Raw genomic sequence first — 144,179 nt, 5'->3', positions numbered from 1 at the left:
TTCCATTGCTACCCCCGATGTCCATTTACTGTATTTATTTTTCCCAATTTGAACTATAAAATGGTGATTTTCTTGAGTCAAAATGAGAGTACCCCTAAACATTTTGGGGGGGCACTGCTTCTGGGATTCCCTTGCATCTGTGAACTGCAATTCCCACTGAAAAATAGCCTTGGTGGGGTAGGGACAACTGCCAATAGATTTCTTTCCTTGAGATTGGTAGCACCTAGCCAATCAGGACACAGCTATCTGCAGCAATTTGCAAAAAGTGGTTTGGTCAACAGCAGCACCCATAACCGATCCACTACAGGCACTTCAAAATATCCCTGCCATTTAACTCTGATTGGGATTCCTGGCCCAATCCCATTGTTGCTTTTGCTGCAGTTCCGTTCTGAGAGAAAGAAGCTAAGAGAATCTTAGCCAATGCAACGTCAGAGACTGGGTGGGAAGCAGCAGGTAGAGCAGTTGGAAAGTGCGTTTCTTACCTTTGTTTAAAAGCAGGAGCCTTTAAAACCATGAATGGCTTCTATGAGTACATCCAGCCCACAAAATATTGTGTAAGTAATTAGAATGCTAGTGCTTCTGTCCCATTTTCTAATCTTCCTTTTGCACGACAGCACCTGTTGCATTATGGAACAGTGACTTTTTTACCAATATACCGGCCCATGCTAAATTCGATTCACACCAGTGGGCGTGGTGTGACACAGCAATGAACGTCATCTCTACTCTACCACTTTTTTTTCCACACATGTGGTTCTGTTCCACTGTGTTAAGATAAGATCCGAAGGGCAAAACAATACACTGGCACAGAATAAGTGAAGGTAAAAGGTAAAGAGACCCCTGATCATTAGGTCCAGTCGTGGACAACTCTGGGGTTGTGGCGCTCATCTTGCTTTATTGGCCGAGGGAGCCGGCATACAGCTTCCAGGTCATGTGGCCAGCATGACTGAGCCGCTTGTGGCAAACCAGAGCAGCACATGGAAACGCCATTTACCTTCCCGCCGGAGCGGTACCTATTTATCTACTTGCTTTGATGTGCTTTCAAACTGTTAGGTTGGCAGGAGCAGGGACCGAGCAACAGGAGCTCACCCCATTGCGGGGATTCGAACTGCCGACCTTCTGATCAGCAAGTCCTAGGCTCTGTGGTTTAGACCACAGCGCCACCCGCGTCCCTGTGAAGGTAGCAATGCTGTTTTGTTTTTTTTAACAGATCTGTTCCTTGGAAAACACATGATAAACTTATGAGTGGCAGACTTCTCTTCAAGGTACAGGAGCAGGGGCAATGAAAAAAAAATGTCAGCCCTAGGTGAAATAATCTATATTCCAGCTTCTGGTCCAGACTTCCCATTGCTCTCGGATTTTTTTTTAAAGGTTCTTAAAAACTATCACCCTTTTATCAGTTTAAATGGGGGGGGGGATGAGAGCCAGTTTGTTTGTTCAGCTCTGAGGGCTCGTCCACAGCAGTGTTTGCCCCACTGCTTTTCCCCAGGAAAACCTTTGGCTTACTGCGGATCTGGACCAAACGGCAATCAGGTTTTCCATGGTAAAGAGTGGGTTTTCCAGGGGAAAGCTGTGGGGCAAATGCAAAACCACTTAAATCCATGCCTAGAAAGCACGAGGCAAGTTGGAAACCACCCAGACCCATGCTTTCTAGGCACGGGACAAATGGGCGAGCCCTGACTGTCTCTTTCAATGACTGAGGAAATGATGCCTCTCTGTGTCAGTAAGGACCACCAAACTCGTATGACAATTGATACCTGGGTGTGGAGCACCTTTCACACACTTGTGCAAAACCAGTTAAAAGTGCATAGTTAAAGCTAAATGGGACTAAACCGAGTGGACGTTACTTTTACTGGAGGGTTCTCTGAAAGAAGATGTTTTGATATGAATGACAGTTATTTAATACATAGCAGGTTTGGTCGTTACATTCTCCAAGTGCCCAGGGTTTTAAAATAATCCTCCAGGCAGCAGCTTTTGCCTTTGTTAGGCTTCAGATCTGTGGCGAAAACTCAGTAGGAGAAAACTCCCTGGAAGACTTTAAACTCTATCAGACCTGGCTTGATTGCAATCACCTCTCCGAGGCTCCCCAGTCATTCACCAAGCCAATTAGTGTAGGCCTCGGTAGATCTCCCCCAGCTGTGAGCTGAGTGAGGGAGCAGGACTCCATTTTGTGCTCTGACACACCACCTGAGTCCCGCAACCAGCTAATAGAAGTCTTCCAAGGGCAAACGCATCACAATGCCATTCCATTCACTCCGCAATTCTCCTTTTCTTTCCGCCCTTCCCCCTCCCCGAAGAGAACTGATCTGCAGGCAGAAAAACCCATTTACTCAAAAATAAGAGTAAAATGTTTTTTCTCCTTTCGATAATGTTCCCGGTTCTTTCAGTAGGTATTATGCTCCGTAATGTGCTGCGCACACCCATTTTGTCATCACTTTGGGTCATCCTTGCTCACAATTGGTTATTTACTCAGGGGCTTTTGAAATTATTGAGTTGACACATCTGTCAGACGGCAAAAGCAGAAATGCTAAAAGGTCACTTGGAGAGAAACCAGCTGCTTCAGACAAACCTTTCTGTCTTCAAATAGCACAGTCATTACTGCTTGGCAGATGGGGCCCCGGCTTTCATTTCTGTTTTTTCTCCTTCACTTCAGGTATTTAGATATATACTACCTCATTGCCAGGTAAGCGTAGGCCTTGTAATTACCTACACAATAGGCAACTCGCTGCTTAAGGAAAACAGCTCCATTTCCCTCCAAACAGAGAGCCTGTTTCCTCCACAGATACAAACTACAGAACAGCTCACCACAAACTTTCCAATTAACAGATTAATTTTGACAGGAATAAGCACATTTTTATTACTCCTGCTTTCATCATGATGCCATGAGACTGGCATTAAGTGCTGAGTATAATGCTCTGAAGCGCCTACAGAGACTTTCAGCAGCTATGGGATATGGCTGACCAAATAATTCTTAATCACAAATAGATCTGAGAAGTTTGGCCTCCCTTCTGGGTAGCCAAATATTCATGAACAGGATATTCAAGCACTACATCAAAGCTGGTTGTGATAGAGTATTTTGCACTGGCTGCATATGGCAAGATGGTAGAATTTAGAGAGGGGTTGCTTATGAGGCCACAGTCAGAAGGCAGTCTTGGAAATAAGTGAACAAAGCACAGCCATGCTGCCTCTACAGTCATGGAGCCTCGACTCTGGAGTGACAATTCTAAATCTGGAGTTTAGAAGATTCAAGGAACAGAATTAGAATGAGTTGGGCAAATTATAATTATCTGTACAATCTACCTTTAAATACTTTCTAGTGAATTGTTTATTTAGCACATATCTCACCCTTCTCTCAAAGAGCTCCAATGGCCAAGTTGGAGGTTATCCAATTAGCGTTACAACATTCTATCAATGTAGGGCTTATCCAATTAGCATTATTCTATGTTGTATATTGTGTATATATATTAATGACTGGTAGGTGGCAAACTTTGTCTTTAACAGTTGCACAGCAAGGGCTCCTATGTCTTTAACAGCTGCATTGCAAGTAGAGTGCAACAGATGAAGTTTTTCTCATCTCTTTATTTAATGTTCACTCAGTGGGGTAAGTGTAAGTTTGTAACGGGATGCACTGTGTAAGAAAGACGCAAATTACATCATTGCTAAACTTTTAGTTTTATTCATGTTTGTTTTGAATTTAGATGGTAAATAACAGGTGGGGTACAACATGCTGCCCTCCTAATCCTAATCTGGCCCTCGGCTTCTGGTGTTTACCATTTTAAAAACAGTTGCATAATGTGATTGTTGGAAACCCAGTTGTGCAAGAGCTTCATGTGGGCAGCAGAGCAGGTATGGCGCTCCAGTGCCATAAACCTTTCACCTCTGTGTCTATCATTCTTCTTGATACTCAGTAAAGAATTCTGACTCTGAAAGCTTACCTAGAACCAAGCAGTTCTCTGTGCTCTTGTCAACACACAGCCTTCCAAAGCGCATAAACCAGCTGAATCAGACTCTTGAGGCTTATACAGGACACAAAGAAGAAACAACTGTATAAATCTGATTGTACCCCAATCCCAAATTGGAGTGATTCAGAAAGCTTCTTGACAAAAGCTACAAGAGGCAGTGCATGCAGACTGTGAGAGTCACTTCACCCGGGCAATTATTAATAATCTTTTCAACCAAAAGCTACAGCTCACTTTCTTTTGTTTTTCCAACAAAAGCTGTGCTGCTCTGAGTTGAAAAGGACAAGTGACTATAAAAATGTAAGCAGGCAACCCCCAGCTGAGAAATTTTAAAAAAGGGGCCATTAGGTCCAAAAAAAAAAGGCATCTATTTGTGTTCCTCTTCTAGATGTCTATGTAGGGGATGGGTGAACTGCTTTGCCTCCCTGAACAAAAGTATATTATGACATTACAACCCATCTGTTTTTCACCAGCACAGAGGTTTCTTATCCCTCAATGCCTTCTAACACTGGCTTTTAAAAAGCATGGTGATAACACGGATACTCGGTCAGTGTTGACTGCCATCAGCATTTCGTTTGAATTGCTGGGGCTGAAAACAGTCTAAAGAGGCATATTAACAAAATGAGAGTACAGGGAGCAGAGTTTTGTTATAGCCTCAGCTCTTATCAAATTGGGTACTGGTATTCAGGCGTCTTCACACTGATGTACACTTTGAAGTACCTGCATAGAGGTGTCCTCAGATAATCATCTTTGGGGATTTTCGGGTGCTGATGCAGCACTGGAACTGGCACGTTCTGCTGTGTGCTTATATCTACACTCGTGTAATGAATGTTAAGTTGTTCTTCTGTAAATGAACAATTATTATGGTAGTTTAAATCTCCAGTGATCTTTCCTCCAGATGGATCTGTAGTCTGTAAATGTCTGCCTTGCCACTCAGGGAAGTAAGAATGTGAAAACGATATATTCCTCTTGAACAAAGAACATATACAAGACTCATTATTTACACGGTAGAATCACCCTCAAGTATGTTTTATAGTTCAGTGAGTTTATGTTATAAGCATTCCAACATATGTGTGAGTCTGAAGTCCATGCTACTTTGGGAAGATTTACTAAGGAGGCTCCTACCACAGCTACCACTAATTTCACAGCTGTTTAGTTCCAGTGGCATACCCTGTGTTGTACAGAAAGTAAGTGCCATTGCCCCTGTTCAGATGGATTCCAGGCAGGAATGGAAACGAGGCCCAAAAATGACACAGGAGTGCTGTGAACAGAAAGCAATCATTGTGACATGTAATCCTCATCATGCCAGAATCTTCCAAAAACAAACTTTGAGTGGATTCACCTTTCTCAAATATGTGAAACAGACCTGTGTTTTCCCTACTTACTGCTTTCATCATTATGTCTGCGATTTGTCAACTGCATACTTATAGCTCCCACACCCATGTGCTGGTTTTAATTTTTAAAGCAGGGGTGGGGAAACTATGAACAACTGGATGTTACTGGATTCCGATTCCCATCAGCCTACCCATAAAGGTTTCTCCCATATGTATGTACCCAAACTATGAAATCCTCTTTACTGGTCCCAACATATGAGGTGTGTAAGCACTGGAGCGAATGCCTTTTCAGTAGTGGCACCCCAGTTATGGAATAACCTTCCCAGAGATGTTCACCTGGCACCATCTTTGTGGTCTTTTTATGACAGGTGAAGACAATTCTATTCATCCAGATCATTTATTTATTTATGCATTTATTGCTTTGTGAACCAACGAAATCACTAGTGTTACAGGGCTTCTACAGAAATGTGGTTAATACATAAGGAAGGAAGGAAGGAAGGAAGGAAGGAAGGAAGGAAGGAAGGAAGGAAGGAAGGAAGGAAGATTGGGTTTTGTTTGTTGGGTATTCAGATAGTTGGGAATGGAAAAGAAACAATAGCTATTGCAGTGAAGGCCATCCTTTGTGAATCATGGCACAATCATTCTCACACAGAAAAAGACAGACCACACCCCATTCCCCAAAGACCCTTGACATGTCTATTAGCTTTTCCTTTTGGTTTGCATACCTCTCTTGCCTTTGAGTTGGCAAACATGTGGATTGCAACGTGCCTTCCTCAGGGAGCCAAAATTCCATCTAGCCCAGAATTCAGATCTCATAGTGTCCAACTCACAGGAAGCTTGTCAGTCGGACATGAGAGTAACAGCACTCTGCCTACTTGTGCTCCTTAGCAATTGGTATTCCAAGGTTTATCACCTCTGATGCTGGAGGTAGTGCATGGTAGCTGGTAGCTATTCACAGCCTTGTCCTCTATGAATTTGTCTAAGCCCCTTATAGTTGGAGTAATGCACATTACTCTGCCTTGGAATACTAGTGAAGTAAAACATAATGTCACTTAAAAGGGAGTAGGTAAAACCATTCTGCCCAGGGTCTAACTGCACCACTGTCAGAAACCCAGATTTGGCCCTGGGATCTTCAGTTCCCAGCCCATACAGTGAAGTAACTGCTCCTGCCTCTGGTGTAATATCTCAGCAGTGTTGCCAAAGAGGGAATAATCTGTTTACCTGGCACATGTCCTGACTGCAAGCCAAGAAGCATCACTTTGGCATATTCCTTCATTAGGTACACATTTTTGTTTACAGTTTTCGGCAACAGTTGTAGCATTTTAGTTCCCTCCTTGTAAACCTTTTTTTGGTGTGTGTTTTTGGATGCATAAATATAATATTAAATACTGTACTTGAAGAAAGCTGTAGTCTGAAAAATGGGCAGATGTTCCCTGCTGGGTAATGAGAAACATCTTTCTCCAGTTTTCCTGACAGACGTAAATGAAAATGAACACACAGCCACACATACATTACATTGCACTTGTCTCAGAAACATAATAAAACCTGGAGCTGCTTCCAAGAAGTAAACAAGCAAAGGCAGGTGAGCATCAGATGTGTTTTGAATGTTCTAGAAAGATACGCTGAAATGTCACCCTTCATTCTATAACACCAAATAGTATCCGGAATCAATTGTACAAATTGGGGAGAGTTGCACATTGTGATTTGCACATCTTGCTTTAAGAATTGGGAACATTTTGATGCAGTGCTTGGGTGGAGGATACATATAAATTTGCACTACAGTTCTGTATTCGCCTACTTAATGGTACCCATTCCTAGGTAACTGTATAGGATTGCAGCCTAACTCTTATTGCTTTCTTGTAAGCAGTGCTTTTTTATGGAGGGACACAGGGGTACGCATTCCCCTGAACATTTTTTGAATCTAAGTTTGGCCTCATTGAGGGGCAGTGTTTCAATATGAGTAGGAAAATGAGAGAAAAGGCACAGCTTGTAAGCATTAAGGAATTATTCACATTTGCCACAAAAGTATAAAAACCATGCCTTTGCCATGGCAAGATTCCATGCTGCTAAAACATGCCAATGAATAAAGGTAAAGGGACCACTGATAATGAAGTCTGGTCACGAACGACTCTGGGGGTGCGACGCTTATCTCGCTTTACAGGCCGAGGGAGCTGACGTTTGTCCACTTCCGCAGACAGTTTTTCCAGGTCATGTGGCCAGCATAACTAAGCCACTTCTGGCAAAGCCAGAGTAGGGCACGGAAACGTCATTTACCTTCCCGCCACAGCGGTACCTATTTATCTACTTGCACTGGTGGGCTTTCGAACTACTAGGTGGGCAGGAGCTGGGACCGAACAACGGGAGCTCACCCCGTCACACGGCCTCGAACCGCCAACCTTTCAATCGGCAAGTCCAAGCGGCACAGTGGTTTAAACCACAGCACCACATGTGTCCCTTGCCAATGAATACTGGGGCCCTTAAGACTTTCCCACCCTATTGAGGAAGATGCGAGGTGACAAATACTCATATGCTGGCTTCCTCCTAGCACAGAATGCCAGTGAATACTTTCTTCTGGGGAGCAAAAATGGAGCAGAGCTATTGCCTGCTGCTCTTTTGGGGGGGGGGGTTACCAGAAGTACCAGTACCTGGTTGGCCACTATAGGAAACAACAAGAATAACTCAGTGATAAACATACCCAGGCATTACTTAATAGAATGTCCACACTGCAGCATCCCAGCCATGTCCAGAGGCAGTGCTCATTTCTTGGTTTGTTTATTTGTTAGATTTATATTCCACCTTTGCTCCAGTTAACTCAAGCTGGTGTGTGTGGCCTCCCATCCCCACCACGTTATGCTCACAAAACCTCTGCGAGGTTTAGAGTTGGTTACCAGCCCAGGGTCACCCAGGGAGATTCATTGCCAAGTGGGAAGTGCCAGTGCTAGTACAACACTGTAACTGCCATACTACTGGATTAGGGCTAGACGCAAGTGGTGCTGTGGTCTAAACCACTGAGCTCCCATTGCTCTGTCCCAGCTCCTGCCAACCTAGCAGTTCGAAAGCCCACCAGTGCAAGTAGATAAATAGGTACCGCTGTGGCAGGAAGGTAAACGGCATTTCTGTCGGCTCTGGTTTCCGTCACAGTGTCCCGTCGTGCCAGAAGCAGTTTAGTCATGCTGGCCACATGACTCGGAAAGCTGTGGATAATAATAATAGTAATTATTATTATTTATTTATTTATTTATTTATACCCCGCCCATCTGACTGGGTTTCCCCAGCCACTCTGGGAGGCTTCCAACAGAATATTAAAATACAATAATCTGTTAAACATTAAAAGCTTCCCTAAACAGGGCTGCCTTCACATGTCTTCTAAAAGTCTGGTAGTTGTTTTTCTCTTTGACATCTGATGGGAGGGCGTTCCACAAGGCAGATGCCATTACCAAGAAGGCCCTCTGCCTGGTTCCTTGTAGCTTGGCTTCACGCAGCGAGGGAACCACCAGAAGGCCCTCGGCGCTGGACCTCAGTGTCCGGGCAGAACGATGGTGGTGGAGACGCTCCTTCAGGTATACTGGACAAACGCCGGCTCCCTTGGCCTGAAAGCGAGATGAAGGCTGCAACCCCAGCCTTTGACTGGACTTAAACGTCCAGGGATCCTTTACCTTTACCACTGAATTACTGAAGACAACACTGGGTAGGGTTTGCCATATTTCAAAAAGTGAAAATCTGGACGCAAAATTTGAGCTTTTTCATGCAAAGTTGTTGAGCTCCCCCCCCCCCCCCAAAAAAAAAATCTGTCTGGATGCTATTTCCAATGGGCAAATCACAGATATGTCCAGGGGAAACCAGACATATAGCAGCCCTAACACTGGGAGACTCATGTCCTGCTTGTGGGCTTGCCATAGGCATCTGGTTTACCACTGTGGAAAACAGGATGAGATGGGCCTTTGGTCTGATTCAGCAGGTCGCTTCTAATGTCCTTATGGTTGATGCTGCAGGTACAACCAGAAATAGTGCCCCTAAGAAAAGGTATTTCCCTTCTCCCCAGGTTTAATACACCAACCTACCCTCCTCACAGATATATCAAAAGTGGAAAGCCAGTACTGAAGGCTGGGCAGCCTGGTCTAGTTCTTGCAATTGCTCCCATCAGCAAAGTGTAGCCAACTGATGCATGTGGACTTTGAGGAGACAGCGTATCAGAGCCCCGAAGGAAGCATTGTGCAGATGTGCAGATATGCACTAAATCCTACATAGCTGCAGCATTGTGATGCAATGGCTGGAATGATTCTCAGCATAGGGTTCAGAGCTAGTTTTTGTTGACTCTCTAAGAGAAAACTAATGAGTTTCTTAGAAGAGCTTTGGGGCTTCCTGTGATTTAAAACTGGCAGTAAAAGAAAAAAAAGACAGAGAAGGTAGTTGGTTAATTGACCTTTATTGTGCCTTCTGGTTCATTTAGAAATGGAAATTAAATTAACATGATAATTCAGTCCTACTGAGTTAAGGCTGCTATAAACCCATTAAATTTTATGGCAATTGATTTAGCATTTTTTTCTATTAACTGGGTTTAATTTTCAATATTGTCATGCAGATTCAGAGAAGTGGTTCATTCACTTGGGTTCCTTCAAGTTACCAATCGTAGCTGTTTTATGAGGGTAACTTAATTATGGAAGAGCACAGGCCCTTGCCATCAAGAGCATGTATTAATCTTGAAAATGAGTCTGTGCAAAGAGCATGGAAAAACGAGGGAATCCAGAATATTGTGTGTTAAATGCCATGGGAAAGCTCCTTTCACCTATCACCAGTGCCCCCCTTCCCTGAAATTCTCCAACAGCCAAAGATATGTTTAAGATTCACCTGCCGTTCACCATAATACAAACTCTTTCTATACACCCAAATTTTGCAGAAACTTGTTTTTTACTTTCATTTCCAAACCCAGTATCTCTAGATCTTAGGCAACCTCAGGCTTGATTCTGTTCTGCTCATGCCCATTTTATTGTGGCCAGTTTGTATTTTCCTTCTGCTAGGACTAATTTTGCTCTTTCGTTAGCATTGCAGAAGATGATAACAACTATATTTTATCTTATACAATGACCAAACTTCACTAAACAACCAGGATCCCACAAGGAAGTAATCACAAAACAAGGGTACAGACTAGAGTTGTAATGGTAAATTAAATTTTGAAGGGAAGGAGTTCATTGTGGCAATTCTCATAGCCACACCTGCAAGGACAGTCCAAAAAATGCAAGTGGTCGTGTCGATCTATTATTATATGTAGACACAATCCACAGAGCAGCAGTACATACATAAATGCCCAATGTATTAGAAACAACATGATCGGAATCCGATACATAATTTCCTGGGATGCCCCTCCATTGAACTTTATTGAATGCAGTCATAATTCTAGCTGCCTAGGTTCAGCATGTAAAACATACTGGATAAAACATACTGCATGGGGGGTATTTTATAGTTGGAGTGTTTTAATTTATTTTATTTATTTTAAAAATAATTTTATCTGTCCCTTTCTCTCTTCAGCCCCAACCACATTACAAACTAAAAGCACATTTATAACATTTTGTCATCAGGGATGGAGAGAAAAAATCTGATCTCACCTAATTCACACTTTCTGAAACTATATTTGAACCAAAACACAGCCATCCTTCGAAATTCACAAATCTCAGAACTTTGCAATGCAGTTCTCCAACCAAGTAGTGTGTACAAAAATGCCTATGGTAGTGTAAAGTCTGCACATAAATGCAAATAATAGTGAAAATAACGTATAAAAACATGTCAAAGTGGGGGGACTGCTTCCAAAAACGTGTATGTTAGTCAAAACTGTATACATACAAAACGTTTATTAGGGGATATTTGCCCTAAAATGCTGATGAATTGTTTTAACTAAGATTCACAAATTTGCCGCAGAAATGTGAACTGAGTTTAAGATTGTAGTTTACCCCTCCCAGAGCTACAATTCCCAGCACCCTGCAGAAACTACAATTCCCATGGTGCTTTGGAGGAAGCCATGTGCTTTCAATGCATGCTGTGGATGCGACTGATACATTGAAAGCTCACTATAAGGCAGTTATATAAGTTATATAAGTTCTTCTGCGCTAGTTTCCTGTCAGTTCATCCGCATAAAACTGATACTGTAACCACCTCAGCTCTGCAGTCTGAATGAAAAACAAAACGCCACATGATCGCCATTTTACCTCATCAACAAATCTGTGAACTCATCTGAAAATATATTTTCCTCCTGTTTAATATCTGTGCTTATAAATTTCTGTAATATTGATCTATCCTGTGTTGTTTATTTCTGTAATTGTGTGTGTGTGTGTGTGTGTATATATATATATATATGCAGGTTTTGGTGTCTTCGGGTGTCTTCCCGTGTAAGAGTTGGGGTGTCTAGGCGACGTTTCGACGAGGTCTCACTCGTCATCTTCAGGCTGGTGCTTTCGGCTTCTTGTTACTGGAACAGAGCAGGATCTCAGTGTTTGAGTTCCTATAAATACTGTTGAGGGGGTGTGGTGTATAGCCTCCAACGTTCTGGGCAGAGAGGAAGTTCCCAGGTTAGTGTGCCTTTTCCCAGGTTAGTGTGCCTTTTCTTTTCCCAGGTTAGTGTGCCTTTTCTTCTTTTGTTCCTTAATTACTTGAGGGATATCTTGAGTGATTTCTTGAGTGATATTCTGAGTACCACTTAGGTGGGTCATTAAGTGTGGATTAGTTGCTAAAGCTTTCGTGTCTTGACCTCTTGAGCTTGTGAAGAGTTTTTCTGAGAAGATGGCTGTACTGCACTTAGTTGTGCTCTGGCTTGGCTTCGTGTATAGGGGCGAGCTGTGGTTTTGTGCCCTGTGCCAGCCAGATCTGTGTAGGGATTGCAGGGGGGTGCAGCATCCGGAGGTGCCACTATGGTTTGGCTACTGGATGGTGTCTGTAATTTATCTGTGGAGAGGGTCTGGGTTTGGGTCTGGTGTGGTTGATTGGTGATGGCGTTCTGTGTGCCTCTGGTTCTGGTGTCGGTGTGATGAACGCCATCACCAATGGCGTTCTGGTGTGATGAACGCCATCACCAATCAACCACACCAGACCCAAACCCAGACCCTCTCCACAGATAAATTACAGACACCGAAATCACTCAAGATATCCCTCAAGTAATTAAGGAACAAAAGAAGAAAAGGCACACTAACCTGGGAACTTCCTCTCTGCCCAGAACGTTGGAGGCTATACACCACACCCCCTCAACAGTATTTATAGGAACTCAAACACTGAGATCCTGCTCTGTTCCAGTAACAAGAAGCCGAAAGCACCAGCCTGAAGATGACGAGTGAGACCTCGTCGAAACGTCGCCTAGACACCCCAACTCTTACACGGGAAGACACCCGAAGACACCAAAACCTGCATTCCTGTACCCGTGAAAATCTACGAAAGCAAATATATATATATATATATATATATATATATATATATATATATGAAAGAAATAGCAACATTGCTATGTGGTTTGGTGCCTTAAGGGCGCACACTGAATGCCTGAACAAAATGACAGTAATAATAATCAGCATTTCAATGCAAGATTGAATTCAACTCTCTGACTCAAATTCAGATACAGTTTCGAGCAGATATTCCCCAGGGAGTTCTGAACGCTAGGCTGGGTTAGAGCAAGTATTTCTTAGGATGCTGTTTGTAATTCGTGCTGTTTTGAGATGTATTATTTCCGTGTAGTCCTTTTCTTTTGCATCTACTCACTCATGGAGAGACTACAAGGGTGTGAATCCTGGCTGAATGGTGAACGTCAAATGTAAAGTATAATTAAGACAGACAGATGCTTACTGCTCCTGACTATGTGGAGCAATTCTGTTCCTCACTCTTTCCCCGCCAATGATGATTTGCAAAAGAGCCTTGTTCCATATTTAAACATTGTTAGTGTATTGGGAGCGCTTTGGGTAAGCCTGGAGTTATTCAGGAAGCAATTTTAGAGCAGTTGTTGTTTTTTATTAGCTGGTAGGCACTGGAATTTGTGTCAACATCCTATTCCCCTGAATTCTTACATGACTGAAGCTGACATATTTTCCATAGCCATAAATATTGCAGAAGCTGCTCTTGTGTGCAGGTAAGCATTTTACTGTGAGGAATTAATGGCAAACAGCTTTTCTTTATTTGATCAAAGGGGAAGTTATACAAAATAGAATACCCAGATCATAAATTCTTCACTGATGTGTGTATATGAGTAAATCTCTCTCTCTCTAAAAAAAAAATCATTATAAACTCTTTTGATGAAACCGAAAGATCCAGAAATATATACATATTTAGGCACATTTCTTTTCCGTCTGGCCGTGGACTTTTTATTATCTGTGATCTCTTGGGTGGGTGGTGTTGTAAATAAAAATATGCCCTTTTCCCTTATGGGGTATCCAAGAGCCCATATAGAGTCCTTACATAGGTTCCCTATTGGTAGGAGAGAATAACAGAGGCCAACCAGAGAATATTGAGAAGCAAAGCAGCTAGTAAGCTTGATCTTTATTGATCTGTTGCAACAGGGTGCTCCCCTCACTCGCAGGAAAGGCAGAGGACCCCCCAAAATGCCGTGCAAAAGCTTATAAAGACTTTTGAAATTCCCATTCTCTAGATCAAGACCACCCCCAGAAACATTATGCATACATCACAGAAGGGGTGTAACCTAAGACCACCCCTCAGATACATCCCACCTACATCACAGAAATTTAAATGTTGTTTTTCTCTTGTCCTTGTTTATCTCCTGTCTGGCAGGTTACTTGATTGGATTGCCTGGGGAGCCTGGCCATTCTTTTGTAGTGGTAAAATACTTATTTCCTGGGCCAGGTCACAGGCTCACACCTTATTCAAACAGACATATCCTTGAGACAGGATTTGTGAGGAAAGAGACAATGGGGAGGCTTTTCCAGTTTGACCTTGCAGAGAAAACATTTGGTCAGTTTAGGAATCAAAATGGTTCCAGGTTGGTCTTCCTGTGTTGAACTATGTATGTGCGGTTATGAATATTACCATATATCTAAGACCATAAAATTCCTATCACAGTGGGATGTTTTAATCCTGCCATTTAAATATATATTTGACTTTTAGATTTTTATTTGGGTTTTTTAATGGCTGGCCCAAGACAGACAGATGCCAACAACGAAATGTATATGGGTTTGTTCATTGTTGCAAGTCACTTTGAATTACTTTTGCAAAATAAAGCAACTAATTTATTTAATAACTAACTAACAGAGAGGGTGGTAAACATTGAAATATTCATCGGTTCTAATAATCAATGGAGTAGGGAAAAAAGTATTTTTTAAAAATATTTAATCTGCTGTTTTAAGTCAAGCTGTACTGCTAGTCAGTGTTCCTTAGATTCGATGGGACTTGGTCAAGGGAAGTTAGCTGTTCTCGAGGAAATAGATGCAAGTCATGTTCACCTGCCAAAATCAGGGCTGAAGTCAGTCTTGGTAAAGGAGTGTGGGTGTGTGGGTGTGTATCACACACAATAAAGAATGGATTTCAATGCCCTGTCCATTTCAGATACACAGTCATGAACCTATCACTACCAACCTGCTTGCTTTTGAACATGTGAAGCTAAGTGGCAGGACAGCCACAAGAAGCTGCCTTATTACCAAATTAGACCATTTGTCCTTCTAGTAAAGCATACCCTCCAACAGTCCTCAGATAGGGACATTTCTCACTCTCCTGCCAACTGACCCTTCTGGACACCCCATTTTTTGTCATCCCCCCACAGAGCATTTCCTGTCAGAGGAAGGGCGAGTGCCACCACCATCACCATGACACCAAATGGACACACTAAGAAGTCCCAAATTCTGCACCCTTTTCCTCAGAGGGGTGTTGCTCACTAGCTGCCAGGCACCCATCTAGAAACTATTGAAGACATTTTCGTTTCAACAAGCTTTCCCAGCTGGGTAGTAAAGAATCCATTTTGCATTGTTTTTAATCCTATCTTCAGAAGGTTCTGTTTTTAACTGGTTCAGCTGGTTGTTGGGATGTGTTTGCCAATTACCTTGAGACACATATATAAGATGGCTAATAAATTAACAAATGAATCATTCACATGGTCCCGTATGAGAAGGGAATTCTCTTCATATGCATTGTTTCTGCTGTGGACACTGGAAGCTCCCCTCTCATGAAAGGGAATGGCTCGTCTTTGCATGTAAGAATGCACATGTTCACTATCAAAGCCGTGGCCTTTGCCTCAGTGAGTGATTAAGGAATGTATTATACATTCAGAAAGTGTAGGTAGGTTCCCACGAGGCAAGACACAGTGATAACAGCAAGAACCTTTATTGAACTAACGGAACTGGACAGCAGGGGCAAAATAACTGCTTATATACATTTCTGAAGGCCTGGGCCACTCCCAATGTGATTGGCTGTCTAAACTCACAAGCTGCGAATCCTGACTCAGAGTTTAAGGGCCAATGGCAGGGGTCCAAATCCTGAAATGTTTTGTGATTGGATATCATGTATCAAATCAGAACACGGGCTCAGACTCCTTAGTCCAGACTCAAGATCAGGCAAACACAGACCACTGAATACATAACAGTACCACAATGGGATTCTGTAATATAATTAAAACTGTTGACACTTGTTTTAATGGATATGGCTGATGAAGGGCACTGCCCATGTGTATGTTTTAAGAAATATTGTATTAACTGCATTTTTAAATATGTTGTTGTGAGTTGCCTTGGTTTTGTCGAGAAAGGCAGGATTTAAATCAAGAAAGAAACTCTAGGTATCACTGCTCCCCTTTTTACTATCCTAATTTTTCTCATTTAACTCCTTCCCTCCCGGTGGAACACAGTCTGGCTTCAACCAGAACATGCATTTAAGGCATGTGGGGAAACCACAGACGGGGTTGATCTAGCCCAGCTAATATTGTCCATTTTGGCAGAGGCTCTCTACAGTCTTAGGCAGTCTGTCACATCACCTGCTTACCTGAGCCTTTTAACTGAAGATCCTGGGGACTGAGAGTGGGATTGTCTGCCACTGAAACATGATTGCAAGAGGCTCGTTTAGCATTTACATATCAATAGACCCTGATGATATGCTTTCCTTTCCTTTCTGTAGGCAGGGAGTTTTTGACACCATGTCTCTGAATACTGGGGAATACTGGGAATCACAATTAGGAGAACACTATTAACCTATGCCTTCCTTGTGGGGTTCCCGTAAGCATCTGGTTGGTCGTTGTGAGAACAGAATGCTAGACTCAGTGGGCCTTTGTTGGTCTGATCCATCCTAACTGGAGCCAGTGTGGTGTAGTGGTTAAGAGCGGTGGACTCGTAATCTGGTGAACCGGGTTCACGTCCCCGCTCCTTCACATGCAGCTGCTGGGTGACCTTGGGCTGGTCACACTTCTCTGAAGTCTCTCAGCTTCACTCACCTCACAGAGTGTTTGTTGTGGGGGAGGAAGGGAAAGGAGAATGTTAGCTGCTTTGAGACTCCTTTGGGTAGTGATAAAGCGGAATATCAAATCCAAATCCAAACTCTAACTCTTCTTACGTCCTTATGACTTGGACAAATGTCCACAACATTTGCAGGGAGGATGTTTATCAGAATGGCAGCACTTGAGAAGGGACATTTTGACCCTTCGTTTCTCCACTGCGATTTCCACAAAAATACCCAACCACTCCATTCCGTTCGGGTCCCATGGGGCAAGGTGGAACATCAGCACAAAGAAGAGCTTCTAGTGAACAACTCGCTGTGCCTTTTATTGCTGCACATCCAGGACCTCTTTCAGACCCCATCCACTCCTTGAAAAGTGGAAGGCCTTAAAGGGGCAGGCCTCTGGTTTAGAGCACAGCGCTCCATTGTCTCTCTAGCTATGCTGCCTGCACTGAGGCTCTGCTCTGTGGCGTGTGAGTCCTTTCGAGGCAACTATGTTGGTTCCTTGCTGGGCTTGGGAGCTACAGTTTCTAACCCATGCTATGGAATCTTCAGCTCAGGAGTCTCTGTCATCTCCAGAGATTTCTGGCATCTTGAGATCAGGGGTCTTTTTTTCAGTGGTGGTGCTTGGGCCATGATCTTCCTCCATAGGCACCATTCAGCCTTTGAGTCTGTATCCAGGTCATTGCTAAACTTCAGGTATATTACACTCTCCCTGCTAACAGATGCTTTCCCTACCTAAACTGAATTGTAATAGTCCATCATGGTTGCAGTGAGGAAGGAAAGGATTAAATCTTCTCTCTCTGCATGCTGCAAATCCCCCCCCCCCAAAAAAAACCCCTTCATGCCTGTAGTAAATAAGAAAAACCAACACCAAGATTGCAAGTGGCACAATTAACACATGACGTCAAGCCCTCACTCTAGAAGATGACACAAGGGAGAACAGAGGAAATTTGCTGATGACACTAAATTGTTCAGGGTTGTTAGAACACAAATAGGATTGCAAAGAGCTCCGAAAGGACCTCTCCAAACTAAGCGAATTGGCTGAAAATGGCAAATGCAATTTAATGTAAACAAGTGCTTTGGTCCACCACTCAACAGAACTTTAAGGAGTGAAGAAATCGTCCCCTGTATTAGTGATTCAATAGCACTCTGCTAGTGAGTGCTGGTGGATAAGTCATGGAACATTCAGTTACCATTCCTGAAACACCTCTGTTGTGGGACTTCTGCTGAAACTTCTGCTCACTGACTGAGTCCCAAGCTGAGCCAAGATGCACAAGTTGTGCCAGCGTATCTTCAGCTGAGCCGGAAGAAGAAGAGGAGTTTGGATTTGATATCCCACTTTATCACTACCCAAAGGAGTCTCAAAGCAGCAAACATTCTCCTTTCCCTTCCTCCCCCACAACAAACACTCTGTGAGGTGAGTGGGGCTGAGAGACTTCAGAGAAGTGTGACTAGCCCAAGGTCACCCAGCAGCTGCATGTGGAGGAGCGGAGACGCGAACCCGGTTCCCCAGATTACGAGTCCACCACTCTTAACCACTACATCACACTGAGTTAGGGACTTGAGCCAGAGCTAGAGACTTGCCACATCCTAACTTACTCACCCTGGCAGATTTTGGCTTCGGATGGCCCAGTGCTATTTTTCTAGGAAAAAAGGGTGCCAGAACTTAGCACAATCACCTCCCTTGTTCTCTTATAATGGCAACGGCGCCCACCTGAGAGGTGCTGGAACTGAGTCCTGGTGAATTCTGGCTGAAAAAGGGCCCTGGGATTGCCCTCCTTAGTATTACAAAGTCACACCACTGCTATGCCGCTCACACTGCTGTAATGATATGTAAGGCATAAGAGCCACAATAATACTTTTCAAATGTAATGGTTTGTTTTCTAATTCAACCACGAAAGCATTCAGGAGTGGGCCTTGGACATTCCTGAATCTTGCTCCTCCTCGATTTTTAATTTCTGTGCATGTGTGTGTGCACACACACAAATATACACAAAGTGTGAAATCTGATGACCCTCTACCATCTTAGAGGGTTGTACAAGTTCAGGCATAGGTGATGTGTAATCAAGTGACATTCCTGTGTATGAGCTCTATTGTGTTCCTTACTGCTTAAGAAACAGACTCTGCATAGATTCTATACAGAACACATTCCTTGAGCAGTAATTATTATAAAAGCATGAAATAGAATTTAAGTACAAATCAAGAGCTTTCTGTTCTATCCGTTTTTGTGCAGCCTTCACTAAATTGTGGCAGCTACTTTTTCTTTTGTTTGTTTTCTGTTGCCATTTCAGGAGATGGTAAATACATTGTGCCATACCATTTTATGTTTTATAAAAAGGTGACCCTCACTTTCCATTTCAAATGCGGTTTCTTTAATGAAAATATTGTAATGTCAGTCCATGCAAAGCAAGTGCATATTAATATGCGTTTACATCTGTCTCATATTAATATTCATGCCTGAATCCACATCTCTACACAAAGCCAATTTTCTGACCATCTGTGTGATGGCTGGTGGATGCAATGAATAAATTTTATTTGTGAGGGGAGTGATAAATCATGTATCTTCGGCTTTTTTTTCTTCTTCCTTCTTCACCCACAATCTCTGCTCTTAGGTGCTAAAATGTTTTCATCGTGGTTTGGAATTTTTAAGCAAAACCAAGCGATTAACCCCTTCACACCTTTCTGTAGTTCTGCCAGATTTACAAAAGGACACAGGAAGAAGCTTAATGAGAGCCAGGAATGTGTGACTCTGCAAGAGCTCCTGCCACTTTAGGTACATCATCTCCTTGTGTGTGTGTGTGTTTTTCTGAATTGCATCTTCTTATTTTAGGAATTCATTGGACTTGGTAATTTAGAGCTTCACTCTGGTACCTCAGACACCAAGGAGAATATACGCTATTCTGGGAGTGCCAACTTTCATTGTAAAAATATTGATCATTTCCATCATGTGTTTCTTTTATGTCTTTCTGTCTTATGTCTGGTAAAATCCTCAGAGGTGGGGGATTATTGTTATCGATATTCTTACTGATATTCTTATTCTCATTCTTATTATTCCTGCTGCACTTACATGTGAGGAACTGTGGTCAAGGGTTCCTTAGAGTAAAAATTGACTGGGCTTTTACCTCAAAGCCTGTTTTCAGTGACAGAATTCAACTCTCGAACATGGAACCATTTTCATAACTTTATGTGATGAGCAAAAGGAATTCTCTCTGCCTGGATTCCAGGGGCACATTCTCCTTTTATTGCATCAGAGATGAACTACAACAGTCATTAGAACAAATTCTAGGCCCTAGCGTAGGAAGAGTAGCGAATTCCTCTGGAAATGGGAGCAGAAATGGTCGATGTTCACTTATTTGTCCTTTGTCTGGAACGGAAATCTATCCAACTAATATATTGGTATTTGCTGTTGCTTTCAGTCTGCAAACAATTGATTGTGGGGGTTTTTTCCCCTATTTGCATGGTGTTTCCTTTGCATTGAAATGAATGAGGTGGAATAAAGTAATGACAACATAATTTACATAATTAATTTTGTGCATCACATAATTTTTGCCACACAGGACAACTAGATGAATAATGTAGCTTTTGGTGGAAGTTGAACTGCAATGGCATACAAACAAATGCATGCCACATATGCAGGGTAGAATGGAAAACCTTCTGACATTCCTGCCCTAGAACCAGCCAGCATACAAATCTGGGCTTCCATAGTGGAGGTTGAGCTCTTGGTCCATTTCTTTGGTGTTGGTGTTTGTGTTTAAAAACTCTGCATGGCTTGGGACCCATATGTCTATTGGACCAGCTTCTCCCATATGTATCTTCATGCACTGAGGTCATCATCTGAAGCTCTTGTGTGAGTGCCTCTGGTGCAGTGGTTGGTTCAACACGTTAGAGCTGTGAGTGGGAAGTATGAATTGAAAGATGTGTCTGGTGCTTTGGCTGATGGTGCCATGAAAGAGCATGCAATGGTGGTTGAAGAAAGAGAGCTTTCTTGATGGTGGCACTCTGCCTTTGGAATCTCTCATAACAAAAAGGGGTCTGCAAAAACCCCATCTAGGCCAGCATTCTGTTTTCAAATTGGATAACCAGATGTCTATGGGCATAAGCAAAACACTAGCATAATAGCCTTTTCACAGGAAGGCCAACTGATACCTATTCTGATCTCATTTTGGTGCCTTCTTACTTTTCCCGTTCTTCTTACCTGGAAGGAATGTTATTCTAGTTACACATCTTGAATTTGAACTACTGTGTTTTGTCACTGTTTTAAGTTACAGATATTTAATTTCTGTTATATTGTAGTTTCTATATTCATATTTTAGTACAAGCTGTCCTGAGAACACTACCAGGCTGAAGGTTCAGGGTACAAATAAATAAATATAATGTGATTTCCAACCGTGACCGAGATCTTCTTATGAAATTTGACACGTTTAGCTTGCCTATAATGTTTGAGTGTGTGGCTGAACTGGAATTTTAATCCAAGCTGGTGGAGTTCAATGAGACATATTCCCAGGTAAGCGTATATAAGGTTGCCACCTAAGACTTTGTGTTATTCAGTGTAGAGAATTAGAATCAGCATCCATATAATGCTCCACACATCTGTGAATGAGGAAACAAGCATGTGCCTCCATCCGCCTTCTACACATGAACCATTTTGCCAGTCTGAGTGAGATATTTGTGATGATGAGGGGAAATACTATGCTGGATTTCCCTCTGTGACCTATTATTCCCTGCCCTCAGTTACCGTCCCAACAAACTAGAGGTAAGAAAAATATACAGAGATTGGTTAAATATTAAGTCATTGGTGTCTTTCATGGCATCACCAACCAAGACACTAGACACATCTTTCATTTCATACAAAATTTATATGATTACAGGTCCCAGAACTAATGAGTTGAACCAACAGTTGTCCAGCAACTGAATGATGTAAACTTTAACCATCTCACATCTACTGGAGACAAAGAACAGTTCTGTAGCAGTACTGAAAAAATAGTTTTAGTGCTCCTGTTTTAAGATAGTGTTTCTCATCTGCAGTATTTGATAACTGTATCTTAGCTATGACATTTTTAAAAATTAAATTCTGTCTTTCGTTAATCTGTACCTTTTTAGTAGATCAAGTTGTTTTAATCAATAAATTTAAGCTATTAGGGGTTGCTGTTCGGAGGAGACATCTCTATGTCATAACATATGGTTCCACTCTCATTCTTTGCCCTTCAAAAATATTTGAATCTACTTTCTTTACACATAATAATATGAAATTACGGTTGGTAAAACCTGAAGTTTTCTGATTCTTTCCCTGATTCTCTCTGTTTTCCTAAGGCAAATCTCCATTCCAAGAGGACAGAATTTATGAAGGCAACCAACTTGCATAAACATACCCAAGACATTATGATAAAACGATTCAAGGAACCCATGAAGTGGAAGGTGGTGTGTGTGTGTGTGTGTGTGTGTTTAAATTTCCTTTTGGCAGGCCAAAGGCATGTCACTAGCATGTAGCCTACTTCTGCCTTTGACAGTACAACCATATGTTAGTTTTGACATTTTTTGTTCACTGAAGTTCAAAAAGGAATTTGAAATGAGCTTCGTACATCATCTGCATAATTAGCAAGAAATCATTTGTGGCTCCAATCAATGCATGCAATTTTAATAAATTGCTCTAATAACAACTCTGCAGAAATTAGACAAAGCCGTCATTGGGTCAATCAATGCTGCTCAAGAAAATAGCATTGTAATGAAACTTCAAATGACAGTGTAATTCTACTTCATTCCTTTTTTTATATTATTTAGGCAAATAATGTTTTACTGAAAATCTATTGCAAATGGAGGACAGAGTGGTTTGAGAGATTGTTAAAGAACATAATGCCTTTCATCAGTAGATTGCTATCCGAGCTTTGTAGAAATTGAAAAATGTTACAATGTAAGGGCTAATGAGTGAAGCATAAGTTATTATCACCCTTTAAGAGGAACTCAGTTGGCAATGGGTATCTTTTTTTTTTTAACATACTCAGTGCTAGAGCTTTTGGATCCTGGCCCAGGGGACTGTCAGAAAATATGATGAAGTGGCCTCTGGACCACAAAAGCTTAGGCTACAATAAATCAGTTTTAAGGTGCCAAAACAACCTCTTTTGTTGTTTTTGCTGCAGCAGACTGACATGGCTAGCGCTTGAGATGTTCTCAGTAATAATGTGCTTATTTATGACGTATTTATCTTGCTTTTCCTCCTAGGAGATCAGGGCAGTATATGGGGCTGCTCCCATTTTTATCTTCGCTAGACTGATATATAATGACTGGCCGGAGGTCATAGCCAAGTGGGAAATTGAATGCAGGTCCCCCATGCCAAGTCTGACACACTATCCCTTACAAAACACTAGCTGTCCTTTATGGGTGGTCCAGTGCCCTACTTTACAGAGGACAAGCACCTAATTGAATGCATCCGCTATCTGAAGAGCTGGCCATGGGCTGTTAAACATTTCTGGTCCAATTTCTAGGCGCTTGTGATTATGTTTAAAGCTACAATGGCTTGGGCCCCCAATACTTCAGTAGGCACTTCACACTTTACAGTAGTCTCTGGCCTGCCTATTCAAATCATTTGGAGGGCTGCTTTCTTCTATGTTCCATCTGTAGGAGCTATATATTATGTGGAGACATGGGGGGAGGCCTTCTGTGCTATCTCATCCTGACTGTGGAATGCCCTCTGCTCATTGGCTCCATCACTGGTCTCATTCTTCTGACAACTTAAAACCTGGCTATTCACTTAATCTTAATTCACTTAATATGGTCTGAAGCTCAACATCAAAAAAACGAAGATCATGGCCACTGGTCCCATCACCTCCTGGCAAATAGAAGGGGAAGAAATGGAGGCAGTGAGAGATTTTACTTTCTTGGGCTCCATGATCACTGCAGATGGTGACAGCAGCCACAAAATTAAAAGACGCCTGCTTCTTGGAAGAAAAGCAATGACAAACCTAGACAGCATCTTAAAATGTAGAGACATCACCTTGCCAACAAATGTCCGTATAGTAAAAGCTATGGTTTTCCCAGTAGTGATGTATGGAAGTGAGAACTGGACCATAAAGAAGGCTGATCGCCGAAGAATTGATGCTTTTGAATTATGGTGCTGGAGGAGACTCTTGAGAGTCCCATGGACTGCAAGAAGATCAAACCTATCAATTCTTAGAGAAGTCAGCCTTGAGTGCTCACTGGAAGGACAAATCGTGAAGCTGAGACTCCAATACTTTGGCCACCTCATGAGAAGAGAAGACTCCCTGGAAAAGATCCTGATGTTGGGAAAGATGGAGGGCACAAGGAGAAGGGGACGACAGAGGACAAGATGGTTGGACAGTGTTCTCGAAGCTACCAGCATGAGTTTGACCAAACTGTGGGAGGCAGTGGAAGACAGAAGTGCCTGGTGTGCTCTGGTCCATGGGGTTACGAAGAGTCGGACACGACTAAACGACTAAACAACAACAACATTCACTTAATTGTTTGTGGGATGTAAACTGCAATTGTATTTAATGTACTTATGTAACCCAAATTTTAGCTTTTAAGAGGAGTGTTGATTTGATTACTGATGTGTTGTTTGTAATTTTATGGCTTGGAACCCACCCTGAAATAAGCGTTGCAGTCTGAACACTAATGAGGGTTTTTATTTCCTTGCCTAGCAGCTATGTTACCAAACAAGAACTTTTGACAGAATATTGTTTGATGGAAGGTTCCTTCACACACACACACACACACACACGGCTAAGTCAGCCAGCCTTGTGAATGCAAAGATTAGAAGATTTTCATGTCTCTAGTTCCTTTTTTAAAGAGCCAACATTTTCCAAGTAGACTTTAAGAAGTTTCTCCAAACAAGAGATACAGACTTTATCGATTCCAAGTTTTTAAATAAATGTTCTGTCCAATCAAGTATAAATTATACTCAAGAACACATTTCTATGGATGCTATGTGCAAAAGCTGATTTCTTCCTCTGCTGCTCTGTTCCAGAGCAACATTTGCAACACTATACGCAGAGAGATTATCTGCACTCAATATTATTATTTTTTAGTGCACAAAGCTAGTGTACCTCACAGTGAGATTAATTATATGGAAAATAAAGAGGAGGTTGGTGCCTCAGTTCTGTTGTGTTTTTTTCAGTAGGAATACAGGAAGAAGAACAGAGGAATCTAAGCCATGAATGTGCATCCTTCATCTCAGATGCCTGCACTGATATTCTATACAGCCTCTAGCAAAATGTTGAAGAATGTGCTTGATTCCTTTGAAAAGTTCCCAAATTCTTGGGAAAGTTATGTGAAAGAGAAGGGCCCATGCTACTGCTATGACTCAGTATTGAAAGTTCAAATTTTGAGGGATTTTTCAGTGCTTGTAAACAAAGAGAAATACATTTGTTATTTAGAAAGTTACGGGGGCGGGTTAAAAAAGACAGACAGAGAGAGATTGCTCAAGAAATAACAAATAATTTCTTTTATCTAATAAATAATAATTTAAAATACTTTTATCCATTTAAAGCAGGCATGTCCAAAGTTCATTTCGGGGGCCTAATCCGATCCGCTGGTTGCTTTAATCTGGCCCCCATGGCAGTACACCCTGGGTAAAATCCTAAAAAAGCTCAGCAACTTTGGCCGGCTCTCATGCACGTTCACTTCATCAAATCTGGCCCTCTTCGGAAAACGTTTGGGCACCCCTGATTTAAAGATACAGTGGTGCCCCACAAGACGAATGCCTCACAAGACGGAAAACTCGCTAGACAAAAGAGTTTTCCGTTTTGGAGGTGCTTCGCAAAACGAATCTCCTATGGGCTTGCTTTGCAAGATGAAAATGTCTTGCGAGTTCCTGCGAGGATTTTTTTTCTCCCCCCCCCCCTTTTTCTAAGCTGCTATGCCGCTTATCAGCTGATCCGATAAGCCGATAAAAGCCGCCAAAAGCCGCTAATAGCGCTAATCCGCTAATCCTTCAATGGGCTTGCTTCACAAGACGAAAAAACCGCTAGACGAAGAGAATCAGAGAACGGATTCTTTTCGTCTTGCGAGGCACCACTGTAGCTGTTCATCCTTGTAGTGACTTGTAGTCAGTTTCTTGAATCAGTGGTGAGCAACAGACAAAAAAAGCAACCTTTTCTTCCTCCTGTTGGTTCCTTCTTTAATAACTACCTGTTATCATGTAGATTGTGTTCCTTCCTTCCTCCTTCTTCTCCAGCCAGTCTTTCTTTCTTCGCCCTTGTGTTAGGACTCCTTTGTTCTATTGACCTCATGACTCCGTAATGGGCATATGTGAGCTTGTGCTCAGAATGGCTTTGCTAACTTTAGCTTTCTTTTATTCTTTCAGCGAGCAGTCTTACCAGGCTCTTTATTTCTGCACACAGCTGCAATGTGTACCAAACTCTAAGCCTGTTCAGGTGACCACCTATGGGGCATGTGGAACATATGGAAAGTGGGGTTGGAACTGTGGCAGCCAGTCCCACCCAATTATTTGTGTGTTCAGTGTAGGACGCGGTGGTGCTGTGGTCTAAACCACTGAGCCTCTTGGGCTTGCCAATTGGAAGGTCAGCAGTTCGAATCCCCATGACGGGGTGAGCTCCCGTTGCTCTGTCCTAGTTCCTACCAACCTAGCAGTTCGAAAGCATGCCAGTGCAAGTAGATAAATAGGCACCACTGTGGCGGAAAGGTAAATGGCATTTCCATGTGCTCTGGCTTCCGTCACGGTGTCCCATTGCACCAGAATCGGTTTAGTCATGCTGGCCACATGACGCAGAAAGCTGTCTGTGGACAAATGCTGGCTTCCTCGGCCTGAAAGTGATATGACTGCCACACCCCATAGTCGCCTTTGACTGGACTTAACCGTCCAGGGGTCCTTTACCTTAATAATACCCATACAACTAGGGACCAACAAATCATGGTAGCCAGACAAACTTCATTCTTACCATGACCTTGACAGAATTGCATGTCCCACCATCACCCATATTTAAAGGATAAGGCCATGGACCATGGAAGAACATCAGAAGGTGAGAGAGAATCACCCTCAGAACCAGTCCCAGACATTCACATCCCCCAGCTCTAGAAATTCCAGCACAAGAGGTGCCCTTTGGCATGCACCTCTCTGGCCTGAGGATATTATGTTGCTGTCTTCTGATTCCAAGGCCTCAAGCCCAGAAGTCCCAGTAGAACATACTCTCTCCTGTGCTGTCAGGATGAACGACTGTTAAATCAGGCTAGGTCCCTTTAACTGAAGACGCTTTGTGTAATGCGAGTGGAGCTGGCTACCAGGAAAGCATTGCAGCTCTATCTAAGGCTCAGCCTGAGTTTGCTGGAGGAGGAAGCATCATCAACTGAGCTTGTGTTTCAGCTATTCATGGAGCTATCCAGGGTGCTACTCCCACCTCTGTTCTGCAAGAAATGAGGCACAGATCTGGAGGTCAGTCGCAAGAGAAGTCCACACTTCAACTGCGCAGCAAGGCAATTTTGCTATAGTATACTTTTTGTCATGGGCCGAATAACTAAGAATGGGGCTCAATATGTTTCATAATTATGAAGTTATTGTTTATAGAATTGTCTCATTGGTTATGCATTGGAATTATTAGTATTAGTATTTGTTACTATGTAATTTCAGTGGTTTTGTTTAAAATGCATTTTTCTGTGTATTCTTCTAATTAATACTCTGAGAGAATACTCTGAATATCTCAGTTAAAGAGTTGTAGTGTTTATTCTGTACTCTCCAATAGGAATATGCCTTATTCTAAGTAAGATCGTCAGCCCAGGGTTTTGTCTGCGCTGACTGGCAGTGATATTCCAAGGTTTCATACAAGGGCACTGGCAGAGGAAGAGGAGTGGGGGGGAGTGCACCCCCCCGGCAGCACGATCCCAGTGGGGTGTCATTGCAGCTGCCCCCCCCCCCGCCCGCGCTGGATGCCACATCCCTGCAGGCGACGCGCCCCACCCCCGGGACACGCATCAGCCCTGCCCCCACCTGCTCTCCACCCCACCCCCAGTGCCGGAGCATGAAGCTCCGCCACTGTACAAGGGTCTCCTGTGCGGGTATGCTGGGGATCGAACCACAAACTCATTGCATGAAAAGAAAATCCACTAGCACTAAGCTATGGCTCTTCCCCAATAATAAAGGGTGACATTCCCTCTCAAGTCCTGTGCCATGTTGTGACACTAGTTCTCAGCCTGCAAAGAGAAAGATACTCTTAGGAAACTGATGAGCATTTCTCAACCTGTTGGTCCCAGATGTTGTTGAACTACAACTCCCATCACCCCTAGCTAGCAAGGCCAGAGCTCAGGGATGATGGGAGTCCAACAACATCTGGAGACCCACAGGTTGAGAACCGCTGATAGATGAAGCAGGATGAGGGGGAACTAAAATGCCAAAGTCAGTCTCAGCATCAGAACCTGGCATCCTAACACCTTCACCAGGCCCGCCACACTGGGCAGCTGGGTATGCCAGCCTTTCAATTTCCCACAATGCTCTGGAGTGACACTACTACATAGATAGATAGGTAGATAGATAGATAGATAGATAGATAGATAGATAGATAGATAGAGACTGAGCAATTTTGTGTGTTGTGGGGAGTTAAAATGGTGGCTCCCAGCCAGTCTTGGAGTACTGTTCCAACTGGGACCCATTAATTTAAGTGGTGGCTTATTAGAAGGCACTTTGCCCAAGACCTTCCAATCCTAAGCTGGCCCTGATCACTGTGGTGCTCTTTGAACTGATTGTCAGCATAACCCCTCAGCCATCTGTCTCCTTGGATCCATTCACTGAAGGATCAGTGGTAGTTTGCCATTCTTCCCCGCTCCCACTTTCAGGTGGCATAGAAATCTATGGATTAAAATCTCTGCACTGTAACTTTGTATGCATTTCGCTGGATGTTGCTGTGAATAATTCTGCTTCTTTCCAAGTACAGTGATCCTGTGTGGGGTGTAAATTAAGGACAAATTTCCTTCTTGATTCATTGTTGCATATGTTCTATTCTTTTCCACCGATGCCTCTGCTCTGTTTATGCCCTCAAAAAGATGTTTTATTCATGGATATGTACATTATTGCCCCTGCCTGTGCTCCAGGAGCTATTCAAACACCTTCTGAATATACATCTAATTTTAGAATGTTTAGGATTGCTCAGATGTTAACCGTGCCAGGTATGGAGGATTTTTGATGGCACGACAGTTAAACAGTTAAACAGAAGTCCATGAGTTCAGTGTCTGAAGCATAATAATCACTTTCCAATTGCAAAACGCACAGATGTATCTCAGCATTAGCAGACTGTTGATTGCTGTAACTGGCTCTATTAGGGATGGGGTTTTTCCCCCCAAAGCCATCTTGTGCGCTTGTTTTTCCCTACCCCTTTTTTAAAAACTTGCATAGCTGTAAAATGGAATTGTTTTTTGGGTAGGGGGGAAGAAATTACCGGACCTCCATTTTCAAACATTTCCAAAGGGACTGTGCCGTCTCGTGCTGGAAACTTTGTCATGCTGTCAATTATACCATCAAAATGTAAGATTTATTTTTGTCTCTTCAGTGCAGCTGGAAGGGAATAAGATTCTGCTAAGGCAGGCATGCAAATGTATAGCCGTGGTATACAATAAAGCGCCTAATTAGTTCAGAGATGGCATTTCTATCCATTCCGATGTGCCAGCAGGTTTAAGGGGTGGCGTAGGCATTTGCTTGTTTTGAATACATAGAGTGCTTCTCTCTCCCCTACCACCATCGACCCTGATTAGATTCCACTCACATTTCACAGAGAAAACTACATCTGCTCCATCAGTGCTATAAAATAGGTATTTCCTCGGGGGTATGTAAAGCATATATAAATCTCAGCTTCTGTTTCAGATTTGCATAGATACTGGCACGCAGGTCAGCAGCGCATTTAGTTTCCTTTGTAACTGTGGCGAGTTTTCAGTGGTCTAATGAGATTGTGGGCATTTCTGCTTACATGTGTAAAGTGTGAGTGCAGCCGTGAATTGGACCCCGCAGTATTCTCCAAATCTCGTGGTTTAAGTCCTCGGTATTTGCTGGTGTAGAAGAAAGGGAGAGGGAAAACGCCCCACTAGTTTTCGGATGACCTTACAACCCAAGAGGCACATATAAAGATTAAAAACCACACCTAAAACGAACCCTGTGGTGCAAGGTTTCTGTTTTGTTTTTGTTTATTCAACCATGTGTTTCGTTGCAGTTAAATGATGCTTTGGAGAGAGAAAAAGGACCTTTTCTGACTGTAAGTGTGACTTTTGCTGCAGCTTCTCAAGGAATTCCCCCTGTAGCAATCCTCTCGGTAAGCCATTAGCTGTGCACATCTGCCCACTCTAATGACCGCGCCAGTGTACACATACCTGACTGCCATCTAATTTAGATATCACCCACAGGACACCAATGCTGGTGTCTCATGGGCCAGTTAAATCCGGGATTATTGACCAGCTACAGTTATCGCTTCATTTGGCTTTGGGGTGGGGTGAGGGGGCTGAAGCACGTGGACCTGAGGTCACAGGTAGGTCAAATGCTGATACATATGGCAGGGGAAGAAAGCTGGAAGGACATGTTTTCTCTCTCTATCTCTCTCTCTGTGTGTGTGTGTGTGTGTGTGTGTGTGTGTGTGTCACACACACACACACACACACATACACACACCTTCCTTTCTCACAATGGCTGAAAGCCAAACTGACAGTGCTCTTCCAGCCCATTCTTCTGAAACTTTGCCCGTTCGCCATATCCTGGATTGTTTATTAAAGGCAGATTTGTCAAATTAGCTTTATTGATCTCTGGAGACAAAACACAGCAACCTTGGCCAGCTAAGCATCCAACACTGCAGTCCTATGCTGGTCTACTCCAGAGTAAGTCCTATGACATTCAATGGGGCCCGTTTTCTAGGTAAGCGTGCATAGGATTGCATTCCCAACAGAATTCTTCAGAGGACACGAGGGAGGTTCAACAGACCCGCCTGCTGCTCTGAAACTCAGAAATGTGATTACAGGCCTCCCCTTTCATCCCTTGGCAAGTAGGCCATTGCTAATGTTTCCATGACAACCAACCAGGAAGTAAAACAACAACATGGGCGATAGTTGCTTATTTTGCTTTATGCCACTTCCCAGAGTTAAAACTATGGAAACTCCTTCTACAATTTGATGGCTTTAACAGTGTAGGATAACACTATGTCGATCATAAAAATGTCCTTGGTGACTACTACCATACTCTGGAAACCAGCCAAGGATTTCTGGTATGTTAAAATGCATAGGCAACCTCTGTACTTTGCTAAGTCCACAGTTTGTGACTGCCTCGGGATTTCAATGCCGTTATCTTCCATTCATTTCAATATTGTTTAAGGACTAGTCTGAGGCTTCTCATATTGTTTGTGCCTTCCTCTGTCACCTTTCATCTATGTCCTTTTCAGCACAGAGGCAAGCAGAGGAGGCCAAGGAAGGAAGCATTATTATTTTCCAATCAATTGTGCCCATAAGAAAGGATTCAAACATATGCCTCTGGCAGACTCTCTATCCCGTGTAGTTCCACTCTTATTCCTTCTGACTGCTGGGCCAGGATTTCACTTCCCTGCTTGGAAGGGGCAAAGGACGTTTCTGAGGCGCATAGGGAAGCGATCCCAGATTGCCTTAGGCAGTGGGTCTGAAGACCCCCTTCCTGCTTCTAAAGCATGTAAGACCTTGGGCTATGCTGTTCCTCAACTTCAACCATCTTGATCCTTTCTTCTAGCCCAAAACATCTCAAGCCAGGGCACTTCCCTCCATCCAGTTGCAGCCACTATTAATGTTTCTGCCATTCCAGCCTAGGGTCTTTCTGGAAAAGTCCAGTCTCTAGGCTACAATTATGACAGAAAGCATTAACTTGTAATGGAGAAGTCTCTTAAGCCCACTTAACTTGAAACTCTCAAGATTTCATACATTTATAGGGATATACACACAGGACTCAAGGCAATGACCTTTTTACTTTCAGTGCATCTTAGATTCAGCCTTCCATTCCAGAGGAACATTCCTAAGAAACTGATAAGAAATTACAGGCAAAGAAGCTCTCTCTGTAGAATTGCCATGGCTCAGTTGTTCACAATGTTCATCAATGGCTCATTAAGCGGATCATCAGTATTTCATATATTGGAAATGTAAGTCATGGGCACTTGCTATGGTAGTAGAGTCTGAGACCAGTTTTCTGCCATATGGTGTGTATGCTGTAAGAGCAGATGAAAAAGGGGCAGTTTTGAATTTGACCACAGAAAGAGTCACATTGAGTGTGGTGCCGCATAGTACCTAAGCACTGTCAAGGCAGTGCCTCAGCTCATGTAGAGTGGGACATGAGGACTGGGACATTCACAGGGAAGCCAAAATGCTTGTGTACAAAGCTATTGTACTACCAACCATACTATATGCTTGTGAAACATGGACCACTTACAAATGCCATCTCCAACTCCTTGAAAGATTCCATCAATGGTGTCTCTGAAAAATTATACACATCACTTGGGAAGACAGGCAAACTAATGCCAGTGAACTGGAAGAAGCAAAGATCACCAGTGTTGAAGCAATGATTCTTCAACATCAACTTTATTGGACTGGTCATGTTGTGCGGATGCCTGATTATGTCTTCCAAAGCAACTGCTCTATTCTGAACTTAAAAATGGAAAGTGGAATAGCAGTGGTCAACAAAAGAGGTTTAAAGACTCTCTCAAGGCAAATCTTTAAAAATGTAGTATAAACACCGACAACCGGGAAACATGGGTATGTGAGTGCTCCAATTGGAGAACAGCCTTTACCAAAGGTGTCATGGGCTTTGAAGACGCTCAGACTCAGGACAAAAGGGAGAAACGTGCTAAGAGGAAGGCACATTTGGCAAACTCTCACCGTGATCAACTCCCGCCTGGAAACCTATGTCCCCACTGTGGAAGGACGTGTGGATCCACAACTGGCCTCCACAGTCACTTACAGACTCACTGTTAAAACCGTGTTAATGGAAGACAATCTTACTCAGCTACGAGTCATCGCCAAAGAAGAAGAAGAGGCCCTTGTGTGTGAGGACTGGGCACTTAATTCCAAATAAAAACACTATTTAAACCAGGAACCTGTGGCCCTCCAAATATTGTTGGACTCCAGCTCCCATCATCCCTAACCATTGACCACACTGGCTGTGGCCAATAGGAGCTGGGGGGCCACAGATTTCCCACCCCTCATTTAAAGTCAAGTTTACCAGTAATACTGAAACTGGCACCATTGTGGTGCCTGGAGCTTAAACAACTCTGCTGAAAGCAACAAGAGCTTTTGTGCAGTTACACATCCCTACCTGGAAGGCCAGTTCCAAGAACTGCATCAGGCACCAAGGATTCCAGCTTCCTTTTCTTTATGCATCTAATTAGTCTTGTGCAGAAGCAATTTAACCAGAATAAATTATTGTGTCTTCTTGGAAATATGTCTGGCAGGTGCACCTTCATCCACAGAAGATTTAGCAGAGGCATCATTGTTCAGATTGCTGACACCTGGCTGTTTATTATTTAACACAGTCCAATAAGAGTAATGGCAAAAATGAGAATCAATTTTGGAACAGATAAATGCATTAGACTCTGGGCATGTGTAAACTTAACATTATCCAGCTGCACTGTAGACATTAAAGAATTATAAAACCCAGTTTTGGCTGAAATTCAAGAGTCTGCAAACGTAATGTCCAATGGACCTATTTAGTAATTATGGAGAGAAAACAGCCAATCACCTTTGTACCTGAATGGTATAATCTTTTTTAAAAAATTAAAGCAACAAAATTTAATGTAAAAGTACTTCTTCAGTGTTGAGATACTTGCCTAATGATCCTTTGATTAATCTTAGATAATGTTTTATCATTTCATCTATTTATCTATCTCCTATTAAATATTTCTGCTCCAGTCCCACAGTGGTAAAGTACATTTTCCCTGGGGATGAGGGAGGACCGTTGTTCTCAGCCAAAATGGGTTTCTCTAGTACAACTTTTCAAAATTTCAGTTATTCCTCACAGTCACAGATTCGGGCCATTCTGTTTGCCAGCTGGCCTGTGACAGGTTTAAAGTAATTTCCAGCATTCGCTATTCATAGCACTTTGCCCAATCTTTGATCTACATATCACAGTAAGTGATTCAGACATTTCCATAATATAGTTTTCATCAACAGGATTCAATATTAGGATTACTTTATCCTTAGAAATCCTAAAGTGCAAACTCAAAGAACAAACAAATAAACAAAGACGTAAGAAAAAGTGAGTTAATTTTAAAAGGTCATATTGTTACTATGCAAGGTCTCCAATTTCATGAGGGAAAATTAATTTTTAAACAAAAAAAAATAAAGTACATAGGATTATTACTTTAATGGGCACAGGCTACCCACTGTTTGGTAAATAGAGCTTTTGCACAGCCATGATATAAAACTCCAGGAAGCAACAACATAAAAGGCGAGGTAAATCATTTGTCATCATTTTAATTTATGTTTTTCCTACAATTCCAATTATAAAATTCCATATAGGAGAGGATGATCACAGCGGGATCACAAAGGTTCCGTCACAGATCCCAGCTGCTTTACCCATTCGCATACCCCAACCACACTCAGTTATGTAATGGTCCTCCAAACAAATTTCCCTTTCTTTTGGACTCGAGGCTCTGATAAAGTCACAACAGAATTATGACACCTAAATAAGACACAGTATCAAAGGAGGGGTCCATGGAGAGTTTGCAACAAAGGGCTATTCAAAAAGACCTGTTTATTGAGCATGGTTTGCTCACACAAAGATTATGCAAAGGTTAGATTATACTTGGTCTTAATTGCAAGATCCTTATACATCTTCCCATTAGTGATTTGTTTATTACACATTTTTCAAAGCATTTCTCCATCACTTCTCTAGCTGCAAAAAGACCAATTCTTTTTTTAAAAAGTGGATTTGTTGTGCTAGAGCACTTGAACTCACTTAACTTTGCAAACCTAAACTTGAATCCCTCCCACAATGTATGGCTACTGGTTTGTAACTACTATTCATCGGATTTCACAGAGAACTTGAAATGGCAGAAGGAGATGGAACAGCTCCCCTGTGAGGAAAGGTGACAACATTTGGGGATTCGTAATTTAGAGAAAAGGCAAGTAAGAGGCAACATGATAGAAGTGCAATGGATAGACGGAGCAATGGATCCAAACTACAAGAAAGAAGATTCCACCTAAACATTAGGAAGAACTTCCTGACAGTAAGAGCTGTTCGACAGTGGAATTTGCTGCCAAGGAGTGTGGTGGAGTCTCCTTCTTTGGAGGTCTTTAAGCAGAGGCTTGACAACCATATGTCAGGAGTGCTCTGATGGTGTTTCCTGCTTGGCAGGGGGTTGGACTCGAGGGCCCTTGTGGTCTATTCCAACTCTATGATTCTAAGTGCATAAATTTGTTTTTCTTCCAGAGAAGAAGGGGTGATTGAAGATCTACATCAGGAACAAGGGGGGTGGGAATAAACATCTACTGTACATTGGGAACAAGGGTAGGAGGAGCCCAGCATTGCTTCCCATTTGCCAGTTGATGGCACATGTTCCCCTGGCCTGGTCTCCATTCCTTCTGCCTTCCCTCAAGACATTTTGACTTTGTACGCATTGCAGACTTTGTACACATTACAGGCTTAAAACACAGGTTGTTCTTTTTCTCAGTTCAGATCAAAGATGGGGGGAAATGCAGCAAAACACAGCATTTCATAAGAACCTTGTGTACATACTGCTTCCCAAATCAGCAGTTGCAGACCCTGCAAGTGTCCCTAATTTCCAGGGATAGTCCCGGTTTTATAGAAGCTGTCCCGGTTTCTGTTTTGGTCCCGGAATGTCCCACTTTTCCTTAGGACTTCCCTATTTTCATCATAGAAATGTTGGAGGGTATGGAGTTATCCAGTCCCCAAGCCATCTGAAGGCAGCCATGTATAGGGAAGTTTTTTTAATGCTTAATGTTTTATTAGGCTTTCATATATGTTGGAAGCCGCCCAGAGTGGCTGGGGCAACCCAGTCAGACGGGCAGGTTATAAATAGTAAAATTATTATTAATAATATGATTATGGAATAGGACGTTCCCATTTTCATCAGAGAAATGTTGGAGGGTATGCTTGGCTTGCACTGGAGACAGAGTAAGCAGGTGTAAGTAGGCCCAGAGAGGGAAAGACAGAGGGTCTGCCCCAACAGTTCTCTCAGGCTGTTGATGGTTCTGTCAGGAGATGATGGTATCTGCTTTCTGGCCTGGCCTATCTCCCTTCTGCAGATTTCTTGTGCTGATTTCTTTATTTCTTTTTTAGCACAAGGGTCTCTGCAGCCTTATCGGTGCAGGTCTCTAGCAGTGACAGAGCTCACTTTCAAGAGTGATAAGGCTCACTCTAAACAAAACTAAAAAGCATTCTGGGGGGGCAGGTTTACTGAGGGGGGGGTCACAGTGATTTCTATTTTCAGCATGTGCGGCTTCCAGGGCTTCTTCATTTCTAACATGAGAATTCTGTGTAAATTCCTCATGCAGAAGGCATGTAGCTTCAGAAATGATATCTTTACTTTGCAGGCAGAGATCAAGCTTAAAACCGCTAATCTCATTTGAAAAGCTAATCTTCTTTGAAAGAGAACTGTACCTCACCAGAACAAATCTTATGTTTTATGTCTCCACAGTGTAGGTTTGCACCTATAGCTGGGCAGATCCCACTGAAATGTAACCTATTAAAAACTGGTGGTTTAGATGCAACACAAAATTGTGCTTTGAACCAACTGTGGATACCAAACCATGATTTGTGTTTTAGGCATACAGACAAACCATGGTTTCCCACTTCCCCTTGATGCTATCCCCAAAAGTGGCCTTTAAGGTCCCAAAAACAACGGTTTGGTTTGTAATATCAAGCAACTTCAAACCATAATATCAGTTCCTGCTTGCTGGTCACTCACAAACCATGACTTGCCGAATGGTATTGATTCTAATACCCTAAGTAACTATAGTTTTGCATTGTGACCAATTATTTCTTGAGTTTGTATCATGTCACAGAAACCCACATTGAGGAGCGGCTAGAGCAAGATGATAGGGGGAATATTCCAACCGTACAAAAGACTGACCAAGAGGAGTCTTAAACCCTTACGCACATTCAGTTGCTACAGCTACCATTTTGTTTCTAACTCAAAGTATCAGAGCCAGAAACCAGAGGAAAACTGCTAGACTGCCTGAAAGGTTTCCCATATGTCTACTGTGTAATTATTTTACTATTAAAATAGCACACATACAGAGCACCTTCAACTCACAAGCGCACCCCTCTCCAGAAACATCTTTTTTGGGTTTCCCCTCAACCCTCCCTATCAGACTTAGGGTGGGGGTTATACAGAGAGAGGGAGTCCCACTGCACAGGCCGTAGACCTTGCATTAGTGGGACAACTTAGTTGGATACAACCCAATATGTTTATGTTTCATGGTGGCAGAGTGGTCAGAGAGTCAGATAAGGACTGAGGAGGTCAGGGTTCAAATTTCCACTCAAATATAAAACTGATCTGGCAATCCTGGAGCAGTCATCATCTCTCAGCTGAACATACCTCACAGAATACCTGTGGTGGTTAAAACTGAGAGTGGGGAAAGTAGCCTGTATGCCTTCTTGAGGTCATTGGACGGAACATAAGGGGTATAAGGCTGTGTACACAGCATATATTGAAAACACATTTAAAGGATGCTCTCTCTCATACACACAGACGGAGGGAGAGAGAGAATCCTGGGAACTGCAGTTTACCTTTCATAGAGCTACAATTCTCAACACCTTTAACAAACTGCAATCCTTGTTTTCAAGGGAAACTTTAAGTGTGTGGTGAGTTTGCAGCCTAAATGTAATAAACAAATTGGATCTATATCTGTGCAAAAGTCAAAACATGCTCGATCTCACTATTGTTTAATTTGCCGCCTTAATGAGAACATTGTTGGTATGTTTTATTCCTCAAAACTGAGCAACTGCAACCCAGGGCAATTTTTTTTTTCTATTACAGCATACGTATTTTAAGCTTAATTTGCAAATAAAGAAAAATCAATGAAGGATTAAAGTCCCACATTATCCAAAACGACGCAGAAGTATGTATATATAATTTTTCCTGTATGAATCAATAAGTATTTCCCCAACCATCATTTATTAATAGGTTTACCATCTGCATTCAGATCTCAGTTCCACCAATTAATAGACAGGAGTCTGACAGCAGCGCACATATGATTTGCAGAATAAGAAAAAAGAAACCTGATAAGCAATTCATTTAACAGCAAGCAATTCAAACCCAAGACAAAAGAGACTGTAAGAATAGATTTGTTGTTAAGCCTTAAATAATTATAGTCAGATGAGAAAGAATTCACATTCATTTCAAAAGCTGACCTTTAGAAAGAAAACAGAATTAAATGAGGGGGAGATACATCTCCTCTATGTTGATTTGCGCGAGATAATACAAGGAATCAATTTGTGTGTTTTTTTCTGCTGTTGCTCCAGTGACTTCCTTCAGCTTTGAGGCAGGGAGATTCAAATATGCAAAGGAAATAAGAATTCAGGTGAATATGTAACACCTTTGTTTTGTTTAAGGATAGGCGGACTTACCAAATAGCTTGTAAAATATATACCAGTTCAATAAATGTTTGTTTGGCTGCTTCCATTGTCTGAGGCACTATACTTCTGAATACCAGTTCCTGAGAATCACAAGCGAAGAGTGTAGCAGGTCCCGGGCCTCCTCTGTGAACTGGTCTATTGCAGGTTGGATTGTCCTCCTGCCGCCAAATTGGCCAATGGCGGCAGAAACCAGAGGGCAACCCCCTGGACATAGGACCAACTGACCAATAGCAGTGCTTGGCCCCAGGGCAAGGATAACTCCCCAGCCTGTGGGGCCTTTCAGCCTCCCTCTTGCAAAATTCCCACTAAAATGCTGTTTTGCACCTCCTAAAGGTAAAGGGACCCCTGACCGTTAGGTCAAGTCACAGATAACTCTGATGTTGCTCATCTCGCTTTATTGGCCGAGGGAGCCGGCGTTTGTCCACAGACAGCTTCCGGGTCATGTAGCCAGCATGACTGAGCTGCTTCTGGAAAACCAGAACAGTGCACGGAAATGCCGTTTACCTTCCCACCGGAGTGGTACCTATTTATCTACTTGCACTTCGTGCTTTCAAACTGCTAGGTTGGCAGGAGCAGGGACCGAGCAACGGGAGCTCAGCCTGTCGCGGGGATTCGAACTGCCGGGATAGCTGGGTAGGGGCCGAAACGCCCCCTGCCAATGCAGGAAATGGCTCCCGCTCACAACTCCTCCCCTCTGTAAGGAGGAGAGGCTTTAGGTGCTGAGTTTTGAGGGCCAACATTGGTGAGTTTGCAACTCTTGTAAAATTCTGCAGTTGGGTGCTCTGGAAAACAAAGCTTAATATTTGCAGCCCCCCATGGTTAACTGGGAAGTGGGATCACACTTCATTCACCCTTGTTTGTTAATTCTTAGAACTAGAATTTTCATAAACTTTACACCCCATCTCTCTTCTCTTCTATTTTTCTGAGATTTTGAAAAGAGAAGACGCTCCGTAACCTTTGCTTCCCTGCTCACAGCTGGACAGCATTAATGCAATATCTTCCCCAGTAGGATTGTTAGAAAAGTTAGTCAAGTGATCATTATCACCTTCCTCTGCTGCCTCTCCTCATGCCATCAATTCATTTGCGAGTTGCAATCAATTGTGTACTCACCCCCCCAAAAAAAAACTAATTTTAAAGGCTTGAATGCATTTTGTATCCCTGCTATGAAATCCTTCCCGCTATGAACTCCTTAGTTTTTGGTTTTTAAGCACATTTTCTTTGTTAAATCAGTCTGCTCATTCTAAACACCAGCAGAAATGTCACCGCCTTCGAAATTAGGTTTGGTTCTTTAAGAAGATCAGCTGGTAGCTTAACGTAGCTTGTGGATTTCTTAACAAGGAGATAGTTTGCCTTAGGCAACACATCATACACTCCGTGCAACAGCACAGCCAAAGACAGAGTCCAAAATGAGTGTTATGGAACTTTCTGTCAATTTCCCCCCACCCCTTCCCATTTCATTATTTCTTATGCCAAATGATATGGAACTGAATGTTTGTTCGCATAATTATTTCAAACCCAAAATGACAGCTTTCATGTCAGTCTCATGGAGGCTGGAAACTGCAACAGTTGAATAAAGCAAAGCCTTGGCAAAAAGGAACTGAACTCAGTAGAAATAGAATTAAGGCAAAACTGATTTTTTGTGCCCAGGCAGTCCCGTCCTGTCCCCCCCCCCCGGGTTTGGTGGGAACCCAGCAGCCTCCACAACGGCCACGGGAGCGGAGCAAAGGTTTGCAGGACAGCGTGGCTTCAGAAGGACAGGGAAACAGCACACCGGGCCGCAAACGTCTCCCACCACCGGACTGGTTGAGCAGCCATTTTAGGACCATCTAAATCTTCAAGTTATTAAATAACACAAAGGTGTTGACATAAATTATTTTTGATAATTTATGGCAAATTGTAGCGATGCATTTTAAATGTGAGAGCATAATTTCTCATGTCAGCTCCGATACAAAAATGTTGGTGGTAGGACAAATAATATTAACATACTTGCTAAGCACTTAAATTGAACTTTTTCCCAGTTGTCTAAAATGTAAATGATCATTATTGCAGTCCATAATAAATTGGATTATTTTTAAAAAAGTTAAATAAGATTGAAATAATAATAATTTCTGTTGGGTGACAAATTTGCATGCCTTTAAACGAGGGTCAGTGATGAAATCAGTCACAAACTCAAGAGAGATTATGCTCATACAAAAAGAAAATAAAAGAGAGATCCTCCCTAGCAAACAATCAGCAGACCTGCTGCAAATATTTACCATGTTTGCAAAAGTTATAGCCTTGTGCAGATTCTAATCATCTAATGTGATTAGGATCACTTGTTCTGAGATGAGAGGCATGCTGAGCAGCTCCAGCCTCTTCGGCACATTTCCAGCACCACCTTCCATGCACCACAGGGCTAAACACCTGTAGCCTACTGTTAAGTTGTGGGCGAACATAGCAGACGACACAGTGATTCTTCAAACAGCTCTTCTTTATTCAGAGGCCAGAATAGAACTGAACTATAGCGCTCCAGAACAATGGAACTGTAGCAACTTTCTAAAACTATCCAATCACTGAACGTCACTTTCGATCCTTCATTTGCATAACTATCTACAGTATCCCCCTGCTGGCCCAGGGTGAGAACTTCAGTACATAACACCTACTGTATTTGCGGAGGCTGCCGGAACAAACCACTGGAGAATGACAGCGCCTGCTTTGGCTGCAGAGACTCATAACTGCTGCCTCCCGCGCTGTGTTGATGCATTAGCAGCACTGAACTGAACTCCCCAGGCTTGGGCAGTGTGTATGGAGGTCCTGGGCTGCCCTGATGCGGTCCAAAGGAAAGCAGAGCAATACATGGTGGGCTGCAGGAGTTGCCGGAAGGAGGCATAGAAAACACCATCCGTCTCCAGATTTTTGTAGGGTTTCCTCCTTGGCCTTTTCTTCTCCCGAAGATGTCCCTCAAGGCAGCGAGTATGGGTTTTTGCTCAGGATTTACTCCCAAAACCTTTCTCACAAATATGTATAGTCACGAGCAGGTCCATGCAGAGCTTGGTCTGAGGCCCAGGGTGGGAGTCTTGTTAGAATAAAGTTATAAACTCAAACAAAAAAACAGCTAGTTCCTGGCAGAGCCCGTTGGCTGGCTTAACCTTCCATGGGTTCCCAGCTGCCCCCTGGCTCTGTACTGGCCTGGATGCAAGGCAACAGAGTAAACCTCAGAGTTTTCTTTCTTCTAGATGGGCTACCTTCCCAGATCAGTCTTGCTTTGGCTACACCAATTACAGTTAAGGCAAAACTTCATGTGATGCTGGAGAGTTGTGATTGGCTCCCCTAGTGTCATTAACTTCCCTAAAATCAACTGGGGGGAGTGTGGACCAGATCCGTGGCAGGAAACAGTTAACACATGCAGATTGTCCCCACCTGAGTTGCTATCAGCCACAAGGGGGGGGAATGTGCCATATACTGCACATATACTGCATATATTCTTTCTCTTCTGCAGCTCATAGCTCCAGTAATATAAAAGGAGAGCTTTCTGGTGTGCCCTTTCTTGGCACACACCCTCCCAGGTACAAAGACCAGACTCAACTCCCTGGCAAGTAAGCATGACCTGAATTGCAAGTTAACCTTGATTGCCTATTAATTAGCATTCAGCGTTAGTGGCCAAGAAGCCACTAAGCAAGGCAGCAATGCTCATCACAATATTTAGATGCAGCAGAGCTGTTCCTTCATTCTGGCTTCTTACTGGCCCCAAAGATGTACTTTTTCGCAGAGAAATTACAAATCCGGACGAACAAGGAAGCTTTCTCTGGCAAGCTACACCAATCAAACCGGGACTAAGATAGGGACAGGAACGCACAATTTAATTTACTTTCATGCTTCTACAATTTACTGTGTATCAGCGTCACATCTGTGTGTTATGTTGTGCTTGCCATTCCAAGCCACTTTGTTTTCCTGGCTTTACATACATATCTTTCCTTTTCTTTGTCAACCCAAGCTAAACTTCATTTCGGCAAGTCCTTTGATGCGGATCATCCCCCAAAGTCACACGAGTCCAAGAACCACCAGAGCTTGTAGAATTTCATCTTTTATTCCAATTAGCATCAAAGCCTGCTGTGTGCTCTTTGAGATGTTTGCAAATGTTGTTTGTAGGATCACAGGGGTGAATGGTGGCTACGCACATGAACTTTGCTTAAATAAATGAGGCCGTGTTCCCCCTACAGCACTGGGAAGGTTAATTGGGCTTCTTCTCTGGACTAAGAGCAAGGAGGGGTGGCCGGAGCAGTCTCTTTCGATGTTGCTTTCACATGTCTTCATTCTCAATTAGGGATGGGTGATTTCTGCACATTTCTACACATTTCTGCAAGCAGTTTCCTCAGATACAATGCATTTGTGTGTTTTCACCAGTATATGCATTCCTGTGCACACTTTCCCCTAATAAATGCATCCGTGCTCACATTTTTGGGATGGAGAATTGCATCAACAGATTCAGAGAAGGCCAAATTTCAAAGTACAGTTGTGTTTCAGCTTGCATATTGTTTCAGGAAGAGCAAATTGGATAGGTTCATGTTAAAATCTGCACCAAATGCAATCTCTCCCCCTGTCCACAATACCATTCTGTTCCACTTCTACATTCATCTGCGATTCTTTTTAAAAAATCCCACTGTCCCTCAGCCAGAAAAAGTACAAAGCTTTAGCATTTAAAACAAGGGTCAAAGAAAGATAAATGTCATTAATGGTTACAAGGCTTCCCAGGATGCTATTTACGTAAGAAGAAAAAAAGTGCATGCTGATTGCAGTCATGCAATTAATGTCACATTTAGTTTGACCCTTAACAGGAAGAGTTTCTGTGGGACTGCATGTCTGCAGGTATGGCTGTGATAGGGAACTTGCCCCCACTCCCACCCTCCGCATAGTAAGCACAAAACTCAAGAGCTCTTCAGCTATTTATTAGAGTTGTCATCATATAGACAGTTACCTATGAATTTAGATTGGCATTTGATAGTATTGCTGGGTCAGACCTGGTAGAAGAAAATCTCGTGTTTGGGGGGAAAGGGGAAGAAAAGCAAGACAGTCTCTAGGCTTCAAAGCCCTTTCTCTCCACACAACCATCTTTTTTATAAAATCAAAGTGGGCTTCTCATTTTCAATCAAATAGCATTTGATTTCCAGGATGATACTGACTCAGGACAAGCAGTTTTTAAAAATCTGATGGACGCTCCCCCTGCCCTTTGCACCTGATGTTCTTTAATGTGTAGACAGAAACTATTTGCATTCTACTGCGTGTAACGAAAGAGAGAGGGGAAGCTATTTTTGCATGTATTCTAAATGAATTCTATGGGTTCCCCCCACTAGCAACTCAACTGAGCCCTCATTACTCATACAGTAAACGGAAGTATAAGATTTATATGCATAGTCCATTTCACTCAATTTAAGAAACAATAAGATTGATAAAAGAAGTCCAATTGAGCACTTGGTCATTTTTTAAAGAGAGGGAAGAGTGAATTAATTGGGGGAGGGGGGAGAAACTAGCCATTTTCCTATAGAAGGAAATGGTAGAGTTCCTTACATCATGCATTGATTTACTGTACGTGGGTGGATAGGATAGGAACCTCCACACTTACAGTTATGCATAGGCAGTGTTTATACTGCTGAAATGCAGTCTTCTGCTGCCCTCTAGAAGTTGATTGATGAACACATCCTACATCAACAGGACATCTTTAACAAGTTGGTCACGGAGGAAAAAGGCATGCTTAGGCAAAAAAAAAATGAATTAGGCTTCAGTGCATTTCAACATTGTGTTGAATTGTGATTATTGGGTTTAGGTGAAATTTGCAGTGCTGAGGTTAAGTGAGCTAAAGCACTGGTCTTCAAATGGTGGGTTAGGTCCCACTAACTGGCTGCAGTGGGTTGCAACAAAGCCACTACTACCATGCAAATATATATATACGTATAGGGGTGCATGGAGTGTTAGGGGAGGGGGCAGTACCTCTGGTGGGAGGCACGTCATACTCCTTCTGGGATAGTTTGTCCACCTTTGGTCCCCACCCTGCACTCAGCTCTCACCTGTGGCTCCTAGAAGCTGTCAGCATGTGACAGCAGCCACATCCTGGGAACAGCTTTGACTGGCCAGCTAAACCAGGTGAGGGTCACTGATGGGTCTCAAACCCTTGGTGAATTACGGACTTCTCCTGCATGCAATGACAGGCTCCAGTGGATTGAGTGGATGAGACCAATAGTGGGTCCAATGGTGAAGAAGGTGATCTCTACGCATGCTGTAGAGGGAAGTGAGGGGCAGATGGGGCTCGTCAATCTGGGAAGGTAGCCCATCTAGAAGATAGTAAACTCTGATCCTAAACCTCCACTACATTGCAGGACATCTTCAGGAGAAGACAATGCTAAGGAGTAAACTCTAAGGAGTCCCTAAGATGGTTGGATGGTGCCTTGTACGCCTCCTTCCAGCAACTCCTGCAGCCAAGCTGGTGTCAAACATATTGCTCTGTTTTCCTTTGGACGACATCAGTCCAAGATGAGGATCTGGACATCTGGACAGCCCAGGACCTCCATACACACTGCTCAGGCTTGTGTCCTGGAGAGGTCATTTCAATGCTGCTAAAGCAGCGATTTGACTTCATGCCCAGAGGCACGCTCCAGTGTTATCTCAACATGCAACATTTATAAAAAATATGTATATGCCACTATTTCATTAGAAAAATCAAAGTAGCTTACAACAATAATACATTCAACCATTTATTTAAAAAAAAAATTTAAAGCAAACATCAACTAACTATTATAGAAAGATGTATTCTTAATTGCCTGCATAGGCCTGGGTTTATAGAAAAGTTTTCAGTAGGTGTTTGAATAGTTGAAACAGAAGGTTGCTGTTGAATCTGTTGACTGAGTATTCCACAGGAATATTAGATGGTAAACTCTGATCCTAAACCTTCACTACCTTATGGGGCATCTTTAGGAGAAGACAAGGCTAAGGAGCAAACTCTAAGGAGTCCCTAAGATGGTAAAAGATTATTACTGTATTTTTCCATGTATAAGACTATATTTCCCCCCAGATTTTTAAAGTTTAAAATTGGGGGTTGTCTTATACACGGAATGTTGCAATGATTTATTTCTTAATTTTGGGCTCAAAAAATAGGGGTCATCTTATACATGGGGGTGTCTTATACACAGCAAAATACAGTATATGGGTCCCCAAATGTTTGGGTTAAGTGGGTCCTGAAAATTTTTAAGATACCTGTCCTAAAGGATGCAATTCTCTATATTGATAGACAATATCCACTGATTTCAAAGGGATGTGTGTGTGTGTAACTGTTTCTAGGGCTGCAGCCTGGTTTCTGTGTTCTGAATATTTGTCCTGGCATATCTGCTTGTAATGCCAATAGCACAATAGCAAGGGTTTTGAAAGTGAACGAGCACAGCAATATAGTCACCCTTTGTAAATATGAATTGTGAGTCCGACTGGCCTCGTTGGCAGATCATAATGCTACCATTTATGCTAACCTTGCATTCATTTTGCACTGTTGCATTCAGTAAAAGAATGAAAGAAATGGGGGGGAAACAAGCATGTGGGCTAGAATCAAAGAATTGAAGAGTTGGATGTGTTTTGTCTGCATTGACTCACCTTTGCAGATGTTCCATACAGTTTGTTCCAGCTACACTGTGAATCAATATGCAAGGCCCTGTGTTCTATATACAGTATTCACAGAAGGGTGTTTCCACTAATGGTCTTAGTGACTCAGGATCATTTCTCATATTGACATTTTATACTAACAGAAAATAAGGCAAAGGTCAGATAGAGGGGGACACCCAACATTACAGATATCACATCCAAGACCATGGGACTTCTATTTTATGTTCTGCACTAGTAGCAGGTGTTCTAGGTTAGGTTTATACTTGGTTTATTAAGTGTATATATCAGTTCACACTACAAAAACCTTGCAGTGTTTTACAGTGAGAGTATGTACAATAATAAAAATACATAGATATATTAAAAACATAGAATAAAATCATCCAGTCATTGGTGAAGCTCAAATACTCAGCGATGGGGACGAGGACATCTTTGCCTAGTACCAAATAGGTGACAGAGTTGAGACCAGGCGGACCTCCTGGTGAGAACACTCCATAGATGGAGACCACTACAGGAAAGGCCTGTTCTTTCATCACCACCCTTCAGACTTTCCTGGAGGTGGCACAAAAAGAAGGGCTTCAGACAATAATGTTGCGGTCTGGGCAAGTTTATATGGGGAAACATAGTACTTTCTAGATCTTGCAGTTCTTCTACTTAACAGAAGATACCATTGTGGTGTTGAGAGTGGCATACATATTGCAGGTGTAACAGATACACCTGGTTAGAGTGTTGGACTAGGACCCAGAAAACCAGGGGAGAAGAAGAGCTAAATCTGCCAGCTTGAACTCCTTAGTGGAAAGTTGGGATATAAATGCAATCACAAATAAATGAAATAAAAGGACAAGAGTCACAACTCAGAAGAGTATAACAAAGAGCATTCAGGCAGTCTTCTTTCAGGAAACTCAGCTCGGCAGCAATACTTGTGTGCAAATGCTGCTGAAAGTTTACTCTGATCAGGAGCCAAGACAAGCTCTGAGACTTTTCCCAAGACCTCCCACCCAGCACTCTCTTCAACTTTGGACAAACAATGCTGGCTATTTGCTCAGCTAATAAGGAGCCATTGGAAGACCTTATCCAACAGCACCATCTAGTGACACCTGCTATCAGTTAATTCAACAGAAAGTTGATGTCGAACAATTTCACCACTTAAATTAACACACATTTTTAAGGAGTCTAAATCGTGAGAGCATGCTAAGAATAGGAACTGTATTTTCAAAAGTTTCCATGTAAGCTAACATACTTCTATTGATGCATCTTGGATATGAAATGGAAGCAGCAGGTCATCATTTTTCAGCATTGGCCGTGCTAGCTGGGGCAGATGTTGTTGTTGGAGACCAATGTCTGGAGAGCCACAGATCCCTAACCTCTGATGCAGGAAGAATGTAAGAAATGCCTGGCTGAATCACCCAGAAAATTTGATGGGAATGCATATAACGATTTCTATACACTGACACACAACGTATATTCACTTGCACAAACCAAAAAATACATACAGATGAGCCTTCTTGAGCTTCTAAAACTTGATAATACTGCAGTTTTCCTTACAAGTGAACAAGAGGATAGATTGTGGGACAAGTTTCTACATACATGCATAGCTACATGACTCCTGCTGTTTCTAAAGGTTTTGTACATACTTGAAAAGCAGGCTGTGTACATACAATGCATTTAAAGCCCACTCTTTCCCTCAAATAATTCTGGGTTCTGTATTTACCCCTCACAATACGTGGCAACCCTTAACAAACTATGACACACAGAACTATTTGGGAGAAAGAATGTGCTTTGAATGTGCTGGAAACGTAAAATGTGTACACAGCCTCAGATTTTATCTGAGGGTTCAAAAAAACCTCACAAAGTTCACTACATCTAGAAAAATTAAATAATGTTGCTTCATGGCCTGACAATAATCTATTCACCTAGATTTGAAATTGAACCTTAGTGATAAAGTTTGAGGTTCTACTATAAAAAAGCCAATTCTCTAAACATCATATCTGCCCAACATTGATGTAAAAGACTAGAGTAATACCAGACTGTGAAAGGATATATTATTTATAGACTGATCAGGGTAAATCCATCACCTTCAAGACAACTCTGTTTACTATGACCAAAATGGTCCAATCAATAATATTTTCCTGTCATGAAGACCCATCGGATAGAACACAGTTAAACAAGATTGAAATTGTTATCTAATTGCTAATCTGGTGCTGTGTCAAATATTGTAACGTAATATACCCTAGCCTGGCAACTGTCTACATTTTGTGGAAATAAAAGCTTCGCCTGTTGCTCTTTGACTTTGGTACTGTTCCTGTGATTTAAAAAGTGATATGAAATTAAAAGCTAACTTTTGTGTAGCACATTTCAGGTGTTCAAAACTGCTGCTCATATATTATGTCAGCAATCCTTAGGGCATCTTATAGTCAAGGTAGACCACAGTTACCATTCTCATCTTGCATATACAGGGGTAAGACTGAGATTAGTGGCCATCCTTGTGAATTTGTATATTTCAGAGTGGGTAAGTGAAAGGAAAACCTACACTGCCCAGAAAGCTCATTTGAATTACAATGCCCACCCTCAATTTTTTTCCAATTGTTCCAATTGCTCTTGTACTACACCTCCCATTATCCCTTACCACTGATCAGGCTGGTTGAGGCTGATGGGACATCTAGAGGGTAACAGGTTCCCCATCCCATCTAGCACAAGGGAAGTTTCAGTGAAATTTAAGTCTCATATATGAAAATGTGCAATGCTACCATGCAACATTACCACTGTCTTCCAGCATTCTTCCTCCAACTGTGGCAAGTCATATTTTAGGAATAAAGACTGCAGATACCATGCTGACTGTGCTGGAGTGTTAATGCGAAGGGGAAACACCACCTTTACATGCAGCCTGTGATCTTAAGCAAGGACTCACTGATGAAAATCTTGCTGTGAAGCCTTGCCTTTTCAGAAGGCAGATGAAATAACAGTAACTATGAATCAAGACATCAGCACTGCCAGAACCACATGGATGTATGATAGCAAAATGGAATTCCTGTACAGAATACCTGGAATACATACACACACACACCTAAAATGTGAGTTCTCATTTAATGGTTCCAATTTATTCACAACTTTAAAAATGAGTCACTTGCTAAAAGCTAACATTTTCATCTCTACAATTTTAGATACTGAAATGATATATTCTGATAATTAAGAATAAAATTAAGACTATATTTTTTAAGCTAATGTGCATTTTCGAAAAAGAAAATGCTCGGGTCAGTAAATTAAAAGCAATATCTCAAGACTTTGTGAGCAAAGCACTTGCCATCTGGGCTTGGGACTAGGCACTGAAAACTCTTGGGTCTGATTCCCATTTGAGTTTAGAGCGGGCAGAAAGTGATGAACTTTCTCTTACCATGATTTCTGCTCATTTATTCCCCCGTGTAGATTTTAAGCTCACTCAGCCCCAAGCAATCAAGATTATTAAAAACATCATAAAACAAATTAAAGTTATTGTAAAGAAAGCCATACTGTAAAAATGCAAATTCTACCAAATTAAAAACCACCTACTGTTTGCTTATCCACAGCAATAAGCAACTAATCCAAACAAAACTGCCTTCCAAGACTTCAAGAAAATGTTCAGGTTCAACTTTTGGCAGGTTTTTAGAGGAAGAGAGTTCTATTACTGTAGGGCCCGCAGTAGCCCTATTCATACAAGCACTGGGAATCTGGAACCGCAGGAAAAGAGATTACAAACCCTGTGTATGGTGGCTTCCAACCCATGTGAGTTGGACATGCATGTTTGCCACCATTCAAGGTTTGAATGCTGCCACAAATGCTCAAAATGCAACATTTGTAGTGCTTTGTTGCAAACTGCGTCCTGTGTCTGGTAACAGGTGTGCACTGTCCAAATTTCAGTTCAAGGACACTAAGAAACAAAGTACATATTCTTTAGATCTGTGATGACTGCATCTCCCAATGTTTTCTGAAAAGCAGCTTTGGGGAGCAGTGGTGCAGAAGGGTTATTCTCCCAATCAAGACCTCTGTTTGTCCCATGGGAAGGGAGACACAGAGCAAATAGGGAAAGGACGCTTTTTATCAGGAAAGGATTGTGAGGGGAAAGGTTAAATGTTCCCTCTTCCACTACTGCTCCCAAAAAAATGGCAGCCTCCATAGACTGAACTTCACTAACAAATCAAACATTAGTTTGCTTTGATATCCTTGTATCTGTCAATTCTCTTCTTGTTGTTGTTGTGTTGTCGTCTTAGTCGTGTTCGATTCTCCATGACCCCATGAACCAGAGCATGCCTTGGAAACACTCACTTTCTTCTCGAAGCTTCTCCTTTTTTATGTCCATGGAGTTTTCTTGGCAAAATACTGGAGTGGTTTGCCAGTTCCTTCTCCAGGTGGATCACATTTAGTCTAAACTTTCGGCTATGACGTGTCCATCTTGGGTGGTCCTGCACAGCATAGCTCATAGCTTCTCTGAGTTCTTCGAGCCCCTTCGCCACGACAAGGCAGTGATCCATGAAGGGGGTCAATTCTCTTACTGCCTCCCTAACAGCATAAGAAGCTTGTTGCCACAGACCAAAGGTCCATCTACTTCTGCATCCTGTTTCCTCACAGTGCCCAACCAGATGCTCTAAGGAAGTCCACAGTAAGGAATGAAGGCAATAGCCTTCTCCTGCTGTTGCTCTCCAACAAATAGTATTCAGCAACACATCACCTCTGAATAGGGAGGTCCCACTCAGCTATTATGGGAAAATAACCATCTCCTGCATTGTCTTATCTCCTTTTAAAGCCTTTCTAGGGTCCCCCTGAAAGTCACTGCACATGAAAAACTATCAAAAGAGTGAGGATTCATGTGCTGGAAGTATTTTGCATGAAGGGGCTTTCTGCTTATGTGAAGACACACCTGAATTCTGAAGTTTCAGAGTCCAATGAAGACTGCGCCATGCTCTTTTCTTGAAGTTCAGATCAGCTTTGTGCTGATTAACTTTGAGGTTCTACTGCATAGCTAAGCCGCTTAGAGATTTCTCACAATCAAGCACTGTATATGAATTTTGTTAAAATAATAATAGGTAACAGATATAAGATCACACTGGAAAATATGGTGGTTTCTGCTCTGTTTACCCCCGCCCCTTCTGTCTGTCTGTCACGCCATTAGGATGGGGAGGAGGGCAGGGTGAGCAAGTGAGAGGAATCGGTGGCTATAGCAGTAAGAAACCATTCACACCACCACTAGTTGTCTTGTGCTGCTATCACTCTCTCTAGCCACCCAAAGACCATGTACAGTTCCAGGCATCCCCAGACTTGGCCCTCCAGATGTTTTGGGACTACAACTCCCATCATCCCTAGCTAACAGGACCAGTGATCATGGATGATGGGAACTGTAGTCCCAAAACATCTGGAGGGCCAAGTTTGGGGGTGCCTGAAAAACTACACCAGGCACCCCCAAACCTGGCCCTCCAGATGTTTTGGGACTACAACTCCCATCATCCCTAGCTAACAGGACCAGTGATCAGGGATGATGGGAATTGTAGTTTCAAAACATCTGGAGGGCCAAGTTTGCCTATGCCTGCACTACACCAGCCCAGATGAAAAAATGAGAGGAAGAACAGCCCTACAGCCACAGCAACCTCCCCTCCCTGGGTCATCTGCCTTCTCGCTCCAGGTCGCAAAATAATTGAGGATGGCTCCGCACTATCCAAAGACACAGTAGATGCTGCAGAGATTGCAGAGCCCCCTTCCCTCCTTCATCGTCCTCTTGTCTGTCCTGTGCGGGGTGAGGGGCTCATGTAGCTGGCTGGAGTGCTTGCAGGTCGCTTTGGACTGCCATGGGCGACATAAAGGCAGTGACAAATAAACAACTGCGTTCAGGACAGCTCAGTTGGACAGCTCAGTCGCGTGGTGCTGACAATGCCAAGGTTGCAGGTTTGTTCCCTGCAGGGGCAGCTGCATATTCCTACATTGCAGGGGGTTGGACTAGATGATCCTCAGGGTCCCTTTTAACTCTACAGTTCTATGATTCTGTGACTAAGGAAGGAGAGTTCACTGAGTCTGTGGTACGCCAGGCGCTGTTGGGACTACAGCTCCCATCATTCCTCACATCTCGCCACCTTATCCGGGGCTGATGGGAGTTGGAGTCGAGCATCCTCTTGGAAATGCTCTCCCCACACCCCCTGCTCTAAAAGTACTGCCGGAAAGGGCTCCCTTTTAAAATAACGGCGGCCATTTCCCCCCGAACTGACTCTGAAGGGAAGAGACGCGAGCCCTGCCCTCCCGAGGAGCGAAAGGGAGGCGAGCTCCTTACGCCGCCTCTCTCCCCTCAGGCCGGCTTTTTCGGGTGGGCGAGGCTAGGCCGCGCAGCCGGCTGGCTGGGTGGGCGGTCCTCGGTTTCCAAGGGAACCGGCTGGAAGCCGCGAGCGAGCGCGCGCGCCCGGGGCTCCTTCCGCTAACTGCCGTTGTTGTCGTCGCTGCGGCTTCTGCCGCTGCCGCCGCCATGTTGATGCTGGGCCGCGGGCTGGACGCCAGGTAACGGCTCTGCGGAGAGGCAGAGGGACAAGCTCCCCTCCGCCTTGGCTGCTGGCCGCAAAGCGAGGGATCTTCGCCGACCGGGGTCGGGGGGAGGCGCGGCGAACAAGGATGCTCGCCTTGGGCTGGACTGGGGGACGCGCGATGGCCGCGCCCTCCCCCTAATTGGGGGTTTCGGGGAGGGAAAGGTGAGACTGACTCGGGGATCCCCCCACCACACCCATACAATGGGTCCCCGGGTTTGTGTCCTAACAAGCAAGTAGCCCAGCCCCTTCTCTTCATCCCCGAGTGTGGCTCGGCCGCGGGGGGAAAGGCACTCTGCACGCGCTCAGGAACCATACGCGTATTTTAGAGCTCGGCGCTGAAATCCTTGGGGGCGCGTATTTGGGAGGTCCCGCTGAGCCTAAGGGGCCGAGGAGCTAGATTCAAAGCTCCGCAGCAAGTTCTCCTTGCGCAAATCCAAGCGCAATGGAAAGCTTGGAGGAGAAACGAAGCCCGGCCCCAGTCTCAGGCGCCCCGTCGCTAAAAGCACCCACCCCAACTTCGCTGTCGTTGCGCCTGCTTCGAAATCGCCCTCGGGCGATGTAATGAATGACTCATTCTTTTCTCCATTCCCCACACACCTTCTAGATACTATGGAATATGTGATCCTTCTGGGTTTTAGAAAATGAGCTAAACTATTTTTGCAATGCAGCTCGAATATGTATTTGAAAGGTTTGTGCCCATAGCCAAGGTGGCGCAGGGAGGCAGCTCCCCCTCCCCATCAAGTAGAACAATAGATATACTGTACTTTGCTAATTTGGTTCTGCCCCCCTCCCCAAATCCTGGCTACGCCCATGGAAAGGTTTTTAACCCATCTTTTAGGGCACACAGCCCTCATATGATACCTCCTGAAAATACATTTGCAAAGTACACATGCACACCAGCAGCAGCATGGTTTAGCAAATGCAGACTTGAATAAATTTGTTTTCATATATTAATAGCCAGCATTGAAAAGGGCATACACCACTTGGTGGAATGCGGGGAGGCTGTTCCAAAGGTGTGGGGCCACCGCTGCGAAAACTGCCCCTAGTATTCACCAGTGTAACAGCTCTTGCTGGCATTCAGGTTTTTGAACCCTGTAATACTTGGGCATGTTCATACAGGTAACTGAAGACTTGCTTTGAATATATTGTTCATCACTGAACTCCCAGGAACGTTTTTATTACTTCCAGCAGATAATCAGATGTGGCATTTGGGGAATCCCAGGAGCTGGGGAACCTTGGAACACCTATATTCCTATATGCTGTTCAAACTTGATGGAGGGGGCAATATACTTGAGAAAACTATAGAAGATTAACAGCAGCAATAGCTCATTTATGAGCCCCACGTTGGGGAAAAAGATACCTTCATTGCAGGGGGTTGAACTAGATGACCCTTATGGTCACTTCCAACTCTAGAATTCTATGAATCAGTGACATTCACCCTAAACACTTACCAATAGAGAGGATTGTTTTTTCTTCTCTTCAAATGAACTCAGATCAAAATAATTGTAGTATTACCAGAGTTGTTTAGGCTGTTGTCAATGTTGCCTGACCATAATGCTTTAACTTCTTTGTCTAGGGACAACCAGACTCGTCAAGTACGGGAATCTGTGTCAAAAGTGGAAAAACACTTTGGTGAATTGTGCCAAATATTTGCAGCATATGTACGAAAAACTGCCAGACTGCGAGACAAAGCAGATCTTCTAGTAAATGAGATTCATGCTTATGCAGCTACAGAAACACCAAGTTTAAGGAATGGATTGAAAAACTTTGCAAATGAGTTTTCCAAACTTCAAGATTATCGCCACGCAGAGGTATACAATGCACTTCATGGTGGAAAGTTTGCGCTTATGACTTTATGCACTTAAGAATAAGAGGTTGGATCCAGAGTATGTTAGTTGTGCTAAGGTCCTATGAGACTAGTTAGTCTGAACTTTTTCACATTGATTTCAGGGGGATTCAAGTGCCTCTTTTCTTGCTCTGATGCAGCCCAAGGAAACCACTGAATCCACTGATCAGCTAACAATATAAATACTGGGGAATTAGCAGCACTACTACCCCTTGCAAATGACCGTGGCCATTTTTGAAACTGTAGCTGCAATGTACTCATGACCACCTTGAATCTGTTTTCATGAATTGTGGTATATAAGTATTTTAAATAAAATAAACTCCTGCCATGATGGTAAAAAACTTTTGAAAAAAGGGCAGTCAGGTGTAGGCTCAAAAACAGGTTCTGCATACTAAGCTGATACTTCTCCTCTATATCCTGTTGCCACTTCCTCCCCCAGTTACAACACTGCTCTTCCATCTTGCCATTTTAAAATGATTATTCTGTTCTTATGTGCTCTTTTCTGAACTGTGACCTGTGTTCAACACTGTTGAGATGAGTGCACACCCTGCACATTTCCCCCTTAAAGAATGATACAGTTGCTAGTTGGGTTCTTAGGCTTGGAAAGGCAAAGACAGGTTGCAAAGCTGATATGACTTGGAAATGTTTCCAGTAATCAAAATAATAAATGTTAGTATCTTGTATAGATCTAATGCTACTCTCATGACAGCCGTTTCTTCCTGTTTTATTTTTGATCATGGTAATTTATAAGGTGCTTAAAATACTCCTAAGCAAAAGAGCAAAAAAAGCACCTGCCTCATTGGCTTCAAATCTAATAAACACAAAAAGAAGAGGCGAGCGTTCAGATAGCATGTGTCACATCCTGATTTCACTTAATAGCCACTGTGGTACAAGATCCAAATTGCAGCTAGTCTATGAAGGTGCATGGAGACATCCTTGCTGTCTTGCATTTCTCAAAATGGTCATGTTTTATAGTGACACAAATTGCCATGCCATTTTCTGCTTTTCCCCCTCGTATCATCCAGCAAATTTTTCCTTGCAGAAATGCCCCGTTTGAAAAAAAAAACTCATTTAGAAACTTTAATCAAATTGAATAACTAAATCTTCAGATGATGAGGGCAAATTTTACCAGATGGTACTGAAAGTTAATGACACATTTATTTTCCTGTGTTTACTTTGGCCCTGCTTTATTACTGTAAATGGGAATGAGGGGGACAGTATTAAATGTTTTCTTTCCTACTATGCTTATTTTCTTCAATATTTCGAAGAGACAACTGTAAGTGTTTTGAGAGATGTCATTTGTATTTCAATTTATTCTTTCAGCTAAAAGGCATATAATTAATCAACTGTATTTTAAAGTAAAAATGCAGGTGTAATTTGTGAGATACTAAAACCAAAACTGAATTTTCTTACTGCCAAACTGTAGTATGTTTTCCCTCTTCCTTAGTTGTGTGTTTGAATTTTCTCAAAACCTGTTTTAAGACTGATTGCCAAAATTTAAAGTTAAAATAATACTTCATTGCTCCTCTTTACAGGTAGAAAGACTTGAAGCAAAAGTTGTTGAACCTCTGAAATGTTATGGGACCATCATAAAACTTAAGAGAGTAGGTGATGGATTTTGTTTTCCATTGCATGTTTATTTTCTTTTCGAGGAAGGTAAATAACTACGCAAGTTCAACTGATGCTTCTGATCTCATAAATTAGTATTTCAGTAATCAATTGTTGGTAAATTCAGCAACAAAATGTCATATCAATAATTAAACTTTACATACCTGAACATAACACTAAAACCTAAGGTCATCCAGTGAAGTAGAGTTAGACAGCTTCATGGAGGATATGGTTGTCAGTGGCTATGCTACCCAAATGATGAAACAAAGTATGCCTCTTAATATTGATTAGAAACCACAGCAGGAAAAGGCTGTTCTGTTGACATCGTGTCATGCTTTTAGGACAGCACAAGAATGATGTGAATCAGTTAGTAATCTAGCAACCACATTCTGAACTAATGCAGTTTCAGAATCCTATTCAAAATGCAGCACCAGAGGCAGCTCTTGCGCTTATGAGACTGAAATTCAGAATACACACAGGTCCCGCTATGTGCATGCTCTTTATACCAAAATTCACTTATCCACACTTAAAGAAATATGCCCAAACCTTGCTATATGCTTGGCAGATTCACGTATCTGAACAGCAGCTTACTTCCTTGTATTTGGGGGTTTGCTAGTCACCAGTTCCCATTTTCTGGCAGAAACCATGGAGAGAGGGGGGGGAATGAGATCAGATGAATCAAAGAGCAAGAAAAAGCAGATAAATTAGGGAGCAAGAGAGATCATACAAATCAGTTTTTTGCTTTGTATCTCTTTTTCTAATTCGCTGCAGCAATTTCAGGAAGAAATCATGGAGACATGGGAAAGAGCACACAAATCCCTCATTAGAAGTGTATCCATGGGAAATATTGAAAAGCTATAGGCCTGGAAGTGGGAAATTACCACTGATTTAGGATTGCCTCCCATGCATTCAAGATGATATTTTATGGAAAGATAGTGCAAATATTGCCATTAAGAATGGGGGGAAATGGGAGTTCTGTTTTCAATCTTTCGTTGCCAGTTATAAGAAGAAGCAAGTTTTTTTCTTGTTTTCTTTTACTTTATTATCTTTTATTTGGCAATTGCATATATTCTGTGTATATTGAACTTTGTCATGTGATATCTGATTACGATTGTCTTGTATTAATCCTAGTATTATATGGATACCCACAGCATTTCTTGAAGATTAGAGAACCTTTTCTTTAGAAAATCCCATCTCTGATTATTTTTATTATATATTCATTTGTATCCTGCTTTACTACCCAACAGGGGCACAAGACGGCTTATAGATAAAATAGGAATTTCTGAGGACAGAAAAAAATCATTTAAAAAAACAACATTAATAGAATCAAAACTATATATGTAATCTAGTAGCATACAGATAATTTCAATAAAAGCACAGCACCAGTCCTGTCATTAAAAGCAGTTTCCAGTTCATAATCCCGTCTCGATTAGTAGTCTTAACTTCCAAGACCTGGTATTGCACAAAATGAATAGCTAGTGTGGTAAAACTGCTTTGACTTGAAGGCTGGTTATAAGGAACTCAAACAGAAATCTTTTCTGTAAAATCTTTAGACTTTGAGTGTGTCCCTATATATGATTTCAGGAGGATCTCAAAGCAACTTTATCAGCAAAGAATCGAGAAGCAAAACAGCTCTCTCAGCTTGAAAAGACGCGTCAACGAAATCCATCAGACCGGCACATTATTGTATCCTTTGCAAACAAGTGTTCAGCAGCTTTCAAATATGCGCTTTACTAGATGACTGTTGCAAAATTTATGTGAGAGATATGCCTCTTCCACCTAGTATGTCCCTAAAGCAGTGGTTTTCAACCAGTGTGCCTTGAATGATGGTCAGGGGTGCGGCAGGCAACGCTGGCCTCTGTCCCTCTTTCCTTCCCTCCTCCTCCTGATCCCCTCTCACATCTCTGCTTCCTAAAGGCTTGCACAGCTGTTCGTTGCAGTGGCCCTGGCTACAAGCTCCCCAAGCGAATAGTGTCTCTGGGGCTGGCCAGGGATGCTGGTTGCCAGGAGCTAAGGCAGCCTTGGAGTAAGCAAGGGAGCTGAGCCAGCCAGTCCGTCAGTCCTTGCTGTTGGGAATGGGCAGACAAGTGGAAGACTGGCACTGGCCTTTCTTGTGCTTGCTGTGTGCATGGCCTGCCTGGGAGCTGAGTGACTGGTGCTGAAGGGGAGCCCTTCTGCCATGCAGGCCCAGCAGCGTCCACTGCTGCCTCCTAAGGTAAGGTGCTGGCCTCATGTTCACCTTTGACCAGTCTCCATTGGGCCACTAAGACTGGGGACATCCTTTTCCCAGCCCCTGTGAGGCAGTGTGAGGAGGCAGCTGTCTTTGGGGCAGGGGAGTGCAGTTTGGAGACCAGGGGTGGCAACACTGACTGCCCAGAGGGCTTCCAGTAAGAGGCCAAGGGAACACCCCGCAAGGGAGGGTGTTTGAAAAGGGGTGAGAGGCTGCCAGCTCTGCAGGCAAGGGGTGACATAACTGGACTCCTGGGCTCCACAGGGGAGCTGCAGAAAGAATGTAGTTGGTCAAGTTGGAGCTGTGGACTCAAAAAGGTTGCAAACCTCTGCCCTAAAGTATTCTGGCTGACTAATAGCAACATCAGCAGATAACATTATTAAAAAGGAGTTGTCTACCAATGAAGCTCCTGAGAGGAAAATAATCTTCTTCCTTAGCTCCCTGTTTTGTTATAGGTTCTAGATTTTCTTTTTTAAAATCCATCATAAATTCATTTCAGTGCCTAAGAGACACTGGGAGCCAACTGAGTTATTTGTATATAGATACGCTTTTATGTCTGTAGAATACCAGCGTGTTAGCACTTTCCTTAACTTAAAATATTTCATTTACTGCAAACTTCAGTCACAGGTAGGTCTTCTTTTTTGGATGAAATATCAGATTAAATTCTACTATTGTTAATTATGTTTCATCAGTTATTTGTATATCAGCATCCCAGCTGTACAAGCTACTGTATCTTTTTTACAATCATGGTGAAGCCAATAAACACCAGATGTCATCAGCTGCTCCAAGGCTCTGAGTTTGACAAATCATGTTCTTTTCTGGTAAAACAGCAGCTTGAAAAAGTAGATGAAGTAGTATAATGTAATGTTTATTACATTATTCTATTGCTTAAAAAAATACATGCATGTGGTGGTCAGCTTGTTTTGGCTTCAAAAAAATTCTTAGAGAAAGGCAAAAATGCTAGAAATTCAATTATAAGAGACTTTAACTTCCTTTCTGGTGCAGGAGACAGTAGTGTAGCAAAGGTCTTTGAGATAGTACCAGGGTAAAGTGCCCTGAAATTCAGCTCTGACTTGGTTAGGTGCTTTTTTTAAATTGTTCATTCACTCAACAGAAACCTTTACCATTACTTTGATCACTACAGCATTTTCCACACTATTGCCTTACATAGAGGGTAGACTTCAGTTGGTGTTATTTCACTCATGAAAGGCATCCATCAGAAGAGGAGGAAATCGATTTCTGGAGATTCCTTCTCTCTCTTTTGTCCCACAAAATCTCCTTCAGACTCTAAGCCTCTGGAGATTTGTAGGGGCTGTAAAGAGAAATTATTTCAAACTGCTTAACTGTTCCAATTGTTGGATGTCTTCCATCAGCACAGTAACCCCAAATTGTATTCCTTCCAGAGTTTATGATCATCTTAAAGCAATTTAAAAAAATAATAATAATCCTTTATTGGTATTAGCAGCATTTTTGCATGTGAGCCATAAGACCAGTTATTTTCCAAACCATGGAAATGGTAGCTGTGATGCAGTGTAACGCATTATCTGCTTTGGAGGTCTGAACTGGCAGTTACTGACCAATAAAGAGATCTTCGATAACTCAGAACTGTGAAAAGGGTGAGTTTCCTGTTAGGGATCATTAGGAAAGGGTTTGAAAATAAAACTGCTAATATCAGAATGACATTAAACAAATATATGGTGCAACTGTACTTGGGGATCATGTATACAGTTCTGATCACCTCCTCTCAATTAGGGTATTTTAGAGCCTTAAAAGTTCAGAAAAGCTAAGCCAAATAGTCATTGGGCTGAAATAACTCCCTGAGGAAAGGTTGCAAATGTGCGTCTTTAGAATGAAGAAAATTAAGGCAGTGAATTGGCATGACCAATGTCTATACAGTCATGCATGAGGTATATAAATAGAGATGATGATGATGAAAAAGTAGACGGAGATGGTTTTCTCCTCTCAGTACTAGAACCCAGGGTCATCCAATAAAGCTGAATGGAGGAAGATTAAAGACAAACAAGGGGAGATATTTCTTCATACAGCACATAATTAAACCATGGAATTTGCTATCACAAGCTGTTGCATCAGCCACCAACCCAGCCAGCTTTACAAGGGGTTTACACAAATTCATGGAGAATAAGGCTAGCTGTGATGTCCAGTATTGGAGGTAATGTTTCTCTGAATACCAGTTGCTAGGGAGCCCAAGTACAAAGAGTGCTGTCATGCTCATATCCTCTTTGCAGGCTTTCAATGGGCATTTGGTTGGTCACTGAGAGAACAGGAGACTGGACTAGATGGGCTTTGGTCTGATCCAGGGGAGCTCTTCTTATGAAATACAGTGGTGCACAGATTAATAGCTTTGTTCTGAGAGCTACCACGATAGTGGTTCATATTTCCAGGGCATGCTAATGAATAGTGTCTGTTCAAAATTATAGGATTAACATCTATTTATCATTTATATTTAAAGGCTGAAAGTGAATTACAAAGAGCTTCATTGGATGCCACGCGGACAAGTCGGTACTTGGAAGAAACCATTGACAACTTTGAAAAACAAAAAATAAGAGATATAAAGGTGTGTGAGTGAGTGTGTATACTGTAATATAAATCAACAACCTCTAAAAATGGCTCAGGGAAAGAGCCATTTAGATTGTCTATTTAATATTCCTTCACCATTTATTTTAACAAACATTAATCTGCTATTGGGGACCAACAGGCCCCCTTGTTCTAGCTAGAAATAAATACAATTATAATTTCTAAATGACTTCAGTTTCTCACAATAAAATTTACTTTATATCTCCTTTTAAAGTTTTTGTTGGTATATCAATAAATCACAACTATTGGGGTACATTGGACCCCATGTTGTTCCCTTAAAAAAAATGTACAGAGAGCATTATTTCTTTTGTGACGCAACTGGAGCAAAGCTATAAACCACCAAGTAGACAATCCTCCTTGTGCTATCAGGAAGATAGCAGTAGAGAAGAAAGCAGTACAAAAAAGAAGCCCAAAAACGCCTAGATGAAATGTTTGGTCATAGTATATAACAGAAGGAATATAGCACATCCTCAGGAGCAGGTTTGGGGGCTGCAGGGGGGAAGAGGAGAAGGATAAGTCCCGTTCCACAAGTCTGCTTGCACAATGTTGAAGACAACCCATTACAAATAAGAAACTAGTGTTGCAAGTTTGCACTAGAAGAGTGTTTACTCCTGTGTCAATATAATGCCAATCTGAAGCAGAATTAACTCCCTAGGGTAAAATTTACTCCAGGGTTCAATAGACTGCTGTGGTGCTTTTTAAGGGTTTTGTGTGGGCTTGCACACGGTGGAATGTACAGACAAAATAAACAGAAAACCCACTCCACTGCTCTTGAAGTGGTATACTTACAAAAAATGGAATTACAGTACAAGCAAAATGCAGACTTTTTTTAACTACCCAATTTTGAGACATTGCTGAGGATAGAATGGACTCGTTTAGCTTAGACCTTTGGCAGATTTACTTTCCCATTCATTTCAATAGGGATAAATTGAGACCTCTGATTGCTTAGTTTCAGAAATGGAAATGATGGAACATCACAGGACTGACCCCATAACTGTGGAGAACTATGAAGTAGCTCACATTCGCTAATTTTTAACTTAAGAAATATTTCAAGCAGCTGCTGGAATTCACAGGAACCCCAGTGGGGTACCAGTTTGCCCCAGTTTGTGGGTAAAATGAGGTGTCAGCTTGTACTAGAATGCTAAAGGAAAGTGTAAAAACTGTAATAAATGTATTTTTAGATAATACATATTGGAGTGTAGTATCACAGCCCACTCACAGCTAGTTTCTACTTGTTATAAAAATAGGTAAAGCTGTTCCAGTCTTGTGCAGAACTTTAAAAATTGAGGGGCCAGAGCAGTGGACTTCTCGTTTAGTTAAGAATTTGGTCATGTTCCTAGCACTAACATGCTGTTTATTAATTGTAAGGAACAAGTAACTTTGTGGGTGATTAAACAGGAAAGTAATTCTTACCATGCAGCAGCTCCCTGAACAACAGAAGGGAAAGTGCAGTTAGGTTCAGATAGGAAATGCTAAAACAGTGGAAGGCTTCTAGCCAGAATGGCAAGGGGTGGGGTGAGATAAAAGTATCTAGAGAAAGACAAAGTACTTGGCTGTATGCAGAAATGAGCTGGGGCTTCATTGACTTCATATAGGCCAATACAAGAAAAGCCTCGGCCTATGAGAGGCGGCCATTACAACTGCAAAGGGCTGCTATGTAATGGTCCATATTCTTTTTATACAGCGTTTATCAAGCTACCAGTCTTCATACAGTGACAGCCCAGTTAGTCTGCCTTTATTATAAATATAGAGCAGTTACTGTTAACACTTTCTCCCTTCATCTGTTTTTAGAATATCTTTTCAGAATTTGTAACAATTGAAATGCTATTCCATGGGAAAGCCTTAGAAATTTACACTGCTGCCTACCAAATGATACAAAATATTGATGAGAATGAAGACCTAGAGGTAAGAAACATGATGAACTTCTAATGTACTGCTGTGCAGGGTTGTTGGTTTTTGTTTTCCCTACACAATTTACACAATATTTAATGTTATTGAGGCATATATTTGGACCAGTTTAACTATGAGCACCTTACCCAATATGCACACATTTGACCCCTTAGATCAGTGGAATTGGCACATAGTGTGGCAGCACCCACACTTTGGAACTCCCTGCCTATTGAGAAGCAAGCGCCTTCACTGTACTCTTTTCGGCGCCTGATAAAAACATTCCTGTTTAGACAAGCTTGACCAGAGGCTTAATTTTTTTTAATGTGTTTTAGTGTTTTAACTTTTTATAATAATAATTTATTATTTATACCCCGCCCATCTGGCTGAGTTTCCCCAGCCACTCTGGGCAGCTCCCAATCAAGTATTAAAAACAATACAGCGTTAAATATTAAAAACTTCCCTGATGTGAAGGGCTGCCTTCAGATGTCTTTTAAAAATAGGATAACTACTTATTTCCTTCACATCTGAAGGGAGGGTGTTCCACAGGGTGTTTATGTTTTAAAGTAGGGTAATTTTTTCTTGATTTCACGATTTTATCTTTTGTAAATCGCTTTGAGGTTTTTTTTACAATCAAGCAGTGTATAACTTTCATTAAAAAAATAAAATATCTAGTCCTTGTGCCATTGGCAACGCTTCAGTGAACTTCAGATAACTGAAAATCCTTAAGAATGTGTTCAACCATAATGAACAAAATGAAGCCTGGGCTAGTGACAAGATTTAAGAGCAATTTTAGATCTTAACTTATTAAGGTGGAATATTTCTAAAGATTTCTTAAGGGAAATCTCACATGCCAGCCCCTGTAGTGATCAGCTGCAAGGCTTGGTCTGTTCTCCCTTAGGCTACCATTTTACTTCATGGTAAGGAATAGTTCAAAAAAGAAAAAGAAAAGAAGACAGGTTTGGAGCCGTAGAGGCAAACAACATTTAGCTGTATTTTATCCCCGCAACCTTGCCTCAGACATCCACTCCAGCAAGTTAAGTAGAACTACTAGAATTTATGCCAGTATCTGTTGGCCACAAGACAGTAGCACACCTGTTTTCTAGTTGGAATGTATGCTAGAAAAATCCTGTGAGCTCTATATAGCAGGGCAAGCTAACCATTTTTTGGCTCCAAGCTGCAGTCATCCTTGGCAAACCCTCTGGAAGCTGCATGTGAGTTTGGCCCCATCACTCTCTTGCACATACACACAGCCACCAGTTCATGCAGATGAGGTGAGGAGAGGGGCTTATTACCCCCTTTGCTCATCAAATGATTGGATGACCGAGGAGTAATCTGCATCCCCATTAGAGCACTAGGCACCATCCACTGCCTCCCACATGCTGAATCTTTTTTAAAAATAAATATTGCTGCCGCCACAATCAGTATTTTGCCGAGGGCAGAAAATTTTTCTTGTCTGCCGGATCAGGCCTCTGTTCTAGGCACCCGTGCTGCACCTTACCTAGTTCTTGAGGAGCTTTATAATTGGACAAACTCTGAAGCTTAACAGAACTGGCCAGTGTCCCATATGAACTATGTACACTCTTAAACAACACACTTCAGAATCATTTGCAAGGTGCTGAGGCTGTGGGCCAGACATGCACAGTGTGTTTCCTTGGGAAACAAACTGATATAGAAAAGGTTCACAGCAGGTAGATTTGAAAACCCCTGGTCTCCTGTGTATTCTGAACACCAGCATTTATTTAACAGATGTTTCGGAGTTCACTTTATCAAACAGAACATCAGTCTCGTTTGGATATTGTCCGTGCAAATTCAGAGTCTCCCCTCCAGAGGACTGCTTCATCCAAATCTTGTCCTGGAATAGTTCAGGTTGGTTCGAAAGCTTGAATGCTTTCCTTAGCTACATTCCATGAAGTATTATTACATTAATGAATTAAATTTCCTCACTTTCTGATTTCCATCAACATCTTCTCTGGCCCTTTCTCCTCAGAGTAGGAAGACCTTCCTTCCTTCCCTCCTCCCTCCTGAACTTTTGTCACTGCTACTTTTATTCACTATGCAAGCAATTCCTGGTGCTGACATTTGTTCAACCAAAGGTCTATGGTACTGCAACAAAGCAGGGCAGCCAAGGGAGGAGGAGCTGTTTAGACCAGCAACTTTTGACACCATCCACCCACCTCTCACTCCACCTTCCCAAAGGCCAGTGTCTCGCTTACCCGGCTTTGGGAAAACAGCATGGAAGCTGACGGGGGAGTCAAATATGAAGCTCGCTCCCACCCACCCCACACGTGTGCTAAGGCAGTGTGCGGCCTGCAGGGTCTATATCAAATTACTCTTGCTGTCCATTTGGTATGAAAGTTGGCCTGCCTTCAGTTAGACTTTTACAGGAAAGCTCACCTGCATATTACTCCACACCTACTGGATCCTGTTTCAGCCTTATTTGATCACCTGGCAAGCATACACCCCTACTGTATACAAAAATATTTTTTAAAAAAACAAGATACTGAATATATTTTAAAATGCAGATTGACTTCATTCAAGGCTAATGCTTTTTTTAAAATTCTGATGTCATATTCTGTGTAGCAGATTTCCAGAAATCCATTGAAAAAGGAGGAGGAAGATGAAGAGTATGACAATGAGGATGAATATGAAGATTAGCATTAAAACCACCAAGGAAGAGAGCACCTTTGAGACTAGACAGCGTTTCCCCTGCAAATTGTTATTTTTCATTGTGTTGCTGCTCGGTGATGGACACAATTAAGACTATTCACTTAAACTACAGTAAAGAAAGAACTGATCACTGTTACCTGACAATTATGATTTTTTAATGGTATAAAATTTAATGGTCCACTAAAAGTAGATTCAGCAATATTAAAGCTATGTCAGTGAGTTCAGTTGTGTTTCAAGGGATTCAGAGTTCCATAATTATGGAAGACCTGGATAGCTCAATTGGTTAGAGCATGGTACTCATAATGCCGAAGTTGCAGGTTCTATACCCATATGGGAAAGCTGCATATTCCTGTACTGCCGGGGGTTGGACTAGATGATCCTCAGGGTTCCTTTCAATTCTGAGATTCTATTTCAGAATACATTTTGACTTTTCATAAACTACCTTTATAGAAAAAATAGCCCCAATCCCTAGCAACCAAATTAATCTTCCGTTTCCCAATGTATGCCGACGCATGGAAGCAAATTAAGCAGCTGGTGAAAATAGACACCACTGCTTTGTTCAGTTCACTTTATAATCTAGTGTTCTCATAAAGGTGTCACAAAACAGTCCAAAATTTTCATTCTCCGACTTATCATATTCATGGAGTGTTAAATTGGGTGGCTAGCATACAGGCTTATGTGCCTATTCTTACTTGAGGTATTTCCTAACATCCTGCCCCTCAATCTTTAACTTTCTTATAGCTGCATCAATGCAGATGATGGCATAAAATCTGCATCAATGCAGCAGTTAAGCTGCTTCAGTATTCTTTGTGAAAGTGCCTTCAGTATTACAGAACTTCTAATTTACATTTAATTTTATTTTCCTTGTAATTCCTATAGGGATACAAAATGCAAGGCAGCTGATATTTGGGGTGATTTATTTTCTTTTTATTTCAGATGTGAGGAACCTTGGCCTTCCAAATGTTGCTTCTACTGGCTATGCTTGCTAGGGCTGGTGGGAACTGCAGTTCAGCAATGTCTCAAAGGCCAAAATTTGCCCACACCTGCCAATCTTTCTTCATACCAGCATTTCTGCATTAATTTTTTATTATCAGTATTATAAAGTCTAGTCTTTCTGCATGAATTTCAGTTCTGTCATTGACTTTAAATACAACTATATTATGGCATTATCTAAGCCACTGGGAATAATTACAATAAATAAATACTTGTATTTTTCACAAAATAGCATTTTTCTTCTGTCAGTAATTCTTAACTGTGGCCTGCAGAACAGAGATGGACTTGAAATGATACAATTAAGAGGGTAAAGCTAGGAGACTTTTCTGAAGGTGCCAAATGTAAAACTCACCTGTAAAGGAACCATAGTGAACATTACAACCATCTCAGTCATACGCAGGACAACCAAGCAGCAATACTCACCTCTCACTCATTTGTAGCGTACTATGGTTATCTAGTGTACTACAGTGGAGTGTAGGGACGATTGTTAACCCTCCAAAACCACTGGGGTTGCTGTACACCCTTAACAACCATTAGAAATGTTTTTTGAACAAACGAAGCAATTTATACTCCATCCTCAACAGTTAATGTGTTCAGTTGTCTTGAAGTGATCTATCTTCCCCCTACCCCTTTAAATTTAAAACAAAAACCCCACACTAAGTTATCAAGTCTATTTTGCACTTACTGAATGGGTAAGTAAAAATAATTAGTTTCCATTCTTTTCCAAGTTTTACTTATATACACACACACACCCCTACAAAGCACTGCAGGGGTCAGTTGGACCCCAAGAGTAAGGCTTCTGCTCCAAATTGTCCTCGGCCTGATGGAAAGGCTAACACTCTCATAGTTCAAACTTCCAAACACTGCTTTCTTAGATGTAATGTAATCAATCCTAATACATGCATGAAATCGGAATCTGCATGTTAAAACTATGCGATTATAGATTATACCTGTTCCATTAGTAGCAGCCCAGCCTAGGCATTCTGGGGGTACTGTTCCTGATAGCCCAAGGGGAATTTAGATTAACATAGCCAGAACCAATATACTTGGATAGTTTGTGCGTTAGACTAGTTTTTTAAAAATCTCTTAATAGGTAAAAATTTAAAGGTGTCCTTTAAAGGCCCCCAAATGTTGAATACTGTCAAAATTTGTATGTGATGGGTAATTCGCCAGCTTTTCAAGCATCCATCCCCATGGTGGCTTCAATGTGAAATAAGATGGGTTGTCTGAAGAAAATGGTTGTCTAAAGAAAAACAAACCAAAACAATGGCATGCAATATAAAAAAGCAAAGAAGGGAAATCTGGCCTTCTAGATGATGTTGAACAACCAACCCTGAACTTTAGCCATACAGGCTGAGGCTGATAGGAGTTAAGAATCCAACCGGTTTTACAAAGTAAATGGGGATTTGCTACCGGCTAGTCAATAAAACATCACAAATGGTGCTGAAACTGGCAAATATCCAAGGAGAGGAATAAACCATCGCAATAGCAATTTGCCAGAAGTTTGTCAAGCTTTTCGTACCAGTGAGCACATTTTGAATTTTGAGTGTGCTGTGGGAACCAGTCACAAAATGGCTGCCATTGGGGACATGGCATAACACAAAATTAGACTAGAAACCCCATCAACCTTAGGCATACCACAAGAAATGAGCTATGCCCTGCTGGTCCTGATTGCGAAGATCACCACAATACTGAATATACACTGATGCTGTTGCTGTCTAGTAACAGGGAGCACAGCTCAATACCAAGAAAACTATATAAGGTGGCCACACCACGCTCATTCTCATCTCACAGAAATCACTATTTATTTCATAAAATTTATACACTGCTTGATTAAAAAACAAATCTCAAAGTGGTTTACAAAAATAGAAAATGAGGAAATCAAGGAAAATTCACAACCATACTTTAAAACATAAAAAGTTTAAATATTAAAACAGAGGTAAATTACCTCAAGGTAATTCTAAAATTATCTCAAGGTAATTTAGAAGGTACTGTACATTTTGCGGCATAACTTTCTTTCTGGGAGGGCTAGAGACCTGCTTTTTTCTGAAAATGAAAGCTAAGACTCTGGGACACTTGCCTGGAGACACATACAAAATCCTTTGCAAATGTCAAGATTGATGACCCCTGCATTTTAATACTGAAAGTGCATTATAACCTTGAAAAGTAGCTCCATCTAGTAGTGCTTCCTCAATTTTCATTGTAGGTGTGAAGTTGAAAGTAGTCTGCACTAAATATCACAAAAGACTGCAGTTTGAAGAAGACCCAAACAAAAGTGTTGTGCAGAGATGTGGAATAGAAAATGGCTACATTTCCTTTTTTCAAAAAGATCAATCAGGAAGCTCGCTGATACCAACATCATGGGAGTTGAAGTTTGGGGATAATAAAACTTCCCTTTAAACTCTTGCTTTTACATATTCATCCAAGCAGCCTTTTCATTCAAGGGACCGTTTGTTCTTCCCTGGATTTTTTTTTTTAAAAAAACTCTGTAAATCAGTAGTATGAGGACACCCAATTACAGTGGTACCTCGGTTTAAGAACTTAATTCGTTCCGGAGGTCCGTTCTTAACCTGAAACTGTTCTTAGCCTGAAGCACCACTTTAGCTAATGGGGCTTCCTGCTGCCGCCGCACCGCTACTGTGAGATTTCTGTTCTCATCCTGAAGCAAAGCTCTTAACCCGAGGTAATATTTCTGGGTTAGCGGAGACTGCAACCTGAAGCATCTGTAACCTGAAGCGTATGTAACCCGAGGTACCACTGTACCATTATTCAAAAATTTGGGAAGCCAAGTGGACATGAAAATATGCATCTTGGGTTGTTTAACCAACAGCCCTAGAACTTCAAGAGATTCAACTATCTTCTAGTAGTACCAATATATTTCCTGTATAGCCTGTGATTTGTACAATTTATAGAGGAAGACACTGCCAAACTACAAGACTGGTTCTTATTAGGGCTGTCATACGCTAATGGGTGTAAAAAAGCAATATACAAATTAACCATCCACATATTTCATTTAGGTACATTTATTTTAAAAGAAATGCTAAGCTGAAATTAATAAAAAAACATTCAATATGCCATTGAATGTTACAGACAAGAATCCAAAACTTGCATTCAACTTATTATTTATATTCAAGAGTAACTAACAACCTATGCTTTCTAACAGATGCAACTGCACTGCATCAAACAGCTTTCATTTTAAAGCAATTAACTATTTACAAATAGATGGATGTTTTGTCATCACTTTCCAAATAACAAAAACACAAATCTAGTTTTATTCTATTAATACTGCAAACATCTTCACTTTGCCTCCTAGGCATTTTCACATCTACCCAAAAGTTAAACTAACTTTGCGGTTGCCAATTGGTCTGTCATTTAATTCATTAATAGCAGCCACTGCCTCATTATAATTCATCATGGCAAGAATAGCTTCACCAGAAGACATTCCATATTCATTGCGCAGAATAGAAAGAGATTCTGGTATGATTTTATAACCGTGGAAGAAATCCAGAATTTCATTAGTAGAAGCTTGAAACGGTAAATTCTTTAATTTAATCAATGTGACACGATCTGAGGCACCACTAGAATTATAGCCAGGCCTAAAATGCCCTTCTTGAAAACTACCAGGAATGCTGTCACCAGGAGGCCCTCTAAAAAGATCAGATGAGCAGATAAAATCATCAGACGGGTGTCTATAATTAGACAGGTGCTTTAAGTTCCCATGAAAAGAGGATCCTTGTGAACCACTGGGGTAAAAATGTTCACTTCTTTCATATGTATGGAGATTATCCTGTATCTTTTCATTTGATGTTGATGAAATATTAATACCAAACTCTTGCATTTGTTGCTCAGAAATACATCTTAGGAGTACCTCTGTTCCCAAAAACCGCCGGCGATTTAAGCTTTCAGCTTTGCGGGCTTGTTCTTCAGTTCTGAAGTTGACCAATGCTTCCCCAAGTCCGATTCCTTTGTCATCATAAAGCAAATAAATGTCATTGTTATCAATATTAAATCCTGCAAAGAACTTCTGTACTTCAACATTTGTCACATCAAATGGAAAGTTTCTGACATATACGCAGGTCTTTAAGCCAGAATATTCATCTCTATCACTTCTTTCATTTGCATGGTGCTGTCTTTCTGGTGGTACTTTTGCTTCAGAAGATCCAGTTAAGAACAACAGCTTTTCTTTTGAAATGGGAAAGATGAAAATCGGCTGGCCAAGCAGATTATCCTTGTGAAAGGTCAATACAAACTCGTACACCTTCAATGAGTCACACAGCAGAATTGCATCTTTCGTCGTTGCATCGCCTTCTGGCTTTAAAAATATAATAGGACTGGCAGTCACACCTGGATGCCCAAAGAACTTTATCAAATCTTTCTTCTCAACAGTAGGTTGGAGATTTTTAATGAGTATATAATATTCTCTGTGTTGAGAACGAGACTGTGTCGTAAACCTCTGTTGTGGAGACCTTGACCGCGTGCGTGCCATAACCCTCCGTGGTGGTGACCTTGACTGGGTGCGTGCCATAACCCTCCGCGGTGGTGACCTTGACCGGGTGTGTGCCCTTACCCTCCGTGGTGACCTTGACCGGGTGCGTGTCCTTACCCTCCGTGGTGACCTTGACCGATGGTGTGCCTTAACCCTCCCTGGAGACCTTGAATGGGCACGTGACAACCCTCTCCCCACAGGAGACCTTGAATGGGTACGTGATGTAATCCTCCCTGCAGGAGACCTTGAACGAGTGCGTGCCATAACCCTCTCTGGAGACCTTGAACAGGTGCGTTTTCTTGAGGACAAATAGTCTGGCTCTCTTCGTGAATGCTCTCCACTTGAAGAAAATGTTTCCTTATCCAAATGATAACTGAAATGTTTGGTATCGACAGGACTGCCAATCTTTCCACCAAACTTAATCCATGTTCCTTTACCAGAGGTTCGTACGATAATAAATCTTGAACCCATATACTCTCGATCACGTTGAAGCCCTTCCGTGGCATCACTTAATGTTGCAAATTTTACCACAGCGTCTCCATTATTTCTACCATTAACTTTTCTCATGGCTATTCCCTCCACTTGCAATCCAGAGAAGAAATTGCGTACATCATCTTCTGTTGCAGAATAAGGCATACCACGTATAAATAGGTACACACTTGGAAATGGCTCTTTCCTAGGCTGATTATAGTTTGGTTCCAGCATATCTGTATCACTGTTTCGAGATCCATTTGAACGGAACTCATTCCCCAACGGATCCATGGAACTACAGCTAGATTGATGCATTCCTTTATTAATGGCTGCAACTAAATTTGAAAGATTGCCAATTCCAGATGCGCCTGAGTTAATGGAACCTGCCCGTCTTCTCCTACTAATTTCTATTATAGTCTGCATTTCTGTCTTACTGCTAAGAAAGAACTCTATACGTGAATCCTTGATAAATCCTCCAGAATAGCTCATTGCTTGTCGTGCATCTTCATCTGTTGCAAATATAATGAAAGCTTCCCCCTTTTCTCCTCCAATGATATGCACACCTCCATCAGGAATATTCAATCCTGAGAAGAAGCGGCGAATATCTGCAGAACCCGCAACAACAGGAAGCCCCTGTAAACGGATGACTACCGCCATTCTGACCTCAGCCCACAGCAATAATCACCTGTGGACAAAAAGGTATATGTGATAGCAAGCCTTTAGTACACTGGGAAAGTTAAGTGCTACAAAATAAAAAATAATTCCTTCATCTGGAATAACAAACCTATTTTAATTTGAAAGTTTATACACTATTCAATCTGAAATTCCGCACTGTTCCACCAGCATTCCCCATTTTAAAAGCAACAATATCAAACATCACTCTTTCTTACAATCTATAATAAGACGTAGCAAACCTTTCACAGAATATATTCTAGACAACTGTGGTCCCATGTTCTTGCCATCCAACAGCAAAAGCCAAGAAAGATCTGTGATCAAAAATGTCTCACAACTCTCTAGCAACTTACACAGAAATCTTAGATTTTCAGACATTTATGTTCTATCAGTAGAACAGCCCACCTCATAATGAATCAAATTTCAGTCATCCTTGCCCCATGATCAGGATATTGAAATGCTCATCTTTTCCAGTCACAAGCCTGGAAGAAAAAACCATCATCTCAGACAAAAGAAGCATTAAGCTTTGAAGCTTACCTTTTTTTCCCTTTAGAAGACCTGATAAAGTCTGTGAAATCAATTTAACTGTGGAAAGAAAATGAAACATTATTAATGGTCAAGAAGCAGGTTTACATACTATGCTGTGTTACTGTGGTATATTCATAATCATGGTCAACATTAGTAAGAAATCAAGATTGGTATTCTTGTGTTAAAATTATTTCCCAGTCCAGAGAGGCACAAAAATCAAAAATAACCAATCTCAACTGAACAACGTTTTGGCCAGAATATCCATTTAAAACAGATTGCAACAAGTGAAGAAAATAGTTTGAAATCAGTCTTCAAAAGATCCACAGACAGTTGGGTGGAAGAACCCAAACATTTCACTGCCTGTAGTTATAGAAAACTGAAGTCCCACACAAAAATAGGAGTCGGCAGTTGTTCTTAAATTCTTTTCAGAAGAGGGTGACAAGATGTTCGCCTGTAGTTTAATTCATTGTTGTAAAGATGACCATATTGGAAGAAAAATCCAAAAATTAAATAAATTCAGGAAAATATACTGCTTATGCCCATTCCAATTTCACCACGAATGCTTGTCATTCAACCACAAATCCAGAATACAATATATTCTATGATATCTCTTTAGAGCACTAAAACATCACGAAAGTTAAGGCACTCAAATATACTGACTACATTCATAAAACAGTTTCATGGCGCTTTCCAAGCCAATCTTTTCACAAATTCCATAAAATACATAAATATGAAGCAACAGAAACTGGGTAGCCCAAAACCGGAGGTTCAACTGAGTTCAATGAAACCTACTCAAAAATAAATGTCCGAATTATCTAGCATATATAGGAACGGTGCAAGAACCCAATTCATCTATAACTGATCCACACGACCAAGAAAGCAAACTATGAAATCTTATTTACTTTAAACTTGATTTCAGTAAAGTACATAGAAAAGGCCTACTTTCTTTCACCCCCTCTGCAAAGATCATAGGCCACCAATCTGGAAGTTTCTAACAAGGGCTTTTTGAGAAGTCTGAATAGTTCTCTAAAAGCACTATCAATATCATACTGAAATCAATGGCAGTATTCTAATCAATAGGGATTAATAACATCTCATTACTCAAAAGGCTAATATCAAACATTCTTCTTATATGTTGTTATTGTTGGGAAGCAAGAACAAGAACATATGAATAGCCTGCTGAATCAGGGCAGTGGCCCATCTAGTCCAGCAGACTGTTCTCACAGTGGCCAACCAGATGTCCTTGCAAGCAGACATCAGTGTAATAGCACTCTAACAATGCTAGAAAACCAGCTAAAACTGTTCTAAATACTCCTAGGTAACTCAAGATCTTACACCAACACCATGGATAAAATCCACCATGTTTTTGCCGTTTTTTAAAAAAGACAACTATAAATTCTTTTTCAGTCCCAGCAGAGACCTCCAAAGCAAGTAGACAAGTCTTCACCGCAAGGCAAGCTTTTACTTCTAGAGCCCCATCCCACAACAATAACAAAAAATGAAACAAATATTAACAATTTACTGTAGCAACTCTTGGTTATCAGGTGTGGACAAGGCATATAAAGATTTAGATGAGTAAATAGAATTTAGATCAAAAAACAACTAGGGAAAATGGAGAAGTTGCAAAGTGTTTTGTATATCCACAAAATAGTTATTCCCAATTAAAAAAAACCCGTAAGTGTACTTTACTCCTATGCAGTCCTTGCTGAGAAAGAAGCTAACACAAAACAAGAATATAGATTCCTACTAAATCAGGCACTTCTAACTACTATCCTTAACTGTTCATGATAATGACATTACTGGAGTACTGTAGTGTCTAGGCTATTCCTTCCCAGGGATTGGTGCACGATAGAACTCAGGGATATCCTGACAGAGCAAAAATATACTTTGTACAGAGTATGTGAAGTGCAGAGAAGGCATGTCATCCTGAGCAACTAGCATTCTTCCTTTTTCTCCACGTAAATGCTGGCTAGAAGAAATCACACCACCACAGAACATTTCTTGGGCAGCCATCAAGAACCATTTGTTAAAACAAGCTGTGAATGCGGCCGGCATCTCCTTAGTCCTCCGTGGTTCTCCCATACCAGTTCATGTACATTCCAATGCACTCCCAGGGATGCCAGAGGCAGAAAGGTCCAGTGGGTTCCAAGGGATTGCTATTAACCAACCATCCGAGTACGCGTGGGAGAACAATAAATTCTGTGGCTAGGACGACAAAAAAAGAAAAAGAAAAACCAAAAGCCATGATGACCGTCACCGGGCATGAACTGGAATCACCAAGCGGATCAGCCACTCCTAAGTCAGAGCTGTAATTGGTCCCCATGCCGGAATGATTTCCGTCCACACAAAAGAACTGTGTTCGTTTGAAGGCAGCATTATTCTGTCACCGCACCTACTAAGCCTGAGTGGGGAAGACATAGGCGCGGCCCTCCCCCTACAAGCAGCCACCAGGCTCGCCCCGTCACCGGCTGCCCGCGCACCACTGAATACCTTTAAGTTATCACCCACCGGGGTATCGCTCGACCCCTTTTACCACAAGGGAGAGAAGCACAGTAAGGGGCAGGAGGTGTTTCTGCAGCTTAAGAGACTCACTACCGAGAACAGCCAGGCAGCTTACCCGCGTGCCAACACACAAACACGCGTGTACACATACACACACACGACCACCCTTTAGCGCTACTAACCAGGCCCGTGTGGGGCGAATGGACCCGGAGAGCGCCCAGGCTCCGCGACTTCCCTCAACGGAGAGAAGGAAACAGCGCAACCGCTTTGCTTTTGCTGCTGCGGGAAAACTCGCCAGACCCAACGGCGCGGCCTCTTCCGTACGGCCTCGCCACGTCCGCAAGCGCGCCTCGTCGCGGCCCGCCCGGCAACACCAGCTGAAACACGCGCGGTACTCTCTCGCCTCCAACAGCAACAACGCTACTCTCCCCTCGCTCTGCCTCACAGAGGGTGAGGCCCAACTGCAAGAGACAAAATGGCTGCCACCTTCCTCTCCGTCTCCCTCAGAGAACGGCTAGGACGTGCGCAGGGAGGGGGCGGAAATGGTTCTGCTGCGCACACGCACGCGCACAAAGAGTCCCCCGGAAGCCGCCCGGCAACCAGTACGCATGCGTCTGTTGCTGTGCAGGAAACTCGAGGCTTCACTAATCATTTTGCCTTGTCGTATCTCTTCCTGTTAGTATGGCACATGCGCAGAAGAAGTAAGTGGGGAAATCCAAGTTTTGCGCACAGTGTTGTTTCGATGAAAAGGAATTCGAGTGTGGAAATACAGCAGTTGATTTTTTACGTGTCTTCATTTCTACCTCTAGTTCAGAAATCAATCTGTGTGTCCTTTTTGTCTCCTGCCAATTTTCGTTTAACTGCAGCTAAGATATAAACTTTGCGCAGTTTTTTCCTGTCTGAAATCGAATGGAAAATAGGAGTTGGGGTTGGCTATTCCGGTTTCTTAGTGTTTGTCCAAAAAAAATTGGTGCTTGTCTAAATTTTTGGGGTTCTATCATCACCATTGGCAGTAGCTCCTAACAGCAGTCTTATAATTAATCTGTGTTTTATGTGGCACCTACACAGTAATCTCAAAGCAACTTCACTACCAAATAAATGTACTTATTCCCCGGTATGAACGAAACACCCATCTTCCTTGATCTGAAATTTGCAACCCTGCGCTTTAACTGAGAAAAAAACCCTACTGAATTTGGGGCGGATTTCTTCTGCGTAGACATGCTTAGTCTTTCCCCATAGAAAAACCGTTTATTGACTTGATGTAAGAGTGACCACAAAACAGGAAAATACTGACTTGCGAAAGGCCAATTTCCCCCCTTTATATTTGTCGAGAAAATTTTAGACAGATCCGAGTATTCGGTCAACTAAGGCTGCAATCCTAACCCCAATTACTGTACCTTGGGAACAAACCCCGTTGAATTCAATAGGGCACCTACGGGGGAATGGTTATGATTTGCGCACTCTGATATTTTTGGTCTGCCTGGCGTCCCGTAGCGGCCGCTCCGAGACGCGGGAGCCTATTGGCTGGGCCGCTGAGGCAGGCGGCCGCGGCCGAGGCCTCGGTAGCCATGGCGACGGCGAGGCGTTGGGTTTGCGCGGCCTTCCTCTTGCTCCCGTTCGGCGCGGAACTGTCGGGAGGCCAGGGCTTCTTCCTCCCGCTGCACCGGCCCCAGGGCTGCGGTGGGACGCAGTACTTTGACATCGCCAGCCTGAGTTGCGGGCAGTGCGGGGCCTTGCAGAGGAAAAGCTCTCGGGGTGAGGCGAGCGCGGCTTACAGGCGAAATCCCTAGGAAGGGCCGCCTGGCGAGGAGCCAGCGCCTTGGGAGGGCTCCTTCCCCCGCTTGTATCTGTGATAGGAATTTTATGGTCTTAGATATATGGTAATGTTCATAACCGCGCATACATAGATCAACACAGGAAGACCAACCTGGAACCATTTTGATTCCTAAACTTTCTCTGCCGTAACAGCAAGGTCAAAATGGAAAAGCCTCCCCATTGTCTCTTCCTTCACAAATCCTGTCTTAAGGGTATGTCTGTGTTTGAATAAGGGTGTGAGCCTTATCATTACAAAAGACTGGCCAGGCTCCTCAGGCAATCCAATCAAGTAACCTGCCAGACAGGAAATAAACAAGGATAAGAGAAAAGCAATATTGAAATTTCTGTTTTAAGACCACCTTTTCTGTGATGTATCTGAGGGGTGGTCTTAGGTTACACCCCTTCTGTGATGTATGTATAATGTTTCTGGGGGTGGTCTTGATCTACAGGATGGCAATTTCAAAAGTCTTTATAAGCCCTTGCACAGCATTTTTGTGGGTCCTCCTCCTTTCCTGCGAGTGAGGGGAGCACCCTGTTGCAACAGATCAATAAAGATCAAGCTTACTAGCTGCTTTGCTTCTCAATATTCTCTGGTTGGCCTCTGTTATTTTCTCCTACCAATAGGGGACCTATGTAAGGACTCTATATGGGCTCTTGGATACCCCATAAGGGAAAAGGGCATATTTTTATTTACAACATATCAAAGCCTCATTTCTTCCCACTTCAGTCATACTCCCGAGTACATCAGCCGACCCGTTGAAATCCATGGCGTTCCCATTGATTTGATGGGCCTGCTGCTTCGAGTATGGCTAACGTTGCGTATTGCCCTATGTCTCCCTCCCTCTAATGTTTCAGTTCAAATGCAGCTACAACGAAGAAATCGTTAAAGGCCAAGCGAAATAAACTGCAAGGGTCCAACCCCAAACATCTTATGTAGTTACAACAGAACACAACTGTGTATGAAGTGGGTCTATGGGGGTTTTCCTCAACGGGTGAAGTGATGGGATTTATTCCAGGACAGTTGATAAAGCATTTAAGAGAAGTGATGCCTCTCTACAGAGAAGGCTTTTTCATGAATGCCTATTTGGTCTTGGTTTCGGACGTGTAAGGAGGGCCTTTCCTGCCATCTTCGCAAGAACTCTGCGCTCAATAATTTGTTTTGAGAATCACGGCTGATTTTGCTATCCTTTGACAGAAAAATCCACGCATCATGACCCCAATCTTTATTCATTTCATCAGTCCCATTAGGATGGGGGGAGAAAAAGTTTGTTGTTGCTATTGTAAAACTATTGGGAGTACAAAAAACCCCAAGTGATCTACTAGTAGACCCTGATATGACACCATGCTGTAAGGTGTGACTGCTTCTGTCACTCCCTGGTGTATTGTTATTTATATAGCATTGTCAGTGTGCATGATTAGGTTGAAAGAATGACAGGTCCAGGGTCAGTCAGTAAGTTTCACAGCTGACAATAGGCTTTGAATGCAAGTTTCCTCAAGCATAGTCCATTACTAGCCATCAAACCACACAAAAGTGCCAATGGAGATGCGGGCTTTTAGGATATATTTCAGAGAGGTAACCTTGATAGAGCAAATTGGATTTCAGTTTGTAGCAACTAAACTAACAAGTTATTGTGTTTGCTTCAGGTACATCATGCACTTGTCTACCAGGATTCAAGTTAGTTTCTGATAATGGTGGATCTTCTATAACTTGTGAAAAATGTCCCGAAAGCACGGTAATGTTATACTTGCAATAAAATCTAAACAGTTTTTACTGCAAACAATGTATAGATGTACTATATAGTTATAATGCAGTGAGATTTAAAATATTTTAATATGTGTTTTTTTTAGAGTGGAGTTACTCAAGATGGATGGGACTGCATTACTTGTCCTAAAGGGTTAACTAGTGAAGGAAAATGTAAATGCCCTGTTAATGAGATATTGGGTAAGAATTCTATGAAGCTGTTCATTGTGTTAAAATATTTGATTTCTCCAAGAGAGGAAGCAGTACTGAATATTTTTGTGGGTTGTACCTAATATTTTAAGTCCATGAATGGAAAGAGCTTCAATACATGGAAAGAGAGTTGCACACTTAAGAGAGTTGCACACCAAGGCTATGCACACATCATACATTTAAAGTACATTATGTCCCCAAAAGAATCATGGGAACTGTCGTTTACCCATCACCAAGTTACAGTTCTCAGCACCCTTAACAAACTATAGTTCTCAAGATTCAGGATGCAGAAAGTCATATGCTTAAAATGTATGATGCATACACAGCCTCAGAAAGGGTCCTTCTATTCATGGGATGAAAAGATTGGATACAATACTATATGTCTTAAGAAAGTAATAAAAATATATTAGTCTTTTCACCTACCCAATATCAAATACTACGCTGCATTTGAGGAAGGTAGTTTTTGCAGCTATTCTACTATGGGCTTCTTAACTAAAATCAAGAGGTCAATAAGACAGTAACAGAATGATAATAACAGAGACAAAAAAATGAACATATAAACTTATTAATCTGCTTTATATTGTCAGATGATTTGTCTGTCTAACTTGGCATTGTCTCATCTGACTAGCTTTACAAGACTTGAGTTGAGGTCTTTCCCTGCTACCTTAGATGCTTTAATTCAGGAGTGAGGAACAGGATCCAGTCAGTAGGCTTGATCCTGACCTCTCCCACGCCTGTGGGTCAATTTGACAGGTTTCTATAGCATTAAGAGACCCATCCATGTGTAAAAAGCACTTCCAAGTAGCTGGTTTTCTAATTGCATCAATCCCTTATGTCACATGGAGTTTCACTCCAGAGAGTTCCAAAAGATTTTGGAATGATTTTTCAGTATCCGCCAGAGCCTATGGAAGGAAGAGCAGTCCTAGAAGGCCCCAGCGTATGTGCAGAACACTGAAAAGCCCTTTGGATCACAGTAAAGTTTTAAATTTGTGGAGTGCATTAGGCAACTGAATTTTCTAGCTTTTTATCTGAAACATTGCATTTGTACACAGTTATTCACTGTGTAAGCCTATATGCCATGTTACTATATGTGTTCATATTCTCTTCTTACTTAGTGGAAAGAGACACCAATGGTGCATTGTTGGCAGATGCATTATGTGTTCAATGTGATGGGAAAGGGAAGTCATTTGCTACTTCAAATGCATTAAATAACATGTAAGTATTCTTTTTGTTGAAGACTTGCTTTGGGAGAAGGGTTTGTTGATTTATTATTTTATTCATGCACAAATATACAAAACTGGAAGTGCAATTGATACAAATTTGCAAAATGTTGCAGGAATACGGTCGTATGCAGTGCTTTTTTTCTTAAAAAATGTTTAAGGGTACTCTCATTTTCCTACTCGTATTGAAATACTGCCCCTCAATGAGGCCAAACTTAAATTCACAAAATGTTTAGGGTATACATCCCCCCCCAGAAAAAAAAAACCACTGGTTGTTTTCAGTATTACCCAAGTAACATTCCATGCATGCAGCCTTACCCTCATCTCCCCATGCACCCCAAAATCCATTTCACAGAGCCCACCAACCCTTTTGGAGCAGACTTTGAAGGGGGGCTGCAGGGGAGAGGAGGAGGAAGTTCCGTTGTGCAAGTAGAACGCTGCTCTGTGAGCTGAACAGCATTGCATACAACCTATACTTTCAAACTTTCTGAAGCGCTCCCATGTTTAAAAGAAAAATGGAATCAAATGAGATACATTTTCAGCTTCATAAGTCACAGTTTAACTAAATGTCAGGTCTGTGTGGTTTGCCCTTTTTGCCTCCTTCCAACAAATGTTGGCTTTGGTACTCCAATCTTTGTCTCCTTATAGCAATTTCCTGCAATATTTTTAGATTTAGGACCCTCCTTTAACACAAGCAGCTTCTTAGTTTTTTAACCATATATTTCCCTGCTGGTGTTATCCACTTTAGGCTGGGTTGCAATCCAGTAGTGGGTTCTTGCTCATTGGTTGAAGACCAATGCTTTAAAGCACAGTTCCCCATTACAGCTGAAATGGGGAAACCTCAATTTTATGTCAGGTTTCTAAAAAGGATTTAAACTTGGTTAGTGAGCTGATAGAATTCAGTGTTGTGCTATGACAAATGTTCTAGCTGCACAAGCATTTTACCCCTACACTATTTCAGGGGTTCTCTTGAGGGACCCCCAACTAGCCAATTTCAGAGGGCACAGTGGGAGGAGAGGGGGGAAAGTCCCATAATGGGGAACTGGCTTGAAGATACCAGATCTGGAGCACTAGAGGAAACCAATGGAAAACTGAAGCAAGGAGGCTCAACCCCAATACTTGTTCCTAGCTTTCTATATTGTAGTTTAGGAAGCTGGCAGTGATATGTCCAAAAAGATCCATTTTCAAGAAATTACTGATAGCATGCAAAAGGAAGCTGATTCTGGAATATAAGGGCAGTAGTTTTTCTGTATGGGTGGAAGACAAAGTTCAACTCAACATCCTCCTAAACATGTGCATCATTGAAAAAACCTCAGTATGTTTTTGCTACTTTTTCAGTGCTGAAAAATATGCGTAAACCTATAGCTGCCACTTGAAGATATTTCTATGAGGAGAACAAGACATTATACCTATATGCTAGGTATCAGTCAAAAATAGCATTCCCACATCTATGTCACATCTCATCAGGTGAAACTCACTGGGGGAAATCAATACATCATTCTGCTAGTTTACCCAGCAGCAGCCTCCAATGCTCATGAAGCTAGCATGAGAAAATCCATAGTGTGATCATATTACATCACATAGTGAGTTTCATAAGATATTATGGGAGGAACAAGACACAGTGATATCATTTTTTGCAGCATTTTTGTCTTCCATAACTCTACTTATCTCTCGCAAGCATATCTGAGTTGGATACTCTGAACTGTTAGATATGTGCCCCTGATAGAACAAATGGTACAGCCTGCTTTTCAAAAATGGGGCAAGTCTGTTCTCTGGTGTTGCCTGTGTGATGTTATTTCATTATAAAGGATTACTAAACTATAAGGTATGAAATGCCTTCAAGAAATGCCTTCACATTCTATTTTTATCTTTTTAGGTGTATAAGATGTGAACCAACATTCATCAGTGTAAACAAGTCATGTAGCTGTTCTGAGCCCAATATTTTAGTAAGTATAATAGGACATCTTTGGGAGAAGGAAAGGCTAAGGAAATAACTCATACACAAATCTGGAGTGGAGTCCCTAAGTCAGTTGGATGGTGTCTTGTATGCCTCCTTCTTGCAACTCCTGCAGCCAGGTTGGTGCCACATGCATTGCTCTTCTTTCCTTTGGACCTCATAAACGAGGTCAAGCGGCGGTCTTGTTATCTGGGCAGCCCAGGACCTCACTGCTCAGGTGTGCACCCCAGGTGAGGTCACTGGTGCTGCTAACACAGCAAAAAAATGCGAGAGGCAGCAGTTAAGAGTTACAGTCTCTGCAGCTACAGTGGGCAGTTTGATTCTGCAGTGATTTGACTTTGCTCTCAGAGGTGTGCTGCCTTGTTCCTTGAGACGGATGCCAACAAAATAATAGGACAGTATGTAGGAGAAGGAGTATGAGTTATATCCCACAGTGGGAGGTTTGCTCATGTAAACTACCTTCCCTGTCATCACATCCCAGGTCCCCTGACCCTCAAAAGGTGCAATGTCATGGTACTGCCGTAAGGGAAGGACACAGAAAAGGCCCATTGTGCAAGTGGGATTCTGCTCGCCTAACTGGATTCATGCCTCTTTTCATTTGTGACAAGCTATTCTAATTCTAAGCCTCTGTCTTTAAAAGTAGATATTTACATAATTGGATTTTTTTTTTAACTATCTTTTCAGACAGGAGGTTTATGCTTCAGGAGTACTGGGAATTACCCCCCAAAGGGAATTGCAACAGTACGCTTTGGAAAGCTAGTAAGTCATAATAATAATCATTTTGTTTGCATGCTGCCACAGAGTGTTTGCAGACATTCAATGAGCACATAAAATGAGCACAAACACGCATGCATGCACACACACACATCCAGCAACAATAGAAATACATCAATCAATGCAAAAATATAAGTACATCATGGATATAAGAGCATAAAACTAAACCCTCATGGAGGAGTCGTGCACAAGAGCGTTGTCCCTCCTGTGGTTTCCAGCAGCTGATATTCAGAAGCATTACTGCATGCCAAATGTATCCACACTATGTTAGTATGAAGAACAATAAAACAATTTATATCAAAACAGCAATATGCAATGCAATAAATAAATAAATAATCGTGTTTACATATCATTCCAAAAATTGGTTAATCTAACTATAATTCATTGCATTAAGCAAACAATTGTTTTTTATTCATTATTCATCCCCCTTTTATTGTGCTCTTTATCTAACAGATACCTGTTTTGTGTTGCAAAACATATATGAGAGCCAGTGTGGTATAGTGGTTAGAATGTCAGAGTAGGACCTGCAAGACCAGGGTTCCAATGCACACATTTTCTCTAAAGCTCACTGGGTGACATTGGGCCAGTCACTGCCTCTCAGCCTAACCTACCACACAGGGTTACTGTGGGATTAAGTGCGGAGGGGGAGAAGCTGTGCTTTTTTTTCAGGGGGTACTCAAGGGTACGCTCTACCAACACCTGGGGGGGTGTTAAAAAGTGTGGCACTTACTGTAACAACTTCATGGTGAGTACCGGCACTTATTTTTCTAGGGAAAAAAGCACTGGGGAGAAGCATGTACAACACTGAGTTCCTTGGAGAAAACAATGGGATATAAATACAATAAAATAAATAATACAATTCCTATAAATATTTACAGAAGCACCTACTACCCACTAGCAGCATATTACTCCAAAAGCAGAATAAAGTTTCTGGTATCCACGACAGTTCAATCCTCCCACCACAACAGTAGCATTAAAAAGAGAGCACAAGCCTCTATGAGGTGAGGGTCTGCTCTTCTACCTTGAACCAAAACAATTTGCTTTAACCATTTTGACTTTCTGGTCTTATTTATAGGGCATCACCTTGATATCAGCATGGTTTTCAAAAAACCTACAAGCGTCAGCAGCTGCTTGCTGGGTAAGCTTTGAAAGTTTTTCTCTTTCAACAGGATTATTGATAAGTATTACTAATACACATAGTTTATTATTTTGGGATTCCATGGATAATCTGTGTATTGAAACCTGGTTGCAGTTTTCCCTGGTGCTTTGAGGTATTGAAACAGCGTAAAAGTGTAAAATGTGCTGCAGAATGCCTCTTCCCAGAGTTACTTAAAACTTCTCAAAGCATTAAAAAAAAACTTAAAAGAGCCAGAAATGGTATTCTAAGATGATATTTTCAGTTTTAAAATACCTTTACAATCTTGTAATAATTGTCATTGGCTTATCTCCTTGCAGCTGTACTCCAACCTTACATCTTGCCAAACACTTGGAAATATGTGTGTGATGAACATGAATAGTTTGAGCTCTGCCAGCGCAGATGCATGTGGTCTTTTTCAGTATGTTTTTGCAAATACTGCTGGACTTGGTACTGTTCATTCCATATCATTTTGGTATGTGGCATTTGCTATTCATTTATAGATAGATAGATAGATAGATAGATAGATAGATAGATATTCTAGAAATTAATAGTTGTAACAAGCATCATATAACTGTTTGCAGGAGACAGAACCTTCCATGGCTATACTATGGTGACCAGCCAGGATTAGCATCACAGGTTCTTGACACAACCCAGTTTCCTGCTAGTTTCACTTTTAAAGGAACAAACAAAGTAAGTTACAATTTTTTTAATAAAAATACTTTGAGTCAGGTTTATTCTTCATGTGATGCAGTTATGATGGGATTGCACAGGTTGCCAGTTTTCCTCCGAATTTTAATGTGTTCCTTGTAATTGAGGCTGCAGCCCTCTACTCCAGGGGTAGGTAACGTGCAGACCAAACAGAGAAAGAAAGATCTGGGCCTCTGGCCAGAAAATATTCCCCACCTCTGCTCTACTCCAGGGGTGATTAACTATGTTGGTCTAGATGACTGGATCATTCCTTAGCAAAAGGACTTGCGTTTGGCACGATATACATTTGGTGCCAAATGCAAGCCCCACAGAGATTGGTTATGCTCCACTGAGGCTAGCATTCAGCACTAAATTTAAACAGTGGCAAATGCAAGTCCAGTTGCTAAGCAACAGTAAAAAGCACATGTGTATGCTTCTGATTGTTCCTTGGCAGCCACAACTGCCACCTATTGCTCAGGTGAGCAATAGGTGGTCATGGATGGCCCCAAATGACTGGCCTGGTGGGCCCAATTTGGCTCATGGGTGAGACATTCCCCATCCGTGCTACACTCATCTGGCAGTAAGTACAATTTAGTTCAGAGAGGCTTAATTCTGAGCAGACATGTAAATGATTGCACTTTTGCAATATAAACTACTTTAAGTATCAGTCATAAAATCAGAAAGATTGGGGGGGGGCAATATACATGAAGTGATCAAAATGTTTGTAATTTCAGCTCTAATGTTTTGGAGAGTTTGATTCTACGTTACACTGGCATGCCTGCTAGGTTTGATTTCCTTGACTGTTTCCCCAGCCAAACCAAACTTTTTCTTTACCCAAAGAAGTTGAATTCTCTTCAAGCACTTTATTACTGAGTTTATGCACAGCTGCTCAGCTAGTAGTTAACAGGAAGCAGGGCTTGCAGACAGGTTGATAACCAAATGATGGTTATATGTTGTATATAACTATAATGTAACCCTGAAATGATTGTTAATTTCTAGACCAAACAGGAAGCAGTTTTATTATACACTTTAGGAACATGTTGGGGTCTGGGTTTTTTATACAAAATTCAGCTTTCATTTCATTGATAAGTTTTTGTTAAAATATTGACTTCGTTCCCCACAATAGTTTGAGAACAACAAACTAACTTTTCACACTTGCATGGTATTGTGTGTATTATATAATGCAGCTATGCAGCTACCTGGTAATGCAGGAGATTTACATTTGGTATCTAACTTTCTTTGGCAAAATTGTAGAAGAGGAAGTGAAATGCTAATTATATTTTAGTTTTTTTTCATGTGTGCTGTAAGAAATGTCTAAAATATAAAACCTCAGTTTTTAATGGCACTTTTATCTTCATTGACAGAATATAAAATTGCAGTTTATTGCTGCTTCATATGATGCAGGGGGAAATTTTCTTAAATGGCAGTATTTAGAAGGTGGTGTTTTGCAGGTAAGCTTGTGTTTGTTATTTATGATACATCATGGATTAAATTTAGAGCCGTGAACCAAACGAGGAAAAGAATGAACACATCATTTCAGAGCATCTAGTATTTAGTATATCTCTTTTTTCTGTGGCCTCACAGTTTGTAAATATGTTGGTCAGCAAAGAGGGGGGAAATGGCTCAGTCCAATGCTGTGCATGGTTCTAATGAACATTAAGTGAACTGAATTTGACAGTTCATGCTCATACAGAGTTTTGAATATGCATTGGAGCCTCATGTGCTACCCAGAGCCACTGAATACAGGGCACTTTGATTATTTATTTATTATCATTTTTTTTCATTCTCTGCAAGTGTTCTGTTGACGTTTTACACTACTTGTTTGCTTTATTCATCATTTACATATTAAGTTAGCAGAGGGAGCTGAGGTGACTAAGGTTATTTCTTTTTTCCCCATCCACATATGGCATAGCTTGACCTACCCATCCTGAGAGGATTATTTCTGGAATGTTTGAAAGCTTAATTTGCTTTGGTGGAATGTGAAAGAAGCAAAGTTGGCTTTTCAAGGACCAGCTACTGTCACAATATTTATTCTGTTACTTTTAAAGCTTATGTTTACCTTTTATTAAAAAGTGATAAATGCAGCAGTTTGTGTTTTGAGTTTTTTCAAGGGGGTAGTAGGTATGTGAAGACTGCACTAAAATATGCAAAATGTTTGATTATTATCTTTTTTAAACTGCAGCTTTGCCCAGATACGCTAACTAAATTGAATGCTGCTTACATTTTTGGGACAACTTACCAACAAAAAGTAAGAGTAATTTAAAACAATATTAAATACCGGTACGTTCATGCAAGCTGGAGAAGGTGCAGAAAAGGACAACCAAAAAGACTGGGGGCGGGTGCCATTCCCTTGCAAGGAAAAGTTACAGCACTAGAGCTTTAAATGAAAAACAGTGCAGGTAGGGGTAGGAGGAACATGATCAAGTCCCATGAAAGAATGCACTGTGTCGAGAAAGTAGATAGAAGTTTTTCTCGTTGATATACTAGAATCATGGGTCACCTAATGAAGTTGAATGTTGGGAAATTCCAGACAGGTAAAAAGAAAGTACTTCGCAGAGCCCATAGTGAATCTGTTAAATGCATTACTGCGAGATATAGTGATGGCTCCCAACCTGGAACACTTTAAAAGGGGATTAGGCAAATTCATTGAGAAGAAGGCTTTTAGTGATTACTAGTTATGATGGCTATATCATACCTCCAGGCTCAGAGGCAGTTTTTATGTGAATACTGGTTGCTGGAGAATAAAAGCAACAGAGGGCTATTTACTCTCAAGCCCAGCCTGTGGGCACCTCATGGAAATCTGGTTGGCCACTGTGGGAAACAATATACTGCCCTAGTTAAATCATCGGTTTAACCCAGCAGCGCTCTTCTTGCATTCTCAAGAGGAGAAATGCAGCTACTTTTCAAGTCTGATACTCTGCTCTGCAACATAAATTTTGATGCAGATTGAATCATTTCTCTGTACGGTCGCTAGAAAGCAATTGCACGTCTATACTTTTCATTCTGTGAAAGGGTAGAATTTATTAAGAATTCCAGGGGATCAATTTGCAGCTTCTGAGTTTTTCAGGGATTTTATTGGAACAGTGAAGATACATATTTTATTCTATTTCATTTTACCTTTATGCTCTTTTTCTACAGTGTACAATATCGGTTTCCAAAATTTTAAAGGATTATTCTAATCCTATATTTTATGATGTGTTCCTTGAATATTATGATGAAGAAGATGGACAACAGTACCTTTGGGCAGTGCCAGTGTTAAACTTAAATCTTCAGTATAATGAAATGTTTGTGAACCGAGGTAAGAACATTCAGTCTCTAGTTTCAGTGAGTTTAGATTATATACATTCTGTTACATGCAATAATTCTATTTTTTTCGGAACGTATTGTTTCACTGTGTCTGTAATTATATTTGTGATGTAATATCACACAAGTCTTCTTTTGTAAACCGTCACCTTGTTTGAACATAATGTGGCAAAGTCACAAACCTTTTTTCTCCTGAGGACTGCTGTTCATTGTAATGCATGTTGACAATTGGTGGTACCAGAGCCAAGCAACATTCTTTGTTGCTCCCCATAATCTTACAAAAGGAAGTGTGGTGGTGGTGATCTAACGAAAGAGAGAGTGCTGGGTGGCAATAATCTTAACTTTAGTATTACATGAAGAAGCCTCAGGTTCCCCTCTCTTCCAGTGCAGCACTAAAAATAAGCTTTCACAACAATGGGCCCAGGACAGAATCCTGCAGCAGCCCACTTGTCACTTTTGAGGAACTATTAATAAGCACTCTTTGGGCTCAATCAGTCAACCAGCTACAAATCCACCTAACGGTAACCTCGCTCAGCCCACATTCTACTAGCTTTTCTGCAAGAATATAATGGAGGACTTTGTCAGAACCTTGGCTGAGATCAAGATGGCTGAGATCAAAATACACTAAAAATAAGCTTTCACTTCTGATTTCAGTTACAGTATTTTTCGCTCCATAAGGTGCACCGGACCATAAGGCGCACCTAGTTTTTAGAGGGGGAAATCAAGAAAAAAAATATTCTCCCAGAGCTTCTCGGGGCTGCCGGGGGAAGCCTGGATCCATCCCGCTCGCTGTCTTGGCTTCCTCTTTAGCCGCGTGCAACCCCTCCAGATGGAGAGGCTGCGCAAGACTAAAGAAGCCTTGTGCAGGAGGAGGGAGAAGGGACTGACTGGCTGCGTGGAGGGGAAAGGGACTGACTGGCCACATCAGTCCCTTCTGCCTCCTGGGGAAAAGCCCACAAGAACCGTGCAGGACTTGTGTGCGGCTCTTGGGGGCTTTTCCTGCCTGCCTCCCCCCTGCATTCGCTCCATAAGACATTTCCCCTTACTTTTTAGGACGGAAAAAGTGCGTCTTATGGAGCGAAAAATACGGTAACTGCAATTTACTGTTGCATGTGAACTCTAAACTATTTTTTTAAAGAAGCCAGCTTCATGAACCACTGCTTTAAATTGATAGTTTCAGTAAAGCATGTTTAAAACTAACCACAGTTTGTCCAATTTTCTCATGGCCTCAGCAGAGGAAGGATGGGGGGAGGCACACAATCCTGAGGTTCATTCACATAATGTTACACCATAGTTTAGTGTTATGTCCAAACAAGTTCATTGACTTCAAGGAGAATTTGAAATGTAGTTTATATGAAGAGGTTGTTGATTTTGAAATGAGAGTCAGAATTTTGATAGATCGTTCTTATTATATGTTTCCCTGTTGAATTAGAAGCATGACATAGTAAACCTGCATCTGAAAACAAGGAAATGTTCATTTCTCTCTGAAAATTTGCTTGCCCTAGTTTCTTTACTACTTATCATTTTCACATGTTAATATTTTTAAAAGTGTAGTTCATTATTTCTTCATTACACTGCTACTGTTCTATATTTAAGTTTTTTGCTTTGGAAAATTAATTTTACAATTTTTTTTTAAAGGTAGCAATATGAACAATTGGCTTTTGACACGTCGAATGTTTTTGGTGGATACTTTAAGCGGACAAGAAAATGACTTAGGAAACCAGCCAAGAATAATCAGAATTGCTAGTGAAATAACAATAAGGTGAGATCACATGACAAGATACTACCAGCTATAGCGTCCCAATTATAAATTTGACATTACCATGATTAACTTATAATGTACTTGTTATCATTATTTACCTTATTTGTTGTGAGAAAAGATTTAATAAATTTTGCAAGGCACTTAGCATACTAACAATGCAATCCTGCATGTGTTGGCTCAGAACTAATGTGCTTTTAAAATTTAATGGAATCTTGCCTCTTTGGGAATGGAAGACAATTTAAAAGGAAAATCCATTCTGTATATATGGTTCACTTCAGAAAATCAACAGTTCTTTTACTGTAAGGCAGACTAAAATTTATTAATTATTTTGACTTTGTGTATGCACATCACAGTTGATTATTATAACCATTGTTAAAATAAAGTTTTATTTATTATTTTATTGTCTAATTTCTCATCTCCTTTTATTTCCTTGTTAACATTGTGTTGTGTATATTTCTGCAGTATTCGTCTTGTGCCTAACACTCAGAGAGGAGCCATTTATCCCCCTCTAATTACAATTGCGTACAGCGATGTTCTGGTTCAGAATCCCAGTGCTGAGAATGTGGTGGTGAGTTCCTTTGTAGCTCCAGCAATTACTTGAATTTCCCTGGCATCATTCAACAGTAACTCAGTCAATCAATCAAAAATGGTATAGGTGAGGTACATAATGCCAAAGAATTGAATAATGAACACTACAGTATTTATGAACTAGCAAAAATAATATGGCCACAACAGTACAGATTTCACATTTTAAATTAACAGCAAAATCAGGCATGTTTTTAAAAGGGTCAGAATATACTGAATAAAAATAAGCCCTTCCTTCTTGTACCCTGCCTGCCTAATGACTGTCCAAAAGGCAGCAAATTCATCTATGAAGATTCTTCAGCTTTGTTCAATGGGGAAGAAATGGTTCTGATGAACAAGTAGTAGCTTCTGCTTTCCCCATGTGTGTAGCTGTGTTGGAGGCAACATTTCTCTGAATACCACTTGCTGGGAACCGCAGGTGAAGAGAGTGCTGTTACGCTCATGTCCTGCATTTGGGCTTCCCATGGGCATCTGATTGGCCTGTGAGGACCGGTTGCAGGACTACATTTGGCCTGATTCAGGAGGTTTTTCTTCCATTCTCATGTGTATGGTCCTGGTCCTCTACTCCTCTTACTTCTTGGCTCCTAAATAGGGCTGCCATGCATCCAGAATTTCCTGGACATAGCTGGGATTCATCTTTCAAAAATGGCGTCTGGGTGGAATTTTCGAAAATCGCTTGAAATGTCCAGGGAAACCCAGTTGTATGGCAGCCCATATCGGAAGTGTTGTGTATTTTTGGTTTTTTTTTATTTCCCCCAAAATAGCTTAAAAACTTAACTTTGCAAAAAAATAAAAATAACAGCTCAGCCTTATAATTGCAACCAGCAGTTACTCATTGCAGGAGCAGTGATTGCTAGATGGGCTTGAGCAGTGGTGTCACATGTCCCCAGCTACACCGTGGTCCACTGGTACCAGTGGCTGCCTCTACCAAACAGCCCAAAGCTTTCCTGGGTCTTGATGACATCATCTTTAGGTAGTGTAGTGTCATAGACACACAGAGACCACAAGGCTTTATGAACCAAATTTAAAAGCTTACTTAACAAGGAGGTTATTCTTAGGTAAAAGATTTATCTTCTGAATGGTTGCAAGCACACAAATCAATCCCAAAAGAGCAAAGGGATAATTAAAACAGGATGAACACATCTAGCTAATTTTATCTAAAAGGTTTCCTGCTGGCTAAAATTCTGGTAGGGAGCTTGAAATTCTTCAGATCTTCCTGGGAGCCACCTCTCTATCTCTCCAGCCTACCCTGTTTCTTATATCCCAATCCACAAACAAACCAAACATGAAGAAAGTACACTTCAGTCTTAATTCCCTCTGCAAGTCAGACTGCCTGAAATCCATACTTTTAATGCCTCCTGAAGTGAATACCTGCCAGTCAATGTTGGCATTAGGAAGCAAATTAACTCCATAATTCCCAAACCAAACTATCTACAAGTTTTGCAAAGTTCACTCACTGAATATTGGCATAACTGATCTGTTGTAGTATCTTCTAGATCCCAGATAAAATTCTGTATGTAGACCATAGATATTGGCAGGCATTTCCAATGCTATATTCATTCCTTGGTTAAAAAGAATTTTGTACAATTGCAGGCAATTTTCATGCAAAGCTAGTATTTCTGTTGTCGATGACCGTGTTATTCATTCCTTTCAACATGGTTTCTACTGGAAAAGCTATGCAACCACAGCTTTTCTTACTGTAATTCTCCCTCTTTTCATGCTTTCATGCCATCAAATTCTTGTGCCAAAACTTTTAAAAGTGCTCAACATATTGAATTAGCAACCCTTAACTTAACATTCTGTTTTACTTATTTATTTTTTATGTATTGTAATTTAATGCAGCATGAAATGTGGCATTCAGGATAGAATGATTTATTGGAGTGTTAATGGAATTGTTTCACTGTTCAGGTTTCCTTCTCAGTCAACTATGAAATGAACCAGTCGGAGGCTCGCATTCAGACTGATGTAAGTTTTCTCTCCTCATCAAATGTTAATTCCTTTACTGTATGCTTGCTGATTTCTGTACAAAATGCAGCAGAAGCATAACTCTTGATTTATTTATCTTTTCCTGCAGATAGCTCTAGGTGTTTTGGGTGGCCTGGCAGTTCTATGGTCCCTTCTCAAGACAGCTGGCTGGAAGAGGCGTATAGGGAGCCCCATGATTGACCTACAGGTATGAACGATCAGGAATCCTAGCAGATAATACTTTTTACACATAATATTTACAGTTTTATATTAGTTTGGAGGTATCCAAAGTTCTTCATGTACATAATCCCAGTAATCTTTACAATTTTTGTAAATTGGTCATTATTATTATTCCTATATAGTGGATGGGGAGGGCAAAGGTTAATTAAATCCTAGCGTGTTAATGACTGAGGACTTAAGTAGTACACACACTTGACCACTATACTACACCATACCAACTGTTGCAGGATATATGTTTCCAATCGTAGGTCTTCTTCTGTGCCTTTCATGTCTCATGTTGAGGAAAGCATCAGAGTAGATACTGGGGGTTAACTTGGGTAAATAGCTCTAGGGAGATGTTGGGAGAATATGGCTGTTATACGGCCCGAGTATCTGGTTTGAACCCCTGAGAATCTTTACAGATCATGGAGGATTTTGGTGAAATGTGAAAGGAGACCCACTAGGAAACAGTTTATTGCCAGAAAAGGTCAGGATTGTGAACCAGAAAGATGGTCACATCATAGTAAGTTGTATGAATGAGAGCCAGAGATCAATGAAGCCAAAGATGCAGATAATCTAAGGAAGCAGAGACTGATAAGTGGGGAGTAATGGACCACAGAAATCTGCCTTTTGCCAAATCAGTCCCTCTTGGTCAATATTGTTACTCTAAATGGCAGCAGCTTCCCAGGGTTTAAGACCAGAGTCTTTCTCAGTCTTACCCGGAGGTGCTGGGAATCACTTCTGAGGCTTTCTGCATGCAGTTTGTTCTCTGCCTCTGACTTCCAGCCCATCCCCAGGCTAGATGTAGGCTAGGAGGAAATAAAAGCTAAGAAGCACAAAATGGGAGCCTGAGCCAAAAACACTGAACCCGACCTTCAAGCTTTTACCTTCTAGTCTTTTTGTGATTGTAAGCTGTTCTAAACTGTTTTAAATGTTGTATTTTAAATTGATGTAATCTGCCCTGGATCTGTAAAGTGCAGGCAATAAACTAAAATAATAGCAGAAGGGTTCAGTCAGGGATAACCAAGTAGGTCTGGTGGGTCAGGGAAGGCTGAGTCATCTGCTAATGAAGATCTGCTGTATTGGTGGCTTAGGGAAATAAATAGTTGGGCACTGGATCCATAGTACTTGTTCATGATGCTTTCACATATCAGGATGACAGGGGAAAAACCCTGACTTTCTTTGTCTTACTGTTATAACTATGAAGTGATGGTAGCAGATTATCCTTGGAATTCAAAACAAATGAAGAATAATTGTATTATTCTTTAGCCGCTCCTCTTTTTATTTGATAATGGTTGCTTTTATAAAAAGAGACTACGCAGAGTCTTTTCATTTCAGGGGGTGATTTTTTATTCTATTTTTAAGGCTATAGCTAACAACATTTTCCAATTAAAGATTAATTATCAGCTGATAGAGCACAGCAACTTTAAGTTAGCTCTTCTGTTACCTAAGAACACGTCTGGACAACTTTTTTTGAAGCAGCACCTCTGCCTATCCCTGCAAGTTGCCAGTGTGACTCAGTTCACTGAAGGATTACTGGAGGTGATGAAATCCACATGGCCAGTGTAGCAGTATATACCTGTGCATCACATTGCACAAAAGCTCCAGTAAAAAGTGTGGGTAACTGTTGTCTAAACACAGTTCCAAAGTCAGGTGCCTCCACATTTTCTGAATCACTGCATAAAGTTACTAGATACAGGTGTAGAGACCCTATATAAGAATAGCATTTCTGTCTGTCTCTGTTGGGACACCTTTCTGTCATTGCACCTAACACATTTGTACTCTGATGTTGTAGACAGTTCTGAAGTTCTTGCTATTCTACTCTGGCGACCTTGCAAATGTTTTCTTCATCATCTCAGTGGGAACAGGGATATATTGGCTTATATTTTTCAAAGTAAGTTTCATCATATTGTGTTTCTTTAAAGATGAATAAACAATTGTGCACATATAAATGTTAGATACGACATCTAAATGTTTGTGTGTTTTGTTTTCCCTTTTTGCTTTTCTCACCAGACCATTGAGGCAAGTTGTACCTGTAAAATATTCTCTGTATTTGTCCTTTATACTTTACCTCTTCCTCTAACTTTAAAAGTGCATGCAGTAGTAAATAGAGCTAGTTTTTTTATATATATAAAATGCTCCAAATCCTAATTTTCATCAAGCTCTGGTAACTTCAGCAAAAGCAACCATTATTTTAAATTCAGTTGTAGAAATTGTATGATATGATTCAACATACATGTAGTTGCAGCTTCTTTGATTTAATGAAGACCCTTCACTCCACAGGCACAGCAATATGTCTCTGTTCTCTTACCATTACCAAGTCAAGAAGACAATTTTGTTTCTTACGTTGGATGTGCTTTTGCTCTTAAGGTAAGCAGTAGGGCCATGCTCTGGATTTGTCTGAGCCCTGAGCAGAAACCGGCTTGTTCAGAGGGACTCGGGCATCAGGTGAGTCGGATACAGAGAAGCCTCTTGCTGTTAAGCAGAGGTACCAATACGTCCTGACACAGGGAACTCTTTTGCAAGCAAATTCTCTGCAGACCCCTCCCCTCGTCAGTTGGGAGAGGAATGTTTTATTAGGTTTTTTTTTAACTAATTAAACATAAGCCTTGCCCCCAAACTATGTTGGAACTGGATCCATGGTGGGGTGAGTGTTTCCCGGGTTAGCCCTGGGAGGGTCACCCAAATCTCAAGGGTAGGGGGAGCCTTGTGCAGAGCCCTAATAATTAAGTTGCCCATCTGATACTGTGGTTAATTTTGTCTTCTAAATGAGAAATCGTATCAGGGTTAGCATTTTTAGCACAAGTTCCAGTTCTGCTGTTTTCTGGAGAAAGAAAAATAGTTTCAGTGGTAAGGTATCACTTCTTTATTTGTCTTCCAATAGCGAAATTTTTTAAAAAGAGAGACCTAACAGCAAATACAGGCAAATTAAGTAGACTGGCCTTTGCTAGAACCTGAGAGGGGACTTGTATGCAGAATTTTGACTAGAAATCCAAGCCAGACTCAGCCCTGCCTCTAAACTGTAGTATTTACAATGGACTACATTGGAGGACTGTTGTAAGCCACACTCTCCCATTCATACCCCCACCCCAGCTGCTGCCTTGCAATATAGAAATAATGGGTTATTGACACTGGCAGGGCACATTTGTCTTTCAGTGTTTTAAAGCTAAACAAAAATATTTTTTTCAAATGAAATAAAACTTGAGTTGGAATACAATGTTTCGTATCCAACATTGCTGTCCCACTAATGCAGCAGATTTCCACCTGGGCAACAGAAGGCTCCTCTTCTCTCCTCTTCCCTTCAGCACCCCATGCTCTTTCAAAATCTGCTCCAGGTGTTTTAAGGGCACAGGAAGAGTAGAGGAAGAGCATTGGATGCAACCCAATATCCAGTCTGTTTTTGCAGAGGGAGAACTGCCACTGTCCAACCACAGCTATGCTACAAACTATGGGCATCAGGTTAGCCCCTTGGAGATCAGTAAGTTGAACTAGGGAGGCCTTTGGTCTGATCCAGCAGTGGTCTTCTAATGTTCTTATGTCCCATTGAACTCAATGGAACTTGCATCTCCATGTGAGTAGGATTTGCACAGTGACAGTCCCATAGATTTCAGGGGGACAGGTGTAAGCACATGTTCTTTCACAGCAATCTTTGGAAGTTAAACGTTCCTAATTTTTAACTGACCCTGTTTACAAATTTGTAATAGTTTCAGAGCAGGGATGAGTTAAATTGCCAAACTAGCAGCAGGTTTTTCAAGTGAAACTACACTTTAATATACTCCCCATGATCTTGAGTTGCCACCACCAACCCTAATGCAGCCAGCTCCTGTTGATGGATATAAGAAGTGGAAATATTAAGCAGGAATGAGTTTTTATCCTATTTCTGCAGCCAGGTTTTCTGGATTGCAACAGAAATTGTACAATTCTGAATGACGACTTCCTGTTTTTAATTAGTTGTCTTCCTGTCCTAAATGCTGATTTAGGTTTATTTTTGTTTCATTAAATGGTTTCCTTAGGCACTGCAGTTTTTGCATCTGCTTGTTTCCCAACTTACGGTAGATATCTTTTTCATCGACTGGGAGCGCCCTAAAGGAAAAGTTCTTAAAGCAGTTGAAGGTATGTGTTCCTACAACTTCTGTCAGCCCTAGCCAGCATTGTTAGTGGCCAGAGATGATGGGAGTTGCAATATCCAGATAGCCACAGGTTTACCATCCCTTTTCTACGTGAATGTGTGGAACAGCCCCAAGAAATTAGGAATATGTCCCAGCTGTAGTCAGTTAAGATACTGTCTTATTTGAATGTGGGCAACACCTAATGAAGTAGTGCTGTTGACGCAAGGATTTCCACCTGTGCAGCAGAAACCCCCCACCTCCTCTCCCCGTGTGCCCCTGGCATCCTCTGCAGAAGACATTTAGGGGGTGTATGGAGAAAATGCAGAGTTTCCTTGCAGAGTCTGAAGTCCTTGTGCTAAAAGAACTTTTGCATTGGATACCACCCCTTGTGCTGCCGCTAATAACTGGCCATGTTCCTGTGCCTATGACTTCCTTTTAAAGCACTAAATGATTTGCGACCTATATAAACTGGCTGGGGCCCTAAGATTGGCTCCAGAAGTCCTGCTCACAGACACACTATTGTGTCCCCCTCCCATGGGATATATTTTGGCCTTCTATTTTTAATTGCTTTCAAGCAGGCATTAAATACCTTTTTAGTCCTATCTGCTTTTAATTACTGATAATGGTTTGAAGTTTTTTATGGTTTATTTCTTGGTCTTTTACATTATTTGGATTGGGATATTTTTAATTCTTCTGTTTTCAGTTTTCCTGTCAATGTATTTTATATTTTTTATATTATAGCTTGTTTTTGAGATTACTGTTTATTATATTGTGTTAAAATGTATTTTAATAGATGCAAACTGCTTTGTGGAAGCTATTTAAGCTGGAAAAGCAGGATATAAAGAAATAACATTTAAGATCTTTACAGTTTGAACTATGCTTCTCCACAGGAGAAAATGGCGTAAGAAGTATTTCTGCACCTGTGAGCATATGGAGAACGTATTTCATAGCAAATGAGTGGAATGAAATTCAAACCATCAGGAAAATAAATCCTCTCTTCCAAGTGCTTGCTATTCTCTTCTTCTTAGAGGTGACTTTCAGATTTCATTATCATTCTTTTGATTTTTGATCTTTCTAAAGAAGTTGGGTAAGCGGATGGGATGTAACCAATGAAGTCATCCCATTCGTGCAAGGACTTTTGCCTGCACAGCAGGACTTCTCCTCTGCTATTTCTGTATAATTCCCCAACTGTTCTGGGGGTTCCCCAACCTTTCCCAAGCAGATTTGTAGGAAGTATGTGCGTTAACAGGGCAACTTGGTTGTATACGACCCAATGGTTATATTATGTGCTGTTGTGCTGCTTCTTTTTTATTATGAGCTCCCAGTTCAGTTTAATTCAGTTTTAGTTCTGTTATCTACAGGTATGTACTTAGTGTATATGGGAGCCGCAGAAGTTGTATCTTAAAAACAAATAGCATGACACAACTAGACATCAGTTTTAATCTATTCATCATGCAGCATCAGCTGAAATACTTGCTCTAGCTGAATTAAATGGTTAGCAAATGCTTTCTCCTGCACACATAATGAGAAGGCCGGTGAGGACTAATTGTCTTGTGCACATATTATTAGTGAACAGGACAAGAGCTCTGTTAATGCTGTTTCTGTGCAACCTGCAGAGCTATTACTAGTATTGCCTTCATTTTAGACTTGCTTTTCCATAACAATACTTTGCAGATTCGGTTCTTGGCTGCCAAGTGGTATTTATGATGCAGGAAGTGAAGCAAGCTGCTCAGCTAAATACTTGATATCATAAAGCAGAATTACAATCAATGTTCATTCATCGGAATGGTCAAATCTTTAAGTTCCGAAGCTAAAATTATCCTGTTCTAGTGTTAATTTTTGCTAAGTCTTAACTAAAAATGGCTCAGCTGGCTTTGGAAGGGAGATGAAATTGTTATATTTTGATTTTATAGAATTCTCTTCCGGTTTTATCCAGCATAATCCACTACATCTGCATCATAATTGCAAGTCTTTCCATACCATAAGTGTAGAATTATTATTTTTATATGAATAAAAGTAGAGATCAATAAAATATTACCTCATGGTCAAAGATATTGTGTTCTGTTATTTTACTGTATAAGTCCAGCAATTTAGAAGTTCTTTTTTAATGCAGATTACTAATGAAATATCTTTTGTTATTTTCAAAATTACGCTTTCAGGTTGTGGGGTTTTCAAATTTGGCCTTAATGGATTCTTCTTCCAGTCTTAAAAGGAGCCCAGAAAGTTACATAGCTCCCTGGAGTCGTATTCTGAGATTTGGCGTGTCTGCTGTCCTTTGGCTAGTGATTGCCATAATACAGGTAGACCTTTCCATTGCCACTATATATTTAACTGTCTTCACTTCAAGTTATACAGATTTGCCTTTGCTGATTTTGTTGTTGTTAAAAGATTATAATTCTGGTTGTATTGGATGTCCTTGGAAAGGCACAAACTAAGTATTTGTTTGTTTCTACATTTTTCTTTATTTGGAGATCTATTTTCATTGGGAAGAACGTAGAAGTTGACATCCATCAGTTATTAGCATAAAAGGTCTCAGTTGGTGTTAGTGATCTGCTCTAACAAAACTTGTTTGTACACGTGTGTGTACAAAGAGCAGACATGCTTTGTGACATACCTATGAACATACAGTGGAAAATCAACTTTCCGCTGGAATTTTATTGGTGGGTTTGAACTTTGGAAAGTTCAAAAGATACTTGAAAAAAGTGGTTTAAAATGTCTAATTGCAATTTGAAATACATGTGCTATTGGAAATAGTTCATACAGAATCTGCAGATAAGAGAAGATTATTGAAGACAAAACAAAGAATGGGCCTCCTTGCAGTTTTCACACATAGTTGAAAGAGAATAAAAACAAAGGAGGGGAGGAGGAGCAGCAGCAGGAATGCTCAACTGAGAGTGCAGTTTCCAGATTTCTCAAGAAAGGAAAAAACACACACAAAAACAGAATTGCTCAGTCACCTCTAGGTCATTAGTCAACAACAGGCATAGGCAAACTCTGCCCTCCAAATGTTTTGAGACTACAATTCCCATCATCCCTGACCACTGACCCTGTTAGCTAGGGATGATGGGAGTTGTAGTCCCAAAACATCTGGAGGGCCGAGTTTTCCTATGCCTGGTCAACAACATAGGGGCAGACAAAACATATACAATTGCCCAGCATCCCAGACTGAAGTAATTTGAGATCAACACACTACATCCCAGCTTTTGCTTATTTTCTAAATTACCCTCATCTTCTTTGGAGGAGGCAGAATGCCTTGGACTTTATAAAACAATGGCATAACAAGCAGCTCATGCCTTATACTCTTATGACTGTTTCTGTTTAAAACTGGCTCCTAAAGCAGAGAAATTGAAAGTGCACATCCTTAACTCATTAGTAAATCTGATTTGTTACAGGTGATTTACTTTTCTATCTTCTATGAAAGATTTATAGAAGATAAGATAAGGCAGTTTGTTGACTTGTGCTGTATGAGCAATGTAAGTATTCGATCATTTTATGCTTCCAGTTAGTGCCTTTCTCTGTGAAGTATGTTAATGCTTTAGAATGCTATAAATATGTAGTTAGTTTTGCTCTAACAGATAGCATAGTATCGCAATTAATAAACCAGAGTTGCTGCTCTTTATTCCACCAGTTCTTTGTCAAAATCTCAACAGGGTTTGATGTCTTGCTCACTTGTGTAACAAGGAGAAGACAATACTATATATAGTTTAGTAGACTCAGGGCCCTCAACAGTAATTTGAGAATCAACCCAGACCTCTCATTCTCACTCCACCAGTCAAGTGGGGAGTGAACTATCTATAAGCACATCCTCTTTCTCACAGATTTATAGATGCCTAGAATAAAGATATGCCCAGTTTCAAAATATATTGTATCTCACTAACTGCATCATGGTGGAACGTAACTCATAAATAATAACTGCAAAATAGATTTGTTGTCCAGAATTTTGCTTTCTTGTTCAAGTAATCTTCATATCCATTGAAAAGAAACACTGTAAAGTTATAATAGAAAAATTTCCTTCCAGTAGCACCTTAAAGACCAACTAAGTTAGTTCTTGGTATGAGCTTTCGTGTGCATGCACACGAAAGCTCATACCAAGAACTAACTTAGTTGGTCTTTAAGGTGCTACTGGAAGGAAATTTTTCTATTTTGACTATGGCAGACCAACACGGCTACCTATCTGTAACTGTAAAGTTATATTACTATTTGAATCTGTACCTTTTAAGATGTTGAATTTTATTTTTCTTACGTTGTAGATTTCAGTCTTTCTGTTGTCACACAGATGCTTTGGGTATTATATTCATGGTCGGTCTGTGCATGGGCATTCGGATACCAATATGGAAGAGATGAATATGAACCTAAAGAGGGAAGCGGTATGTAAAACAGCTAGGAAGGGGAATCCCAAAACTCACATATATCAAGAATCCATGCACAAGAACTTTAGTTATTTTGTATTTCATTGTACAGTACTTCAATATGTGCTTAACTGTTGCCACTCTTGGGGGGGGGGGATGAGAGATATTTAAGAGTAAGTGAAGCAATAAAGTTGGTTGCATTTTCTAGAATCCTTTTTACACCCTCATATTTTTTCTTGCTTATAATTTTGAACTGACTCCCATGCTTTATCAACAACTGCATCTGAAACTCCTCTTCCTTTCATAAACAATCTAGCACACCAGAATGGGATAGTGATGTTTCAGAGAAACAAATAGAAACCACCCTTTTACACACCCGACTTATTTGTCCTTTGTATCCTTGCCCTAATTTTATTAAGTTTGTCTTTTTTCACTTTTTTCTTCTCTTTTTTCTCTGGCTTGTAATTAGCATTTCTAGTGCAGATCAGCAGTAATAATTATTATTATAACTATCAGTACAAAAGGGTAAAAGCAGATGTTGCTCAGTTTCAGCGGAATGGATAATAAATTCTTGAGTTCATTCCTTGTTCAAGTTGTTCCAGCAATTCTGCTTTATGTCATCTCCTTAGGAAAATCTGTGTAGTCAAAGAGGCTTGTTACCAAACACAGATGGTCAGACTTTTCAGATTTCCATTTCAAGCAAGATGAGGCAGCAGTATGACAGGATCCACGAAACATTAACAAGGGTATGTATACTATTGGCAGACTTGCTGTGCTGTCCTCTGTGTTTAAAATGTCGTTGTCCAGACGGATTCTAGTTCAAGAAAGACATAGAATCTTCCACATCTATTTTTCTTAATCTTATAATCCTTTACAGTGTATCTTCATTATTCTGACCATGCATTGTGCATATGGATCATTCACACACAGACAAAAATAGATGATATGAGTGAAGTATACATTGTGCATCTGTGTGTGGAATGCTTGCATGTGAACTGTGACCTCCCAGGACAGCAGAGCCTTTTGTCTATGAGTATCGTTTTGTGTCTGGGTCCTTTAAGTATCCATGTGGCAGAACCTTGATGTCCAAAAACTGAAATTGAAGATATGACACAGGGTGTAGAATGCTGTTCTCGTGCTGGTACATACCTTTAAAGCCTTACTTGATTTGTGCCCCAACTACCTTAGGGACCATCTCTTCACATACCAGCCTGCCTATGTCTTAACATTTTCTGCTGAGTTCCTGGTCTTAAGTGTTGTCCTCCTCAGAAGTACAGTTTATTTACCCATGCATTTTAATTTATACAACCCCTTAGCCTGTGTTATAATTGTATCTGCTGTCTTATTATAATTATTTCTAGTGTGAATGTTTTACTATATTGTGTTAGGTTTTATACAAATTATTATCTATTTTCCATCCTGGAATCAGTTTTGATGAGACGTTGTACAGAAATGTTTCAAATCAGTCAGTAAGTATTCATACCACCAGTCATTAAAAAATGAGATCACGACTGGACTTTGATAGAACTTCCTGTATTTTCAGCTGTGTCTGAATTTCTTCTACAGTCATACCTCGGGTTGGATGTGCTTCGGGATGAGTGCGTTCAAGTTGCGCTCCGCGGCAACCCGGAAGTAATGGAGCGCGTTACTTCCAGGTTTCGCCGCTTGCACATGCGCAGACGTTCAAAATGATGTATTAGAGTATTCTTATTATTATTTTGGAAGCCGCCCAGAGTGGCTGGGGAAGCCCAGCCAGATGGGCGGGGTACAAATAATAAATTATTATTATTATTATTATTATTATTATTATTATTATTATTATTGTCAGAGCTGCTTGAAGATCCTAGCTCACAGAGGATCACGCTAGCCAGCGATCATTAAGTAAAAGTCTTTATTGAATTACAGTTTCCATTCTCACGCTGCTGCGCGCAACTCTACGTCTAGTAGCTAGATCGGCGAAGCTCCGTCTGAGTCTCCGCCCCGTGTGCACCAACTTAATATCCTAGCCTTGCTCCACCTTTTCCGCCTGACTGTCCTCCTCTGGGTCCCTCTACCCCCCGGGGCTTCTTCCTTCCGGGATTCTTCTGACGCTGACCCGGACCCTCCTGCCTCCTTGCGCCGGGCTTTAGGACCTGGTTCCCTTTCGGGGCTGCTTACTGCGCCGCCTTCCTCTGCATTTGAACTTGGCGCGCGCGCCCAACCTTCCACTTTCCTCTTAACCGTTTCTTTGCTCCCCGATGGAGGTGTGGCCACTCCTGACTCATGCCCTCCCTCCTGTGGTGAGCTGCCAGCGCTTCCCCCCTGGCTCCTTTCCTCTTCCCTGCTTCCTGGCGGTGACGCTGGTCCCGATTTCCAGCTGCTCCCCCCTGAGTCCCCTCTGGCTCTATCTTCCTGGGGTGCCCCCCTAGACTCCCCCCTTGCCCTGGCCACTGGTGCTCCTTTCTGTGAATCCTCTGATTCACTGGAAAGACTAGGAGATCTCGGGTCGTCGTCATCACTCATCTTTTCTTCTGCCTCCTCCCCTTCGCTCTCTGTTTCCTCCCTTGCCCGTGCCTCTGCTCCTAAACCCCTGACATCCATCCCCCCCTCGAAGCCCCCCATTCCCCCCTCCCCTCCTTCCGGTGCTGGAGCTGGGGGCTGCTGTTGCAAAGGGACGAACGTCGGATATCGGTCGCTTCCCGTGGCGGGTCTCCATCTGAAGTCTCGCGGGTCTTCCTCCCTGCTCTCGTCGACAACGGTCACCTCCGCTTCCATCTCTGTGCCGCCGTGCTCGAAACCAGGGTCGTCCCCGAAAACGTCCATGTCCGTCTCTCCCTCACTTCCTCCTGGCGGTGTTGCTCGTCCTGGGCCTTCCAGCCACCGTCTGCGGAACTGCTCCTCTGGTCTATCGTCCCACCAATACGAGGGTTCTGATGCAGATCCCGAGGGTGACCCCTCCGGGGAACGGACGTCTTGTGTCGGGTCCTCGTCCGAGTCGAACCCCCGGAAAGTGCTGGCCGAAAGCGTGGGCGTGAAAAGCCAGTCGTCGAAAAAGTCTGCTGGCATAGGTCTATGGGGGAAGAGGGCATGAAACTCGTCTTTGAGGAGAGGTTCGTCCAAGGCGTAGCCCGGCACCCAGCTGTTTGCACTGGCCGGGGTGCCCTCCTTGGCGAGAAAGTATTCTACCCCCTCTTCCCCCCATCTGGAGTCCAAAATCTCCGTGACTTCGTTGATGCGCTCCTTCTGTGCCACTCCCGCGTGCCCTGTTCTGTCTCTGACCGGACTCGGCGCCGTTCCGGGTTCCTGGAACCTGTGCGGTGCCTTGTAGGGAGTGAGCACCGATCTGTGGAATACCGGATGCATTCTGGAACCCTCCGGAAGTGCCAGTCTGAACGCTACCGGGTTGACCTGCTCTTCGACTTGGTAGGGCCCCAGTTGTTTATGCCCTAGTTTCTTCTTGGCCAACGACCTGGCCGGCACTGCGTGGGCTGCTAACCAAACCCAGTCTCCCACGTGGAGCTCTTCGCCAACCCTTCTGTGCTTGTCCGCTTGTACCTTGTATGCGTGCTTGGCCAGCTCCAGGTGGCGCCTCAGCTGATCGTGGACTTCCTGCAGCTCCGACGCGAACGCATCTGCTGTCTGCGGCTCCCCCTCCCCCATTCTTTCCAGTCCCGGGAAGGTTCTGGGGTGCCTCCCGTTGTTGGCGAAGAACGGCGTGACCCCCGTGGACACGTGCTTCGTGTTGTTGTAGGCGAACTCGGCAAGCGGCAGGTAATCCACCCACGTCGCAGGCTGTTGATTTGCATAACATCTCCGGTACTGCTGCATGATGGCATTGACCCGCTCCGCTTGCCCGTTGGTCTGCGGGTGTCTCGCCGACGCCAGGTTGATCTTGACGTTCAGGAAGCCCATCAGCTTCTGCCAGAAATTCGAGATGAACTGCCGCCCCCGGTCGGACAGAATAGACCGTGGCAGACCGTGAACCTTGAACACGTGGTCTATGAACAGTTTGGCGGTTTGCTCCGCCGTGGCCACCTTAGCACACGGAATGAAATGCGCCATCTTGGAAAACAGGTCTACCACCACCAGCACTGCCGTCTTGCCCCTCGAGCTGGGCAGATCCGTGACAAAGTCCAGGGCCACCCTTTCCCAAGGTTCGACCGGAGTTTGCAGCGGTTCCAACAGTCCGGCCGGCGGTTTGTGCACTGGTTTGGCCCTCTGGCAGGTGTCACACCTCGCCACGTAGTCTGCGACCTCCCCTCTCATTCCAGGCCACCAGAAATCCCTGGCTACTAATTCCACCGTCTTCTCCTTGCCAAAGTGCCCGGCCGTGGGCGCGTCGTGCAGCTGCTGCAGCACCTTGGCGCGAAGGTCGTCTCCCGGCACGTAGATGGCCCCTTTACGGATGAGCAATCCATCTCGTAGCTGGAAACCGTCGGCCGCAGCCGTGCCCCTTTGCACCTCTGCCATCTTTGCTTGCGCGAAGGAGTCATCCTGCAACGCTCGTCGCACCGCCTCCAGGTCCACGGTGGCCGCGGCGCACGCCCATACTGTTGGTGCGAAGATGTGCATGGCGGCCGCTGGCGTTGCGTCCTCCAGATACTGTGGCTTACGGGAGAGGGCGTCCGCCATGATGTTAGTGTCCCCCGGGACATACTCTATGCGGAAGTCGAAGTTCGCAAAAAACTCAGCCCAACGTATCTGCCTCTGGTTTAGGAACTGTGCCGTGCGCCAGTGCTCCAGATTCTTGTGGTCCGTGCAAACCTGCACCGTGTGCTTGGCGCCGATCAGGAAGTGCCTCCACGCTTTGAACGCTGCATGAATGGCCAGCAACTCCCTGTCCCAGATGGTGTAGTTCTGCTCGGACTTGCTGAGCTTCCTGGAGTAAAACGCTGCCGGTCGCCACACCCCCTGCTGGTCCTTTTGCAGCAGGACCGCCCCCACGGCTCTGTCCGAGGCGTCTGTCTCCACCCTCATCGGCCTGCTGGGGTTGACGTGAAGCAGCTGCTCTTCCGACGCGAAGAGACGCTTGAGTGCCTGAAAGGACTGCTCCGCCTCCTCTGTCCAAACGAACTTCTTTTTCTTGGAGCTAAGCGTGTCTGTGATGGCCGCTGTCTGCATAGCGAAGCCCTTGATAAACTTGCGATAGAAGTTCGCAAAGCCGACAAACCTCTGGACCTCCTTCCGGTTGCGTGGACTCTTCCAATCCAATACCGCGCGCACCTTGGCGCTGTCCATGGCGAGCCCCTTGTCAGACAACTTGTAGCCCAGAAAATCCACCTCCGTCACGTCAAATTGGCACTTCTCCAGCTTGGCGTAGAGCCTATGTTGCTTTAGTCTGGTCAGCACTTCCTTGACGTGTCTGTCATGCTCCTGCTGCGATTCCGAAAAGATCAGGATGTCATCTAAGAAACAGACGCACGTCTTGTAGAGAAGTCCCGCCAACACGTGATGCATGAAAGCTTGAAAAACGTGGGAGCCATTTTGCAATCCAAAGGGCATAACTCTGTATTTGTAGGTACCCAGTGGCGTGAACATGGCCGTCTTCCACTCATCTCCCTCCCGCATACGAATGAGGTTGTACGCCCCTCGCAGGTCTAACTTGGTGAACACTTTCCCCTTCCGCACCTTCGCCAGGAGGTCGTCGATTCGGGGCATGGGGAAGTCCGACGGCTTGGTCCCATTGTTTAAAATGCGATAGTCCACGACCAGTCTTTTTTGGGGCGTGTCTCGCTTTTTAACAAAGAATACTGGACTGCCCCCCGCTGCCTTGGACTCTCGGATGAAACCGCGCTCCAAATTATGATCTATGAACTGTTTGAGTTCCTGCAGCTCGTCCTCTGACATGGAATACAGTTTCCCCTTAGGCAGCGCCACCCCCGGCAGCAGGTCAATTTTGCAGTCATATGGTCTGTGAGGGGGTAGCCTGTCTGCCTCCTTCTCACAGAAAACTTCCAAAAATTCTGCGTACTTGTGGGGAATCGCTTGCAGCGTGCCTAGCAGCAGCTGTGACTCCTCTTCCTCTCCTTCCTGCCGGGGCACGATGCAGTGTTCAGCACAAAAGGAAGAGCCGAAGGTCAGCTGCCTCTGGTACCAAGCCAGCGTTGGGCTGTGCTTGTCCAGCCAACTCATTCCCAATACAATGGGCGTATCCGATAGTTGAGTGACATTGAAGCTGATGATTTCTTTGTGATTTCCAAGTCGCATCGCCATGGGCGGCGTCTGCTTCACCACTTGCCCCCCTAGCAACTCCCTGCCATCCACCGTGACAACCTGCAGGGGCAGTGTGGCCGGCAGCAACTGTATAGCGTGCTTGTCGACAAAGTCCTGCCCTATAAAGTCCGCGTTGCTGCCCGAGTCAACTGTGATGGGCACGTCAGTGGTGATTCCATTGGGCAGCTGGAGAGATGCGGTGAGCCTCACCACTGGTTTGGGCGGGAGGGGGTTCACGGGCTGTAAAACCTCTGGGGACTGCGTCACTAACACGTCTGGCTGGGCCCCAGGGCCTCTTCCTCCAGCCAGACTGCGTCGTTTCCCTGCTGTGGTCCCCCTTGCTGCGTTGCTGCAGTCACCATTGCCGAGGCTGCAGTAAGCTTGTGGAGCCTCTGGGGACACTCTTTTGCCATATGCCCTGGCTCCTCACAGACGTAACACTTCCTGTTCCCTCTAGGAGGCTTCGCTTTCACCGCTGCCGGTGCTAGGGCTCTGGTTGCTGACTGAGCCCTTGCACCTCCAACCTCCATAGGTTCGGCTCCTCCTCCTGGCGGAGGCGTGGATTGCGCCCGCGCTGCTTCTCTGGGAAGGAAGGAGGGGCCCCTGGCTGGTTCGCGCCCTCCACGCCCTTCGTCCCTGCTCCACGGACGTCCTTCCAGCCTCACCCCCACTGCCAGTGCCCTCTGAACGACCTCCTGGGTGGTTCGGGGTCTCTCCCCCCTCGCGATCTCATCTTTAATCGAGTTGTGCAGCCCCTCCCAAAAGAGGTCTCTTACAGGAGCCGAATCTCTGTCCCATTCCAGGGCACTGACCAAGGCGAAAAAGCGGGCATGATACTGCCTGACGCTGGCCCTCCCTTGTCTCAGCCCATGCACCTCCTTCCGTGCAAGATCCACGTCAATACTTGATAAAAAACACCCATCCATCGCTTTAATAAAGGCATCTGCATTCTGGAGCGCCGGATCCTTATCTCTCCATAAATTGCGTAGCCATGCTCTAGCATCCCCATGCAAATGGGACATGATGAATCCCACTCTCTCTTGCTCATCTCTAAAGTCTTTATGCAGCAGTTGCAGTGCGCACAGTACGTCGGCTCTAAAGTTGGGATACTGTTGCAGGTTCCCATCGAAGTGAGAGACCAGCCCGCCTGTCCGTCTCGCCAACCCAATTCCCTCCTGCCGGGGTGTCTGCTTTGTCAGCACGTCTAACCTGACCTGGAGATCCCTGCAGGCGGCAGCTGCTTCCTCCTCTCTCTTCCTGGATGCGAGAGCCTCGGCATTCAGTTGTGCCACTGCTTTTCTGAGTTCCTCTATCTGCTGCTCAGCCGTCATGTCGTCTGCCGTTCGTGAGCTCGCTAGTAGGCACCTGTTTCTCTCCCCTCCTCGAGGCTGTAGATGCCCACAATCGTGAGACGGAGCTTACTGTCAGAGCTGCTTGAAGATCCTAGCTCACAGAGGATCACGCTAGCCAGCGATCATTAAGTAAAAGTCTTTATTGAATTACAGTTTCCATTCTCACGCTGCTGCGCGCAACTCTACGTCTAGTAGCTAGATCGGCGAAGCTCCGTCTGAGTCTCCGCCCCGTGTGCACCAACTTAATATCCTAGCCTTGCTCCACCTTTTCCGCCTGACTGTCCTCCTCTGGGTCCCTCTACCCCCCGGGGCTTCTTCCTTCCGGGATTCTTCTGACGCTGACCCGGACCCTCCTGCCTCCTTGCGCCGGGCTTTAGGACCTGGTTCCCTTTCGGGGCTGCTTACTGCGCCGCCTTCCTCTGTATTTGAACTTGGCGCGCGCGCCCAACCTTCCACTTTCCTCTTAACCGTTTCTTCGCTCCCCGATGGAGGTGTGGCCACTCCTGACTCATGCCCTCCCTCCTGTGGTGAGCTGCCAGCGCTTCCCCCCTGGCTCCTTTCCTCTTCCCTGCTTCCTGGCGGTGACGCTGGTCCCGATTTCCAGCTGCTCCCCCCTGAGTCCCCTCTGGCTCTATCTTCCTGGGGTGCCCCCCTAGACTCCCCCCTTGCCCTGGCCACTGGTGCTCCTTTCTGTGAATCCTCTGATTCACTGGAAAGACTAGGAGATCTCGGGTCGTCGTCATCACTCATCTTTTCTTCTGCCTCCTCCCCTTCGCTCTCTGTTTCCTCCCTTGCCCGTGCCTCTGCTCCTAAACCCCTGACAATTATCATCATCATCATTATTATCATTATTATTATCAAAATGACGTCATGCGCAGAAGCGACGAAAAGCAATGTGCGCGTGCGCAGATGTGCCGTTGCTAGTTATGTTTGTTTCTAGATGCGAACGGGGCTCCGGAACGGATCCCATTTGCATCTGGAGGTACCACTGTACTAGGACCATCTTCTGGTGCAGTGGATTATTGGGTACAGTGAGTGGTTTAGAATTTTGTGCACTCTTATATGATGTTAAAGACAATCTTCTGAAGCAGGGAGCCTCCTGTATTCACAGAGGCCTCCAAAACACGTGAGAAACCTCTAGAAGAACAGGAAGCTCACTGCTTCCAAAGATTGTCCTTAAACTTGTGCAGGCTAATCATAATGGCAGCTGGAACTAGTATGTCTTGCGTTTTAAATTAACACAAATATCAAGCACCTGAAGAGAGCTATAACCTTAAGGGCATCTTTCAATCAAGTATTTTGCTGCAAGCCATAAGTGTCTCTGAGCGTGAATGCAGTCGGATATTTCCAGCTAATTTACACATCCATTATGTCAAATGAGACCCTGTGTGCATTTTAAAATCATTTCTGTTTCTTTTTCTCCCCAGAAACAGGGTCCTGTTAGACTTTTGAATTCATCTGCAACTACATTTGAGCAGAGTACTAAAGCATATCATACCATGAATAAATTTCTAGGCTCATTTATTGATCATGTAAGTATCACAATTAACATTTAATAAAAAGATTGAATCATGTTTTTGATATTAAGGGGTTGTGATTTAGCCTCCGTTTTCATGTGATCCTGTAGAGTAGAGATTGTGCTGTGCAGATGCTGGTACACTGCCCTGCAGTCAACACCACAGAAGTTGATCACTTGTATAACAAGTTGATACAAGATCACCTTACTTACTCTCTGTTGATTTTCCAGTGCCTTTTGATAAATTTTGTTTCTTTGCATTTGGAGAGTCTTTGGCCTGATCCTTTTTATTTTCTTTTTCTTTTTTACTCCCTGCTGAAATGTTTTTCTTTTTGTAGTTTTCTATTCTGCTGCTTTCGATGTGTGTTGTATTTCTAAAGTTGCTATATTCTGGTTGTTTGCTTTTAATTTGTTACATTAGCTGTCTTTAGTTCTTTATTCTGAAGTGCAAAAGTGGGTTATAAATCCCTAAATAAACAAAACAGTGCTTTTCTTTGTTTGTTTCTTAGAAGTGCTTTTATAATGAAAAGTTTGTTTTGTTTTTCCACTTATAGGTTCATAAGGAGATGGATTACATTGTAAAGGACAAATTGTTGCTGGAGAAAATCCTTGGAATGGAGTTCATGGAACCAATGGAAAAGAGCATCTTTTACAATGGTATTATCAATCTAGATGTTAAATTTTTAGGTTAGGTGAGCAGATGAATCCTAATGGCTTGTGTCTACATGAGTTCCATCAATTTCTGTGGTTTATTTTTTGACCAAGCACTTGAATGCTACTGGAGCATGCCAGAAATGCAGCAAGCAGTATGGAGTTTAAATTCTCCAGTACCTAGGAGAAATGAAATTTGCCTACAAATAAATGAATCACATAATAGTAGAAGAAGTGAAGGTATATCTGAAATAGGAAAAAACATTGTTATTCATCCATGTAAGAAAAGCTTCACTAGCAATATATGAGTCTGCTGGATAAGGCCAGTGGCTCATCTAGTCCCAGTTTGGTGTCCTCTGCAAATGTGATGCACATCCCCTCAATTCCTTCATCCAAGTCATTTATAAAGACATTGAACAACAATGGGCCTAGGACAGAATCCTGCAGCAGCCCACTTGTCACTTTTGAGGAACTATTAATAAGCACTCTTTGGGTTCAGTCAGTCAACCAACTACAAATCCACCTAACGGTAACCTCACTTAGCCCACATTCTGCCAGCTTTTCTGCAAGAATATAATGGAGGACTTTGTCAGAACCTTAGCTGAGATCAAGATCAAGACGGCTGAGATCAAAATACACTATGTCCACAGCATTTCCAGCCTTCTCTCTCAACTTGATGTCAGGACTTGAAACTTCCTCTTAGATTCCAAAGGTGTCTTATCCCACAGTGTTTGTTTAGACAGAACCTGTTTCATCTTGAACTTTGTAGTCCTTCCAGCACTGCACTTGACAGGCATAACAAAAGAAGTTTCACCTGTCATAGTGTTAGCCATTAGTTTAGGACTTGTTCTGCTGCAGCTAAAGCTGATGTCCAGAGTAGTTGGACTACTATACTTTCTTCCATAAAGTCTATCAAAACAATGGAAACCAGATGCTCCAAGCTCTATTTTTATAGATACTGATTTTCAGAAAGGTCTTGAATCTCTGCAATGTTCTGGTAGAAGTTCCTGAGACAGTTACATTGGCCAGATAACTAAGGGTTACCAGATAACAGTAGTTGATAATGACACCATAAAGTTTAGATGGCATTTATTGGTTGCTAAATTCTTAGTCCTATAATTTTGAAATTTATGTGCATAGCTCATGTTTTAGTCATGCTGGATTTGGTATCTTTAAAACATATGATTTTAAGGTGGAGTGTTTTTTTGTTGTTGTTCTAAGTTATATAATAAAATATACTCAGAGAGATCAGTAAGAATGTTCAGAATGAGTCTTGGTAATCGGCTTCTGATTTTTAAACAGTAAGCACTTAATGGACATCTGTGCACAATGGGATGTCATGCAATACAAAGCCATTTTATAAAATTAAGTTTTTACAGCTTTCACGGTAAAGGAATGAAATAACTGTAGCTATTGCAGATTATTATGTTTCTAACTTTTTGTTTCAGTTTACTTGTTTTACTTTTGTTGTTTTTATCCATTCTCTAGAAGCTTTTCTCCCATTGTACCGCTTTTTTGATGCAGATATTATACATGTTTTTCAACAGGTTGTTTCCTTATTTACAGATGAAGGACATTCTTTCAGTGATGTGCTATATTATGGCAATGAAGCCACACTTCTCATCTTCGACATGCTGTTTTTCACCATCGTGGATATGGCCACCCAAAGTTTTGTTTTAGCAGCTGTCCTGACGTATTTGCAACAAGAGGTAAGCCTCTTTATTGGAATGGAGTAGAGAATGTTGTTGTTTTTTAAATGATAGCATATAGCAGTTTGTATTCCCAGTTATCTACAAAATGTATTATTAGACATCACAGATAATTGTTTGTTTATTCGTAAGATTGCTAGGCACTGTTAAAAAAGCAAAACAGGTGCTGCAGACTTGCAGTCCTAAGAGTAAACACTGCATGTTGGAACAAAACAGGACTCCAATGCTGTGGAAGTTTCTACTGGAGGCAGTGTAGGAGAGATGTTTTTTACTGTTCCCCCCCCCACACACACACACACACACCAGCACCACCTCCCAAGCTGCTCCCAAATATCTCCCAACCCTCCAGAGCTGCTTTTCAGGGCATATAGGGGAAAGGAGAAATGAGCAAAAATCATCTCTCCCCCTCCCTTCCTCCAGTGGAATCTCATGTAAGCAGAACTCTACTCACTGCAAACCTGCATCCAACCCAAAATACATTGGGGGAAAAGGGAAAGAGTCTATGGTAAAATTGAATGACTTTTCCCATTGAAGACTAATATATGCCAGATAGAATGTATGTGTGTATCAGGCCTATCATCCCAGCTAATTTATCTCTCCCAAGGAAGGATATTTTTAGACTCTCGTCATTCCACTTCTTGTTTCAAGTACTGTGCTAGCAGATATTGTAAGTTCAGCTGGGCTTTTGCAAACATCAACCTCTGCTCATCAATTAGTGCAAACTGGCAATTAGTGCAGAACTGTCTAGTACTGCCCCACTTTCCAGTAAAATCCGCATTGTTCAAACAACAAAGGTGCATGACTGCTGTAGTTCCTACTGACTTTTAAAATGCTTTACCACATGGCCTCTAGGATTTTCAAAACTAGGATTCCTAAACTTGTTAGTTTCCAAATTTCGAAAGGATATCAGACCCATTAGCCTGACCTAGACAAAACAGTTTATAAAACTGAGCCCCAATCTCAGTACGAGAACACAATTCAGTGCTGGCACTGCAACCAGTCCTAGCCTTGGCAGGCCTCTTGCATACTGCCTACAGGCAGACTCAAATGAAAGGGAGCATTTGCTACGATTGGTGGCTGTTTCTCTTCATTTCTGGGGATGAGATCATGCTGAGGCCACCATCATCTACCATTGGGGCATACAGTACATACTGCACAATGGTCAGTCATAAAGCTGGGGTTTTTTCCTTCATTTATACTGTTTAGCTATGACACCCTCTAAATGGTGTGTATAAGCAATACAATACAGAAAATGTAAAAATCAATAAAACTATAAAATCAGGTTTCAATTAAAATGCCTACTGGAATTTAAAAACAAAAACCTTAAGTTCAGTGGGGGTGGGGAGGGCTGTCTGACCTCAACCAGAAGGGAGTTCCACAAAACAGGGCCACCAATACTGAACACACCATGCTTTGTGAATATGAACCATGCATCTGAGCTGTGGGGGAACCGTTAACAGTGACTCCCCTGAAGACCTCTGTGATTAAATATGGATATAGTAGAACCTCTACTTACAACCGCCTCCACTCGCAGACGTTCCAAGTTGCGACCAGGGCAAACCCAGGAGTAACCGGCAGGTTTGCCGCCATTCGCACATGAGCAGGAGTGGGCAATCGCTGCCCGTGCATGCGCACATTGGCGCCTCTCCCAGCGACCCGTTTTGCCATAAGGACGGGCCTCTGGAATGGATTGTGGTCGTGAGTAGAGGTTCCACTGTATAAGGGATTAGGTATTCTGGACCCAAGTTGTTCAGGGCCTTGTGAATTAATGCACAAACTTTGAACTCAACCACTAGCTTATGGGGCAACAAGTGCAAGCTTTTGAGCACTAGAATCATGCACTGACCATATTCTGTCCCCATCAACAGTCTAGTCGCAATGTTTTGCACCAGCTGGAGCCTCAGACCAGGCCAAAGAGTAGCCCCACTTTGATGCATCTCTTCTAGGCTCCCTTGACAACGAACACCAAAGTAACAATAAGACCATAGAAACACTTGTTTGTTGGTTGGGTTTTGTCTCACATCTCTATTGTAACATTAACTGGATGATCATTATGAAGATCTTCCCATAATAAACATTTTTGAAGTTGACAGCACAGTTTTGAAATTGATAACAAAGCTCTGTTATACTAAATTTGTGGTTTGTTTTTTTAGAAGAGTGGTCTGGAAATAAATTGTAAACAGCCCCCTCACTATGAAAAGCAGCTTGCTTTCAGGCTACTGTTGGGGTGACCAAACAACAAGTCTTATTTTCAGCCTTTTCCAGTTACTGTTTATTATGTGAGGTGTTTAACTTGGATTGATCATACTTGGCAAATCTAAGACAGTAACCTTAGATGAGATTAAAGAGCATCTAGCATTAGCTTAACATCCTGTCAAATAAGGATTTGCTGCTACACATGGATTATTTTGTACAATTTATGCCATAACATCTGAAGTTGGTTTTATCTTTTCAGATTTTTAGGTTTATTCGTAATACAGTTGGACAGAAGAATTTGGCATCTAAAACTTTGGTGGATGAAAGATTTCTTATATGAAAAGACTTTCTGGGAACTAATTACGGCTTTAAAATGACACACATACACAAAGGATTTGCTTGCAGTACTTTGTAAATATTCATGTGTAGAATCTTTCTTTCATATTGTGTACTTGAAAACTGCTGTTTTGGATTAAATAAATTTGTACTTGTAATGGATAGTGATTATTCACATGCCTTAAAAGGGATGCCAAGATACAGAGAGATGTCACTGTCAGTATTAAAGCTGAACCCATGCATTAGTTTTGCAGATATTTTATGTGTACAGTGGTACCTCGGGTTAAGAACTTAATTCGTTCCGGAGGTCCATTCTGAACCTGAAACTGTTCTTAACCTGGAGCACCACTTTAGCTAATGGGGCCTCCTGCTGCCGCTGTACCGCCACTGCACGATTTCTGTTCTCATCCTGAAGCAAAGTTCTTAACCCAAGGTAATATTTCTGGGTTAGCGGAGTCTGTAACCTGAAGCGTATGTAACCTGAAGCATATGTAACCCGAGGTACCACTGTATGTGTACATCTCTTGTGCAGTGTTTTAAGATTTGTGGGTAGGAGCTGGATGTGTATGGAGAAAATGATCAAAAGGTAGAGGATTCAGGTTCTTGTGTACAATGAATTTGCTGGATTGAGTACAGGGGGCACTGAAGCAAACTGCATGTAGATACTCAGTTCCTGTGCTTTCAGAGTTTCAGAGGTAGGTGTGATTTCATAAAGTTCAAGAGAAGCCTTGCTCTTGCCCAGTTTGTAAGAGGAGCATTTGAAGCACTTCCTGATTTCAGCTTTTAATGAGAGAAGAAATTAATCCTGTGTGGGACAGCCCTCATCACTCACTCTCTCTTATTGTTATTGCTGTATGGGCTTGAACCACAGATGGAATAAATCAGGAGGTCTCTTAAAAACAGCTTTGAAGTGGAAAAACGCAATTCATATATACATGACTGACTAGCTACTGTTCCTGTATTTCGTATAAACAAGAATGTTGTGTGTATTTTCCCAATCGGCTTCATGTACTGTCAACAAAAGGATTCTGGAATTTTGGCTTTTTAGCTGACAGTTTTGCTGATCCATTAGGTGAAGGAGTACAGGGTTTCACCTTCCACAGAAGAAAAAATGCTGACAAGTATAAAAATGTGCTGATCTAATTAAACACTAGATGTGGCTTGGGCAACAAAACAGGCCTCCACTGCAGGAGTCAAGGGCTAGAAACAGGGCATGCCTGACCTAACAGAAAGAGAATATGTCAACCAGTGACTCTCGGAACTTTCTGCAGACTTTCTGTAGCAATGCACACTAAAATGCAAACTCATTGAAATCTGGTGAACTGAATTTATGATGGCAATATTTACACGTGCACCATTAACAGTGTGTTCAGATTACAGAACTGGGTTTCTAAAGAGTTCGGCCCATTTTAATTTTTGTCGTGTGGGAGAGCATGCATTGGTCTATACAAGCTGTATATTTAAAAAAATATTATTTAGGATTGCTTTTTATTTGCTAGCAGCTGTGAAGATGGCCACATGAATTTCTCCCCCTGCCTTGAAGCCATTGCAAGAGCAAGGTGAGAATTTTAGAAAGCACACCAAGAGGCATCTCATGCAAGCAGCCTCCATCAGGCTGCATTTCAATCAATTCCTCACACTGCTTCTGTGTGCATCCTTACTATAACAAGTGGCTCTTTCCTTTTTCCCATTCAGTATAAAACGTTCAGTGCCTCTTTAAAATAATTCTGGCAGAGTAAACTTCACATTCCTAATACGTTTCCTAGGCTGTGCTCCCAACATATTTTACTTATGAGTAATTGAGGAAATGAGCATTTCCACTGCAGCAGAGTTCCTGCCTGTGCCTTGTACTGTCAATGAGTCATCAAGTAGATTAAATTCAGAACGCCATGCATACTAGGCTTGGAGCCCTTGGAAAATGACATCTCTCTGGCAAATGCCACTACAACATATGCTTAAAAGTTCATATAAAGAACACTTAGTTATAAATTGTTTAGAAAATATTGAATACTTTTTCACCATTATTTAAAAAGAAGAAATGGGTGGCATATTTATGCCTTGGGATCAGTGTGTTGAAAATGACCTGTAAGTGATCTTGTCTGAGCCAATCCACTATAGCAAGATCCTCTGAAAACTAAACAAAAAAACACTGCTCCTTTCTCCCCCACACCCCGCTTGCCCTTCTTAAAATAAAATCAGTTGAGCTTATAATTTACATAAAATTAAAAATGCAACAAAGTGAGGAAGGCTTCAATACCATGAAATAATAATAGGGGGAAACCACCAAATCAGGTCGCTAAATGCCTGTCTTGAAATGTTCACTCGTTAAAATCTCAAGACTGGCAAGTTTCAGAGATGTGAGATGGTGCAAACATGAACCCAAAGCAAAGCTTCCTCAGTGAATTTAAATTGGTTTCAGGACAGTTTGCACAGGAAGAGAAATTCCCTACAATTTACATGTCCCAGAACATTACAGGTCAAAGCCAGCCCCTTGAAGAGTGTCCAGAAGTGAAATAATGCAGTTTAAAAATAAATCTTAACTAAGTCTGGCAGCCCATGCCCATCTAGCAGTGAGCTGCCAAATCCTGCAGCAGCTGGTACTTTCAAGCACTCTTCAAGGTCAACCCCAATCAGAGTATGTTGCAATGGTCTGGCACAGGGCACAGCGGTTAAATCCATGTTCTGGTGGGGGGAACAAGTGCAATGGATAAGGGCGATTTTGAGATACCATCATCACCTCTTTGTGTCTAATTTTGAGGCTGAACCAACAAAAATGGTTTGCAAGCCTTTTAGTTCTCTTCTATGGCGACTGGTTTAGGATGAACCTACTGGAGTCGAAGTGATGGAAACCAATGCAAATGTCAGATGGTCTCCATGGTTTTAAAACAATGTAATCAAAAAGGGTGATAGATGATGGGAACATAGGAAACTCTGTACTGAGTCAGACCATTGGTGCACCTAACTCAATATTGTACACACTCACTGGCAGCTGCTCTCCAGGATTTCAAGCACGAATTTCCTCCAAGCCCTACCCAGCCATCTACTGTGTAGAACTGCTAGTTGCTGTTCTCCTTGCTGCTGTTCTCCTTGCATGTTCCTGTGCCATTGCCGGGGGGTGGGGTAAGTGACGTTCCGTTGTTGCAGTAGGTGTGTGCGTATGTGTGCAAGGTGTCCTCAACATTTTCTCTGGTTTGGAAATTACCCCATGGGCCCCAAGGGGTATTTGACCCTTGGTTTTATGCCTTGTCCTTGATTTCAACCAGGTCACCCTGTTCCAGGTATGGGGAAATCTACGCCCCTCCAGATGTTCCTGGACTACAACTCCCATCATCCCTAACCACTGGCCATTGAGGCTGATGGGAGTTGGAGTCCAACAACACATGTAGGGCCACTGGCTCCCCAATCCCTGCCCTATTTAGACAAAAGGCATTAAGCCCAACAGTCCCTAACTCCTGGTTTAACCACTAGTCTTTTGGAGATATCAGTATTTTGTTAGCGTGAGGTGCTGGCATTCTCCTTCTTCAGCATTCAGCTCTCTTCCTAGAAGTTAAATCTCTGGATGCAAATAAATTGTCTCTAGTACACAAACAGAAGAGCACATGGGCATGAACACTTAATGGCACCACACAGTGTAGAAACCGCCATTAACAATCTTCACCTGCTGAGATACATTTTCAAACAGCGCTGTATTGCAAAACAATTGTTTCCCTAATATATATCTTTAACAGAAAGAACAAACATCCCATTGGCTTTGAAATCAGTGGAGAGGCTGTTTGCTGAGTAAATAAATACAGCAAGTGCTGAACTGTCTTCAAGGACATGTAATGGATGAAGACTTTCTGGGGCTTGGGCAGTGATGCTTTCTAAGCATCAGGCAATGTGAGAAAGCTGCATCAAGCAGCAAATCTGGGAGGCAGTTTTGAACCTGCTTCTTGTTGCTGTGCCTTTAGGGGACTACTTCTTGACTTTAGGGGACTACTTGCATCTGCTGTGCCTTTAGGGGACTACTTGCATCTATGTTCTGGCTCAGACTACATCTGTAAGTAAGCAGATATTTATAAAGGAAGAGCCCATCAGTGCCCTTTTCGCCAAAGGAAATTTATCTAAAGCTCAAAATGTGTTTATTTTCCCATGTGTTGGAGAACCACCTACCAAGGAGAAGCAAAATTGCGCACGCAATAAGCTTAATGGTAGCTTCAGATCCTCTTTTAATACTGTCCGGTCAATATATCAAGAGCATTGTGAGTTACTTTGAAACCAAACAATGACAGCAAGAATGTTGACCATTAAAAGAATTATGTCATCCTACTACTCTTTCCTTTAAAAGGTGGTTGATTAAAGAAGGGAAATTAGAAAGATCTGAGCTGAGAATGTGTCGATTACAATGTTTACAAGGCAGGCAATGCTTCGAGACTTGGACCAAATGTCCCCATTTTGTGGGATTTTGGAAGACAATGTATAATTTTATTATTATTATTAATTGAATTTATATACAGCCCTATATCTGCAGGTCTCAGGTGGTTCACAGAATAAAATCAGAATATGAAACCACAAAATACATAATCAAAATAAAACAACAAAAACCCAATAACCTCTATTTATATAGAGGTTTTCCTGTCTCGGAAATACTTTTTGTATATTTTCTATATTTGATGGAAAATATAAAAAATATGTTTAAGATGGAAAAGGTCCAGAGCATTCATTCTGCATTCATTCTTCAACGGTACTAAAATAAAGGCCTCATATCTTGTCTAATGACATAAATGAGTAGCTGCACTGCTTGCTGTCTTTTTTGTATTCAAGACAGAGTCACAATGACCCAGTTTCTTCTTATCTTCTCCCAGTTCCTTCCTTCTAAGATTTCTGCCCTGGAGCCAAGAATATAGTTAGGAACATTAAGCAACCTTTGCTCGTAGCTCTATCTCAAATCCTGCGTGCAATATCCTGCTAACCCAAACATGGGTTGTCTGGACACAGGAATGTAAATAAGATAACATGAAATAGGCTTAGGATATTGTTTACAGATGCCAGGCATTCAGAATTTTAAGTATATTGTCTTCCCTGTGGTGGGTTATCATCAAATATGTAAAAAGATACGGGGCTGACTGGTTTCATTTTTAAGAAAAAACTTGATACAGTTCAACAAAATGAGAGAGTCTGTTTGACCCTTCCATGCTGGTTGTGGCTAAAGGGATTAGAGTCCAACAATATATGGAGATGGGAGTAGGAAGGGGGAGTGGTGAGGGTGGTGCACCCCGGGTGTCATCCCTGAGGGGGGTAACAAAAAGGCACACTGTGGGGGTCTCGCCCTGCCCCCCCATGCGCGGTAGCTCGGGTCGCCTCTGTGTGAAGAGCCACAGGGTCCCCACGGCTGATCTGCAGAAACTTCCTTCTCTAACCATTGCTTGGTTATGTTTTTGTTATTACATCTTATATTGGTAAAATAGGACTGTGGTTGATCTCAAGCTAAATATTCGTCAGCAGTGTGTTGCAGCTGCAGAAAAGGCTGGCGTGGTTGTAGGCTGTGTTAATACAACCATAGTTTCCCAAGTCACAAGGAGGAAGGATGGGGAAGAAATTTAACTCAGTTCATGTTTAAAGGAGAAAATGCCACATTTGTATTTTCCAAAACAATATGTGAACTGAAACACAGTCATATTTAAATAAAAATTTTAAAAACCCTGCTTCAAACTGATGTGGAAATGGGTAGAACTGAACTTAAAAGGGGGGGGGACTAGGAGAAACAAAAATTGACAGATTCTCCAATCCCTACTTTGTTCTGGGTAAACTGACATGTGATTGTTCAAGTTGCTATATTATTATTATTATTATTATTATTATTATTATTATTATTATTATACCACCCTATATCCAGAGGTCTCAGGCGGTTCACATAAAAAGATCACAATATATAAAATTAAAATAAAAGCAATAACCCAATAATACCTCCCCCCAAAAAGAGCCACATTTTAAAAGGGTATGGGATGTTGATTAGGTCAACCAAAGGCCTGGTTAAAAAGGAACATTTTTGCCTGGTGCCTAAAGGTGTATAATGAAGGCGCCAGGCAAACTTACCAGTGGAGAGCTTTCCACAGACTACAGTATAGTATATCTACACTGAAATATTTTGGCTTTCCAGTTCTATGTAAATCACTTGATTTTTTGTTTTTTCCTTTAATGAGGTACAGTGGTACCTTGGGTTACATACGCTTCAGGTTACATACGCCTTAGGTTACAGACTCCGCTAACCCAGAAATAGTACCTCGGGTTAAGAACTTTACTTCAGGATGAGAAGAGAAATCGTGCTCCGGTGGCGTGGCAGTAGCAGCAGGAGGCCCCATTAGCTAAAGTGGTGCTTCAGGTTTAGAACAGTTTCAGGTTAAGAACGGACCTCCGGAACGAATTAAGTACGTAACCAGAGGTACCACTGTACTTGCTGCTGGGTGCTGTAGGCCAGTAGGAATTCCTTGGTCTGTGCCAACCCATCTGAAACTTAAACACAAATATATTTTGCTGCTAGTCTCATATATCCTAACCTGGCCGGCACCCAGAACAGGCCACGTTTTGAAAATAACACATTTTCATGACCTCTGCAGCACACAAGCTTAGGTGGCTTTTCTTATAAGAGTTTCAGGTGGGCTCTTGTGGGCACTGAAAGGTGAGGCAGGCTATGCAAAAAGAAAAAGAGAAAAAGGATGAATGCAAAGGCAGGAGAAAGTGCTGCTTATATGGCTTCCAACCCATGTGTGATTGAAACTGAGTAACCTGGATGGCTCTGGCGCCTGGAGAATGACAAACGGCAGCTGTGATTGACGTGTTGCTCAGTCGGTTCTCAGAGCACACAGTTAGAACAGGTGGCCTCAACTGAGCTCCGGGCATCTCGGGGGAACAAGCTTTAAAATAACTCTGATTATATAATATCAACTTAAACCAAAGAAAATGAGGCCAAGTAAAATTAGTATGTCCCAGCAAAACTCCCACAAACCACCCTATGACTGCCCGAACTAGTAATTCACAAAAAAGAAAATAATAATTGTCTATTAGGACCTATGGGTTGTTTCTCTTTATTTAATTTCAGCTGCCAGACTTTAACTCAGGAGAGAGGAGCCTGTGTGGTTCTCTGGACGTTGTTGGACTCCAACTCCCATCAGCCCCTGCCAGCTCCACTGATCTATCTATGGTATAGCTGGTGGCTGTTTATACCGCACAAGCAATTCTTAAGAAGCCCCAAAGACTCAGCGAGGCAACTATGGAGAGTGCATTGAGTTCTAGGGACACCAAGCTGCCTTGCCAGTTTAAATCCCTCAAACGCAAATTCAGTTCTACATAATCTAGGACAGGGGTGAAGAACTTGTTGTTGGAGCCCACCTTGCAGAAGACCCAGCCTGACAGCCGATGGTCAGGGTTCAGGGATGATGGCAGTTGAAGTACAACACCTGGGAGAGCCATGGGTGCCCCATTCCTGCACACAGGCTTTTCCTACTTACTAAAACCACAGGTTGCTTTGTGTTGCTGTTGTTGAGTGGTTTTTTGTTTAAGATAATGAATCTGTAGGTAGGGGGTTTATTATCTAATTACTGGCTGCTATTACTAAAATTAAGGGATGCGGGTGGCACTGTGGGTTAAACCACAGAGCCTAGGACTTGCCGATCAGAATGTCGGCAGTTCGGATCCCCGTGACGGGGTGAGCGCCCGTTGCTCGGTCCCTGCTCCTGCCCACCTAGCAGTTCGAAAGCACATCAAAGTGCAAGTAGATAAATAGGTACGGCTCCAGCGGGAAGGTAAACGGCGTTTCCGTGCGCTGCTCTGGTTCACCAGAAGCGGCTTAGTCATGCTGGCCACATGACCCAGAAGCTGTACGCTGGCTCCCTTGGCCAGTAAAGCGAGATGAGCGCCGCAACCCCAGAGTCGGCCACAACTGGACCTAATGGTCAGGGGTCCCTTTGCCTTTTATTACTAAAATTGAATTTAGGACATATTAATAACTATGACAGTAAGTTTATGAGGCAGGAGTGAGGAACCGGTTGTTTTCCAAACATTGTGGGACTCTACTTCCCACTAGCCCTAGCAAGCATAAATGATCATAGTGTTGGAAGGAACCTTGAGGATCATCTAATCCAACCTCCTGCAACGCAGGAATCTTTTGCCCAGTGTGGGGTTCGAAACCATGAACCTGAGATTAAACATCCCATGCTCTACAGACTGAGCTGTCCCAGGTCCCAGGGATGTTAGGAGTCACAGTCCAGCATCTGGAGGGGACAAGCTTGCTGAGTGACCTTGGGCCACTCACTCGCTCACTCTCGGCCTAACCTACCTCACAGAGTTGTTGTAAGAATAAAATGGTGAGAGGGAGAATCCCGTACATAAGCTTAAGCCCCGTGAGTTTTCTGTTATTAATTAAAGACACATTTCTTCACCCAGGTCTTTAGGATATCTTAATGTTTGTGCCATGCCATCTATATTGATTTACCAGGTACAGTACTGTGTTGTTGCTATGAAGTGGGAAATGTTGGGTTTAATGTTTTGCTGTTTTATTGGATGTACAGTGGGACCTCGGGTTACATACGCTTCAGGCTACAGACTCCGCTAACCCAGAAATAGTACCTTGGGCTAAGAACTTTGCTTCAGGATGAGAAGAGAAATCGTGCTCCGGTGGCGTGGCAGCAGCAGCAGGAGGCCCCATTAGCTAAAGTGGTGCTTCAGGTTAATAACAGTTTCAGGTTATGAACGGACCTCCGGAACGAATTAAGTACTTAACCCAAGGTACCACTGTAATGATATTGTTGTATTTTTATTGCCTTGCTTTTTGTAAACTATCCTAGGGTCTTTTGAAAAAGGGTGGTCTATATAGAGCATTGTGCCAATGTTAAGTGACTTACTCCAAAGTAGTCACATTAGATGGGTTAATTATTCCAGATGAGGTTAGCAGTTTGAAGATCAAAGCCACAAATTGCAGCACTTGTTATTTATGTAACAGTGGTATTAAACAGGGATCTGTCCTTGAAGGTGTGAAAGAGAAATGAATGAATGAATTCACCCAACACTGGGCATGCAGGAAAAGGCAAAGTCTGCCATCTTTGCCAGGAAATAATGATTGTTTCTTGTTTGTGCATGTTTCAACCTGCCTCCAATAAAGCCTTTAGATGTCATACAAGAGGGGTTGGGGGGGGGGCTTCTGCTCTCATTATATCAGTGTAGTAAGGATTCTATAGCAATGCTTCACTGCAGCACAAACAGGGACCAGTTACAACCATGGGGGAAGTAAATTTTGCAAAATAAATTCAGGAGCAGCAGTACTATTTTATATTGCTGAAAGCAGCAGCCTAAATATGCCACAACCACCAAAAATATTTTGCTGACGCCCCAGTGGACTAAACTGAAGGCCTACACAGCTTTTTTTTTTTACAGGCATTCTGCCATTCTAAACATAGTACGAGCAGACTAAACGCAAACCAACTGACCATCAGGTCACATCAAGGTAAACTACACTCAGTCAAGACACTTGTAAACTTTCAGGGATGACAGAAAAATGGTGAATCAATGAGGCAACATTAAGCAGAGGGCTGCTATCTCAGGTGAACAATACTTTGTTTTTAAAAAGTCTCCCCCTCACCTCATTTTACCAAGTTATTTGCAGACCAGCGGCACAAGTCAGTAGCTAATGCTATTAATAGTTCTGCCCTCTGAACAAATTGGAGATTACAAACAGCACCAGCCACAGTTCTAAAGCAGCAGCATTCAACAGTTTGAGATATAGGGTCCACTTTTAACTACAACCTGCAACATGAGACCCACTTTGTTTGTTTTTTCTTAACCATATACATCTACCTTCCTTCTTTTTCTACAGGCAAGAGCAGGGCTTCTGTACCTTTCAGAGTTGCATTGTAGGCGGAATGTTGCTAGATGCAGTGAAATGGTGAGAAGCTGCAAGCGCTGAAATTTCCCATTTATACACAACTATCAAAGATACAAGTGATCTATCATCCTTTACATCTCGTCACACACACACCACCCCTCTTAAACAAACATAATAAATGGGTGGGAATGCCACTGTGGTTACTGACCTCAGACTGTCATGCCAACCCAGTATGAGTCTTGACCCCCCCCCCCAGTTGAAGATCAATGGTCTAGAGCAGGGGTCGAGAACTTCTAATCCTAATTAGGCTCAGCAGGAGTCCTGATTGGACTTCTAAATGACTGCTAACTAAAACATGCTCATTGCAGTTGCAAAACACATTTTGAAACTTTCATAAAGGCTGTTGTATGATGTAACTTGAAAAGTTATCTTCACTGATATCAATGTGATTTTAGAATCCAAGTGTTACAGCCTTATCTTAATTATACTTTCATAACCACACATTTGTTTCTTTGCTCCACATGTTGCCACCCCCCCCCCTTTCTCTGTTGTTTCTGCATCTATTTTGATTAAGTCCAGTGGGGTAGGAACATGTTCCTTGCAAAACGCCACAGGTGCACAGATGGTGCAAACACTGGTCATCAGGGATCACTCCCAAGGCATGCAAATTTAATTTGTTGGAGTAAATTTAATTGAAGGGAGTCTGCTTCTGAGCAGCAGTGTCTGGACAGGCGACCCAAGTTACCCTGACTGAGCTGCTTGAAAGAGTGGATAATAAATAGAACTATCAATCATATTGCGTCTTCACCTCACCCTCCGTTTCTCCAATTTGGTGTCACTTTGATTCTGCATGGAGACCAGACTGATGTTTAAAAAAATGTAATGCTACTCTAACAACCATGTAACAGGCAGAAATCAAACAAGGGGAACTTTTTGCAGCATAGATATGCAGCAATGGGAGAAGTCTGAGCTATCGATCCTCATGTCTTGATTTTATGATGCAGTTATTAAAAGGTGCAAAGCCTCTTGCCTGATAAGTGGATAGGTAGGTCGAGGGAAAATGAGGTAATCCTCGAGGGAAAACAAGGTCAAGGCAGGATCACATTACGTTGAGTTCGTTAACGTAGAGAGGATACTGTAGTTGCATTCATCTCTTACTTCTTCCCCTCTTCAGTTATTCTAGCATGTAAGTTGTTTGCCGGCAGAGACCTGTCTCGTTTGCCTAGTGCTGGGCTAGGACCAGGGGGCAGAGCTTTTTCCATCCCATCTACCCAAGAAAAGGAGGGGAGGGTCCTCCCCTTTTTATAAGCATTTTATGACCTGGAAAGATAAGGGGTTGCAAGGGAAATTGCAATTCCCAATGCAAAACTCTTCCCGTGGCTGATTCTCCTGCAAATCATTGCCTAGCAGGCCACATCGCCCATCCCCACCCATCAGTGGTGGCCAGCAGTAACCCATTTTACACTCTCTCCCTAACCTACCTCACAGGGTTGTTGTAAAGATAAAACTGGGGAGAGGGGATGTAGAAATGAAAAATCATGGGAGACGAGAGAGGCAGGTGTAGCTAGGCGTCTGTCAGGGCGGGCCCTGAGAGCCTATTTTATTGAATATTGCAAGCATTGCCCCAGGTGGGCCTGTGGTTGATTGGTTGATACATACACACAGAAACTTGTAATTGGTTAACATAAGTACTAAGGCGGGAATTACATCTGAAAGGTAGAGATTACATGTGATCATTTCCCTTTAAGGGGAGGTGTTCCCTCACACAGCCCCCTCCTTTCCCTGGAGATGAGCATACAAACTAAAACACAGGAGTCAGTTCCTAGGGGCCGAGGTCCCTTCTCTCCCCCCAATAAAATATTTGAGGGGGTCAGGACCCTCCCCCCCAAAAAAAGTTGATGGGCAGTCATTCCAATGGTGCGCATGTGCCATGTCTTGTGATCGATTATGCGGGACGGGGCTTACCTGAGCCTCCCCCACCCGAATATTTTATTCCAAGTTGACACCCCTAAAACTAAAATAAATGAGGATTTGTGCCCGCAGTCGGTGATGATTTCTTCCAAGGAACGGCACTTTAGGATACGGGCACTGTTGGCACTCATCTTTATGACCACCCTTTTTCAATGTATGTATACAGAACGGGGAACAAAAGCTTTGAAAGTGACCTTGCTGGGCGCTAAGAACCAGGCGGCGGAAGAAGGAAATGCGACCGTTTATTTCGCCCATGCGAGGTTTTTTAACAGCCCCCCCCCCCGAGGAATGCGGGCCACGCCCTTCCTCCGCCAAGAGCCCCGATAGGCCAGGAGGAAGGAAAGGCGGGCCCGGCTCGGAGAAACTCCCCCCCCCTCCTCCGGCAAAGCGCAGCCTCTTCTTGCGAGCCCGCCCTTTTTCTCTCAGCCTCTTTGCGTCTAACAGAGCCAGGAGAAATGCGCTAAGAAGAACGAGGAGGAACTCATCCGCGGAGGCGGCTTCAGCAAGATCTTGACCCACCAATGGAACAAGGCAGGCCGAAGAAGACGAGAATGTGAAATCCTTCCGCCGGTAAGGAAACCGTTGATATAAGAAAAAGAGAGAGGGAAAAAGAGCGGGGGGGGGGTGTAAGAAAGAGGAGGGGGCGGGGCGGGGGAAGCTGAACGGGAGAGGCTCACGTGAGAGTCGCCCTTCAGCCAATAGGAGCTTCGGAGCCCGGCCGAACGGAGGCTTTTATAAGCCGCGGCTCGTCACAAAAAAGGAGAAAGGGGGGAAAAAAACCCGCCCACGACACAAGGGAAGCTGTCACGCGGCGGGCTGGGCGTTCGGCGCTGCTGCCGTTGCTGCTGCTGAGGGGACGCGGTGGGGGCGCGCGCACGGGGGCGCGCTCTCGCTTGCCGGCGGCGGGATAAAGGGGGAAAAGGGGGTGGGTGAGGAAGGGCGGGGCGGCGGCGGCGAGTTCCACCTGGCGCGCGGCCGTCGCTGAGGGGGCCTGACAGACAAGAGGCGGGGTGGGTGTCAAACTTCCCCGCGCTCTCCATTCCCCGCTGCCCGAGCGGGGCCCCGACCCTAAAGCTGACCAGGTCAGTCTCTCTGAAGAGGGTGTGTTGCGTGTGTGTGTGTCTGTGTCTGTCTTGACTGTGGTCTTGACACAGGCCCTGGGGCGGAGCGGAGCGTAGCGTTTGTCTGCCGGTGGGTGTGTGAGAGAATGAAGGAAAGACCCGGGGAGGGTTAGGTGTCAGCTCTTGCCTGAGGCGATGCCTGGGACCTCCGAGTAGGTGGAGGTGAGGAGGAGGTGGCTGTCAGGCTGCTCTTGTGGCAGGTGCCGCCCAGCTACTGAAAAGGATGCCCAGGAGGGAGGGAGGCCGAGATTCCTTAGTGGTGCTGAGGTTTATTTTGATTTGGGGGGGGGGCAGGGAGAGGCAGCCCAATTTCCACCAATATGTAATCAAACTCTAGGTTTTTTAAAAAAACAACAACCCGAAGTTAACCGTTGTCTCCCTTCCCACGTGTATAACCCAGCTGGCCAGAAAAGCGCAATGGGCAGACGAGGCGAGGTACACCCTTTTTCAGCTAAGGCAGGGGAACTGCGGCCCTCGGGATACTTGCAAGGCTGAAATCCCTGCCTGCCTTCTTCCCATGGCCTTGGTTGGCTGGGAGTGGGAATTTCTGGCAACATCCAGAGAGCTGCATGTTCCCCAACCAGTGTGTCCCTTTCAAGTTGCTAAAGAAGAAAGAAGCTGCACTGGGGTCGTCTTGTTGATGGAAGCATCTGTGGTCTCTTAAATCGTGACCTGCGCACAAGACACGAGGGAGGGAAGTTTAGCAATGGATCACATTCTTTACATGTGGAAGGCTTAGACTGCAGGTAGGGTTGGGAAGGCTTCTTTTTTTCTGAAACCTTGGAGGACTGCTGCCGTTCTTTCGCTGTATTGAGGAAGATAGGCAAAGGGTCTCACTCGAAGTGCTTCTAGATGTCACAACTAGAGCCATTGCTAAATCCTGGCTGATGGCCCATATGCAAATTTAATAGAGATGTAAAGAATTATAGTTCGGAAGTAAGAAGCAGACATTGTTTATCTTTAGATTGGTATCAGAGCAGGCATTGGCTTGTATCCAAAGTAGTGCTTAAGTCTCTTATTCTGTTAGGACAAATATTTACCACTGCACCTTTCCTTCCCCTTGTGTGCCCTCTAAATCAGTTCTGAGGGTTCCCACAACCCTCCAGAGCAGACTTTGGGATTGCTAGAGGAAAGTTCCACTGCACAAGTATAAATCCTTGGGCCAGTGGAACAAGGGCATTGCATACTTCCCATTATCTTAGAAGAGGCATTCCCACATTTTGAAGAGAGAGTACAGTACTGCTTAAGTACTATTTAAAATATGCATGTATTTATATTTTAAAAGAAGCTGTGCAGGAACATTTCTATTACATTAACTGATTTTAAAAAATTAGTGCAACCAATTGATCATCACAGTTTTGATAATCATATTTCCTTCCTTGAAACCTAAGCAGTGAATAAGACCTCATCAGCACAACAGTTGTTCCCAGGCCTTGTGGTGTATGATTGGATGCACAGGCTTCCTAGAAATGAGAAGCTCTTTTAATTTGTTGTCAAGATACCACCATAGTGAAAGTAAGAAGTTATCCTTGCAGATAGAATAGCTGATGAGATACTAGTGGTCTTGCAGTTGTGCCTGTCTTCCACTTGAATTGGCTATGGACCAGTTTGATTCCTTGTAGCTGAGTTGAATATTCATTATAATGAACCCCTCTGTATGTATGGGTTGCAGAAATCATCTGTGCATAGTTTTAGCACCGCCAATATCCTGGATAAGCTTTCCCTAATAAATATGTACATGTATATAAAACCCTCAACAAGTTAGGGGTATAGGAGAAAAAAGGAAGGCACTATTGAATACTTCGCTTTGTAGAGGGAGGCTCCATCCCTCTCTCTGTTAATGATGTGCACCTTTTTCAGATTATCCATGAGCATATTTAATATGGCATATATGTGTGGATTTAAATCCCACAGAGCAGGAATCTAATATGTTTACTAATGTTTGTTAGGCCAACAGAGCTGGAATAATATTGAGCACCTTAGTTTGTAGCAACTAAGGTGGAATTTTACATTGTCCCATGCAGAGCTGGTACCTATAATTTTGATTGTGGCTCTAATCAACTAAAGTTGGTGCTTAGCTTTTTTTTTTAAAAAAAAAAGTTCTCCAGCCCTGCTTTAAAAGGATGAGTATGCTTGTTGCTGTTTAGGTTGGGCTGACAGATGAATCATGCGTGAACTGAGTGCTATGTTGTTCAGCAAGAGGGATGACGAGCAGTGAGTTGGGGCTGCAGTAGGATTAGACAATGCTGCTGAGAGATGGCTGTGCTGCAGTTGCTGCTTCTTAATGCTTGTCACTACAAACAAACTGTTTGTCTTTCTGTCCCCCTTCAATGTTGGAGACCTCTTCCTCCTTCTTTAATAAACTCTCTGCCTTGCTTTTCCTGGGCTACTGCTTTGTGGATGTTGGCGGCTTCTTGTTGTGACAGGAGAATGTGTGTGTGTCCTGGGCCCAGGCGGATTGGTATGTATTTTTTGTGCTCCTATTTTCTGAGTACTGTAATAGGCATTTGGAGGGATGGTAGTGGGGTTAGAATACTATTATAATTAATATATGCTATTGCAGGTTATAGTACTCTGAAGGTTATTTTAAATTTGTGTTGCCTCCTAAGCTGAGTAGTTCATGCTCCTAGGATTTGAATCTTACAAATAAGGGTTGTGAATGTGAAGCAGTACAGAGAGAAAAAAATAGTGTCATCTTCACAAAAGTATCACATTTGTGCAGAATGTTGATTTGTTCAAATGTGAAAAATTAGCAGGATGTTATGCATAATAACCTTTAATGAGTCCCTGACTGGGGGAAAGAAGGTATATGAATAAATATTATAATAATTAGTAATAATTTGCACCATAGTTTTCTTAAACCAGATTTCAGAAGCTTCTATTGGAAGGCTGGATCTAAACTTTATACAAAACAAATAATAATACTTGAATTAATGAGTCTTTAAACAAAGTTTTTTTAAAAAAAACAGTAGGTCCTATAGTAAACTATGCACAATTGAGCAAATATCTTCTGGATGAAAAGGGAAACTATTAAGCCTGACTATACTTAGTATATAATATATATGGTTTCTTTCAGAGGCGGCTGTTGGTAGCTTCACCACCACCTCATTGAATGCCTTCAGTTGTGGTTCATAAATTTGGGCTGGCCTTAGATTGGTAGTGATAGGTAGGGTGTCATTTGAATATGTGTTCTATATGAATGCATAGCTTAGAAGAAAAGATGGTATTGCATGCAATCCACAGCAATCATTGACTGAGGTCAGAGTAAAGATTTATTATTTATCAAATTTGTTAAAGCAACAAACAAACAAGGGTTTAGAAGCCTTGAATGAAGTTTTGTAGCTCCTAAATATCTAGTAGTTATAAAACTTCAAAAAGATAGGTGATGGGTTGCAGCAAATTTATTATAGGATATTAAGACTGTAATCCTATGCTTGTTTGGAACTAAGTCCCATTAAACCGAGTATGACTTACCTTTTGATTAAACAAATGCACATATACGTATTGGTTGTACACACTTGACCTTAAATTTGTAAAAACTGAGGGAGGTGTTGGAAAAATTAACATAAGTAACAATATAAATAAATAAAATCTTGGGCTGGATAAACTTTACTTCTCCTCACTGCCAGTTCAGAAATGGAGACTGTCTTCAAGAAGAAGTCTTGAATCTCAGTCTACTCTGTTCTTCATACTTTAACCTTTAGTTGACTTTTCACACTCCCAATATAAAGTACTGGTTAAGTTAGTACAGCTGTAAAAATAGGTCACTCTGTTTATAGTTCTACACAAGTATAACAGTGTGAACTGAGATATGTTCTCCTTGAGGAAATTTAGCCTTAGATTAGTCTATTAAACTTTCATTAAATGTGTTGCTGTTTTTGTCAGTTAATTGCTGTTAATTAATTGTGCATATTACATTGTCATTTAGAATAAAGTAGTTGATGTGTATTGTTTCCATTTAAAATTATTTCTAAGCTTACTTTTTGCTTGTGTCCCCCCCCCCCCGCAGCAATTCCAGTCAGAAACCCCAGGTTGCCATTGTTCTCTGATGCCATGCCAGCACCAACTCAGCTATTGCTCCCATTAATTCGCAGTTGTGAGATTGGCAAGATATACAACACCGCATGCTACTGTCATCATAAACATCTGTGTTGCTTGTCACCTCACTTAACTCACAATCATTTGAGGTATGTTCCTCCGAAGAAGTTTGCAACACTCAGTAGGCCGAAGGAGAATTTCAGTCAGTTTATTCATGCAAGAAACTATGTATCCACACCACAGAGGTTTTACCTCACACCTCCGCAAGTCAACAGCATCCTGAAGGCAAATGAATACAGTTTCAAAGTGCCAGAGTTTGATGGCAAAAACTTAAGTTCTGTCCTTGGCTTTGATAGCAACCAGCTTCCTGCCAATGCACCAATAGAAGACAGAAGAAGTGCAGCCACTTGCTTGCAAACAAGAGGAATGCTGCTTGGTGTGTTTGATGGCCATGCAGGATGTGCCTGTGCACAAGCTGTCAGCGAAAGACTGTTTTATTACATAGCTGTTTCTCTGTTACCCCATGAGACTTTACTTGAAATAGAAAATGCTGTTGAGAGTGGTAGGGCCCTGTTGCCCATCTTACAGTGGCACAAGCACCCCAATGATTATTTCAGTAAAGAAGCCTCCAAATTGTATTTTAACAGCTTACGAACTTACTGGCAGGAACTCATAGACCTTAACACTGGGGAGACAACTGATGTAAAAGAGGCTTTAATTAATGCCTTTAAAAGGCTTGACAATGACATTTCTTTAGAAGCTCAAGTAGGCGATCCAAATTCTTTTCTCAATTATTTGGTACTACGTGTAGCCTTCTCTGGTGCAACTGCTTGTGTGGCGCATGTTGATGGAGTTGATTTACATGTTGCTAATACTGGTGACAGCAGGGCCATGCTTGGTGTCCAAGAAGAGGATGGATCTTGGTCTGCTGTTGCTCTGTCTTATGATCATAATGCACAGAACGAAAGTGAGATTGCACGACTCAAAATGGAGCACCCAAAGTCTGAAGAAAAGAGTGTTGTGAAACAAGATAGACTGTTGGGCCTACTGATGCCTTTCAGAGCTTTTGGAGATGTCAAATTTAAATGGAGCATTGACCTTCAGAAGAGAGTGATAGAGACGGGCCCAGATCAGCTCAATGATAACGAATATACAAAGTTCATCCCACCAAACTACCATACTCCTCCATACCTCACAGCTGAGCCAGAGATAATACATCACAAATTAAGACCTCAGGACAAATTCCTGATATTGGCAACAGACGGCTTGTGGGAAACCATGCACAGGCAGGATGTGGTTAGAATTGTAGGTGAGTATCTTACAGGTGTTCATCACGAAGAACCAATAGCTGTTGGAGGTTACAAGGTAACTCTGGGACAGATGCATGGTCTTCTAACAGAAAGGAGAGCGCGGGTCTCTTCAGCCTTCGAAGACCAGAATGCAGCAACTCACTTGATACGCCATGCGGTTGGAAATAATGAGTTTGGTACCGTTGATCATGAACGGCTGTCAAAGATGCTCAGTCTTCCAGAAGAGTTGGCTCGGATGTACCGGGATGATATCACAATTATAGTGGTGCAATTTAATTCCCATGTTATAGGTGCATGTCAAAATGAAGAGTTTTAAATTTTAAACTGAAACATGTGAACCAAAGTTTTCACAGAACAAAATGGCCAGTACTGACTGCATGACATGATAGTGAAACTTATTTGATTAATCTCTGGCCATCAGAAGTACAGTTGAAGCAAGTATAATTTGCACAAATCGAGCAATGGTCAAAGGGTTTTCAAATTAAGCTACCAGGAGAGCAGAACAACTTGGAACAACTTTGCACTATTCAACCTATCTGCTTGAACAGTGGTTGTAATTTGGGATTTCTTGGTGGAGAAGTAAAGGCTTTGTATGCATCAGTGCAATGTCTTGCAAGGCAAAAAAATTTATTGTGTGTTTTGTCACATGTAAATATCTGTATAGGTAGGTATCTCCAGTAACTATACAGTACATTGGAGGGTAACTTGGTTGTAAATTTGAATTTAAATAGGGCTGATGACTTTTTTATTTACAAAGTAGCTATGGTGTCTTCCCTTTAGGAAAGGAAGAGAACTTTTTAACTGGTTGGCAAATGTCTTGATAGAAGCTATCCTCTTGGTCTTGAGTAATGATATATCATTTGAAACACATGCCTAGAATACCACTGTTAAAAAGAGTAAGTCTAAGCCATAAATACCTTAAGCCTGTCCAAACATAGTAGTGGAATAAAATTTTGCACCAGATGACTTACTTTGAGAAGATTATATTTTGCACAGTTCAATGGGCAATAAATGATGATGTGAAAGTGGGTTAACTATGGGGGACATGCAAAACAACTTTGACTTGCATTATGAAACTATGATTCTACGTTTTCTGAAACTTGAGCTAATTTTCAATAGGGCTGTCTTGCAAAACATGGCAAGCAACAGTCTTGACTTGTACCAAACCTATTTCCAGTCATAAGTCCCTGGTCTTGTGTTTGAACCTAGGCAATCAGTAGTGACTTTGTAAACTAGTGTAGTCACATATGTTGTAGTTTGAGTGACAGTTTGGTTGGTGTTTTGGATATTTTAAGTATCACGACGCAAAAGCATATCCATATAATATGGTTCTCACGTTGGCTTTTGAAGAAAGCATTGTGATAAGATTTGTAAATAGGTCAAGTAATGGGGAAACAGCTGCATGCTCCTCCTACTGGCATTCCCACATTAATTGTAACACCTTTCAAAATATCATTGTTAGTTGTGCACATTGGTTTGCATCCAAAAAACTCCTAAAAGTGCATGTTTCATCACAAAGCTTTGTGCCATTGTTGCATAGAATGCTTATGAATTGTCAGATAAAAAGCATTTTTGGCAACCACAAGTTTTATGTTCTGAAGCACAGTGTAATATTTAAGACTTTTCCCAATATAAAAACAAAATAAATTGCTTTTTTGTTATTATTAAACTGTAGTATAGCTATGATAGAAAGCATCATGCAAACATTACTTTGACTAGCTATTGTCTAAATATGAAGCACTTGTAGATAAAATTAACATTTTTGTGCTTCTCTAAATAGCTAATAAGCATTCTATTTTAAATCTTCCTCTTCACATAGCTATTGAGCTGACACATTCTGAAAAATGTTGGTGTTCTTGACCTGTGGATGCTTAAAAAGAGAGTCAAGGAATAGTGCTTCCAGAGTATTCCTGTTACAAAATACTTTATTGCAGCACTTAAGTTCCTTAGCAGTAATGTTCCCTTTTCTTTTTTCTGTGCACTGAAGGACATACTTGCTTATAAAGTAAGAGGTTTGAAAATGCAAGTGTCAGAAGATATTCTTACTTCATATGCTTATGAAGTAACCTACACATTCGAAGTCCTGTCCATAGCTTTGACAAATTGTTGTTCTCCCTTTGTGTGCAAGAAAAGTAATTAAGTTATCCTATTTTTCCAGACCCTAACCTGAATGTTTTTATTGTGCTAATGACAAAACCAAGCAGCTTATAATCTTCATTGCCTTTGTACATGCAGTATGACTAAATATCATTGGCTAGGTCAATTTCTTTTATTTTATGTGTTGGCTACAAAATAATTCTAAACTGTTACATTATCCAGACTTCCTTATGTTACTTGTGAAATGTACAGTACGTGTAAATGTCTTATTTTGGTTTGGTACTAGTCTTAACAAATTGAACCCTCATCCTGTATGTTTAGCACTTGGTGTGGGGGCAACTTTGTAAAATGCAAGGTGAACAAGATTTAACTGAAGACTCCCAAAATATGTATGCAATGAACTGAAACAGCATTGTGGCTTTCTGAACATCACGTGATAAGACCTTAAGAACAAATATCTTTTAGTAGACTTCAATAAAATTATTATATGAATATCAATGCATTAGAGTTGTTATTAGGATTCATTGAACTATTGGTTTGCCTTTCTGAGATGGTGTAAAGTGTCAGATTTGATCAGTGGATTTATATCTAAAATAGCAGAATTAATGTGTGGTATTATGAAGATGCACACAGTAAAGCTGTCCTGTCTCAAGACAACCTGCAATTGGAATAAATAGCTGGTTATATGAGTTAGAACAGAACTAGTTTTGCTTTTTTTGTTTGCCTTGTCCACGGATTTAGTTTCCTCCATTTTATTTTGTTGCCCCAAATTCACAGTGGGTGGAATATGTGGCTTTGGGCTGCATTTTGGGAAACAGCTGAGGCAATGGGGGCAAATGTTGTTCAGATACTGGTTTTAAGGAAAAGCAAACTTAAAAATATATACAGTGGTGCCCTGCAAGACGAATGCCTCGCAAGACGAAAAACTCGCTAGACGAAAGGGTTTTGCGGTTTTTGAGCTGCTTCACAAGACGAATTTCCCTATGGGCTTGCTTCACAAGACGAAAACGTCTTGCATTTTTTGCAAGTTTGTTTCCTTTTTCTTAACACCATTAATACAGTTGCGACTTGATTTCGAGGAGCAACTCATAGAACGTGGTGTGGTAGCCTTTTTTGAGGTTTTTGGCGATTTTTGAAGCTTTTCCAAAACTTTTCCGATACCGTGCTTCGCAAGACGAAAAATTCGCTAGACGAAAAAACTCACGGAACGAATTAATTTCGTCTTGCGAGGCACCACTGTAGTAGTGAATAAGGAAATTGGACTTCAGTAGTTCCACAATAAAACTCAAGCAAGGTGTAGCTTTGTGAAACAAACTAAGAGCCCTGCTATTCCTTCCCATGTGATTTTTTTCTGGTCATTCCCTTCAGTAGGAAAACAAGTCTCATTTCAGTTATGCTCTGACAGCATATCTCAGGCTTCCTCAACCTCAGCCCTCCAGATGTTTTTGGCCTACAACTCCCATTATCCCTAGTTAGCAGGACCAGAGGTCAGGGATGATGGAAATTGTAGTCTCAAAACATCTGGAGGGCCGAGGTTGAGGAAGCCTGGCATATCTTATGTTGGGGAGGGGGGGACATTCTATGTGTAAATGGTGCCTTCCCTTGAGCTAAATGATTCTAATGTAGGGTACATGTTAAGTAACCCTGTTTAAAACCCGTTTAACTTCATTATTGACTTTCCAAAGGGGAAATGGGAATAGTGAAATTAGCCATTCATTGGTGAATTTTCTGGAAAGCTGCTGGGTACCCATATAAATGCCAGAAGTCATTATTTTACTGAAGTCTCCATTTCATGGCTTTTTATATGTCTGCTAAACTTGGGACGCGGGTGGCGCTGTGGGTAAAACCTCAGTGCCTAGGACTTGCCGATCGCATGGTCGGCGGTTCGAATCCCCGCGGCAGGGTGAGCTCCCGTCGTTCGGTCCCAGCTCCTGCCCACCTAGCAGTTCAAAAGCACCCCCAAGTGCAAGTAGATAAATAGGTACCACTTTATAGCGGGAAGGTAACGGCGTTTCTGTGTGCTGCACTGGTGCTGGCTCGCCAGAGCAGCTTCGTCACGCTGGCCACGTGACCTGGAAGTGTCTTCGGACAGCCCTGGCTCCCGGCCTCTTAAGCGAGATGAGCACGCAACCCCAGAGTTGGACACGACTGGCCCGTACGGGCAGGGGTACCTTTCCCTTTCCCTTTAAACTTGCCCTACTTCATCGAACAAATTTCCAAATCGTTCCCTAGATATTTCCAATAAAAAAGTACACATATGCTGTAAGGTGCATTGATAATAAGCATGGTTACTTAGTAAATGTTCTTAGGATCCTTAATTGCTAAAATACTTTGGGTATATTTTTCAATTATGTTCTTAGGATTTTACATTAGGCCTGTTGTATTCAGGAATTTTTCCTTCCTCCACCCAGGAGTACTCCACATGATGTTTGCACGGCTGCTATAGCCTGGTCTGTCATGATTCCTTGGATAATCCACTTCAGTTATATATCTCAACTAAATATAACTTATGGAGAGGTTTATCCCCTTTTCTCCTAACCTTCAGCAAGTGCATCTGATGGCACGAAGGCTTAGTGTAACATTATTGACTATCTGCAATCTGTTATGACATCCAGTAATTTAATTACTGTTTTACATAAGCTAAACTTTACTAGAGGCTAGTTCTTTCTAAGCAATGCTAAAAAAAATAAAGTTATGGAGAAAATGGTTTAACACCTTTGGGTGTATTTCTGTCTGAATGTACCATATTAATGGGAAGAACATTATGTTCAGAACAAAATAACTATTGGCCAGAAAACACTTTCCTGTGCACAGCTCTATGTATTAAGAAGAACTAGCTTACATAATTTTTTTTTACTCTTTTACACATTCAAACATGGGGGGGGGGTTGCTTTTTATTTACCCACAGTAGATCCCTAGAGATACCCACCATCCTTTGATCTAGTATAATTTCAGAAATGGGGGGGGGATTCTGAATTAAATTTCTAACCACTTGTGATCATATTTATAGAATGGAATTCTAATATCTGTATGGGAGGAGGCCTGTGTTGCAAGATTGTTCTAGCCCCTCAGAAATGTTTCAGCTGCTTACCGCAGTCTTAATTTCCATGTTCCACTCAAAACAGACGTGGCTCACACAGCAATTGGAATGTTGGATCAGATCAAGGGCCTATTTAGTCCAGCATTCTGTTTCTGAAGGTCTTAACTAGATATCTACGAGAAGTCAAAAAGCAGGAGAGCAATAGCCCTCTCCCACTGCTATTCTCCAGCAAATGGCATTCAGGACATGATGATTCTCAAGAAGGCATATTTAGCCATCCTGACTAGTAGGCATTGAAAGCCTTACCCTCCATCACAAATTCATTTAATCCCCTTTTAGAGCAATCTAAGTTGGTGACTGTCACCACACCTGGAGATAAATTGCTCAGCTATGTGCTGGGTGAAAAAGTACTTATGTCTACCCAGGATATCCCATGCAGATTTACTGAATGACCTCATAAAGTTAGATAAAGAACAACTATCAACTTTCTCCACACTATGCGATCATTTTATATTTCTCTTACCATGTTCCCCTTACTTGCTGCTTTCCTAAACTTAAAAGAACCCCAAATCTTCCCCTTAGGAGAATTGCTTCAGCTCCCAAACAGCAGCTTAACTAGAGGTTGTGAAGAATTATAGAATTGTAGAGTTGGAAGGGGGTCATCTAGTCCAACCCCCTGCAATGCAGGAATACATTAAGAAGGCAAGCAATACTCTTCTGCCCATGTGTGTGTGTATATATAAAATACATAACACTCACCCACATTGTTGTGCTTTTTCTTTCTGAGTGGCCAGCTCCCTGGCAAATTCCCTATCTGGCAGAAGCAAAACTGTTGATTCCAGAATCTCAGAGATACTCCATCTTCCTTCCTACTTTCTCAATAAACAACCTTTGCTTCTCAAAGGCTATTCAGGCTGTCTACACAAAAATGGATTTGCCCACACTTCTCAGCTTTAGATGGCTTGGAGTTCTTGTCCTTTCCACTGCATTTTTCAGTTGCAGTTAAAAGAAGCAGAGCTACACTTCCTAGCACTGACAATGTATTTGGCCTTTTGCAATTTAAGTAACACACTTAATTTGGTTTTGCTCTGTTTATTGTCATGTGACATGCTGGCTCACTGAATGCCAAGAATGAGAGGATGATGGGCACACTGGTAACTCGCCAACGAAGTACTTCTAAGTTTGGTGTTGGTGCCAAACTCCCTCAATAGCTCTTATTTATGCCTTGGATGGGGATCTGGTATTGGTATCCCTGTGTTACTTCTGTATGTTTTGAGATCCACTCAAGTGACGGATTAGTTGCTGCCAGTTCTTTTGTCTGCATTCAGCTGAACTTTCACATTTCCAAGCATGTTAATGATCCCTTAGGAATCCCCCCTGTATCAGCTGTTGCGCATAACTGCAGTTTACAACTGTTTACAAAAAACCTAGTACAGTGGTACCTTGGGTTAAATACTTAATTCATTCCGGAGGTCCGTTTTTAACCTGAAACTGTTCTTAACCTAAAGCACCACTTTAGCTAATGGGGCCTCCTGCTGCCGCCGTGCCACCGGAGCCCGATTTCTGTTCTTATCCTGAATCAAAGTTCTTATTCTGAAGCACTATTTCTGGGTTAGCGGAGTCTGTAACCTGAAGCGTCTTTAACCTGAAGCGTATGTAACCCGAGGTACCACTGTACATAAAAAAAGTCACCATATCCCTTCCAGCTAATGCAGAAGAAGGCACTTGCTTATCTGGTGCTGGTTCATACTGTCCTGTGGTTTATGGTGGGTACAAACCCATAATATGATAGTTGGGGACAAGTTGTAAAGCTCACCTTTCTGCATTTCCTGACTGTGTTCTCCAGTGCTGTTTCTTTCAAAGCGCCCTCTCTGCAATTTGACAGAATGCAGCTCGAAGTTGATTTTCCACATGGTGGATCCGTAAACCTTCAGCCTAAGCTAGGTGGGCTTCACACAGTTGTAAGGGATGATAGGTTCTGACAGTTGATGGATGGTATGTGCTAACCACTTTTTCAGATGCTGGGACTGGGCCCTCCATTCCCCCAGGCAGCAGGGATGAGGAACCTGCAGCCTTCCAGATGTTGCTGGATCACAGCTCTCATCTTCCCTGGCCATTGGCCATGCTGGCTGGGATTGATAGGAGTTGGCCTGCCATTGTCTGCATAGCCTCATCTCTTTAATAATTGAGATCTGGACCCACATCCCACTGACAAACGCCCCCTGTACATGCCCCTTCGCCTTACCCATCACAACCTGCTTGGTTGCCTGGAGAGCAACTACAAACAATGGTATGACAAAATTGGAGCAACGGGTGAAGCTGGCAGTAAAGGAGCTAGGCTTGCTGAGGGATGCCTTGTCCAAGGGCCCTGGAGCAGGCACTGTGAGTGACACACAGTTGACAGATGTTTTGAGGTTCTTCCCCCATCCCATCGGGCTCTTTTTCATGGATCCTGGCAGGGAGCTGACTGACACTTTCCTTTTTTTGTAGTTCCCTAACTCTTAACATCTCAGAATTGTCAGAGGCTCATCCCAGTCAATTCATAAAATTGCTCTGGCGGTTGTTTGTCTTTGGTCTTTTGTGGTCTGTGCCTTCGTATTATTTTTTTCCCCTGCACATCTACAGCATTCATGATTTAATTCAAACCCTGAATTAAATTTGCATCAGTCTTAAAATCGTGTCCATGCACAACCTTGCCAGTTCAGATGTAGGCAGTTACTGCCAATTATTCAATTGCTCTTCTTTTAAAAAATAATAATAATCATGTGCTGTTTCTGGAAACAAGGATTTGGGACACGAATAAACTAACCACCCCCAGCTTGGTAACTCTGTTGCCTTAGAAAGTATAAAGGCTCCTTTGATCTACAATGATATGATGATCCTGGTGGAACAGATCACCAGTAACAAGCAATCTGCCTACAGTTTTCCAGTGAAGAACGGAGTTCTTAATGAGCAGATGAAACCCAGAGATTAAAGCTGACACTTTGTATTTCCAGAAGAAGAGCTTTTATAGCAAATACAGCAGAGTCTTGTGACACCGTAAAAACCAGCAAATTTATGGTGGCATAAACGTTTATGGGCTGCAGTCCACTTCAGCTGATGCACTAAGTGTTATCTTCAGTTGCACATAGGCATACGGCTTGGGAGATTGTAAAAAGTGAGTGAAATGAAATGCTGAAGGGTTTTGTGAGTTACCATTGTTAAGTACATAATGATCACTGTGTTTTTCTGCATTTTGTTTCCCTATGACCTCTTTTTCTTTTTACAATCCCCCCCCCATCTAACCATGTGTATATCTTTCTGCAACTCAGGATAACGCTTTGTGTGCCTGATGAAGTAGGATATAGTCCATGAAATCTTAAGGTAAAGGGGCCCCTGACCATTAGGTCCAATTGTGGCCGACTGGGATGTAAGTACGGATTGATAATGGTTGAAAATACATAGTTATAATAGGTTAAGATATTGAGTAAAGATAAATGATAGAGGGTAAGGACTTGCTGAATTAACTATGTGAACTGGAATACAAAAAAGGGAGGTGTGAGGAGGTCAGGAAACAAGTAAATGAAATATAAGACATGAAAATATTGATTTTTCTTCTTTTTTAACTTTTTTTACTTTTTATGTATTTTGTCTTTGTATTTTTGTATCTTTTTTTCTTCTATTATTGTTCTTTTTGTTTTTTTATTTCTTGTTTTTAATTCTGTAACCTTTTATTGTCTGTAAAATGCCAATAAATATCATTTAAAAAAAAACAAAACAATTGTGGCCGACTGGGGTTGCGGTGCTCATCTCGCTTTATTGGCCGAAGGAGCCGGCGTACAGCTTCTGGGTTATGTGGCCAGCATGACTAAGCTGCTTCTGGCGTAAACGCCGTTTACTTTCCCGCCGGAGCGGTACCTATTGATCTACTTGCACTTTGACGTGCTTTCGAACTGCTAGGTTGGCAGGAGCAGGGACCGAGCAATGGGAGCTCACCCCCTTGCAGGGATTCAAACCACTGGCTTTCTGATCGGCAAGTCCTAGGCTCTGTGGTTTAACCCACAGGCCCACCCGCGTCCCTTTCCCATGAAATCTTAGACATGCCATTAAAAATGTGTTAGTCTTAAGGTGGTTTTTTAAAAAAGATACTGACATAAACCCAGATTCAGGGCGGGCCCACCCATGAGGCAAGCTGAGGCGACCACAGGATCTACAGGAGCTGCAAATCCAGCCTTCAAGGAACGCATCACCTGCTGCTGCTGTCGTGGTGGCAGAAACATCTGTGTTGTGCTCCTTAGAGGCTGGATCTGCCATCTTCTCAGCAGCCCCCTCCCCTGTGTCACCTCCAAAGCAGCCTATTGGCAAAAAACAAGGTGCTGCTGGTCTCCTCCCACCCTTGTTTGTGATGTAGACCTTCACTCACCCCTTCTTTCCTAGCCCAGAGGTAGCAGAGCCATTTCATGGTTCACTTCAGGTGCCAGAATGTATTGGGCTGGCCCTGCCCAGGTTCAAAGAAAGGCTATGCACATTTGGGACAAAAACACTTAGCAAAGTTCCTGCTGCTGAAGAAACAGTCTGCTTGTTAAACTGGATGGTGGCTTCCCAGAAGTGGCATCTTTCAGGATGTAAACAGCCCGCAAATCTGCAGCTCTAAGCATGGCACTTCTATGGCATACCTTCTACGGATGCTCTGTAGATAGGTGAAAGGGGGACATGAAGGGTAAGAGCCATAGCTCAGGGGTAGAACAACTGCTTTGTATGCACATGTCCCTGGTTCAGTTCCTGGCATGTCCAAGTAGGGTTGCTAGAGTATCCTGCCTTATGTTCTGGAGGAATTAATGCACAAGGTAGACGAAAGGTCTACCTCAGTCAGTATAAGGCAGATTTCTATGTTCTTAAAAGGGAAGACTGTATGTAGATCAGTGATAGACCAGATGCAAAAGCTCCTAAATTCAATCCCTGACATCTCTCCAGGCAGAGTGAAGAAAGACTCCTGCCTGAAATCCTGGAGGAGAACTGGGCCAGCTTTCCCCAACCTGGTGTCCTCCAGATACGTTGGACAGCAGTTTTCATCAGCCTCAGCCAACATGGCCAGTGGTCAAGGATGATAGTCCAAAACATGTGAAGGGCACCAGGTTGGGAAAGGTTGATATGCTCCATCTCAGTGCAAGGTAGGTCCTAGCATTCCTGTATAACCTCAAAGGCCAGGTACAGAAAAGATGATAGATATTTTACAGATTGATTTCATATACATACAAAGTCTGTGGGTGTTAATTGTGGGATGGATGCTCTACACGCATGCAGGTTTTCCCCCACAGTATCCACACAATATTGTCGGCACCAACACCATTTGATCTTGATTTACCTTTTCTGGGGGAAATCTGAGAAGTTTTTTTGTTTTACCAAAGACCCATCTGACAGTGTTGAGCCACCATCTGGAGGCTCCATATTTCAGCTTTAAAAGCATAACCTTTCCACCTGGTGGACACTTGATATTCAAGATGGCTATCTTTCAGCAAACAACAAAATCAGAATAGCAAACAAGCACCATGTCCTAGTAATTTTCCTGGGCAGTAAGTTTCCAGAATCTGGCAGAATGGACAACAGGTGTAGAATTTAGGGTATCTCAGCTTTACTAAAAGTAAGTTTTAAAAAATGCAGGTAACTTCTATAGAGTTTTTCAGCATTTGAGGGATGGAGTGTGTATATTTTCTGTGTCTATAGCCCAGCTACATCAATAATGCCTTCCAGTCATTTCCCCCTCACACATAAAAACTTTTTTTTGCTTGAAAGTTGTTCTTCCTATTCCTCCTGCAGTAACTTCAACTTAAGACATCTGAGATTTATGCATAGGACCAGGACAAAAGGGTTAGAGCTAGCGTTCTGCAGTCAGTAGCAATTTGGTGTAATTAAGGTTTCCCCTCTAAATCAATTTTGATTTAGGTTTTAGTCATCAGATTAAAAGGTGACCTCTCTTTCCCAGCACAGAGGCACAAACAAATATTTAATCCTGGCACTTATCTGACACAGGCAAGTTTTCATTATGTGAGAGAGTCTCCTTTTGGATCTGTGTGGCATATTAATATATATGTTTGTTCATCAG

At 42.3% G+C, this 144,179-nt stretch overlaps 4 protein-coding genes and 2 long non-coding RNA genes across 17 annotated transcripts; 4 read left to right on the top strand and 2 right to left on the bottom strand.

The window, feature by feature from the left end:
• The first annotated feature begins 435 nt into the window (after positions 1 to 435).
• Positions 436 to 23,383, top strand: LOC310713437. The gene is made up of 5 exons (XR_014529244.1): positions 436 to 554; positions 15,033 to 15,213; positions 21,116 to 21,194; positions 22,001 to 22,105; positions 22,907 to 23,383. It is a non-coding gene; the product is annotated as an uncharacterized lncRNA (long non-coding RNA).
• A 22,727-nt stretch (positions 23,384 to 46,110) lies between these two features.
• Positions 46,111 to 51,262, bottom strand: LOC310713443. The gene is made up of 2 exons (XR_014529251.1): positions 47,095 to 51,262; positions 46,111 to 46,406 (listed from the first exon to the last, which is right to left on the bottom strand). It is a non-coding gene; the product is annotated as an uncharacterized lncRNA (long non-coding RNA).
• Positions 51,263 to 52,222: 960 nt separating this feature from the next.
• Positions 52,223 to 65,359, top strand: CIBAR1 (CBY1 interacting BAR domain containing 1). The gene is made up of 8 exons (XM_083517521.1): positions 52,223 to 52,364; positions 53,967 to 54,201; positions 55,772 to 55,840; positions 57,429 to 57,530; positions 60,545 to 60,649; positions 62,461 to 62,574; positions 64,306 to 64,425; positions 65,140 to 65,359. Exons 1-8 carry the CDS (start codon positions 52,333 to 52,335, stop codon positions 65,212 to 65,214), a joined length of 852 nt encoding a protein of 283 aa, XP_083373647.1. The 5' UTR covers positions 52,223 to 52,332; the 3' UTR covers positions 65,215 to 65,359.
• A 3,867-nt stretch (positions 65,360 to 69,226) lies between these two features.
• RBM12B (RNA binding motif protein 12B) lies at positions 69,227 to 75,478 on the bottom strand. 5 transcript variants are annotated; one of them, XM_083517258.1, is made up of 4 exons: positions 75,061 to 75,478; positions 72,386 to 72,433; positions 70,911 to 71,861; positions 69,227 to 70,871 (listed from the first exon to the last, which is right to left on the bottom strand). In XM_083517258.1, the coding sequence occupies exons 3-4, from the start codon at positions 71,831 to 71,833 to the stop codon at positions 69,545 to 69,547; spliced, it is 2,250 nt and encodes a 749-aa protein (XP_083373384.1). In that variant the 5' UTR covers positions 71,834 to 71,861; positions 72,386 to 72,433; positions 75,061 to 75,478; the 3' UTR covers positions 69,227 to 69,544. The 5 variants fall into 5 exon arrangements, with proteins under 5 accessions (XP_083373384.1, XP_083373383.1, XP_083373382.1 ...); XM_083517257.1 differs by having other exon boundaries at positions 69,227 to 71,861; positions 75,061 to 75,390; XM_083517256.1 differs by adding an exon at positions 72,737 to 72,827 and having other exon boundaries at positions 69,227 to 72,433; positions 75,061 to 75,178.
• TMEM67 (transmembrane protein 67) lies at positions 75,354 to 114,822 on the top strand (the record flags this gene model as incomplete). Of its 4 annotated transcripts, none has more annotated exons than XR_014529201.1 (28): positions 75,354 to 75,579; positions 78,338 to 78,426; positions 78,542 to 78,635; positions 79,760 to 79,859; positions 81,741 to 81,810; positions 82,506 to 82,580; positions 83,671 to 83,733; positions 84,051 to 84,205; positions 84,315 to 84,423; positions 85,785 to 85,871; positions 86,603 to 86,668; positions 87,559 to 87,718; positions 89,362 to 89,485; positions 89,948 to 90,053; positions 91,979 to 92,035; positions 92,145 to 92,243; positions 94,050 to 94,148; positions 94,538 to 94,624; positions 96,268 to 96,367; positions 97,254 to 97,393; positions 98,523 to 98,663; positions 99,756 to 99,836; positions 100,614 to 100,730; positions 101,342 to 101,458; positions 109,684 to 109,788; positions 110,327 to 110,429; positions 111,971 to 112,132; positions 114,588 to 114,822. XR_014529201.1 is itself a non-coding variant. In XM_083517230.1 (28 exons), 28 exons carry the CDS (start codon positions 75,354 to 75,356, stop codon positions 114,666 to 114,668), a joined length of 2,994 nt encoding a protein of 997 aa, XP_083373356.1. In that variant the 3' UTR covers positions 114,669 to 114,822. The 4 variants fall into 4 exon arrangements, 2 of the variants coding, with proteins under 2 accessions (XP_083373356.1, XP_083373357.1); XM_083517230.1 differs by having other exon boundaries at positions 111,990 to 112,132; XM_083517231.1 differs by lacking the exon at positions 75,354 to 75,579 and adding an exon at positions 76,411 to 76,633 and having other exon boundaries at positions 111,990 to 112,132.
• Positions 114,823 to 126,871: 12,049 nt separating this feature from the next.
• PDP1 (pyruvate dehydrogenase phosphatase catalytic subunit 1) lies at positions 126,872 to 135,549 on the top strand. 5 transcript variants are annotated; one of them, XM_083518436.1, is made up of 3 exons: positions 126,902 to 127,061; positions 130,039 to 130,073; positions 131,622 to 135,549. In XM_083518436.1, the coding sequence occupies exons 2-3, from the start codon at positions 130,043 to 130,045 to the stop codon at positions 133,274 to 133,276; spliced, it is 1,686 nt and encodes a 561-aa protein (XP_083374562.1). In that variant the 5' UTR covers positions 126,902 to 127,061; positions 130,039 to 130,042; the 3' UTR covers positions 133,277 to 135,549. The 5 variants fall into 5 exon arrangements, with proteins under 5 accessions (XP_083374563.1, XP_083374562.1, XP_083374564.1 ...); XM_083518435.1 differs by lacking the exon at positions 126,902 to 127,061 and adding an exon at positions 127,278 to 127,573; XM_083518437.1 differs by lacking the exon at positions 130,039 to 130,073 and having other exon boundaries at positions 126,872 to 127,061.
• Positions 135,550 to 144,179: the final 8,630 nt, after the last annotated feature.

This window comes from Podarcis liolepis (genome assembly GCF_965112155.1).
Source record: "Podarcis liolepis genome assembly, chromosome: 8".
NCBI lineage: Eukaryota > Metazoa > Chordata > Lepidosauria > Squamata > Lacertidae > Podarcis > Podarcis liolepis.
This window is presented reverse-complemented; position numbering and strand designations above follow the sequence as displayed.

Coding starts and splice junctions, on each gene's coding strand:
- RBM12B (XM_083517257.1), bottom strand. CDS start 71,833: ATGGCGGTAGTCATCCGTTTACAGGGGCTTCCTGTTGTTGCGGGTTCT.
- CIBAR1 (XM_083517521.1), top strand. CDS start 52,333: ATGTTGATGCTGGGCCGCGGGCTGGACGCCAG. Junction 62,575..64,305: donor ATGAGAATGAAGACCTAGAG/GTAAGAAACATG, acceptor TTTATTTAACAG/ATGTTTCGGAGTTCACTTTA. Junction 64,426..65,139: donor CTTGTCCTGGAATAGTTCAG/GTTGGTTCGAAA, acceptor TATTCTGTGTAG/CAGATTTCCAGAAATCCATT.
- PDP1 (XM_083518434.1), top strand. CDS start 129,869: ATGGCTGTGCTGCAGTTGCTGCTTCTTAATGCTTGTCACTACAAACAA. Junction 130,074..131,621: donor TCCTGGGCCCAGGCGGATTG/GTATGTATTTTT, acceptor CCCCCCCCGCAG/CAATTCCAGTCAGAAACCCC.